The sequence below is a fragment of the Phyllobates terribilis genome, unplaced genomic scaffold (genome assembly GCF_046119375.1).
Source record: "Phyllobates terribilis strain yellow unplaced genomic scaffold, ASM4611937v1 Scaffold_11__3_contigs__length_659146591, whole genome shotgun sequence".
Lineage (NCBI taxonomy): Eukaryota > Metazoa > Chordata > Amphibia > Anura > Dendrobatidae > Phyllobates > Phyllobates terribilis.
This window is the reverse complement of record NW_027362771.1, coordinates 65447153-65591331: the sequence shown is the minus strand read 5'-3', so window position 1 is coordinate 65591331 and position 144179 is coordinate 65447153. Positions and strand designations below refer to the sequence as shown.

Here is a 144179-nt window from a genome sequence, read left to right as displayed (position 1 = left end):
AAAATGACCATTTTTTTGGTCTTTATTAAAATGAAAAGGTTGATCGAAAAGTTTGGGGGATCTAAGAGTGTGGCAACCCAGTAGTCATGATTACTTCGAATTCTGACAATATGAGGGTCATGCTGCAGGTAGTGCAGCAAGAAGGCACTTATGTGCCTTGCGCATCTCGGAGCCCCAAAATTATTTTCCGGGCTAGATGCAGCTAAAAATTATTTTTAATTTTAAATCTGGTGAAGCTTTAGTATAGATGGCCTAATAGGATCAGTGCTGCACACTGCTACAAAGCCCAAATTATTTTCCAGTCAAGATACAGATAAACATGATTAGTAATTTGAAAGCTTAAAACGGTTGGTAGGGTGATTTTAACCAATCATCAAGCTTTTACTCTCCCCAGGATGACACAGGGGTAGAAAAGTCGTTTCGGATCCATGATTTGTTCATCTTTATGAACGTGAGTCTGTCTACATTATCAGTGGAGAGCCGCGTGCGCTCATCTGTCAGCACACCACCAGCAGCGCTGAACACACATTCAGACAGAACGCTGGCTGCGGGGCATGACAAGATCTCCAAGGCGTAAGTGGCTAGCTCCGGCCATTTATCCAGATTGGAAGCCCAAAAAGAGCAAGGGTCCAGTGACACAGTCGTGGCTTCAATGTTTACTTGGAGATACTCCTGTACCATCGTCTCTAGGCGTTGACTATGTGTCAGACTTCTTGTCTCCTGTGGCCTTGCAAAGGATGGGCTAAAAAAGTGGTGAAATGATTCCGCAAAATTGATGTTACCAGCAGATACTGTGGTTCTGTTACGGTTTGAGTGCTGAACACTTGACGGTCCCACGGTTGGCAAGTTGGAACTGTGAGATTCACTACGTGCACCACTGGTATTTTGTGGAAAAGCACATGTAAGATTCTGCAACAGTCTCTGCTGATACTCCTGCATGCGTGCATCCCTTTCTATGGCAGGAATAATTTCTGCAAATTTACTTTTGTACCGGGGATCTAACAGTGTGGCAACCCAGTAGTCAGGATTATTTCTAATTCTCACAATTCGAGGGTCATGTTGCAGGTAGTGCAGCAAGAAGGCACTCATGTGTGTTGCGCATCCAGGAGCACCAAGTCCCTGTTGTGTTGGTGGCGAGGTAACAATCATGCTTCCTTCCTCTGTCCTCTCCCCCCAACCTCGCACAACAGAAATGTGATCAAGGTCTCCCTCATCTGATGAGTCTTCCATCAGTTCGTCCTCCACTTCTTCCTGGGCTCCTGCACCTTCCTCACTAGTTTGGCTGCTACCATGCGCCCTGGTAAAATCATCTTCCCCCACCCTCACATGCCTGCCGCCTTGGTGCTGCCGACCGTCTGGACCTTGCAGATGTTAGCCCTTCCGCATACAACTCTTCCTCCTCTACTTCCTCCACCTCCTCTTGTGCCACCACCTGACTCCGAATTCTGTTTAACATGTGCTCCAGCATGTAAATCACCGGAATAGTCATGCTGATAATGGCATCGTCAGCACTAAACATCTTCGTCGCCATTTCAAAACTGTGCAGAAGGGTGCATAGGTCCCTGATCTGAGACCACTCCTCCAGCGTGATTTGCCCCACCTCTGAATCTCGTTGGCCCAGGCTATACGTCAGAACGTATTGCACCAGGGCTTGTCGGTGCTGCCACAGTCGCTGCAACATGTGCAGAGTTGAATTCCACCGGGTAGGCACATCGCATTTTAGCCGGTGAAGTGGCAGGCCCAACGACTTCTGTAGAGATGTAAGTCGCTGAGCTGCGGGATGCGAACGGCGGAAGTGAGCACACAGCGACCGTGCCCTCTGCAGAAGGCCATCTAGTCTGGGATAGTGGGCTAAAAATTGCTGGACAACCAGGTTCAACACGTGAGCCATACAAGGCACGTGTGTGACATTGCCCCGGCGAAGGGCCGCACCCAGGTTTGCAGCATTGTCGCACACGGCCTTCCCTGGTTTCAGGTCCAGTGGAGACAACCATTCATGAAATTGGTTCTCCAGAGCTGACCACAACTCCTCAGCTGTGTGACTCACATTTCCCAGACATTTCAATGTAAAAACCGCCTGATGACGTTGAGCCCTACTGCCAGCATAGTAAGGAGGTGTGCAGGATCCCTTCTGCGCAGTTAGAAAGCTTGTGGCATGACCAGACAGGCTTTGGGTGCAGGTGGAAGACCGAGAGGAGGTTGAGGAGGCAGAAGCAGTGGAGGAACTTTGACATAAAGAGGATTGACGCACAACTCGTGGGGACGGCAAGACTTGGACAGCAGCCCCTTGTCCTGCTGTCACCATAGTTACCCAGTCAGCGACATGTAACGCCCCTGTCCATGCCTACTCGTCCAAGTGTCTGTGGTGAAATGCACCCTGTCACACACAGAGTTTCTCAAAGAAGCGGTGATGTTGTGTGCGACATGCTGGTGGAGCGCAGGCACACCTTTCTTTGAGAAGTAGTGCCGACTGGGCATCTGGTACTGGGGCACTGCGACGGACATAAGGTCTCGAAAATCCTCTGTGTCCACCAGGCGGAAAGGCAGCATTTCTGTAGCCAAGAGCTTGCAGATGGTGAAATTCAACCTCTTAGCTTTCTCATGGCTAGGAGGAAATGGTCTTTTACTTGTCCACATCTGAGGGACCGAGGGCTGGCTATTGTGCTTAGACGGGGTTGATAAGGGTGTCCCCGGCAAACTGCCGGTCTGTGAGGAAGATGCAGGCGGACATGTTAGGTTGCCTTGATCCAAAGGTGGTGCTATCGATGTCGGACAGCGCTCAAGACCAGCTGGTGTTACCACCTCCAAAGAAAATGATGACCTGCCAATCACGCTGGCTGTTGCGGGTAAAGAGGTGGCAGGTCTGCGCCCCAAAACAGGTGTGACTGCTGTCCCCCCAGTCACAGAGGATGAAGAGGCCGCGGATGCACAAGATATGGCAGACGGTGGTTGGCCCGGCCGGCTAGGCCGCATTGTAGCACACTGAGCTTCCCACTGCAACTTATGCTTCATGTCCATGTGCCGGTTCATGCATGAAGTACTCAAACTATGTATTTTTTGGCCTCTACTTAGCTTTTGCTGACAAATGTTACAGATAACACGAGTTGGGTCATCTTTATCGATCTGAAAAAATGCCCAGGCTATGCAAGGCTTAGCACCCATGCGACCTGAAGAGCCACCACGACTTGTGGTGAGAGGCAGAGTTGTGTTTGAGGATGCAGTTGTTGACGTGCTTCCAGTACTACGTCTCTGTCCAGGAAGGCGCAACCTGACCTCGTCGTCACTAGCATCTTCCTCCACCTCCTCTGCTGACCTCATCTCTTGGCTGACTGTGGGTTGACAGTAAGTGGGATCTCCGACCTCATCATCATCACCCTGTGCGTTATCACACCCGTCGTCCTCAGAGCCAACCTGTTCCTGCCCTGACAAAAAACTAAAGTTGTCGCTCCAATCAGGTATTTGAGTCTTATCATCGTCTTCCTCATTGTCTCCACCAACAGGAGTTACAGTTTGGGAATGAGGGTCTACATTATGGTCAGAACCTTCTGCGTCTGGTCCTGGATCCGACTCATAAAGATTCTGGGCATCAGTGCAGATCATTTCCTCGTCTGGATTCACAGAAGCGCTGGAGTCGACCTCTGATTCCCAGGCTATAGTATGAGTAAACAGCTCTGCAGACTCAACCATCTGTTCTACCTCATACTCAGACGGGCAGCTGGAGATTTGGGAGCTGTGAGGAAGCAAGTGCGATTTGGGTGACACCTTTGAGGACTGGAGTATTTGTGATGTTGAAGTTGATGTGGAGGAGAGCCCACTTAAAGGAGCACTTGATATCCGTTGAAGCACCTGCTGTTTTTGTGCCTCATCTGGAATTTGTAGCGATTGGCGTGGCCGTAAGAAAGGGATCTTATCACATTGTCCGCTAAAAGAAGTAGACATTTTAGTTTGGCTGGAAGATGGTCTTTCTTCTGCACCTACCCCACGGACACAACCTTTTTTCCCCTTCCCAACACGCCTATTCCCCTTTCCACCAGCAGCAGGCCTTTTTCCACTCATTTTGGTGGTTAACTAATTCACAACTCTGGAGTTGTTTGCACAAAAAAACAATGGATGGTAACCGAGCAGAGCTGAGTGGCCAAACTGTGGTATTAGGCCAAAACTATTGGCTGGGTTAGAGGCAGAAAAAAATTATTTTTAATTTGCAACCTGATGGAGGTCAGTATAGATGGACTAATAGACCAAGTCCCACACACTGCTAGAAGCCCAAATATTTTTTGAGAGCTAGATGCAGAAAAAAATTATTTTTAATTTGCAACCTGATGGAGGTCAGTATAGATGGACTAATAGACCAAGTCCCACACACCGCTAGAAGCCCAAATATTTTTTCAGAGCTAGATGCAGAAAAAAATTATATTCAATTTGCAACCTGCTGGAGGTCAGTATAGAAGGACTAATAGAACAAGTCCCACACACTGCTAGAAGCCCAAATATTTTTTCAGAGCTAAATGAAGAAAAAAATTATTTTTAATTTGCAACCTGATGGAGATCAGTATAGATGGACTAATAGACCAAGTCCCACACACTGCTAGAAGCCCAAATATTTTTTCAGAGCTAGATGCAGAAAAAAATTATTTTTAATTTGCAACCTGATGGAGGTCAGTATAGATGGACTAATAGAACAAGTCCCACACGCTGCTAGAAGCCCAAATATTTTTTCAGAGATAAATGAAGAAAAAAATTATTTTTAATTTGCAACCTGATGGAGGTCAGTATAGATGGACTAATAGACCAAGTCCCACACACTGCTAGAAGCCCAAATATTTTTTCAGAGCTAGATGCAGAAAAAAATTATTTTTAATTTGCAACCTGATGGAGGTCAGTATAGATGGACTAATAGACCAAGTCCCACACACCGCTAGAAGCCCAAATATTTTTTCAGAGCTAGATGCAGAAAATTTTTTTATTCAATTTCCAACCTGATGGAGGTCAGTATAGATGGACTAATAGACCAAGTCCCACACACTGCTAGAAGCCCAAATATTTTTTCAGAGCTAGATGCAGAAAAAAAATATTTTTAATTTGCAACCTGATGGAGGTCAGTATAGATGGACTAATAGACCAAGTCCCACACACTGCTAGAAGCCCAAATATTTTTTCAGAGCTAGATGCAGAAAAAAATTATTTTTAATTTGCAACCTGATGGAGGTCAGTATAGATGGACTAATAGACCAAGTCCCACACACCGCTAGAAGCCCAAATATTTTTTCAGAGCTAGATGCAGAAAAAAATCATATTCAATTTGCAACCTGCTGGAGGTCAGTATAGAAGGACTAATAGAACAAGTCCCACACACTGCTAGAAGCCCAAATATTTTTTCAGAGCTAAATGAAGAAAAAAATTATTTTTAATTTGCAACCTGATGGAGGTCAGTATAGATGGACTAATAGACCAAGTCCCACACACTGCTAGAAGCCCAAATATTTTTTCAGAGCTAGATGCAGAAAAAAATTATTTTTAATTTGCAACCTGATGGAGGTCAGTATAGATGGACTAATAGACCAAGTCCCACACACCGCTAGAAGCCCAAATATTTTTTCAGAGCTAGATGCAGAATTTTTTTTTATTCAATTTGCAACCTGCTGGAGGTCAGTATAGAAGGACTAATAGAACAAGTCCCACACACTGCTAGAAGCCCAAATATTTTTTCAGAGCTAAATGAAGAAAAAAATTATTTTTAATTTGCAACCTGATGGAGGTCAGTATAGATGGACTAATAGACCAAGTCCCACACACTGCTAGAAGCCCAAATATTTTTTCAGAGGTAGATGCAGAAAAAAATTATATTCAGTTTGCAACCTGATGGAGGTCAGTATAGATGGACTAATAGAATGATGCTATGCCCAAAAGATTTTACTTCACTAGGTGCAGTAAAAAAATTGGTATTCTATACACAGGTGGTATATCTTGCAACACAGATAGGCTACTCCACTGACTAACACACTCTGCAATAGGCCAAAAAGGATTAGCTTTGCTAGATTCAGCCAAATGCTGTGAAAAAAACTTGCACAGCACTGGCACAGACCTGCCTGGCAAAAACTGATAGGAACTGATGTAACCTAGTCCTGAAAAGGACTCCAATTACAATTAGTCTTTACTCCCACAATCTATCTATTTAAGAGCACAGACCTGCTTGATAAAAGTCGTAGGAAATGCTGTAACCTAGTCCTTAAAAGGACTGCAATCACAACTATTCCCTACTCCCAAGCTATCTGTATATTTGTGCGAAAATTGGCTTGAAATTAACAAGGTATAGCGCACACAGCAACAGCGGTGCCGTCTAACACGCAGCTGCAGCAGTGAGAAAATGGTGGCGACGGGGAAAATGGCTTGGTCTTATAGGGCAAGGACATGTGACATACACTGCCAATCACACATGCCCTTGCTTGTGTGAAAAAAAGCACTTCGCTCCGTGTGTGCGCTGCTGATAGGCTGACAGACTGCACCTCCCCACTGTAAATGCGGGAAAGAGAAAAAAAAATGGAGATCTTCATTGTTCCTGCAGAGATCCATCCCCTGCCCCTCCCCGCTGTACACTCAAACTGCGTATTAACATTAATTTTCATCATTACTGAGAAAAAATCCAGTTATGATTTTGGTGCACGAACAGTTATCGAACATAACCTCGAACAGCCGAATTTTTCTCAAATTGTTCGTGTTCGCCGAGCGGCTCGAACACCGCCCAAAACAGCTCGAATTTGAGATTGGCGAACAGTTCGAGTAGAACAACGCTCATCTCTAGTAGTAACAACATAAAAGATATATAAATAAATTGGAGCAATTCAATCACCACATTCCAAATTAGCTTGAAAACCAGACTGTATATAAAGTGATGTGTGCACTGTGCAAAAAGTTTCAAGTATTCATGCAAATGGATGCTAGAGCTACAAATGTATAAAGTTATACAAGTATTAGATTAATCTGTATAATAGCACCAAGTTCCTTAAATTTAACAGTTTGTCTTAATAACATATATAAGGCCAGGGAGTTATGGAGGGGTATATTGCTCATATATGTCCATGTAAACGCCTATAGCATTAGTTGAAAGCCATTGGAGTGTGTGTAGCAGTTAGAAACGAATGTCTACTAATCCCACTATTACAACTAGGCCATATACAACAAGCTTACAAAGGCAATTGTATGTACTTATAAGTCACTGACAAGTGTGGAGTGTATATCCTCGCGCCCCAACCCGCGTTTCGCCCTTTCTTCATCAGGCGCACCCTGACAAACAAGAAAAACGCTTGTTTGTCAGGTGCGATTATTTATAAGCAGGCTTTAAAAATCATTGTTTTTTTTTAAGCACAGTGTAAAACAGGCACTTATTCAAAGACAAATCACAAAATGTCATGCTTGGTAAAGTGTAAATTTACCATGTTCCCCTTGGAGTGAAAAAACAGAATAAAAATAAAAAAAGTCACAACTATTCATAGGTAGTGTTGAGCATTCCGATACTGAAATATCGGGTATCGGCCGATATTCACTGTATCGGAATTCCGATACTTAATTCCGATACTTTTATAATATCGAATACCGGAATCGGAAGTTCCCATAATGCCTGCGCTCTGCAGTGTCTGTGAAGGATGACAAGCTGGATGGCAGCGCTCAGCTGCGATCCAGCTTGTCATCAGAATGCCATCCCAGCGTGGGAGAATTCTCCTGATTGTTTAAAAGCCGGCGGGCGGTAAAAAGCCGCCGGCTTTTAAACAATCACACAGCCCCATACTGCTTCCCCGCAGCCTCCCACCCCGATCCTCCGCTCCCCTCGCCACCTCCCATCCCAATCGTAAATTAGGACCGGGCGGGGAGCGCAGCACCAAGGAGCGAAGGACCCGGGCGGGGAAGCCGGCAGTGAAAAGACTTCACCGCCGGCTTTCCCGTTCTGTGCTGCGCTTTCCCGCCGGTTATTTCAAATGAACAGCTGAGGTATCAGGTGATGCCGATCAGCTGTTCATTTGAAGTAGCCGCGGTGCCCTCAGAGGGTTCATGTGAGTTCATGCTTGACTGCATGAACTCACATCAACTTTCCCACGGCCGCACAGGTCAGCCACACCTCCCAGACCCGTCATGATTAGTGTGTGCGGGGTGTGTGTGTGCGGGGTGTGTGTGCGCGGGGTGTGTGTGTGTGCGGGGTGTGTGTGTGTGCGGGGTGTGTGTGTGTGCGGGGTGTGTGTGTGTGCGGGGTGTCTGTGCGTGCAGGCAGACATAGGCCGATGTGACACTACTACTCCCATCGGCCTATGTCTGTCCCCCGTCCACTCGTGCCAGCAGGATCAGCTTGATGGGAGCAGTAGTTCCCATCAGACTGATCTTGCTATATAAATTGCCCTACTGTGTCCCCAATAAATGTTAGATACATGTCATTGGTGGCCAGTGGTTACCTAAAAGAAATTAGTTCATACATTACCTGTCCCCGCCGATCGCCACCTAAAATAAAGTAAAAAATAAAAAACTACACCTATACTCACCTAGACACCTAATTCCCCGAAGCCATCGATCTCCTGTAATAAAATATAAAATAATAAACCACAACCTTATCCTTACCCCTCCGTAGCAGTCCACGAGTGTCCCACGAAGATCTCCAGTTCAGAGCAGCCACATAGAATGTGACCGCTCTGAACCGCTGCCGCCGCTAGAATGACGGGGCCGTAAGGGTTCACCGGAGTTCAGGCAGCGCTGCTCCGGTTAGCTCCTTTACGGCACTGCTGTATCGTGAGAAATTCCCACGGTACAGCACTGCCGTAAAGGAGGTCTCCGGAGCTGCGCTGCCTGAATGCACTCCGGTGACCTCAGTCAGTGGCTCCCGCTGCCGGGAGCGGACGTGTTCCCGGCAGCGTGAGCTTACAGCAGCCATGCACAGCTGTCACCATCTCCAGATGTGACAGCTGTGCATGGGAGATCAGCGCAGGAACGTGGACAGGTAACTATTTTTTTTTAGTAAACTAAGAATTAAATAAAATTGTGTGTTTTATTTCAAATAAATTATTTTTTTCTGGGTGTAGTGTGTTTTTTCTTTTTAACACTTTGTAGGTTAGTAATGGGGGTGTCTTATAGACGCCCATCATTACTAACCTGGGCTTCATGGCAGCTGGCGCTGACATGAACCCCACCACTATTACCCCCTGCCACCGCACCAGGGCAGCGTGGAAGAGCGAGGCTAAGTGCCAGAATTGGCGCATCCTATGGATGCGCCATTTCTGGGGCGGCTGACGGCTGGTGTTTCTAGCCTGGGAGGGGGCCAATATTCATGGCACCCTTCCTGAGCTATTAATATCAGCCCCCAGCTGTCTGCCTAGCCTTTGCTAGCTATTAAAATAGGGGGGACCCCACGTTATTTTTTTGGGGGGGGTCCCCCATTTTAATAGCTAGTAAAGGCTAGGTATTCAGCTGGGGGCTGATATTAGTAGCCTGGGAAGCTCCGTGGGTTTTACCCCCTTCCCAGGCTTCAAACATCTGCCCCAGCCGTCTGCTTAACCTCCGCTAGAGACTAAAATTATGGGGGATCCCACGCCATTTTTTTTTTAAATAAATCCTTTATTTTAACACTAAATGACATTTGAGGACTTAATAAAGATGCAGTCCCTAAATTATTATTTATTTTTTAATAAATTTTTCCCAAAACTTTTGACGTGGGCTTCGCCATATTTTTGTATGCCAGCCAGGTACAGCATCCAGCTTCTATGAACGCGCCATTTTCCGGGGCGGCCGCGGACTGCAATTTTCAGCGGGGGGGGGGGGGGGCAGAAAGCTTGGGCCTCCCTGCGCTGCAGATTCCATCCCCCAGCTGCCTAGTTGTACCTGGCTGGACACAAAAATAGGGAGAAGCTCCACGTTTTTTTTTTTTAATTATTTCATGAAATTCATGGAATAATTAAGAAAAAAAGGGCTTCCCTATATTGTTGTGTCCAACCAGGTACAAGTAGGCAGCTGGTGGTTGGGGGCAGCCCGTTCCTGCCTGCTGTACCTGGCTGGACACAAATATAGTGTGAAGCCCCACGTCAATTTTTTTTTAATTATTTCAGGAAATTCATGAAATAATTAAAAAAAAATTATGTGGGGCTTCGCCCTATATTTGTGTCCAGTCAGGTACAGCAGGCAGGAACGGGCTGCCCCCAACCACCAGCTGCCTATTTGTACCTGGTTGGACACAACAATATAGGGAAGCCCTTTTTTTCTTAATTATTCCATGAATTTCATGAAATAATTAAAAAAAAAAATGTGTGGGGCTTCGCCCTATTTTTGTGCCCAGCCAGATACAACTAGGCAGCTGGGGGCTGGAATCCGCAGCGCAGGGAGACCCAAGCTTTCTGGGCCACCCCCGCTGCAAATTGCAGTCCGCAGCCGCCCTGGAAAATGGCGCGTTCATTGAAGCGCCATCTTCTGGCGCTGTACCCAACTCATCCAGGGCCCTGGTGCGGTGGCTCACTGGGTAATAAAGGGGTTAAGGCCAGCTTGGCATTATCAGCTGGCCCTAAGCCCGAAATTCATGGGGTCACGCCAATATTAGACATGACCACCATGAATTTCTAGTAAAGTATTTAAAAAAACACAACACCCAGAAAAAAGTCCTTTAATTGAAATAAAGACACAATTCTTTATTGTTCTAAATTAAACCATACTTACCGTCACGCCCATTCCAGCTGAAGCCAACGATCTCCTGCAATAAAAGTAAAATAATAAAGCAACATCATCCTTACCTTTCCATGGCTCCCACGACAGCTTCAGCTCTGCTACATCGAGATGACAGGCTGGACCGCAGCAGAACGCTGCCATCCATCCTGTCATCCCGCAGACACTGAGAAGCGCAGGCATACTTCCACTCCTCAGTGTTTGGCTGTGACGGCATCCAGATGAGCCGAGGTCATGTCCAATGAACTCAGCTCACCTCATGTACGTCACTGACAGCGTGGGAAAATTCTCCTGCACTCAGCACTTCAGCGTGAGAATTTTCCCACACTGTCAGTGACGTGCATGAGGTGAGCTGAGTTCATTGGACATGACCTCACCTCATGTATGTCACTGACAGCGTGGGAGAATTCTCACGCTGAAGCGCTGAGTGCAGGAGAATTTTCCCACGCTGTCAGTGACGTGCATGAGGTGAGCTGAGTTCATTGGACATGAACTCGGCTCATCTGGATGACGTCACAGAGAGACACTGAGGAGCGCAAGCATGCCTGCGCTTCTCAGTGTCTGCGGGATGACAGGCTGGATGGCAGCTTTCTGCTGCGGTCCAGCCTGTCATCTCGATGTAGCAGAGCTGGAGCTGTCCTGGGAACCATGGAAAGGTAAGGATGAGGTTGCTTTATTATTTTACTTTTATTGCAGGAGATCGTTGGCTTCAGCTGGAATGGGCGTGATGGTAAGTATGGTTTAATTTAGAACAATAAAGAATTGTGTCTTTATTTCAATTAAAGGACTTTACTCTGGGTGTTTGTGTTTTCTTTTAACTTTGACTATGGGGTTAGTAATGGGGGTGTCTTATAGACGCCTCTCCATTACTAACCTGGGCTTGATGTCAGCTGGCATTATAAGCTGACATCAACCCCAACCCTATTACCCCCTGCCACCGCACCAGGGCAGCGTGGAAGAGCGAGGCTAAGTGCCAGAATTGGCGCATCCTATGGATGCGCCATTTCTGGGGCGGCTGACGGCTGGTGTTTCTAGCCTGGGAGGGGGCCAATATTCATGGCACCCTTCCTGGGCTATTAATATCAGCCCCCAGCTGTCTGCCTAGCCTGTGCTAGCTATTAAATTAGAGGGGACCCCACGTTATTTTTTTGGGGGGGTTCCCCCATTTTAATAGCTAGTAAAGGCTAGGTATTCAGCTGGGGGCTGATATTAGTAGCCTGGGAAGCTCCGTGGGTATTACCCCCTTCCCAGGCTTCAAACATCTGCCCCAGCTGTCTGCTTAACCTCCGCTAGAGCCTAAAATTAAGGGGAACCCCACGCCAATTTTTTTTTAAATAAATCCTTTATTTTAACACTAAATGACAAGTACAGTAATCAACACTGTCACTGTACTTCATATATATGTGACTGACATGTTTCTATCTATCTAATCTATGTGTGATTCTCTATTCTTTCTGTTCTAAATTGTCGGGTACAGATGCTGAATTGCCGGCCGGCTTTCTTAAAGAGACGGTGCATGAAAACACTATTATTTTTTTAAATAAATCCTTTACACTAAATGACAAGTACAGTAATCAACACTGTCACTGTACTTCATATATATGTGACTGACATGTTTCTATCTATTTAATCTATGTGTGAAGCTCTATTCTTTCTGTTCTAAATTGTCGGGTACAGATGCTGAATTGCCAGAAGGCTTTTTTAAAGAGACGGTGCATGAAAACACTATTATTTTTTTAAATAAATCCTTTACACTAAATGACAAGTACAGTAATCAACACTATCACTGTACTTCATATATATGTGACTGACATGTTTCTATCTATTTAATCTATGTGTGAAGCTCTATTCTTTCTGTTATAAATTGTCGGGTACCGCTGCTGAATTGCCGGCCGGCTTTTTTAAAGAGACGGTGCACGAAAACACTAATATTTTTTTTAATAAATCCTTTACACTAAATGACAAGTACAGTAAGCAACACTGTCACTGTACTTCATATATATGTGACTGACATGTTTCTATCTATCTAATCTATGTGTGAAGCTCTATTCTTTCTGTTGTAAATTGTCGGGTACCGGTGTATGCCGCTGATGAATTGCCGGCTTTTCATGTCATTCTACATTATTCTTAGTTGTTTTACTTCATGTAGAATTAACCTACAAGGAAAGAAAGGGTTTATTTTCATTCCGATATTTGTGTCCCATTGACTTGCATTGGTTTCCGGTATCGGAATCGGCGATATCCGATACTTTTTGGGTATCGGCCCGATCCAATCCGATACGATATTTCCTGATATCGGAAGGTATCGCTCAACACTATTCATAGGTCAATGATCAGAAATGAGCAATCCTATCTAAACTTGCTGGCAAGTATAAAAATAACTTCATTTACTCACATAATCCAGATTCTGGAAAGGCGCTGGCAGACTGACGGGGCACGCACTAGACATCAGATTGATTACATCCAGGGGCGGACACAGACTGTAGTGGGCCCCTGTGCAAGAAATTTTTGGGGGCCCCCCCTGCCCTTCATAAGGCAACAAAGTTATGTAAACATAACCCCCCCATGTGCATCTCTCACCCCCCCATGTGCAGCTCTCATCCCCCCCATGTGCAGCTCTCATACCCCCGTACATCTCTCATCCCCCCCATGTGCATCTCTCATCCCCCCCATGTGCATCTCTCATCCCCCCCATGTGCATCTCTCATCCCCCCCATGTGCATCTCTCATCCCCCCCCATGTGCATCTCTCATCCCCCCCCATGTGCATCTCTCATCCCCCCCATGTGCATCTCTCATCCCCCCCATGTGCATCTCTCATCCCCCCCATGTGCATCTCTCACCCCCCATGTGTATCTCTCATCCCCCTGTGCATCTCTCATCCCCCTGTGCATCTCTCATCCCCCCCGTGCATCTCTGATTCCCCCCACTCCTAGTTAATTAATTGTATTTAAAAAAAATAAAACTTGTTATACTTACCCCCATGCGATCCCTGCAGAATCCTGGCGCTCGTCCACGTCGCTGCCACCAGGTTCTCCTGACGTTCGGCCATGTGATGGCGCCACATGCATAGCCAGCAGCTTTTGTTTTGGCCAAAAGATTTTTAAAGCCACCACCACGATAAGGTACACTCTTCTGGCCGGGCCCTACTCTAACCTATTAAAATTTTCTTAAAATATCCAATACTCCTTTTAGATATATTTTTATTTAGTTTTCTTTAAGGGAATGTGTCATATACATTTTTTTTTAAAAATGACCAATAATACCACATACAGGGAATACCGCCACACCATGACCAGACCACATATTACCACAACATAGTGACCGAATAATGCCACACAGAAGGGAGAAAAACTGCCACACCATGACCAGACCACATATTACCACCACATTACTAATATTACCACCACATTACTAATATTACCATAAGTGTCATTATACACGGGAGCTCTATACATGGTATGTATAATGTAAGTGTCCAGGTAATCTAGTGATCACCAGTGACATTATACACAGGAGCTCTGTATATAGTGTACAGGTAATACAGTGATCACCAGTGACATTATACACAGGAGCCCGGTACATAGTATATAGTGTAAGTGTACATGTAATACACTGACTCACTGGTGACGTCTCTAGGTGAAGTCCTTCAGCTACGCTTTTCTCCTTCATCCAGCACAGACCGCCATCACGTCTTCCAGCCAGGACTCGTCTCTGCATAAAATAACACAGTTATCTAGAGCACATTCCCCAACTTCTACATTACGCAGCTGAATACAGACGTGCATCCACCATCAATATATGGTTAGTTATTATACAACCTACCATTCCAAATATAAATTGTAATCCACCACGGTGCCCCCATTAACTGTAAATAGGCACTTAATATATAATTTAATTAGAACCTCTACTCTTTCCGCCAATTTGTTACCAGTTACACTCCTGCATCCGCAACGCCCCCTACTCTATACTTCCTGCTCCCCGCATTCATTATTTACATGCACCCCCTGCCCCAATTCATTATATCATGTCCGTGCTCTCCCCACCCCATCATCATTTACTCTCCCCCACCCCACATTCATTATGTGCAGCTCATTATCCCCCTACTCCCAATTCCCCCATGTGCAGCTCATTTTCTCCCAATTCCCCCATGTGCAGCTCTCAAACCCCCCATGTGCACATCTCTCATCCCCCTCCCCCACATGTGCACCTCTCACCCCCCCCACATCTCTCATCTCCCCCCCCCCACATGTGCATCTCTCATCTCCCCCCCACATGTGCATCTCTCATCTCCCCCCCACGTGCATCTCTCATCTCCCCCCCCACATGTGCATCTCTCATCTCCCCCCCCACATGTGCATCTCTCATCTCCCCCCCACATGTGCATCTCTCATCTCCCCCCCACATGTGCATCTCTCATCTCCCATCTCCCCCCCCCACATGTGCATCTCTCATCTCCCCCCCCACATGTGCATCTCTCATCTCCCCCCCCCCACATGTGCATCTCTCATCTCCCCCCCCACATGTGCATCTCTCATCTCCCCCCCCCACATGTGCATCTCTCATCTCCCCCCCCACATGTGCATCTCTCATCTCCCCCCCCCACATGTGCATCTCTCATCTCCCCCCCCCCCCACATGTGCATCTCTCATCTCCCCCCACTCCTAGTTATTTGTATTTAAAAAAAAATAAAACTTGTTATACTTACCCCCATGCGATCCCTGCAGAATCCTGGCACTCGTCCAAATCGCTGACACCAGGTTCTCCTGACTTCCGGCTATGTGACGGCGCCGTCACATGACCGGAAGTCAGGGGAATCATGAAGGCGCTGCCGCAGCAGCGCAGTGCAGCGCTGAGATGTCCCGGACCCGGCTCTTAGCATGGGGCCGGGGGCCCCATGAGGAGAGAGACGCACAAGAGGGGGGCCCCCAACGGGGCTCCGAGGGGGCCCCTACCGGCTGGGCCCCATACTGGAGTCAGGGCAGTCATGCCCTGATGGCGGCCCGGCTGGAGGGGCCCCCTCTCCCTCGGGGCCCCCGTTCAATGAACGAGCTGCACGGGCGGTAGTTCCGCCCCTGATTACATCATCACATCACTCCACCCAGAATGCATCCAGTACTTGACTCTGGTCTTCTGCAGGCCTAAAGCAACCTTCGGCCTACAGAACGGAAAGTGGTAGTGCAGGTACACCATGTTAAGATTATCGGCATGCACAGCATAAAAATGTGGTTCCCCTGTCGAAACAGCTAAAGGGGTTTTCCCATGGACAAAGTACACTTTAATCAATAGATCTTAGAACAAAAATAAGTTTCACAACTGAATGTGTTAAAAAAATGTTTCTGTACCAAGATAATCTTATAAATGTGCCCCTGCTATGTGCTGTGTAATGGCTGTGTCTCACTGTTCTGAAACACAGTCTGATCATACCACATCTCCTGGCCAGTGGAGGACACAAAAGAGTATATAGACAGGACAGCGTGGGATCGCAACTGCTGGTTTCTGTATGGAAAAACATTTGTTTGCCTATTTAAAAACCTGTTGTATCTCATAGAAAGAATTAGCTATCATCCCCTGTTGTCCTGTCTGTATACTCTCTTTTGCGTCCTCCCATGCCCAAGAGATAAGCTATGATCAGACCATGTTCCTGCACGGTGAGACATAGCGATTACCCGTTACACAGCAGGGGCACATTTATAAGATTATCTCAGCACAGGAACATTTTTTAAACACATCCAGTTGTGGATCTTATTTTTATTCCAAGATCTATTGATTAACCGCTTTCCGACGTGGTACGTAATAGTACGCACTACGTCGGCACCCCCTGTTCAGCGCGGGCTCCAGCGCTGAGCCGCACTGGACCGGGCACATGTCAGCTGATTTATACAGCTGACATGTGCCCGCAACAGCTGCGGGTGGAATCGCGATCCACCCGCGGCTGTTAACCAGTTAAATGCCGCTGTCAATCTCTGACAACGGCATTTAACTCGCGCTTCTGGGAAGCGCGTCCTAGGCCCCGCCCATCGGCGACCCCGTCACGTGATCGAGGGTCACCCATGGGTTGGCATGACAACCCGGGGTCTGCAGCGGACACCTGTGGTTGTCATGTGTCCATTGCTATGAGCGCCACCCAGAAATCAAGGACCACGTTTGTTAAGGTTTTAGACTTTAATATAAAACGTACAGTGCTTACAAAAAACATGATTAAAAAAATAAATAAAATAACGAGACAATTATGCAAAACAGTTATTAAATAAAAAAGAAAATTACAAAATATCTAAAGGTTTCGATCTACAGTGGCTTGTGTAACTATTCACCCACCTTGGCTTTTTACCTATTTTGCCACATTACAACCTGGGTTTAGATATTTTTGTAATCTGATTTGTGTGTGATGCATCAGCGCTAAATAGTCTACGTTGGTGAAGTGAGAAAAATACAGGCATAAATTAACCCCTTTAAAGGGAACCTGTCACCACCTTGGAGATATCAGACCTCTAATATGGCCATACAGGGTATAGAAAAGTAAATCTATACATACCTGTATGGCCCATAGTAGAGGTTTGATTGCAGAGAAATGTAGTTTTATAAAATCTGTTACCATATGCTTGGCGTCCCCCGAACGCCAAGAAATCCCCACCTATCTGATTAGTAAGCCCAGAAATCCCCACTTATCTGTTTATTTAGCATATTCCCTGAGAGTCACTGTGACTCCCCGGCGCGCTTAAAACACTGCAGGGAACAACGGGGCCGTAAGAAAAAGAAGCGCGCCTGATGCTCTGCGCATGAGCGGGAAGCAAGTGAGACGAGGGCACATCACAGAGCCCTGTGACGTGCAGGGGAGGGGGGGGGGGGGGGGGAGAACATGCTAAATAAACAGATAAGTGGGGATTTCTGGGCTTACTAATCAGATAGGCGGGGATTTCCTGGCGTCCGGGGGAAAAAGATTTTATAAAACTACATTTCTCTGCAAGCAGACCTCTACTATGGGCCATACAGGTATGTATAGATTTACTTTTCTATACCCTGTATGGCCATAGAAGAGGTCGGATATCTTCCAGGGGGTGACAGATTCCCTTTAACACCTTGGGTTTTTCAGTTTTTGCTCCTCTTTTTTTACCCCAGAGCCATAACTTTTTTTATTTTTCCATCAATATGGCCATGTGAGGGCTTTTTTGCGGGACAAGTTGTACTTTTAAACGACACCATTCGCTTTACCATATAGTGTACTGGAAATAAGTGTGGTGAAATTGCAAAAAAAGTGCAATTGCGCAATAGTTTTTTTTTTTTTTTTTTACCATGTTCACTAAATGCTAAAACCGACCTGCCATTATGATTCTCCAGGTCATTACTGACGTTTTTATTAATACCATTTTGGTGTAGATATGATGTTTTGATCGCCCGTTGTTACATTTTATTGCAATGTTGCAGCAACCAAAAAAAACGTAATTCTGGCGTTTTGATTTTTTTTTTCTTTTTACTCTGTTCACGACCGGATTAATTCCTTTTATATATTTATAGATGGGGTGATTCTGAATACAACGATACAGATACAAATGTGTATTTTTTTTTTAATGGTTTTATTTTGAATGGGGTGATTTGAACTTTTCCATTTTTTTTATATTTTTAAAAACTTTTTTTTTTTTTTTTTTTTTTTTTACTTTAGACTTGCTTCAATAGTCTCCATGGGAGAGTAGAAGCTGCAATCATCTGAACGCCTGTGTTATACAGAGCTGAAGCCCTGCTATGTGTAACAAAAGTGCTCATCTGCCATGAGCGCCGACCGGCGCTCATAGCATATCGGCTATGATAACCACAGGGTTCTACTGCAGACCCTGGGTTGTCATACCAACCCATCAGCAACTCTCAATCATGTGACACGCGCACTGATGGGTGGGTCTTATGACACGCTTCCGGCGCGCCCATGTTGGAGTTTGACAGCGGCATTTAACATGTTAACAGCCTTGGGTGGATCGCGATTCCACCTGCAGCTGTTAGGGGCACATGACAGCTGATCAGATCAACTGTCATGTCCCGGAAAAGATGCAGGCTCAGCTCCGGAGCCCACACCAAAAAGGGGGAGGCGACCTTGGACGTACCTATATGTCCAAGGTCGTAAAAGGGGTTAAAGTTATGGGAACAAATAACTAAAAATTGGCATGTGCATATGTATTCACCCCTTTTGCTATGAAGCCCCTAAACAATTCTGGTGCAAGCAATTACCTTCATAAGACACATGATTAGTGAAAGGAAGTCCACCTGTGTGCAATCTAAGTGTCACATGGTCTGTCAGTATATGCACACGTGAAGGCCACCGAGGCTGCAACACCATTAAAGAGGTTGTACACTACTCTTACACTGATGACCTATCCTTAGGATAGGTCATCAATGTCTAATTGGCACCCCTGCTGATCAGCTGTTATCGGTGTTGGCGGCCAACCGAAGTACTCACTTACCGAGCAGCTCGATCTTCTGGTAGTGTCCGCTGCAGGGTACTGTACATCCACCTCCTATTGATTTGAATAGGAGGCGTATGTGCAGTACCACGCCTCGGCCACTATCAGAAGACGGAGCTGCTTGGCAAGTGAGTACTTCCAGCTGGCATCAGCGGACATCGATAACAGCTGATCGGACATTGATAACTTATCCTAGGAATAGGTCATCAATGTAAAAGTAGTGGACAACCTCTTTAAACAAGAGGCACCACTAACCAAACACCATGAAGTCCAAGAAGATCTCCAAATAAGTCAGGGACAAAGTTGTTGAGCGGTACAAGTCAGGGTAGATGTAGCATCGGCGTCTCTGCCTCCTGCCGGGCAGAGACGCTGTTCCCCTCACCGCCGCGGTCCTGCTCCGGCGTCTTCCCGCTCCCCTCCTGCTGCTGCTGTGGCGCGCACCGCGCGCAGCTTCCCAGGCACTGTGCTTAGGGCGCGCGCGTGCTCCCTCCCTCTTAAAGGAGCCGCGCGCGTGCCGTCCTAAAGAGTCCCCGGCCAATGGCCGGAGGACTTCCCCTTAATAAGGCACCCTCTCCAAAATGGAGGTGCCTGTGCAAGGTTGTTGTTTTGTGTGCTAACACCTTCCTCAGCCCTCAGGTCCTGCTGCCTGTCAGTGCTGGCCGCCAGTCTGTCTAACAGTCCTGCCCGCCAGTCACCTGCCGTGTCCGCCAGCCTGCCTACCTGGAGCACCTGCCAGTAACCTGCCCAGCCTGCCTACCCGGAGCACCTGTCTGGCTATCCGCCGTACCCGCCTGCTTGCCTACCCGAAGCACCTGTCTGGATATCTGCCGTACCTGCCTGTTTATCTACCCGGACCACCCGTCAGCCTTCCTGCCATGCTCATCCGCTGTATCGGTCAGCTCCTGTCATCTGACCCGGGGGAGTCACCTGCTCTCACACAAGGTCGGTCCCACCTGGTTCACCTGCTCGGTTCCTCCCTGGTTCACGGAGTCGACTAAGCCGCCGTGTAACCTGGGTCGGTCCAAGTAAGCACTTAGTTACGCCCCTCTGGTCCCTTTTTGCACCGAAGCACAGAGGTTCCACCACCTGGACCTGTAACAGTAGGGTTATAAAAAAATCCCAATCTTTGATGATCCCCCAGAGCACCATCAAATCCATTATCATCAAATGGACAGAACATTGTACCACAACAAAGCTGCCAAGAGAGGGTTGTCCACCAAAACGCTCAACCCTGGCAAGGAGGGCAATAATCAGAGAGGCAGAACAGAGACCAAAGGTAACCATGAAGGAGCTGCGGAGTTCCAAAGCAGAGATTGAAGTATCTGTCCATGCGAGCACAATACGTCATACATTTCATAGGAGGTGGCCTTTATGCAAGAGTGGGCGGAAATAAGCCTTTACTTACACACAAATTGTAAGGCTTGTTTTGAGTTTGCCAAAAGACATGTGGGAGATTCCCTAAATGTATGGAGGAAGGTGCTGTGGTCAGGTGAGACCAAATTGAACGTTTTGGCCACCAAGGTAAATGCCATGTCTGGTGCCAAACAAATACAGATCATCTCCCCCAGAACACCCCACAGTGGCAGCATCATGTTGTGGGGATGTGTTTCGGGAGCAGGGACAAGTAAAATAGTCAGAGTCGAGGGTAATATGGATGGTGCGAAGCACAGGGATATTCTTGAACAAAACCTGTTTCCGTCTGTCGGTGATTTGAGACTGGGACGGACCTTCCAACAAGACAATGACCCAAAGCATACTGCTAAAGCAACACTCGAGTGATTTATGGGGAAACATGTAAATGTTTTGGAGTGGCCTAATCAAAGCCCAGAACCAATTGAGAATCTGTGGTCAGACATGAAGATTGCTGTTCACCAGAGGAAACCATCTAACGTGGAGCTGGAGCAGTTTTGCCTTGAGGAATTGGCAAAAATCCCAGTGGAAAGATGTGGAACGCTCAGAGACTTATCCAAGCGACTTGCAGCTGTAAAGTACTGATTTTAGGGGGGTGAATAGTTATGCACACTGAAGTTTTCAGTTATTTTGTCCTATTTGTTGTTTGCTTCACAATAAAAAAACAAACAAACAAAAAATGTTCACAGTTGTACGCATGCTTTTTAAATCAACTGATCACTTTTTTTCAGGTTTTGAAATTCCAGGTTGTGGTGAGGTAGCAAAAAAAAAAAAAGAGATACCAAGGGGGGTGAATACTTTCGCAAGCCTATGTATAAATGCTCTTCTGTTTCCCGTATCAGGGAAGGATAACAATGGAACACACTAAGACCTGGTTAAGCCCAATCATGTGAACATCTTTCAATTTTTTATTCTATTTATATCCCCAGTCCAGGACAGCTGGTTGAGTAAATTTCAGGACTGGACAGTGAGTTAAAAGGAAAGGGAAAGATACAAACAGACAAGCATTAGAAGAATTCAATATACAAGGTTAACAAAAGTCTTAACAAATCAGCAGTTGACTAGAATCATATATACGTTAGTTATAGAGTTGTTTAGAGTAGATTGAACAAACAAGTTAACCTATCAAGTAGAAGATTTGAAATAAAACAAAACACAACATATTAATTGACTTTTTCACTTCCACTTTTTTACATATCTGTTAAAGCAATTATTTGCTACAGCAAATTTAAATTCATAAGTTCTATGTAATTTGATTCTCTCTATAATATCTGAGTAAAGTGGAGGATCAATGCTCTTCCAATGGAAAGCAATAGCATTCTTTACAACCCAAAAAATATGAATTAATATAGATCTAAGTGAGGGGTCAACATTTTATATGGATAATACAAGTACAAGGCAAGTACAATAATTACTAAAATAGTTCATTTTCTTGCATCCCCCCACTATACGGAATTGGGAATGTCCAGTTTGGATAATCTATGTCCATCTGACCACCCTATGAAGCTTGGAGTAACAAGACCTAGGCGTCAAGAATGGCACTTTCTATTCCAAGAGACCCCCCCACCCTCCCCACCCCTTTGGCTTTTGGTTCTTGTTAACCTCATGGCCTAGGCTGCAATAAAAGTCCAATGTTTTATAGTCCTTTCTCCTAATATTACTTTTTCCTTTACATTTGTATCTACTTTTAACATTTATAAGTCCCATTAGGGGCTTTAAGCCTACGATTCATCACGGATACTACGGTATATACTGCAAAAATAAGGTTTTGCGATAAATTGAAAAGTTAAAGCTCTTGAGACACAGACTTGACTTCATAAAAATACACAGATGGCAATGATAGGGACCTTCTTTAAGCCCATATCTGACATGACAACTTGGCACTCTGTGATAACATCAGTAAAGTCAATGGGTGCTCAAATAAGTGTACACATCGACTACAAAGATTTGTGGTGTCTAGATCAGAGGTCCCCAACCGCCGGTCCGCGGACCAGGATCGGGCCGTTGGGGTTTTTCAGCCGGTCCGCGGCGCCGCTGACAGCTAGCTCCGCGGCCCTGCGCCTGGTCAGAGCTCGCTCTGTGTGGATTTATAATGTTTTCTGCCATAGCCGTGACAGCTCGCAGCTCCCAGCAGAGAACATTATGCAGGACGGGGTGGGGCGTCGGGCGGGTCTTAGTGACGCAGCCCTCCACAGCACAGCATGGTACCTGTTGTACGTCACGGGGCGGGTCTTAGTGACGCGGCCCTCCTGCACAGCATGGTGTGTTCCTGATGGGGTGGGGCGGCAGGCTCTCCTCACTGACACGCCCCCGGCAGAACATGTTATGTGGGGCGTGCTGGGGCAGCAGACTGGCTTCAGTGACGCGGCTCCCGGTACCGGTGTTCAGTGTGTAGCGCTGCTAAGCAGCAGCGCTGTATACACTGACGCTCAATGTACAATGCTGCTACTTAGCAGCGCTGTACACCGAGGTCCCGCCAGCATCCTCCCCATACAGCGCTGTCTGGTGCATATAGCAGTGCTAGTAGCAGTGCTGTACACTGAAACTCAAACTCGCAGAATGTGCTCAGGCAGGAGCAGGGACAAGCAGGTCATGTGTGTCCAGCGCTCCTTCCCCTCCTGCTAGCTGCGAGTTGGAGGGGGAGGGGCTCTGGATGCTAATGGGCAGCTAGATATGACGTCAGGTGTCCCACCCTTATGACTCCTGTAGCTGTGTTCTGGTGTCGTGCGGCCCAGCAGCAGATTTTCTGGTTAAAGTGAAAAAAGCAAATAACAGTGAAAATTCATAGCAGCAGTGGCTGTGTCCAGTAGCAGCAGTAGTGGTCATCATCATCAGTGCCCGTCTCCAGTAGCAGCAGTAGTGGTGGTCATCATCATCAGTGCCCGTCTCCAGTAGCAATAGCCATCTTTCTGTGTTAGGGGCCCACTACGCCTTCACCTCTAACCCTTGTAAAATGAGTAAAAAACAAACATCACTGAAGAGCTTCTTTGAAAAGGAAGAAAGACCCAATGAGACAGATGAAGACTCCATGACTGCTAAAAAAAAGAAAGCTGCATTTAAAAGAAAATACAATGAGTCCTACTTAAATTATGGGTTCATCGCAACTGGCGATTCACATGCCCCAAGCCCACTCTGTCTGATATGTGGCGACCGGCTATCCAACGAGGCCATGAAGCCTTCAAAACTGGTTCGCCACTTACAGACCAAGCACCCTGCATCAAAAGACAAGCCTTTGGAGTTTTTTGAAAGAAAAAAACACGAACACGAAGGACAGAAGCAATTATTGAAGGCCACCACATCAACAAATGTGTCTGCTCTGAGAGCATCATTCTTAGTGGCTAACCGCATTGCCAAGGCTAAGAAGCCCTTCACTATTGGTGAAGAGTTGATCCTGCCTGCCGCTAAGGACATTTGCCAGGAACTTTTAGGAGAGGCTGCGGTTAAAAAAGTGGCACAGGTTCCTCTTTCAGCGAGCACTGTCAGTAGACGAATTAATGAAATAGCAGAAGACATCGAGGTACAATTGTTGGAGAGGATTAATGCGTCACCATGGTACGCAATCCAGGTTGACGAGTCTACTGACGTTGACAACAAGGCAATGATGCTGGTTTATGTGCGATATATTTTTCAGGAGGATGTGCAGGAGGATATGTTATGTACATTATTGTTGCCAGCCAACACCACAGGTGCAGAACTATTCAAGTCTTTGGATGATTACATATCAGGAAACCTAAACTGGTCATTTTGTGTCGGTATATGCACAGACGGAGCAGCTGCCATGTCTGGACGGCTTTCTGGTTTAACTACCCGGGTCAAAGAGGTTGCATCTGAATGCGACTCTATGCACTGTGTCATCCATAGAGAAATGCTGGCAAGCCGAAAAATGTCACCTGAACTTAACAGCGTTTTGCAAGATGTGATTAAAGTTATTAATCACATAAAAGCACATGCCCTTAACTCACGTCTGTTCGAGCAGCTCTGTGAGGAGATGGACGCGGAGCACAAACGTCTTCTCCTACACACAGAAGTCAGATGGCTTTCTAAAGGTAGAGCACTGGCCAGAGTTTTTGCGTTACGAGACCCGCTTTATAGATTTCTTTTAGAAAAAGAATCGCCACTTGCAGCACATTTCAGTAGTAAGGAATGGGTCACAAAACTTGCTTACTTATGTGACATATTCAACTTTTTGAACGAACTTAATCTGTCACTTCAGGGGAGAATGACAACTGCCTTCAAGTTGGCAGATAAAGTTGCTGCATTTAAAGCCAAACTGGAAGTGTGGGGACGGCGAGTGAGAACAGGGATATTTGACATGTTTCAAACATTAGCAGGAATTTTGGAAGAGACCGAGCCTGAGCCTTCATTCTCCCAGCTGGTGCATGATCACCTATCTCAGCTTTCAGAAGAGTTTGAGCGCTATTTTCCGACCACAAAAGACCCACGAACTAGGAAGGAATGGATTCGCAACCCATTTGTGAACAAGCCAGGTGAATCGACCTTGTCCGTGCTTGAAGAAGACCAACTGCTTGAGATTGCAAATGATGGTAGCCTTAAAAGTATGTTTGAGACTTCAAATCTCCCAACATTCTGGATTAAAGTCCAGGCTGAATATCCTGGGATCGCCACCAAAGCACTGAAAACTCTGCTTCCTTTTCCAACATCCTATCTTTGTGAAACTGGGTTTTCTGCCATGACAACAGCAAAAACGAGATTACGGAGTAGACTGGACATAAGGAACACACTTCGGGTTTCACTGTCTCCCATCACCCCTAGATGGGACCGTCTTGTTGCAGGAAAACAAGCCCAGTGCTTCCACTGATCCAGGGAAACAAGCCTGGTGCTCCCACTCATTCTGAACCTATGGTAAGTTGAATCACATTCTCATTATAAATGTCATAATTATATGATAAGTATGCACTAAGCTCCACCCCTCCATAACCCCACCCCCATATGACCAAAGCCCCGCCCCCACCGGGCCATGGAAAACTGGTCTTGCTTAAAGCCGGTCCCTGGTGCAAAAAAGGTTGGGGACCTCTGGTCTAGATGATTAAACAGCAGCGATCGGAGGTAGCTTTTGCAACTGCTGTTAGATGCAGATGCTGCATGTATAACACAGCAGGCAGTCGCCGTGGATGAAGTGGGCTGAGTTTCTATGTATGCTTCATATATCTACAGCCGACCTGTGACCTATGTCAGAGGTCGTTAAGGCTTAAAGTGTAATGGTAGTTCCATGAGAAATGGCAACAGAATGTCCTTCACTATCCTCAGAGTGTTATGAGGAGTGACTGCCAACTCCTGTCTCAGCAATTTGAAAAACTTCATTAACTGAAGACAGATTTTACCCTTAAGTATGAGATTTTACAACCAAAAGAGAAGTCTAGGAGGAAGAAGAAGATTTCTCTGTTCAGATACATTACACAATTTGCCTTTTCCCCTCCATGTGTACCTCAATACCAGCTGTAATGCTTGAATCCCCATTGGGCAGCTCTGGAATGAACCAATGTTGATACAGGTCTTCCCTGTCTGTGGGTTGGCTGTGAGATCAGTCAGTTAATACTCTAGTAACACCATATATTCGAAGCAGTGAAAAAGTGGCAGTCTGTCTAATTCGATGGCAGCTTTAATGTTCAGAACCACTTTGAGCCAGCCTATAGATAACCAGTTTTTATGTTGGGCATCCCAATCTGTGTGTTGCAGGAATGAGATCAGTGGCCCAAAGTAATTTCACACTTTAAAAACCCCAGTTACTTATTCAAATCAGCAAAGACTGCCCACTGCTGGCAGCTTTTCTGTCCTAAACCCATTTGGGCGCAATTAACGAAATTTGATGCAGCAAACTGGTGTGTACAGGTGCTTACTAAGAGAAGCCATCTCCATATACAACTAACAAATAAAGTAGCACTCTGCAACGCTAAGTATCAGAACATGAAATCTATGAAATTTGAATAGCATTAGTCCTCAAGAAAATAGAAATAATTGAGAAATCTTAGCACATAAATTGGCCAATTCATGTATACTTGGCAGCCACGGTAAGGAGTTTCTCGTTGCCAGGAACCTACCAATGTGTATCCTCTCTTAGAGACTAAAGTCTGCATGTGTATGGGAAGGTAAGAACCTGCTGTAATTAAAACCACCTGTGGCTTAGTCAGAAAGCCCATGCATATAAACAAAAAAGAGCAGTAATGCTATTCAAATTCCATAGATTTCATGTTCTGATACTTAGCGTTACAGAGTGCCTCTTTGTTAGTTGTATATGGAGATGGCTACTCTTAGTAAGCACCTGCACACCACAGTTTTCTGTTTTGGAAGTGACGGTCAGTTTTTTTTTTTTTTTTATACTCGTATGTATAGGCCTTCTGACTGAGCACTCCGCCTCTAAGCCACAGGCGGTTTTAAATTACAGCAGGATCTTAACTTCCCATACACATGAAGACATTAATCTCGGAGAGGATTCACATTAGGTAGGTTCCTGGCAATGAGAAACGCCTTACCGCGGCTACCAGGTAGACATGATTTGGCCAATTTATGTGCTAAGATTTCTCAGTTACTTCTATTTTCTTGAGCACTAATGCTATTCAAATGTAATATATTTCATGTTCGCATACTTAGCGTTAAGAGTGCAACTTTATTGGTTAGTTCAATTTCATGCAGCGAATGCTTTTCTCACTGTTGGCAGTGTGAGATCAGTGGCCCAAAGCCATACAATTCAACACCAGTTACTTATTTGAATATTGCCATTTTGACCACTTTAATACCAGAAAGACGACTGCTGTAGTAAGGAGGGAAATAGGAGTGCAGCAAAGGCCAGACAGCTGTTGGTGGTAGGGAACTCTATAATTAGGTGGATAGACTGGGTCATCTGTCACCGAGACCGGGAATGCCGAACAGTGTGTTGTTTGCCGGGTGCTCAGGTTCAACATATTGCGGATCGGATACACAAGATTGTTGGGTGGGGATGGGGAAAACCCAGCGGTCATGGTATACAACGGTACCAATAACAAAGTTAGAGGGAGGTGGAAGGTCCTTAAAAATGATTACAGGGAACTAGAAAAGAAGCTGAAGGCCAGGATCTCCAAGGTGGTGTTTTCAGAATTACTGCCAGTGCCACGTGCGTCACTAGAAAGACAGAGGGAACTTAGGGAGATAAATAAGTGGCTCAGAAATTGGTGCAGGAAGGAAGGGTTTGGGTTCATGGAGAACCGGGCCGACTTCACTGTCGGCTACATGCTCTATGGTAGGGACATGCTGCATCTCAATGGGGAGGGTGCAGCTATGCTGGGGGAAAAATCATCAGAAGGATGGAGAAGCTTTAAAACTAGGATCTGGGGGGAGGGAGCGTATGCGTGCTTATAAGGGGATAGATAGAGTAGACAGAGTGAGACAGCAGCGGTTATAGAGGATCTAGGGGGGGCTGGGATACGCAAGGAAAATAGGGAGCTGAGTAGGAGTAACAAATGTGCTAATAGTATTAAATGTCTGCTGACAAACGCAAGAAGTCTCGCAAACAAAATGGCTGAACTGGAGACTCTTATGTCGGTCACGGAATATGATGTGGTGGGTATTACGGAAACCTGGCTGGATGAAAGCCATGACTGGGTGACAAACATGGAGGGATACACTACATTTAGAAAGGACAGGAAAGACAAAACGTGGAGGGGTGTGTATTTTCATAAGATCCAACTTAAAACCTGTGCTCAATGACAACATTTGGAAGGAGCTGCGACAATGTAGAGTCAGTCCGGGTTAATGTACACGAGGATAGCCATAATGGAAAGCATCTAATTGGAGTTTGTTACAAGCCTCCTAATAGAACTGAACTGGTAGAGGATGAAATGCTGCAACAAAATAAAAATACAGCAAACAATAATAGGGTCCTCTTTATGGGGGATTTTAACTATCCAGATATCCAATGGGACATAGAATCTTCCAGTTGTGCTAAAAGCTGCAAGTTCTTATCCACAGTTCAGGACAATTACCTCTCTCAGCTGGCAGATGAACCAACCAGGGGAGGTAATCTGCTGGATCTGGTTCTGTCAAATAGACCAGATACTGTTTCAGATCTACAGGTCCGGGAGCATTTGGGAAACAGCGACCATAATATGGTAAGTTTCAATGAATATTCAATTAAACATTTCAAAAAGGAAATGCCAAAACCTAGAACTTTAGGAAAGCTGATTTCAACATTAAGGGAAGAGCTTAATTGTGTAGACTGGGACCATGTAACTGGGGATACTGACAATAAATGGGGCATGTTTAAGGAAATACTACTAGAATCCTGTAGAAAAATTTTACCCTCTGGTAATAAAATGTCCAGGAATAAAAATAAACCATAATTGATAAATAAGACAGTACAAGGTTTAATAAGACAAAAACAAACGGCATTCAAAATCTTGAAGGCCAAGAATACAGAAATAGCATTTCAGGAGTACAAAGACCTAAATAAGAAATGTAAAAAAGAAATCAAGCTAGCAAAATTATCTACAGAGCAACAAATCGCCAGCGACATTAAAATAAAAACATGTATAGCAACTATAGTGGATTTAAAACTTAACTTTTATTATCAAGAATAAAAGATTTGGAAATCCTCAATACAAAATTGACAATACACATAACAAGTATATTAAAAACTGAAAAATATGCCTATGTCCCTATATAGGATCATACCCTGACAATAGTCAAAAAAGTGGCAAAAAGGCATCGGTGAATACCTATATAAATATATAACATGTTTTGACAAAACCAGACAATGAAGTCCAGAAACAATTGTATACAGTGAGGCCAATGGATATAAGGAAAGATCTCACCAAATTCGCTGGTCTCCAAGTTCCTCCAACAGGTCCTCATCCATAAAGGCCCATATCATTGAGTCCAAGGGGTCGATTATCCCCATCAGTCCCTATAATCTTGACTGACCCTCAGACCCCAAGACTCCCGCCCTTACAAGGGCAGCCAACAGCTGACCCTATAGATCTGGACAGCCCTGAACTGACCCTATACTTCCGGGGGAGCCGCAAACTTTGTTTCCAGTATGCCGGCACGTCACTTGAATTTGAATATATGTTACCTCAAAATCCCATTTTAGCGACATTTTACTGCCTATCTAAAGTGCATAAGGGCGTAAACCCATTGAAGGGTAGGCCCATTGTGTCGGGGGTAGGCAGCCTGTGTCAGAATGTGGGTATCTATATTGACCAAATTTTGAACCCCTTCGTAGTCTCTCTCCAATCCTTTACTAGGGACACTACCGATTTTCTCCTTAAACTAGAGGGTATAACAGTGGGCCCTGAGACTATTTTGGCCAGCATAGATGTTGAGTCCCTCTACTCTTCAATTCCCCACACCGTGGGCCTTACCGCCGTTAAACATTATCTTTCTGCAAGAAGTATAAAATGCCAGGCCCATACAGATTTTGTTTTGAGGGCCCTTCAGTTTTGTCTCACAAGAAACTATTTTACTTTTGACCATAAGTACTTCCACCAGCTCAGGGGCACGGCGATGGGGAGCCCTTGTGCCCCCTCGTATGCCAACTTGCTCCTAGGCTGATGGGAGGAAACAATGGTCTTTGGTGAGGAAGGCCCACGTTATGTTGAGATGGTGGACATGTGGGCACGTTATGTTGATGACATATTTGTCATATGGAAGGGGTCCACTGAAGACTTTTTAACATTTGTGAAAGATTTAAATGTCAACCCTATTGGTTTGAAATTCACAAGCGAATCCAGTCCCACGTGTCTGCCATTTCTCGACATTTTAATTAAAAAAACGGAAGGAGGCCATCTTGAAACCTGCACCTATAGGAAGCCCACGGCAACGAATGCGCTACTACGTTGGGAGAGTAATCAACCGACCCCCCCCTAAAAAGGGGCATCCCTAGAGGGCACTACATATGCATACGAAGAAACTGCTCCGATAATAAAGTGTTTAAAGAACAGGCGGACGATTTGGGGAGGAGGTTTCTTGACAGAGGATACCCTGAAAAGATCCTCCATAATGCTTTCAATACCAGTAGATCTCAGAATCGAACGGATCTCTTAAACCCCAAGGTAAAAACTGACACTGAGAATGTGGTGAGACTCATCACCACATTTAGTAATGGGGCAGCAGAAGTGAAACAAATTCTTCAAAAGTACTGGCCTATTCTGGAGACGGATAGGGATATTGCTCATTTTTTGGGTGGGTATCCACATATCACCTATAGGAAGGGGCGCTCGTTGTGTGATAGTGACTCCGCACCAGTCTATCTAGCACCACGGAGTGAGTCTTCGTTGAAATAAAATCTTAAGGGTTGTTTTAAGTGTGGCAATTGCATAAATTGCCCCTCCATTGAAAACACTAAAGTCTTTAGAGGTACCAATGTTGACAAAGAATTTATTATCAGGGATTTCATTAACTGCCGAACGCAGGGAGTTATTTATAGAGGTATATGCCAATGCGGTCTGGAATACATAGGCAAGACCAGACGTGAATTAAGGCGCATGATTGGTGAGCACCTAGGTGATACTTGAACGCAATAGAGATACTCCCATTTCCAGATATCTACGGATTCCATGGTGGTGATAAAAACATTATCAAATTCATGGGTATTGAGAAAGTAAACAAACCCTGGCGAGGGGGGGATTGGGACCGCTTATTACTGCAGAAGGAGACAAGGTGGATCTTTATGTTAAAAACGGTGTCTCCGCGAGGTTTGAATGAGCAGCTGACATACAGTTGCTTCATTTATAGTATGATCTTTTACCCAGAGTTTTTAACTCAGCCTATATACCTTATTCCATGTTCGTCCTTTACTCTATTTTCATAAGTGAACCATGATTGTTAGACATTGAATTTGGGAATACCTCCACCAAAGTTTGCTTTTTTAATTCATGTAACACCATCTGATATATTGTGCTACATATCTGATTTTTAGATGCCTGGGGCTGCTGTTGTAGGCCCTTATAGTTTGGCCATTGTGAATGCACAGTGTGTTTTGTGAGTGAGGGTGTTCTGTAATGATGCATCCTGAAATGTATCTTGCGGTCCGGTGCACCAGAAGCGGCATAGACGGGCGCATATGGTGATGCTCTCCTGGAGCGAACTTTGCGCTCCAGCGCACCGGAAGTGACGTGCATGCGTGTCGCCGTGGGTGCGCCTTATCACCTTGGAGCACAGGTTGTGTTCCAGCGCACCGGAAGTGACGTGCCGGCATACCGGAAAAGAAGTTTGCGGCTCTCCCGGAAGTATAGGAGGGGGATCGTGGAGGGCATACAGCGCTCCACAACATCATAGTGGCGTACACATCCCGGAACCAACCGGTGGTCTGCAAACATGAGACAGTACCAAACCTGTTTAGAGGGGGTTGCCCTCTGCTTATTGCATGGTCACAGATATGGGGAGATAGGAGGTGGTTTTGTTATTCCCATTTGCCCAATTGAGGTGAGAATGCTCTGGATTGGTTCACCTGATCAGTTTATTTTTGAATCTACCAATCATGACACATCTACATAACTAAGGGGTGGGGCACCATCCTACAGGTGTCTACACTCCGATTTAGACATGCTATAAATTGTTGGCAGCCCCTATGGTACCTGCCACAGCCTAAAATACAACCCAGAGAGAGGGTTACCAGCCCTATATTCTACAGTTCTTTGTGCCAATTCCCTGATGACTCAATATTTTTGAAGAAACGCGTCGGGAGGCGCATCGGGTCAGTTCAGGCCTGTCCAGATATATAGGGTCAGCTGTGGACTGCCCTTGTAAGGGCGGGAGTCTTGGGGTCTGAGGGTCAGTCAAGATTATAGGGACTGATGGGGATAATCGACCCCTTGGACTCAATGATATGGGCCTTTATGGATGAGGACCTGTTGGAGGAACTTGGAGACCAGTGAATTTGGAGAGATCTTTCCTTATATCCACTGGCCCCACTGTATACAATTGTTTCTGGACTTCATTGTCTGGTTTTGTCAAAACATGTTATATATTTATATAGGTATTCACTGATGCCTTTTTGCCACTTTTTTGACTATTGTCAGGGTATGATCCTATACAGGGACATAGGCATATTTTTCAGTTTTTAATATACTTGTTGTTATGTGTATTGTCAATTTTGTATTGAGGATTGCCAAATGTTTTATTCTTGATAATAAAAGTTAAGTTTTAAATCCACTATAGTTGCTATATATGATTTTGAATTGTGGACTTGTGTGGGATGCCTCTCCCGCACATATTGCCTCTCCTTGAATTTTGCTGTTAATATATTGAAATAAAAACCCCAAATTTTTATACATACATCAATGCCAAAAAGAAAAGAAAAATCAGATGGTATCGGTCCCTTAAAAAACAATAACAAGATAATTATAGAGGACAAAGAAAAGGCTGGAATATTAAACAGGCACTTTTCATCCATGTTCACCAACAAACCGTCCATTCCAAGGATCTTTCAACAGGTCAAAAATCAAAGTTCACCACAAAATATAACTAGTTTAACACAAAAAGAAGTACGCCTGTGTTTGAGCAAATTAAACATTGTCAAATCCTTCGACCCATATGGTATTCATCCACGGCTACTGAGGGAATTAAGCTCAGTAATTGACAAATCGCTGTATCTCATATTGTTAGACTCTCTGGTAACAGGGGTAGTGCCACAGGACTGGAGGATAGCCGATGTGGTACCGATATTTAAGAAAGGTAAAAAGATGGATCCAGGTAACTACCGTCTGGTAAGTCTGACATGAGTAGTGTGCAAGGTTTTTGAGGGCAATATAAGAGATGACCTGCAGAGTTATATCGCAGAGAGTAATATAATAAATGATAACCAGCACGGATTCATGAAAGATAGGCAGTGTTTAACCAACATGTTGGGGTTCTATGAGGAGGAGGTAAGTGCAAATCTCGATGTTGGTAATGCGGCTGATGTGATTTGTCTGGACTTTGCGAAGGCATTTTATACTGTACCACATAACAGCCTTATACTGAAGCTACAGAAGCAAGAACTTGGGGGAACTATATGAAGATGGCTAAGGGATTGGCTAAATGATAGGAAACAAACAGTCATCATAAATGGTAGGTTCTCTAAATGGGATATAGTCAGCAGTGGGGTGCCACAGGGATCTGAGCTATGACCAATTCTTTTTAACCTCTTTATTAACCCCTTTATGGCAATACGCCCCAGGTCATCACCCCTGGTTCAGTGAGGGCTTCAGCGCTGAGCCTGCACTGAACCGGGCACATATCAGCTGATCTGTACAGCTGACATGTGCCCGCAACAGCCGTGGGTGGAATCGTGATCCACCCGCGGCTGTTAACCAGTTAAATGCCGCTGTCAATCTCTGACAGCGGCATTTAACAGCCACCAATTGTGCAAGTTCTCCCACTTAAAAAAGATGAGAGAGGTCTGTAATTGACATCATAGGTAGACCTCAACTATGAAAGACAAAATGAGAAAACGAATCCTGAAAATCACATTGTCTGATTTGGAAAGAAATTTATTTAAAATTTTGGTGGAAAATAAGTATTTGGTCACCTACATACAAGCAAGATTTCTGGCTCTCACAGACCTGTAACTTCTTCTTTAAGAGGCTCCTTTGTCCTCCACTCTAACTGTAGTACTGGCAACTGTTTGAACTTGTTATCAGTATAAAAAGACACCTGTCTACAACCTCAGTCACACTCCAAACTCCACTATGGTGAAGACCAAAGAGCTGTCGAAGGACACCAGAAACAAAATTGTAGCCCTGCACCAGGCTGGGAAGACTGAATCTGCAATAGGCAAGCAGCTTGGTGTGAAGAAATCAACTGTGGGAGCAATAATTAGAAAATGGAAGACATACAAGACCACTGAATCTTCCTCGACCCGGGGCTCCACACAAGATCTCCCCCCCATGGGGTCAAAATGATCTCAAGAACGGTGATCAAAAATCCCAGAACCACACGGGGGGGACCTAGTGAATGACCTGCAGAGAGCTGGGACCAACGTTACACAGGCTACCATCAGTAACACACTATGCCACCAGGGACTCAGATCCTGCAGTGCCAGACGTTTCCCCCTGCTGAAGCCATTACATGTCCGGGCCCGTCTGAAGTTTGCTAGAGAGCATTTGGATGATCCAGAAGAGTATTGGGGGAATGTCATATGGTCAGATGAAACCAAAGTAGAACGGTTTGGTAGATACACAACTAGTCGTGTTTGGAGGAGAAAGAATGCTGAGTTGCATCCAAAGAACACCATACCTACCGTGAAGCATGGGGGTCGCAACAGCATGCTTTGGGGCTGTTTCTTTACCAAGGGACCAGGACGACTGATCCATGTACATGAAAGAATGAATGGGGCCATGTATTGTGAGATTTTGAGTGCAAACCTCCTTCCATCAGCAAGGGCATTGAAGATGAAACGTGGCTGGGTTTTTCAGCATGACAATGATCCCAAGCACACTGCCAGGGCAGCGAAGGAGTGGCTTCGTAAGAAGCATTTCAAGGTCCTGGAGTGGCCTAGCCAGTCTCCAGATCTAAACCCTATAGAAAACCTTTAGAGGGAATTGAAAGTCTGTGTTGCCAGGCGACAGCCCCAAAACATCACTGCTCTAGAGGAGATCTGCATGGAGGAATGAGCCAACATACCAGCAACAGTGTGTGCCAACCTTGTGAAGAATTACAGAAAACGTTTGACCTCTGACATTGCCAACAAAGGATATATAATAAAGTATTGAGATGACCTTTTCTAATTGACCAAATACTTATTTTCCATCAAAATTTGCAAAAAATTTCTTTCCAAATCAGACAATGTGATTTTCAGGATTTGTTTTCTCATTTTGTCTCTCAAAGTTGAGGTCTACCTATGATGTCAATTACAGGCCTCGCTCATCTTTTTAAGTGGGAGAACTTGCACAATTGGTGGCTGACTAAATACTTTTTTTCCCCACTTTAACATTGTGGGCTACAGTTAAATTAGATAAAATATTACACCTATAGTAGTACATTTAATGATAATAGTAATTACATAACTAGTACCATAATGAGGTTTGATCCAGGGTTGTAGGACTGATCGCCTTTTCTCGGGGTCAACAAGGAATTTTTCCCCGTGATGCAAATTGGCTTAATGTGTCCTGGGGTTTTTGCCTTCTTCTGAATCAACAGATTTAGGCATATGGATTTTAGTAATACCATTAGTAGAATCACAAGAGTAATACAAAATATAAAACTAATTAAAAAATTATAAACGAGTTCATTTTTAATTGAAATAGTGCAGCAATAATAAAAATGGTAATACATTTGTGAGGCCTAGTCCCTAGTTAGTATGTTAGTGTAGGGAGTACAATTGGGGGAGAAAGGTTGAACTGGATGGACCTAGGTCTTTATTCAACCTACGTTACTATGTTACTTATTTTGAATGACAGCAGCCTCCTAGCCATGTAATGAACAAGTTGGTGACATATTGTAACATCTTGTTATATTCATCAAAAAAGACCTCTTCTAGAGCCTGGATTCTGGATTGAGAGCGATGCTCAACTTGTATCTTCAGAATTCCTCAGAGGTGTTTGATTGGGTTCAGATCAGGAGACATACTTGGCCACTGGATTCCTTTCACCCTGTTCTTCTTTAGAAATACAACAGTGTCCTTAGATGTGTGTTTTGGATCATTGTAATGTTGGAAAAGTGCACATCTATTAAGAGCACGGAGTGATGGTAGCATCTTCTCTTTCAATATAAAGCATATCTGTGAATTCATATCCTCAATGAAGTGTAGCTCCACATAAGGACACTGCCACCACCATGTTTCACAATAGGCACCATGCATTTTTCTTTATACATTTTAAATGCATGATGTCTACAGTGAAACATAGTGGTGGCATCCAAGGCCAATGGTGCATTTCTGAAGAACAGGGTGAAAGTGATTCAATAGTCAAGTACACGTGCATCTCACTAAATTAGAACATCATCAAAAAGTTAATTTTGCTGGCCAATCAAGCACAGTGATACTGTTGTTTTTCAACCTGGTATTGGTACTTTTGGCAATGTGGACAGGTGCCAAGTCCTGCTGGAGAATGAAATTTCCATCTCCAAAAAGCTTGTCAGCAGAGGGAAGCATGAAGTGTTCTAAAATTTCCTGGTAGACGGCTGCGCTGATTTGGTCTTGATAAAACACAGTGGACCTACACCAGCAGATGACATGGCTCCCCAAACCATCACTGATTGTGGAAACTTCACACTAGACCTCAAGCAGCTTGGATTGTGTGCCTCTCCACTCTTCCTCCAGACTCTGGGACCTTGATTTCCAAATGAAAATTGGAACTCTGGGACCTTGTAGAGTGTGTCAATGACTGCCTTCTGGACATCTGTCAAGTCAGCATTCTTCCCCATGATTGTGGAGCCTACTGAAACAGACTAAGGGACCTTTTTAAACACGTAGGAAGCCTTTGCAGGTGTTTTTTGTTAATTATTCCAATTTACTGAGATAATGACTTTTGTGTTTTCATTGGCTGTAAGCCATAATCATCAACATTAACAGAAATAAACACTTGAAATAGATCACTCTGTTTGTAATGACTCTATATAATATACGAGTTTCACTTTTTGTATTGAAGAACTGAAATAAATTAACTTTTTGATGATAATCTAATTTAATGAGATGCACCTGTATTTCTCTGATCTGAACCCAATTGAACACCTACGGAGAATTCTGAAGAAACAAGTTGAGCATCACTCTCCATCCAGCATCCAGGTGCTAAAAGAGGTCATTCTTGAAGAATAGAAAAAGAAAAATGTTGCAATATGTTCATTCCGTGGCTATTAGATTTAAGACTTTGTATGATCTTAAAAATCATAGAGGTCATACAAATACTAGATGTAGTTTCATTTTAAAGTCAACTAATTTGAGTAAAACTGAAGATTTTGTAATAAAACATTATTAACCTTATTTCTTGTGTTCAGTGAGATATTAAAATTTAAAACTTTTCAATATACGTGCTGCTCACCATTATTTTTCATGGACTGTGCAATATCTTCAGAAGTAAATGGAAACGTACCAAAGTTATATCCTCAGGATTTTTTAATTAGTGCAAAGTAATGCAACAATAAAACATTGAAATTGCAACATGGAAGTTGAAAAACAGAGAAAAAAAACCCTGAATAAACAGCAATTGGGCAGCAACAAAGAACCCCTAATTAATACTTGGTTGCACACCCTTTGTCATTGCTGACAGCCTCCAAACGTTTCTTGCAGCCATCAATAAGCTTCTTGCACTTTTCAGTTGGAATTTTCTTCCATTCTTCCTTTGCAGCTTGTTCAAGTTCTTGAATGTTTGCAGGGTTCTTTTTCTCAATGGCAGATTTCAGCTCACCCCAAACATTTTCAATGGGATTGAGGTCAGGACTCATTGCTGGCCATTTTAAAACAGTAAAATTTTTCTTTTTCAACCATTCTTGTGTACTTTTGGATGTGTGCTTTGGGTCATTGTCTTGCTGGGAGACCCATGATCTTCGACTCAAACCAAGTTTTCATACACTGGGTTGGACATTTCGCTCTAAAATCTCTGGATAACCCTCTGATTTCATGATTCCTGAGAAATGGTCAAGGCCTCCAGTACCAGATGCAGCAAATCAACCCCACAGTATTATGGATCCTCCACCATGCTTAACTGTTGGTAAGGTTTTCTTTTCCTTATAAGCTTTATTGCACCGTCTAAACAAACTATTGCTTTGCATTGCCAAAAGCTCTACTTTTGTTTCATCTGTCCATAGAACATTTTCCCAGGATTGTGGTTTGTCAAGGTACTCTTTGGTAAAGATCAGTCCTTCCCTTTTATGTCTTTTGTTCAGCAATGATTTCTTCCTTGGCCTTCGCCAATAAATCTCTGATTGGTTTAATGTGCGGCATATGGTATTTGTTGAAACTATGACCCCAGACTGTTCCAGCTTGGCCTTCAGGTCTTTGGAGGTTTGGTGTTTTTTCCAACATTTGCACCAACCTTTGAAGACATCTCTTGTGAATTTTCCTCTTTCCCCAACGTCTAGGGAGGTTCTTGATTCATTTTTTTCAGGAGCTATTCCACATTATGTACTTATGGGTGCCAATAACGATGAACAGGATTGTACTCATTTATACTGCACTGTATATACAAAGGTACCATTGTACACTTAGCGTCACTGCATTTTATGATCATTTCAGACTGTAATTAACCCTTTGATGACATATGATGTAAACTTACGTCTTATGTCATGTCCCTGCCTTTGATTTGGGCTCACACGATTAACCCGCATCTTTCCCGCCACATAGCCGTGGGTGGAGTGGAGCTCCGCCCGTGGCTGCTCTTAACCTATTAATTCCCGTTGTCAATCTCTGACAGCGGAATTTATCATGAGCCAACAGAGGTGCACGTCGTTCCACGCTCCCATGGGTTGTCATGACAGCTGTAGGTCTGCTGAAGATACCCGTGCCTGTCATTACGATCCCCCTGTGAAAGCCAGAGTTTAGCTGGAGTACATAGAAGATTGTGATTTTCCCTATACATAGCTGTACTGATGCACTGCTATGTGTAGCACAAGCGATCAAATGATTGCAGCTTCAAGTGGGGACTAATAAATACAGTAAAAAAAAAAATGAATACATTTTTAAAACTATGAAAACATTTTTTTTTTTTAAACACCCCACAAGTCCAAATGCATTTTGCCCCATTCAAAATTAAACTAAAAGAAAAAACATTTGGTATCGCTGCGTTCGTAAAAGTCCGATCAAAATATAAAATTAATTATTCCGATCGGTAAATGGTGTAACGGAGAAAAAAAAAAGCCAGAATTACGTTTTCTTTGGCCGCCACAACATTCAAACAAAATGCAATAACGGGCGATGAAAACATCACATCTACCCCAAAATGGTATCTATAAAAATGTCAGCTCGGCGTGCAAAAAATAAGCCAGATGCTGAAAACTGTAAACGTTTGAAGTCTCGGAAAATGGCAAAAGCAAAAAAAAAAAAAAAAATGTTCTACAAATTTTCAAGTGTTTTTTTTTCCACTTTAAGAAAAAAAAAATCCAAAAAACTTTACGTTTGGTATCTGCGTACTCGTACTGACCTGGAGAAACATACTGCTCGGTCAGTTTTATTGTATGGAGAACAAAGCAAATAAGAAACCCGAAAAAAAAAAACAATGGTGAAATTGAACTTTTTTTTTGCATTTTTACTGTACTTTCCAGCGCATCACGATAAAGTCAATGGTGTCGTTCAAAAACACAACTCGTCTGGCAGAAAACACCCTCACACGGCCATAATGACGGACAAATAAAAGTTATGGCTCTGTAAGAAGGGGAGCAAAAAACTAACGTGAAAAAATGGAAAATGGCCCCGTGATAAAGGGGTTAAAATAAAATATTGTGACTACGAAATGTACCCCGGCTGCCACGTTAGTAGGTGGTCTCTCCTGTCCAGGGCTAGTGGCCCGTACCCTCACGTCTGCCGGCACTGCGCTTACCGCACATTACCAGGGCCAAGCACTGACTGATATCCCCCACGACCACCGTCCTCTATCGCGGTGCACTCTGGTTCCCCAGCTGTCCCAATTGGAAATCTAAGTTAGCATGTAAAGAACGCCATTTGTCAATAAAGCTGATGCAATGTCCTTCCCGATGCATGCTGGGAACTGTAGTCCTCGATGATTCCGGTGTTATGTTGTGAGTGTAAGTATGCACTACAATGCCCGGCATGCTTTGCAGCAAAGCCTCTTGGTTTCCGCTTCGTAGCCGGCAACGTGTGTGACAGAGAAGGGTTGAAGCTTGCAGTGTGAGCGGCCTGCGCTGTGAAGAGCTGGCACCATGACGGTCAGTGCCTACTGGGGGCTCCTCCCGCATATCAGACCTATTAGGGGGTATATGGGTGTCCATTGTATACAGCTGTATAGTTGTTGTGGTGGTCACATACTTTACAGGGCTGCCCATAGGACAGAACGCAGAGCAACGGCGATTTTACAGTGAGGCGTAGAGACGGCTGTGATCAGTGTACTGGATGTATGGCAATGAGGACAGGTCATTATAATGGAGCTGAGCTCCTAATCATGCAGTCTGAATACCCCCAGTATGTCAGCTGTCAGTGGTGGCAGATCAGTAATACCCACTGGTGACAGGAGCAGCGCAGGGTATGGCCCCCCAATATGTCTGCTGTCAGTGGTGGCAGATCAGTATTACCCACTGGTGACAGGAGCAGCGCAGGGTATGGCCCCCCAATATGTCAGCTGTCAGTGGTGGCTGATCAGTAATACCCACTGGTGACAGGAGCAGCGCAGGGTATGGCCCCCCAATATGTCAGCTGTCAGTGGTGGCAGATCAGTATTACCCACTGGTGACAGGAGCAGCGCAGGGTATGGCCCCCCAATATGTCAGCTGTCAGTGGTGGCAGATCAGTAATACCCACTGGTGACAGGAGCAGCGCAGGGTATGGCCCCCCAATATGTCAGCTGTCAGTGGTGGCAGATCAGTATTACCCACTGGTGACAGGAGAATTTTAGGGTTTGGCCCCCCAGTATGTCTGCTGTCAGTGGTGGCAGATCAGTAATACACACTGGTGACAGGAGCAGCGCAGGGTATGGCCCCCCAATATGTCAGCTGTCAGCAGTGGCGGATCAGTAATACCCACTGGTGACAGGAGCAGCGCGGGGTATGACCCCCTCAATATGTCAGCTGTCAGTGGTGGCAGATCAGTAATACCCACTGTTAACAGACAGCCCAATATGAAAGCTGACCGTGATGACAGATCAGTAATACCCACTGGTAATGGGCAGCAGCTCAGAGTATGGACCCCTAAAATGACAGTTGTCATTGGCGGCGGATCAGTATTGCCCACTGTTGACAGGCAGCAACACAGGGTAGGGACCCCCAATATGACATCTGTCAGATTAGTAATACCCATGGGTGACAGGAATGAGCACGTAGTATGAACCCCCAATATAATACCATGTAATGTCCTTATGGTTGCTGGTGGTCTTCTGGCAATCTCCTAAAAGGCTAATGCGAGAGCACTTTTCTGCTGTGATCTGCTGCTAATGTGTATATGGATCTGTACTTATCCAGACAGCACTACTATGGCAGACTGCGTTGTGACCCTAATTCATCTATGTCATATACGCTGCTCAAAAAAATAAAGGGAACACTCAAATAACGCATCCTAGATCTGAATGAATGAAATATTCTCATTGAATACTTTGTTCTGTACAAAGTTGAATGTGCTGACAACAAAATCACACAAAAATCATCAATGGAAATCAAATTTATTAACCAATGGAGGCCTGGATTTGGAGTCACCCCCAAAATTAAAGTGGAAAAACACACTACAGGCTGATCCAACTTTGATGTAATGTCCTTAAAACAAGTCAAAATGAGGCTCAGTATTGTGTGTGGCCTCCACGTGCCTGTATGACCTCCCTACAACGCCTGGGCATGCTCCTGATGAGGTTGCGGATGGTCTCCTGTGGGATCTCCTCCCAGACCTGGACTAAAGCATCCGCCAACTCCTGGACAGTCTGTGGTGCAATGTGACGTTGGTGGATGGAGCGAGACATGATGTCCCAGATGTGCTCAATCGGATTCAGGTCTGGGGAACGGGCCGGCCAGTCCATAGCTTCAATGCCTTCATCTTGCAGGAACCGCTGACACACTCCAGCCACATGAGGTCTGGCATTGTCCTGCATTAGGAGGAACCCAGGGCCAACCGCACCAGTATATGGTCTCACAAGGGGTCTGAGGATCTCATCTCGGTACCTAATGGCAGTCAGGCTACCTCTGGCGAGCACATGGAGGGCTGTGCGGCCCTCCAAAGAAATGTCACCCCACACCATTACTGACCCACTGCCAAACCTGTCATGCTGTAGGATGTTGCAGGCTGCAGATCGCTCTCCACCGCGTCTCCAGACTCTGTCACATGTGCTCAGTGTGAACCTGCTTTCATCTGTGAAGAGCACAGGGTGCCAGTGGTGAATTTGCCAATCCTGGTGTTCTGTGGCAAATGTCAAGCGTCTTGCACGGTGTTGTGCTGTGAGCACAACCCCCATCTGTGGACGTCGGGCCCTCATACCACCCTCATGGAGTCGGTCTCTAACCGTTTGTGCAGATACATGCACATTTGTGGCCTGCTGGAGGTCATTTTGCAGGGCTCTGGCAGTGCTCCTCCTGTTCCTCCTTGCACAAAGGCAGAGGTAGCGGTCCTGCTGCAGGGTTGTTGCCCTCCTACTGCCCCCTCCACGTCTCCTGGTGTACTGGCCTGTCTCCTGGTAGCGCCTCCAGCCTCTGGACACTACGCTGACAGACACAGCAAACCTTCTTGCCACAGCTCGCATTGATGTGACATCCTGGATGAGCTGCACTACCTGAGCAACTTCTGTGGGTTGTAGAGTCCGTCTCATGCTACCACGAGTTTGAAAGCACAACCAACATTCAAAAGTAACCAAAACATCAGTCAGAAAGCATTGGTACTGAGATGTGGTCTGTGTCCCCACCTGCAGAACCACTCCTTTATTGAGGGTGTCTTGATAGTTGCCAATAATTTCCATCTATTGTCTATTCCATTTGCACAACAGCATGTGAAATTGATTGTCAATCAGTGTTGCTTCCTAAGTGGACAGTTTGATTTCACAGAAGTTTGATTTACTTGGAGTTATATTCTGTTGTTTAAGTGTTCCCTTTATTTTTTTGAGCAGTGTAGAATAGTGTTTTCAATGTATTAATTTCCAGGAATAAATACTATTTAGTTGTTATTAAAGCAGACAGGTCAGGAGTGGTGAGAAGGCCCCCTACTGGACAACCCCTTAATAAAGGATTATTTCCATCTTCATTGATGGATATTGTCAAATAATGCTTGTAAAATAAAAATAAGCACTTTTGTAACTTACTGCTTATTCAGATTTGCAGCTGTTCTTGAGAAATTAACATGTTTCTAATTTATTGCCTTGGAGACCGACCATCGCTGCTGTGTAGCTTGGAAACATTACACTGAACCAGGATTAGATCACATTGAGCTGCAGTGGTTCTGGTCAGCTTCAAGGCAGCACTTACAGGTGCATCTCACTAAATTAGAACATCATCAAAAGTTAATTTATTTCAGTTCTTCAATACAAAAAGTGAAACTCGTATATTATTATATATTATTACAAGCAGAGTGATTTATTTCTGTTAATGTTGATGATTATGTCAGTAAATTAGAATAATTAACAAAAAAACACCTGCAAAGGCTTCCTATTTGTTTAAAAAGGTCCCTTAGTCTGTTTTTCGTAGGCTCCGCAATCATGGGGAAGACTACTGACTTGACAGATGTCCAGAAGGCAGTCATTGGCACACTAAGTAAATGCAAAGTAAATTTTGAATTTACTTTGGAAATCAAGGTCCCAGAGTCTTGAGGAAGAGTGGAGAGGCACACAATCCAAGCTGCTTGAGGTCTAGTGTGAAGTTTCCACAATCAGTGATGGTTTGGGGAGCCATGTCATCTGCTGGTGTAGGTCCACTGTGTTTTATCAAGATCAAAGTCAGCACAGCTGTCTACCAGGAAATTTTAGAGCACTTCATGCTTCCCTCTGCCGACAAGCTTTTTGGAGATGGATTTTTCATTCTCCAGCAGGACTTGGCACCTGTCCACACTGCCAAAAGTACCAATACATGGTTTAAAAACAACAGCATCACTGTGCTTGATTGGCCAGCAAACTCGCCTGACCTTAACCCCATAGAGAATTTATGGGGTATTGTCAAGAGGAAGATGAGAGACACCAGACCCAACAATGCAATCAATTAGAATACTTTATAACAACAGCTCGAAAAATGTTTTTAAAATCTGAAATATATGTTCAGTAAATGCCCTCAATACTTGGTCGGGGCTCCTTTTGCATCAATTACTGCATCAATGCGGCGTGGCATGGAGGTGATCAGCCTGTGGCACTGCTGAGGTGTTATGGAAGCCCAGGTTGCTTTGATAGCAGCCTTCAGCTCGTCTGCATTGTTGGGTCTGGTGTCTCTCATCTTCCTCTTGACAATACCCCATATAGATTGTCTATGGGGTTAAGGTCAGGCGAGTTTGCTTGCCAGTCAAGCACAGTGATACTGTTGTTTTTAAACCAGGTATTGGTACTTTTGGCAGTGTGGACAGGTGCCAAGTCCTGCTGGAGAATGAAATTTCCATCTCCAAAAAGCTTGTCGGCAGAAGGAAGCATGAAGTGCTCTAAAATTTCCTGGTAGACGGCTGCACTGACTTTAGTCTTGATACAACACAGTGGACCTACACCAGCAGATGACATGGCTCCTCAAACCATCACTGATTGTGGAAACTTCAGACTAGACCTCAAGCAGCTTGGATTGTGGCCTCTCCACTCTTCCTCCAGACTCTGGGACCTTGATTTCCAAATGAAAATTGGAACTCTGGGACCTTGTGGAGTCTGTCAATGACTGCCTTCTGGACATCTGTCAAGTCAGCAGTCTTCCCCATGATTGTGGAGCCTACTGAAACAGACTAAGGAACCTTTTTAAATGCTTAAAAAGCCTTTACATGTGTTTTTTGTTAATTATTTTAATTTACTGAGATAAGGAGTTTTGTGTTTTCATTGGCTGTAAGCTATAATCATCAACATTAACAGAAATAAACACTTGAAATAGATCACTCTGTAATGACTTTATATAATGAGTTTCACTTTTTGTATTGAAGAACTGAAATAAATTAACTTTTTGATGATATTCTAATTTAGTGAAATGCACCTGTACATGCTCCACAGAAAAGAGCTTGTAAGAACTCCACAAGACAGCAGTGATGGTCAGTCTCCTAGGCAATAAGCTGTAATCCAAAGAAACCAATGAAAAATGTTAACATCTCTAGAACGGCTGTAAATTTTAATAAACAGTGAACGTGGTAAGCTGTGGGTTTTCTTGCTAATTTTTTGGCGTAGATGTGATGTTTTGATCGCTTTCTATTTGGGAAGTGTGGCGACTGTAAAACTACAATCCTGGAATACTTTAGTACTGCAGTGTATAGGCCAGATAACTTCACAAGAAAACCATCCTCAAGCAGACCACCAGCTGTCATGGCAACCCCTAGACCACCCAGAAATGCGATTCTGGAGTTTTGTGGAGTGGTGGGCAACGTTGGTTGTCAGAATTGGATTGCACCACTAAATGCTTCTGTTGGAGATTGGCAGCAGCGTTTAAATGATTAAACGGCCGCTTTTGGATATGTTGGGGTATGTTCACACGTGGCGTTTTTTCAGCATTTTGCGTTTTACAATACCACACTGCGTTTTTTTTTCCCTTTGCATTGTTTTAGGGTTTTTTTGTCTTTTTTTTAAATCTGCAGCATGTCAATTCTTTCAGAATTTTTGCAGCGTTTTTCACCTATTCAAATGAGTGGGAAAAATTGCAAGCAAAAATGTACAAAAAACGTATCAAAAGCATGCGTAATTTTACACAGCGATTTTCCTGGCAACATTCTCTGTTTTGGTTCAGAAAATTCTGCAGCAAAAATACTGGGTGTGAACATACCCTTGGAGCAGGGGTGGGAAATTAATTTTCCAGAGGAGTTACATGATAGACCGTGACTGTTGTGGAGAACCGAACCAATAGGCTGAAATTAATTTTGCTCGTTATTATTAACATTAATTGTTGTTTTATATTTGTTATCAATATTGAACAGAATTAAGTATGCTGACATACCGTATATACAGAATGAGCCCCCATATAGTCCCCTATATTCAGTATGGACCCCCATTTAGCATCCTACATTCAGTATGAGCCCGCACTGAGCCTCCAATATTCAGTATGAGCCCCCACACAGCACTATTCAGTATGAGCCCCTACATAGCCTCCTATCTACAGTTGAGCCTCCTATATACAGCATGAGCCCCCAGTAGCATCCTATATACATTGTGAGCCCCCACATAGCCTCCAATATACAGTATGAGCCTCCAAAATACATCATCAGCCCTCCCGCCGCCTCCTGTGTGCGGCGCGAGCCCTCCCGCCGCCTCCTGTGTGCGGCGCGAGCCCTCCCGCCGCCTCCTGTGTGCGGCGCGAGCCCTCCCGCCGCCTCCTGTGTGCGGCGCGAGCCCTCCCGCCGCCTCCTGTGTGCGGCGCGATCCCCCCCCCCGCCGCCTCCTATACACTTGTAAACATCCCATACACATACGAAAGAAAGAAAGAAAGAAAACACACACACTCACCTCACTTGTACCGGCGCTCTGCTCCTGTTTCTGGTGCACTGACTCACCACAGTGAATAGCTGACGCGATGAAATGACATCACACACTGATTGGTGGAAGAAGCAGCCGGCGGTCCGTCTTCCAATGTATTGTATCTGTCCACTGGCACAACCAGAGAGCCAGATCTTGCTTGTGGGCCGCACTTTGCCCCAGTCTTTTAAGAGTCATGTTTGGCACTATAACTCAACCAGCACTTGCTGTATTTGGTGCAGGCTCAGCTCACTTCATACATCAGCCCTCTCCCTTGGATGTATTACTATGACCTGGGGGAGGAATGTGTTATTAGCCTTTTATTTGGAGCTGACAGCTTAATCCCCACACACCAATATAATACATGGGTGGGTCAAATCTTACTGAGTCCTATATGGTGCTTAATCAATCCAGGGCCCCATAGAGGATAAAATCAGTGTATTCTCACCTCCCACAGCGGTACAGTTGCAGCTGCTGTTCCCAGCATTTGACATGAAATTGTTGTCACTTGCCCTCTGCAGTCAATCAGTGACCGCTGATCAGCTGAAAGCTCAACAACATTCAGTATAATAGTAAAGGCTGCAGCGGTCACTTGACACAACAATGGCATGACTCCCACCGGGAACAGCAGTATTGACATCATTGGAACGGCGCTGCTGTTTTTATTTTCTACTGGGTCCTCAATTAATTAAGCAGTAGTGGACAATCCCATTAAGTTAAAGGGGTTTTTCCACGAAGACCTTTCTCACGTTGCTCCTTGTATACACAGTGTCATTTGCAGTGACCTTTTAATGCGCAGCATACAGGTTAATGCATTGCAGTAATTAGGACTAGTGTATAAATGCAGCGTTATAGCTGAGATGGAAGAACATTGCCTCATAAAACTCTTTCGGTGGGATTCTACTTATCTGAGACCCCTGGGCACCACATAATAGTGCCCATACTTGTTACATCCACTGGAGCATATCATGGGTGAGTGAGGGTAGCTTGTGCTGCATTTGGGTCATTCTTGGTGGTATTGTTCTTTTATGTGAGATTCCGCTCTATTATTGTAACATTTTGTGATTTCTAATCCACTCTCACTTATATCTATTGCTTTAAAAGGAACGAAAGGGAACTGCGAAGGTTGACTTCCTTAAGAAAATTGAAAAGGATATTCAGGCACAATGGGAAAGTCAAAAGGTTTTTGAAGTCAATGCCTCTGATAATCAGAGCAGGTAAGTTCTATGTAGTGTATTAGTGGAGACTGCACCTCTGTTATCTTCCTAATTACTAGCAGGGCTGTGGAGTCAGGTTTGGCTTACCGACTCCACAGCCCTAATTGCCGTATTTTTCGTACTATAACACGCACTTTTTTTCCTCCAAAACTTTGGTGTATGTATGTGTGTATATATATATAACTATATATAATCAGTACAGACCAAAAGTTTGGACACAAAATATGTCTTATATTCTAGGTTTTTCAAAGTAGCCACTTTTAGCTTTGATGACTGCTTTGCACACTCTTGGCATTCTCTTGATGAGCTTCAAGAGGTAGTCACCGGAAATGGTTTTCACTTCACAGGTGTGCCCTGTCAGGTTTAATAAGTGGGATTTCTTGCCTTATAAATGGGGTTGCAACCATCAGTTGTGTTGTGCAGAAGTCTGGTGGATACACAGCTGATAGTCCTACTGAATAGACTGTTAGAATTTGTATTATGGCAAGAAAAAAGCAGCTAAGTAAAGAAAAACGAGTGGCCATCATTACTTTAAGAAATGAAGGTCAGTCAGTCTGAAAAATTGGGAAAACTTTCAAAGTTTTCCCCAAGTGCAGTTGCAAAAACCATCAAGCGCTACAAAGAAACTGGCTCACATGAGGACTGCCCCAGGAAAGGAAGACCAAGAGTCACCTCTGCTTCTGAGAATAAGTTTATCCGAGTCACTAGCCTCAGAAGTCGCAGGTTAACAGCAGCTCAGATTAGAGACCAGGTCAATGCCACACAGAGTTCTAGCAGCAGACACATCTCTACAGCAACTGTTAAGAGGAGACATTGTGCAGCAGGCCTTCATGGTAAAATAGCTGCTAGGAAACCACTGCTAAGGACAGGCAACAAGCAGAAGAGACTTGTTTGGGCTAAAGAACACAAGGAATTGACATTAGACCAGTGGAAATCTGTGCTTTGGTCTGATGAGTCCAAATTTGAGATCTTTGGTTCCAACCACCGTGTCTTTGTGCGACGCAGAAAAGGTGAACAGATGGACTCTACATGCCTGGTACCTCTTGAAGCTCATCAAGAGAATTCCAAGGGTGTGCAAAGCAGTCATCAAAGCTAAAGGTGGCTACTTTGAAGACCCTAGAATATAAGACATATTTTCAGTTGTTTCATACTTTTTTGTTAAGTATATAATTCAACATGTGTTAATTCATAGTTTTGATGCCTTCAGTGTGAATGTACAATTTTCATAGTCATGAAAATACAGAAAAATCTTTTAATGAGAAGGTGTGTCCAAACTTTTGGTCTGTACTGTACGTGCCATATTTATATGAGACATATAATGAATATTTTTTATTAAGCAGGATATATATATATTTTGTATATGTGTGCTGTGCGGGGGGAGTGATTGCGGAGGAGGAGCAGGGCACAGGAGTCAGCAGCCACCTGCTGCTGCCTACACTGTCCCCACTGCTAAAGAAAATGAATATTCACTTCTCCCCATGCTCCTTAATAGCGGCACACAGTGTATCCCATGGGCGTGGAGAGGGGGTGAATATTCATGCCCTTTAATAGCGGGCACATGCGATTGCCCGGCAGCAGCAGTGGCCACGCTGTGGCTATGCTGTGTGCCGGCTATTAAGGAGCATGAAGTCACTGCTCCCCGCGCACACAGCCCCTTTGTGGGGAGCAGTGATTTCCAGCAGCTGATCTCACTTTGTGCGTCACTGCCATGCGCGGCTCACATGGAGAGATCAGTGTGGGCAGACAGGACGCAGCGCTGGAGGAGAGAGAAGAGAGATGAGTAGGAGTGTTTATTTATGTGCAGCGTGATGGGGATGAGGGGGCCATACATACCAGGGTAAGGATGAGGGGGGGGGGCATACATACCAGGATAAGGATGAGGGGGATCATGCATACCAGGATAAGGATGAGGGGGGGGGTGATACATACCAGGATAAGGATGAGGGGGGGGGGTGATACATACCAGGATAAGGGTGGGGGGGATCATGCATACCAGGATAAGGGTGGAGGGGGATCATGCATACCAGGATAAGGGTGGAGGGGGATCATGCATACCAGGATAAGGGTGGAGGGGGATCATGCATACCAGGATAAGGGTGGAGGGGGATCATGCATACCAGGATAAGGGTGGAGGGGGATCATGCATACCAGGATAAGGGTGGAGGGGGATCATGCATACCAGGATAAGGGTGGAGGGGGATCATGCATACCAGGATAAGGGTGGAGGGGGATCATGCATACCAGGATAAGGGTGGAGGGGGATCATGCATACCAGGATAAGGGTGGAGGGGGATCATGCATACCAGGATAAGGGTGGAGGGGGATCATGCATACCAGGATAAGGGTGGAGGGGGATCATGCATGCCAGGCTAAGGGTGGAGGGAGATCATGCATGCCAGGATAAGGGTGGAGGGAGATCATGCATGCCAGGATAAGGGTGGAGGGAGATCATGCATGCCAGGATAAGGGTGGAGGGAGATCATGCATGCCAGGATAAGGGTGCAGGGGTGCCATGCATGCCAGGATAAGGGTGCAGGGGTGCCATGCATGCCAGGATAAGGGTGCAGGGGTGCCATGCATGCCAGGATAAGGGTGCAGGGGTGCCATGCATGCCAGGATAAGGGTGCAGGGGTGCCATGCATGCCAGGATAAGGGTGAAGGGGTGCCATGCATGCCAGGATAAGGGTGGAGGGGTGCCATGCATGCCAGGATAAGGGTGGAGGGGTGCCATGCATGCCAGGATAAGGGTGGAGGGGTGCCATGCATGCCAGGATAAGGGTGGAGGGGTGCCATGCATGCCAGGATAAGGGTGGAGGGGGATCATGCATGCCAGGCTAAGGGTGGAGGGGGATCATGCATGCCAGGCTAAGGGTGCAGGGGTGCCATGCATGCCAGGCAAAGGGTGGGGGGGTGCCATGCATGCCAGGCTAAGGGTGGAGGGGTGCCATGCATGCCAGGATAAGGGTGCAGGGGTGCCATGCATGCCAGGATAAGGATGGAGGGGGATCATGCATGCCAGGATAAGGATGGAGGAGTGCCACGATCTACCAATGTTGTTGACATATCATCAAAAACATTTTTTCTTAGAAGGTCCTTTCAAAAACAGATCATTGATGACCGGACTATGCTTGATTTTACTACATTTCCCATCTTCACCTTTTTTTAATCACAATTTTAAACTGACATAACCTTTTCTGCTAAACCGTAGTCCTTGCATTTGCCAAGTTAATACCAGGGAGCCAAAATATCTGATCGGTGGAAGGCAGAAAGATAGAAAGCTGCCATTGACTTTAGGAGATTTGTACTGGAAGCCTAAATTTCTCCATTTATTAGCAGGTCAGAAGTTAGGAAAGGTATGGTAATCATGTTCTATGTACAGCAGGGGCCACATATCTCCAATAATGTACGGCCTCAGCCATCAGGCACAGACATGTATGTGAAAGGACAGTCGCATCTTTCTGACCTAGAGAATGAGCTTCTCACTTATTCTAATGGTAATTATATTTCTTCTATCACAGCAAAGCCAAGTACCTTGTGACTTTTCCTTATCCTTACATGAATGGACGTCTTCACCTGGGCCACACCTTCTCCCTGTCTAAGTGTGAGGTAAGATGTCTTACGTGCCAGGAGATACCTCGTTGTGTTAGTCTGTATCTTCCCGTATTTGGCTCTTCTGGGGCATCTCACATTTCTTAGTAGTTGTTGGACATCTAAACAAGTTCTTAAAAATATCAGTGTAATAATTATGTCACCTATTAACACATCCTCCACAATAGGATAGATTGATGTCCTATATCTAGTCTTAACTTATTAATCAGTGGGTCTGATTGATGTGACCCCACCGATCCTAAGAACGAAGCTCCGCAGAGCCCATCTGAATGGAGGGGTGGTCGGATGTGTGACACTGATCAATACATTCTCTATGGGTCTGCCGGAGACAGCTCTCCTGTAGAGAATGAATGGAGCTGTGGCACGTGTCCGACAACTGCTTCATTCAGGCCTTGTAAAGTTCTGTTCTCAGGGTCTTTGCAGGTCCCAGCAGTTGGATTTTGACTTATCACCCGTCCTACATTTATGTGATAACCTTTACACATGGGAATAATCCTTTAATAATGCTTAATCACCATAGATGCAGTATACAACTTTCTAATGTACTTTTTGCTTTACCGTTTTGATCAATAAAATATGTTTGCTGTCAATGAATGAGATCTTTCCCGTTTCCAGGAAATCCTTTGATGTAGCTGAGAAGTGAATACCACTATGTCATTCTAGGCAATACGCTGTTAGCTAATACATCTGCATAGTCTGAAGTATGAACAACCAAAAATCCAGACCAAAATATACTAAACGTCTGGACAAAGAGATACAAGCTGCATATAAAATATATAAATTTTATTTAATTTAAGCAAATTGATAAAACCAATTAAAAAGACAGGGCAACAACCTCTATAAAGGAGTGACACATACATGAGCTGGGAGGAAAAACTAACCCCCCAACAAAATAGGCCAATTAATTGAACGTCACTTATAAACAGGTAATTAATTAATATAATGCTATATACATATACATGCAATGTACTAGTTCTTAAGTGACATAAACCATACACATGATGGTAACATACATTCACAAAAGTTAATTGGAATCAATACTAAAGAGTCTATACCAATCACAAAATGTACAAAATGCAGCCGAAGGTGCCAAGATTTTTAAGTTCTCCAGTGACCATAGTGGTCATACAAGTAATAGACGGCTATGTCATGATCTAAACCGGGCCCAAGAATACAGCCGCGGCTGCATGTGTCACGGCTGTTAGCTGAGGCCCATGCAGGAATTGCCTAACAAACAGGCAATCCCTTCATGTGTCACAGCTGTCTAACAGCCGTGACACATGCAGCTGCGGCGACACTAACATAGATGTCGAGCACGCCGCAAATACTCGGCGAGCACCCGAGCACGCTCGCCGAAAGGGTTAACAATACACGCTCGATCTTCACTAATAAGAACTTAAGATAAGTGTATCAAATGTCTTGTGTTGATCTAAAATTTTGCTTAAATTGCAACTTTTTATGCATGTTAAACATGTATTTGCTCCTCACACACATTTTACGAATGCTATGAGTTTTCTAGAATATTCAACCTTTTTGTTATTTACATAGAAGCGCAATGATAAGAGAATCTGCTAGCAAGTTTATGCTGCAGGTTGACAGCCACATGAAATAGTGGCAGAGACTCTGATTCCAGCAATGTGTCACTTATTGGGCTGCTTGCTGTAATTTTGATAATACTGTTTTTCTGCTGTAGCTCTGCTAGTCCTCTCGGTGATAAGGTTTTACTATGTTGTACTTTATTTTCGTGACCTCTGGCTGTCATCACCGCCCACCATTGACTGGCAGCTTTTGACTTAAAGGGAACCTGACTTCATTTCAAGCATCTAAACTGTCCCCAGTGCATTGTTAGTAATGCAATGTGCATCAATAACTCGTTATTTTCATTAAAATTGGCGGTCTAATCATGTCCCAAGAGCACTTTATGTATTATATAGTACCTGCTCATTTAGTCATAGGGGTGTGCTTAATTTTCATTCAGTCATGGGCGTCACCGCCCACTTAATTTGATTGTCCTGGAAGCGCTGACGTCACTTAAAAGCGTTGTACAATCCCACAATTGCTCCCTGTGCAGCTTGGAGCCGCACTTGTGCAGTGTTGAGATCAGGCAGCCGCGCTTGCGCCGTGTGTGGCTTGGAGCCGCGTTTGCGCAGTGTTGAGATCAGGCAGCCGCGCTTGCGCAGTGTGTGGCTTGGAGCAACGCTTGCGCAGTGTTGAGATCAGGCAGCCGCGCTTGCGCAGTGTGTAGCTTGGAGCCGCTCTTGCGTAGTGTTGAGATCAGGCAGCCGCGCTTGCGCAGTGTGTGGCTTGGAGCCGCGCTTGCGCAGTGTTGAGAACAGGCAGCCGCGCTTGCGCAGTGTGTGGCTTGGAGCCGCGCTTGCGCAGTGTTGAGATCAGGCAGCCGCGCTTGCGCAGTGTGTGGCTTGGAGCCGCGCTTGCGCAGTGTTGAGATCAGGCAGCCGCGCTTGCGCAGTGTGTGGCTTGGAGCCGCGCTTGCACAGTGTTGAGATCAGGCAGCCGCGCTTGCGCAGTGTGTGGCTTGGAGCCGCACTTGCGCAGTGTTGAGATCGGGCAGCCGCGCTTGCGCAGTGTGTGGCTTGGAGCCGCGCTTGCACAGTGTAATAAATAAAAGAACACAACCATGACGTCAACATACTTAAGGAAGGGCCTTCTACTCCATATACAGATTTAAACCAAAAAATGAGTACATAATGGCCCAAATAAGAACACTCAAGAATGTCCATGCTAGTGCTCAAAATGTAATTCCATTTATTAATCGGTTACATTGTGGACAGCTTATACAAATCTTGGAGACAATAATGGGATAAACAAAGGACTGAGCAGAGAGGCAAGATAGGGGAAAAGAATAACACAAAGGCAACAGAGGGAAAATAAAGTGCATCTGGTACAGTTAAGGGTCCTTGTGCAAAGTAGCAAAATTGGGTCCCAATATTATGACAAGGGTAGAAGAATCCGACCCTATATCCCTCTCTAAAGTGCTTACAGGTCCCCGAATGTAAATTATTGCTCACCCATACTGTATCCAGGAGTCGTGCGTCCCTCCGTGTCAACGTGTCAAAGTGCAGCCCCAGTGTCGAGCGGGGAGCTGCTTGTCATGGCGCAAGTGCGGCTCCCCAATCGACACTGCGCAAACACGGCTCAACGCTGCACAGGGCGCAAGGGCGGCTCCAAGGCACACATTGCGCAAGTGCGGCTGCCCGATCTCCACACTACGCAAGCGCGGCTTCACACTCCACACTGCGCAAGCGTGGGATTTTACAACGGTTTCAAGTGATGTCGTGCTTCCCGGACAATCAATCAAATTGAGTGGGCGGTGACGCCCATGACTGTACGAAAATTAAGCACACCCCTATGACTAAACGAGCAGGTACATTATAAGTACAGTTGTGCTCAAAAGTTTACATACCCCGGCAGAATTTTTCCTTTCTTGGCCTTGTTTCAGAGAATATGAATGATAACAAAAAAACTTTTTCTCTACTCATGGTTATTGGTTGGGTGAAGCCATTTATTGTCAAACTACTGTGTTTTCTCTTTTTAAATCTTAATGAAAACCAAAAACATCCAAATGACCCTGATCAAAAGTTCACATACCCCAGTTTCTGCCGGGGTATGTAAACTTTTGAGCACAACTGTGTATAAAGTGCTCTTGGGACATGATTACACCGCCGATTTTAATGAAAATAACTTGTTAGTGATGCACATTGCATGACTAACAACGCACTGGGGACAGTTTAGATGCTTGAAATGATGTGACCGGTTCCCTTTAAGCACAGTGTTGGCAATCAGTGATCCAGGCAGGCCTCAGATGAGCTTATCATAGAAAAGACTAGCAAATAAAACTGTAATATTATCAAATCCACAGCAAGCAGCCCCAGTAAGTGACACGTTGCTGGACTCATGGTACCTATCAGACTGGGACGCATACACCTGGTGACCCTTTAAGCTAAGTTCCCCCATAACTTGGTAACTGCAGACCTCCCATTGTGAAGAAGGTTGCTGAGGGGGAGCAGCACATTTCAACTTTTTCATTCCAAATGGTGATTGACATCACAAATGTCAAACCCACAGCATCGGTCAAGTTATGCCGTGGATATTTTTCACATCATATGCATACGATTTTTTTTAATAACTTGTACTATAAAACACAGCACATAATCTCCAAAGGAAGGTGCAGCGGAAAATTTGCGGCATTATCACTATGAGGGGAATAAGCTTTAATCCACCACTTACCTGTTAGTTACCCTACCATTCACAGTTACGTTTTTGTCCCTTTGTGGCAATAATAGGCTTTTTTTTTAAATGTCATCTAACTTTTGGATAACCACTTTAAAATGAAAAAGGAGAGAGAGAAAATGTTATTAAAACCAATTAAATAATTAGTGCCAATTTAGAAAAGCCAACGTTCAAATGTGAAACATTGGTAGGCTTCCATATGTCACGTGAAACCTATACTGAACCTTACTATTCTATCTTCCTGTATGTTTAGTTTTCTTTAGGCTTCCAGAGGCTGAAGGGCAAGACATGTCTGTTCCCATTTGGACTTCATTGCACCGGCATGCCCATCAAAGTAAGTATCCGGCAGAATTTGGGATAGTGGGTACACCGTTGGTTACTCTCGCTGTGGCCTTGACGCGGTCATGTAGCATGACTTCTTCTGACAGGCATGTGCAGATAAGCTGAAGAGAGAAATGGAGTTGTATGGCTGCCCACCACAGTTTCCTGAGGAGGAGGAAGAAGATGAAGAGCCGTCGTCTAAGAAAGAGGATGAAGTGGTTATAAAGGACAAAGCTAAGGGAAAAAAGGTAAAGCCTGAGTAAAGAGGACCAGAGGGTGTGAGGATTCAGTGAGTTATTGTTCCTCTTGGAAATGTCTAAAAAAATTGTTAACGTCGAATGGGAAATATCCTTTTATCAGTGCTGACTGTGTAGGGAGGCACTTTATTCAAAGGGGAGTGGTACCACCCAGTTGTCAATTTATTCGTTAAATACATTTGCTGATTATTCCTCTGGAAATCTAAGATAAGAATTTTCCAGAAAAGAATTGATGAAGCAGTCTGGAGAGCGGACAGGTGGTCAGTGGAGACTCTTGTAACACATGTATGATACGGGACAGAAAGAGATGTGTTTGCTGTATCTGTTCTAAAAATTGATCTGTGCTGTTTGGCAGAGTAAAGCCGTAGCAAAGAGTGGTTCATCTAAATACCAGTGGGGAATAATGAAGTCACTCGGGCTGTCCGATGAAGAGATTGTGAGCTTTGCTGAGGCCGAACATTGGCTCGGATATTTCCCCCCTTTGACAATAGAAGACCTCAAGAGTATGGGGTTAAAGGTAAGCTTATGTTCAATGCTGTAAATGTAACAAAATCCTGCTTCACCCAACAGATACGTAATTCCATAGTGTGCCATATAAAATACAAGTAAAGAAAGTTTGCAAATAGTCTCCAGTGTTGCTTAGACTGGAGATTCTGAACTTTTTCGACTTGGGCTCACCAACCAGAACGCGATAATATCTTGGCATCTCATGAGCCCGGCACATGATTAAAAAGTAATTAAACTTTCAGCGTTTTTTCTTTAATGTTGCTGGCACTTTAATGTCCTACAGATCAGTGGGCGTCTGGCTCCTGAGACCCCTACCGATCACTCAAAAAGTCTCTGAGAAGTGCACATCTCCTGCCGAAGCGCTCACTCAATATAGGTACGAAGCCTATGCTTTCTATTACATCCATACTTCGCTCTATGAACACGCTCATTCAGGAGCTGCATACTTTTTGGGACTTTTGAGAGATTGTTGGGCACCCTCACCATTCTCCAGGCAATTAAAGTGTTTGCAACATTTAAAAAAAACTGCTGAAGGTTTAGTTACTCTTTAAATTAAGCAGAGTGAGCAAACGATACTGAACCAGAAGTAACTGCGGCTGGAGATACCCCAGTTCAGATTGTCATTTTTTTATGATCACTTTTATAAAAAAAACAAACAAACGACCTCTCCTGAGCCAACAACTAGTGGGCATTTCACAGTCACCTAATCGGATACTGCAACTAAAGAAAGTTTTCATTACCTGCCTGAAGTAGTGTCTTTACGCCTTCCTACAATGCTCATTTTTACTTTTTTTTTTTGCTTTTGTTTTTTACTCCAGGATTCACACTTTTACTTTTCTTTTTTTTAATTAGAAGTTACATTTTTTTCCTGCTGACTGTATAAGGACTTTTTTTTTTTTTGCCGGACAAGTTGTACCACAATTTATGTAGTTTGGGGAAAAATGCAATTCAGCCTTTGTTGCTCAGGTTTTGTTATTATGGAATTCACTGTGCGGTAAAAGATTAGCTGGTAACTTTATACCAAATTATATTTAGATTTATTTTTACTAGTTTAAAAAAAATAAAAATCAGTTAAAAAAACAAACAAAAAAAAGCAAAAAATTGTCACCATAGTCTGAGACTTGTAACTTTTATTTTTCTTGTGAGACAATCTGTCCTTTTGTTTGTACCAATATAGACTCCATACAATTTTGATCACTTTTCTTATTTTATATTCGCTTTTGGAGGCTGATGTGGCCAAATACTATAATTCTGTCTTGTTTTTATTTCCTCCAGTGTTCACTGATAAATAATATATTTTTAAAAGGACTTTTATGGATATCCATTTTGTACATTTTTTACTGGTTTAAAAAGATTTTAAGATTTTCACCAGCTCTACTACATACACACATTTTTTTTTCAATGTCAGAAATGTATCAGTGACTGATCCTAGCTGGCACCTGCCGTGTATGGAGCGAGCTCAGTTTCTGCACATACGCAGGCATCCATGTTTGCAAGGGGTTAAAAAATGAATTCCATAATAAATCTACACGGTCATGTGTTTTTGTTTTTTTTCTTTAATATAGAAAAATTAACCAGCCCTTGATTGCAACCAGCATGATGTGAGCTATCCTAATTATCCACGTCTAGGCCCTGGACATTGCCACAGTGCTCATCTGTCCACCCTGCTGTCCTCATTACTTACAGAAACCTTCATTTTTATGGCTCCATGGGTGTAACGCTGAAAGTGTCCTTGTATGGGACATATGTTCTCAGTACTAACAGATGTCCTTTAATGTTCGCTCGTCTTTTTTCTGCTGCACAATGTCACATATTGTGTTAACCATTAATGGTGTCCCACACCTGTTTAGACGTTGGCCAGTTGACGTTCTTCATAAGCTTCCTTCATTTCTAGGTGGACTGGCGTCGTTCCTTCATTACCACTGACGTCAATCCGTATTACGATTCCTTTGTAAAATGGCAATTCCTGACTTTAAGAGAGAGGAACAAGATCAAATTTGGCAAACGGTAATACTTAATTTATTATCTGTAATTGAGTAGTACAAACATCACTTTGTGTAGTGCTGCCTTGTAAACCATGGAGACGTAAGAAATGAAATGCTCCAGTTTTGTTCAGATTTGTTAACAAAATGTGATCATTCTAAAATCCAAACACATGTTGCCGAAACCACCCAGTTCTTAAGGAATAGTTTTTCAGATGCGGAAAAGATTGAGCCTATATACAGTACAGACCAAAAGTTTGGACACACCTTCTCATTTAAAGATTTTTCTGTATTTTCATAACTTTGAAAATTGTACATTCACACTGAAGGCATCAAAACTATTAATTAACACATGTGGAATTATATACTTAAGAGCAGAAATTGCAGTATTATATATTCCTGGTACACTGCTCAGCCTAGATAACTTCCCACAGAAAGAGAGTGAATGATCCTTAACTGTGCAGCAGTTTAGGGCCATGCAGTGGCAATTGTGCTGGCAAGCCCTAAACGGAAAGCCCTCCTCTCTGTAGTCTTGTATGATCTGTGTCAGAGATGAGAGATGGAGCTAACAGGCAGCAGCACACTGGAAGCCAGAGAGGAGATTGAGCTGACAGCAACACTGTAAGAGCCAGAGAAGAGGAGGAATTAACAGCATAGTGAGAGAGGAAAGATGGAGCTAACAGGCAGCAGCACACTGGAAGCCAGAGAGGAGATTGAGCTGACAGCAACACTGTAAGAGCCAGAGAAGAGGAGGAATTAACAGCATAGTGAGAGAGGAAAGATGGAGCTAACAGGCAGCAGCACACTGGAAGCCAGAGAGGAGATTGAGCTGACAGCAGCACTGTAAGAGCCAGGGAGGAGGAGGAGTTAACAGCATAGTGAGAGAGGAGAGATGGAGCTAACAGGCAGCAGCACACTGGAAGCCAGAGAGGAGATCGAGCTGACAGCACCACTGTAAGAGCCAGGGAGGAGGAGGAGTTAACAGCATAGTGAGAGAGGAGAGATCCAGCTGAGAGGCATCAGAATGAAAAGTTATGGTTTTATTACGGTGACTGCAGACTTGTAACCTAAGGCTGGATAAATGCATAAATTTAGGAGTAAAAATAATTTTTGCAATTTGATTTACATTAAAAATGTTGCACCGTTTGACTTTTATAGACTTTTTATTTCCGTGTACAACAAACTTTGATATGGCCTGCAGTTATAAATCAGCTGAGAGGGGCACCAAAAGATAAGGGTTACAAACTCTTCATCAAGATGGCTGATGGATTTTCAGATAACTCATTCTGTGGCCATTATTAGACAGAGGCTATAAAAGGCCGACGGTGCAAATTTTTCACTGAAACCAAATTACCAAAAATATTTAGCCCCATTTACATGCTTGTAAGTAAGAAAAAAATGTCTCCAGAGGTAGACAACCCCTTTAAGATGTTCTTACATTTACAATGTTAGGCTTCTGTGAATAAACTTAATGTGTTTCTCTTAGGTACACCATTTATTCTCCACGAGATGGTCAGCCATGCATGGATCATGATAGACAGACTGGAGAGGTTAGGATTATTTTTATACGGTTTAATATTTGATGAACTTGTGTAATATTTCTTAAAGTGACCAAACAATATCCTGCTTTCTCAGGTTTATATCCCTCTTTGTTTGTAGTATACATATTTTATGTTTCAGTGTTGTGTTTTGGTTTAGGGTGTGGGACCTCAAGAATACACACTTATCAAAATGAAGGTCCTGGAACCTTATCCGGCTAAACTGAGGTATGAAATCTAGCAATAAGTGCCTAATTATGTTATGTGACCAGCTACTGTGCAGACCTATGTGTCTCCATGGTTACAACAACCCGATCTTATCCTGCATTATACTTTTCTAACTAATCTAGTATTTATGGTGGTGATGGGTTAATACTAGTGATGAGCGAGTGTGCTCGTTTAACCCTTTTGCCGAGCATGCTCGGGTGCTTTCCAAGTATCTTCGGCGTGCTTGTGTATTAAGTTCCAAGTCCCTGCGTCTGCATGATTTATGGCTGTTAGTCAGCCTCAACACATGCAGAGATTGCCTGTTTGTTAGGGAATCCTCACATGCGTTCAGGCTGACTAACAGCCATAAATCATGCAGACGCAGGGACTTGAACTTAATACACAAGCACTCCGAAGATACTCGGAAAGCACCCGAGCATGCTCGGCGAAAGGGTTAAACGAGCACGCTCGCTTATCACTAGTTAATACCAAATTACGACTAGCACTTGCACTTTATTATGCTACACCCCTAGCTATTTTATTGTGATCCCATCATGTTTTAGGGTTTATGAGGTGTTTCCTGTCATTTTACATTTTTTATGTATTTTTGTCAATAAATTTATGTTTTAATATTTAAGAATTTTGGTCTAAATCTCTTCTTATCCCGGGATTAGATACTATACCCTGGGTGGTGGTTATTACATGACAGCCTTTATGCTGGAAGGGGTAAGCTGTGAACTATGTCAGGGAAAGGGGACGGTGACACTAAAAGAAGCGCTTGTACCCCCAAGTATACAGAAGGAAAATATCTTTTCATGGCATCGTGCACACAGCCAATTTCCATGCAGTGATGCTCAGTGACTAGAAGAATCGCACGGCTTCTATTGCTTTTATTAGGCATATACTGCATAGACATTAGTTGACTCCTAGTGCACACTAGTGGAAGTTGCTTGTTTTTGTCTTTTTACTCTGTATTGGTCAATAGAATTAAAAGGGGGTTGTCTGGTTTGAAACAAGTTATCACGAATTCATGTCATAAGTGCTAACTTATTAATCGGTAGGTGTCTGACCAGTGGGATCTTCATAGATAGGCAGAAGAGCGATTGTTTATCCCACTTTTATGCCAGTGGGAGTGGCAGTGCCCATTCTTCACTTGTACTTCATTTATTCCATATAGGGCTGTGGAGCGCTACACTTTGCTTTTTCCGGGAATCCCGATAAAGAATTAATGAAGTGAAGGTTGGGGGTCCGACCTAACGAGCTGTTTTGTAATGAGGATACAAGTTCCCTGATCTGCCGATCGGTGTGAGTCTCTGCAATGGGGCATCCACTGATCAGCAAGTTCTCATCTATCTTATGAATTGATAACTTGTTGTAACCGGATAACTCCTTTAAATTCTCGTTAAGGATCATATTCCATTACCTCCATGTGCTTTAATGGGGTATATGAAAAGGGGTTGTCCAAAGTGTGCACTCCCTTCAATCATTCATTTACTTGTTCGGTAAATAATCCGCAGTCGCTTTGTGCTTCCTCTGGAAAGTTTGCTAATGCCGTTTTCCTACTGTTCATATTAATTTCTAGTGGGCTGAAAGGAAGAAATGTTTTCCTAGTAGCGGCCACTCTGCGCCCAGAAACCATGTTTGGACAGACCAACTGCTGGCTGCGCCCTGACATGCCTTACATCGCGTTTGAGACGGCGAAGGGTGATGTATTTGTCTGCACCCAACGCGCAGCCAGGAACATGTCCTACCAAGGTTTCACCAAGGACAATGGTGTTGTACCAGTGGTCAAGGAGCTCATGGGAGAGGTGAGCATTATAGATTCTAAGGTCATAAAGACCCAAACCACCAAGTGCTATAAAATGGGTTTTATTAAATGACTAATGTTTTTATTTTAAAGCATTAAGTGCTGTTATGAGTATTTTTTCAAGCGCAGTTGGCAGTGATTGTGAGCCCTTACTGCTGGGAGCTCTTCAGCAAAAATACAATAGAAAGAAGGTACTTAGTGCAAAAACTGGCCAATATATGAGAGCCCAACAGCCATCTACAAGGTATACCTCACTAACCTGATAAGTCGACCCTCCTGGGCTAAGCAGCTTACAATCTATAGTTCCATTTTATCCAATATTCCATATGTACATAATGTAGCATTTTATCTATTTTCTATGGCAGTAATGTAGTTCCAATTTTCTAGATTCACCATTCTTAGCATTTTAGAGTGCAGCTATATCTTTCTTAGAATTGTTGTCTTAGCTGGCACCTGTTCTCACTAGCTTGGATGTGCTGGTCAGTTTTTCTGTTTGTAGCAAACTCCTATGACATGTGCACTCCTACTCCCATCAGCATAAGGTGGTTTTAATTAGCTGGATCCCTCCAGCCCCATAAATTGTAGGCTTTTTAGTCCAAGAGAAGTGTCTTTTCAGGACAGGGATCCAGTAATGTGGTGGTCCTTGACAATGGCTGTTGGGCGCACATACATTGGCCAAGTTATGTGCTAAGTACCTTCTTTTTACTGTATTTTTTTCTATAGCAATATTGCAGTTCCAATTTTTAAATATTCCATATGTACATAATGTAGCACTTGCCTATTATCTATGGCAGTAATGCAATTCCAATGTTCTAAATGTATTATTTCTAGCATTTCAGAGTGCAACTATATTTCCTTTTATATTTATTGTCTTAGCTTGCACCTATATACACTAATTTGGATGTGCTGGTCAGTTTTTCTGTTTGCCGGGTCAAAACAGATGACAAACTCACATTAATCCTTTTCCGACATATGAAGTACTAGTACGTGATCCCGACTATAAAGCTGCATCATATTCGGCAGATACGCCGCCAACATCTTCCGGTAACAGCAATGGTCGGTGCACACGGCTTAGACATTTAAATGTCGCTGTCACTCACTTAACAGTGCCATTTAAATAGCTGGTGAATGAGTGCGCTGGCTCCCATTGGCCCCCACGCAACGTGATTGTGGGAGTCCAATAGGTTGTCGTGGCAGCCAGGGTCCTGCTGAAGACCCCCATGGCTGCCATCTTTGTCGTCCTCTGAGACCCATCCTATAGGTATTCGCTTCATAGGAGAACTTCATTTTGTCTATATACTGCAGTATATGGAACAAGCTCCCTAAAAAAACTAAAAAATAAAGTTAAAAAAATCAAAAAATATAAATCACCCCCTTATGATTTCCCCTATAATAATAGCCAAATAAAAAAATGTAAAGTATAAGCATATTTCATATTATTTCACTGATAGAGGACTTTATAACCCAAGATTGAATTATCCACCCAAATAATAAAGAATTCACTGACTGAGGTGAAATAAAAGTTAAAATATACCTTTTATTAATTATAGTTAAAATATTATCAACTTATCCACCGTGTTTGTTTGCAGTCTATCCACTGTGTCCTAATAGGTGAGTATCAGGATCATATCGTGGACACTAATACGGATAAAATAGACAACCATGTGCCTTTGATAATCCTAAAGCCACTCAATGACCAATAATACCATATATGTGACCGTATCAAATATTATTGAGGATCTGATTGAGCCCCATACAAATATAAAGTGCAATCAAATGTTTTGAAATGACCCTATTGCACATTGTCCTAATCCTGGAAATTGGATTGTTGAATATCAGCAAAGTATCACATATCCTGGGACTGGATATATACTCTCCAAAAACACCCTGTATATTTGGATACTCTGATACAGCTTTATGCCACATATATGATGTTCTAGTATTTAGTATCTGTTAGATCAGATGCTACATACAATTACTTCTAGGTCACAGCTCCCAATCAATTGAGGGATAAATTATTAATGTTCAATGAAGAGGTCGAATGTATTCTCATTCATTATTTTATCAGACATCCCCCAGGGGTCTACTGCCCCTCCTATTCATTTAGAGGCTAATAGGTAGATCTTAACGTGTATACTGGATCGTGATTATACAATCCTTCATTCCTGTATTAAAGCGCCTTGATGCGTTTCGCCCATTTACTCAGATTACTGGGCACATCAGGAGGCATTTATTCATATTTCTGTGCTATACATATGCGCAGGAGCTTGTGCTCCCAGCCACGATGCGAGCCGTGCGCGGCAGCACGGGCGCCCGACATATATAAAGAAAGCTCCACCTCCTACCTCTGACGCGCGCCCACGCCAGACACTCACAGGCTCACTACCTCCGAACCAATCGAGCAGCCGCGTCAGACGCAAGAGCCCCAGCGCCAGCAGGGATGCGGCTGTTTCCAGGATACAGGTAAACAGATTCCAGAGCATGTTAACCATTTATAGTCAGGTAGCCAACACGATTCCTATACACTGTGCAGCCTATAGATATGCACACTCAGACCAGATTGACCACAATACTTAGGGGGGATATTTGCACTATATGAGGAGAACACTAGATATTATCATGCACCAAAACTAGGGACCACTGCTACAAAATGTAACAAATTCTATCCATGCGGCCGAGTTCTCTATACTACACTCTTGGTAGGTAGCAGTGTGTAATACCAGGGGACAATATAAACTGTCCAAATTCATTAGATGAATCCATCCAGACTTTATATTACTTGCTCTACATTATAGAATATTACTTTTATTTACATCCTAGATATAATAGGTTATGCAGAAATCATTTATCCGCTAATATTGAGACTCATAGTATGCTCCCAATAAGGGGACATAATAACACCCATATAGCACAGATATTGAAATTCTGAATATATTCAATCTATATGGACCTTCCTTATATCTAGATAAAGGGGGTAAAGGAAATGCACTCATTCAAGCCTAGTGGAGTCACCATTTTCAGTCTAAATATCCACTGTGCTTCTTTCCTTAATATCCTATTGTCATGGTCACCCCCTCTAGATGTCCTTCTCTTCTCAATGCCCTGAAATCTCATAACTTTCATATCTCCACCATGTATTTCCCACACATGTCTGGAAATAGGGGTATGCTCCTTCCTCCGAATATCCCCTGTATGCGCCAGAATTCTTTTTCTGAACTGTCGACTTGTCTTTCCCACACAGGTTTTCGGACAGGTACATTTAGCCAAATATATGATGCCCTCAGTTCGACTGTTGATCAATTCTCTATTTTGGCAAATTGTATAGTCACGATCCAGTATACACAAGTTAATGTCTACCTATTAGCCTCTGAATGAATAGGAGGGGCAGTACACCCCTGGGGGATGTCTGTTAAAATAATGAATGAGAATACATTCGACCTCTTCATTGAACATTATATATCCCTCAATTGATTGGGAGCTGTGACCTAGCAGTAATTGTATGTAGCATATGATCTAACAGATACAGCTTTATGCCACATATATGATGTTCTAGTATCAGAGTATCCAAATATACAGGATGTTTTCGGATGGTACTGTACATGTCCAGTCCCAGTATATGTGATACTTTGCTGATATTCAACAATCCATTTTGCAGGATTAGTGAAATGTGCAATGGGTTATTATGAGAACTTTTATTTCACTATATTTGTATGGGGCTCAGTCAGATCCTCAATAATATTTGATACGGTCACATATGTCAGTATTGATCATTGAGCGGCTTTAGGATTATCAAAGGCACATGGTTGTCTGTTTTATCCGTATTAGTGTCCACGATATGATCCTGATACTCACCTATTAGGACACAGTGGATAGACTGCAAACAAACTCGGTGGATAAGATTATAATATTTTAACTATAATTAATAAAAGGTATATTTTATTTTTTATTCCACATTTCATATTACTACAACCGTAAACGTGTGATCTGTCAAATTATAACATTTAATTTGGAATTGTTTTCCAGTTCATTGAATGGTAAAATAAATGTCATTCTCAGCCTGAAAAAACTAAGCCATAATATAGCTATGTTAATGGGAAAATAAAAAAGTTGTGTTTTTTCGGAAGAAGGGAAGTTAAAAATGGGTGAAAAAACAGAATATCGCCTGTTTGGGAATGGTTTCGTCATATACAGTACAGACCAAAAGTTTGGATACACCTTCTCATTTAAAGATTTTTCTGTATTTTCATGATTATGAAAATTGTACATTCACACTGAAGGCATCAAAACTAGGAATTAACACATGTGGAATTATATACTTAACAAAAAAGTGTGAAACAATTGAAAATATTTCTTATATTCTAGGTTCTTCAAAGTAGCCACCTTTTGCTTTGATGACTGCTTGCACACTCTTGGCATTCTCTTGATGAGCTTCACGAGGAGGTAGTCACCGGAAATGGTTTTCACTTCACAGGTGTGCCCTGTCAGGTTTAATAAGTGGGATTTCTTTCCTTATAAATGGGGTTGGGACCATCAGTTGTGTTGTGCAGAAGTCTGGTGGATACACAGCTGATAGTCCTACTGAATAGACTGTTAGAATTTGTATTATGGCAAGAAAAAAAGCAGCTAAGTAAATAAATATGAGTGGCCATCATTACTTTAAGAAATGAAGGTCAGTCAGTCCGAAAAATTGGGCAAACTTTGAAAGTGTCCCCAAGCGCAGTTGCAAAAACCATCAAGCGCTACAAAGAAACTGGCTCACATGAGGACCGCCCCAGGAAAAGAGGACCAAGAGTCACCTCTGCTTCTGAGAATAAGTTTATCCGAGTCACCAGCCTCAGAAATCGCAGGTTAACAGCAGCTCAGATTATAGACCAGGTCAATGCCACACAGAGTTCTAGCAGCAGACACATCTCTACAACAACTGTTAAGAGGAGACTTTGTGCAGCAGGCCTTCATGGTAAAATAGCTGCTAGGAAACCACTGCTAAGGACAGGCAATAAGCGGAAGAGACTTGTTTGGGCTAAAGAACACAAGGAATGGACATTTGACCAGTGGAAATCTGTGCTTTGGTCTGATGAGTCCAAATTTGAGATCTTTGGTTCCAACCACCGTGTCTTTGTGCGACGCAGAAAAGGTGAACGGATGGACTCTACATGCCTGGTTCCCACCGTGAAGCATGGAGGAGGAGGTGTGATGGTGTGGGGGTGCTTTGCTGGTGACACTGTTGGGGATTTATTCAAAATTGAAGGCATACTGAACCAGCATGGCTACCACAGCATCTTGCAGCGGCATGCTATTCCATCCGGTTTGCGTTTAGTTGGACCATCATTTATTTTTCAACAGGACAATGACCCCAAACACACCTCCAGACTGTGTAAGGGTTATTTGACCAAGAACGAGAGTGATGGGGTGCTACGCCAGATGACCTGGCCTCCACAGTCACCAGACCTGAACCCAATCGAGATGGTTTGGGGTGAGCTGGACCGCAGAGTGAAGGCAAAAGGGCCAACAAGTGCTAAGTATTTCTGGGAACTCCTTCAAGATTGTTGGAAGACCATTTCCGGTGGCTACCTCTTGAAGCTCATCAAGAGAATGCCAAGAGTGTGCAAAGCAGTCATCAAAGCAAAAGGTGGCTACTTTGAAGAACCCAGAATATAAGACATATTTTCAGTTGTTTCACACTTTTTTGTTAAGTATATAATTCCACATGTGTTAATTCATAGTTTTGATGCCTTCAGTGTGAATGTACAATTTTCATAGTCATGAAAATACAGAAAAATCTTTAAATGAGAAGGTGTGTCCAAACTTTTGGTCTGTACTGTATGTGTATTATCAGTGCTTGGAAACGCATGCAATTTTACAATTTATTGCCTTTTAAATTTGCATCCATTGTTGAGATATTAACAATTTTGTTTTGTTTGCAGCTCGTTGCTTAGGAGACCGACCACTGCTGTTCAGCGCTTGCAAGCTCTTTTTTTTGTTGGACCTGTAAGCACTGTTTTGAAGCTAGCCAGGATTGTCGAAGCGTGCTGTTATCTAATGCCTGCCAGATTCAGCAGAGTGCTTTTATACAGGACTGCAGAGTGGTCGGTCTCCAATCCAGCCAGCTGTAAACCAGAGAAAAGAACAGTGTTAATATCTTAAAAAATGGCTGAAAATTTTAATAAGCCGCAAATTGCAAAATAAGGTTTACAATTTCTGGAACCAGAATAAGCTCACTGATGGATTCACTGGTAGCTCATTCTGCAATCTATGTATTTTGCTACATCGAGGCTTTGGAACCAAATGGTCCAAAATGTATGCAATCAAGTAAGAAAAAAAAATAATCTAAAAGTGTCCGTACTGTATCCTGTACAATGTATAATGTCTGCCACTTTGCTTCCAAAGTGTGAAATGTATGTAAGAAAGCTTAATGAAGGGCAGCACGGTGGCTCAGTGATTATCATGGTTGCTTTGTCTTAGGTTCAAATCCCACCAAGGACAACATCTGCAAGGAGTTTGTATGTCCTCCCCGTGTTTGTGTGGGTTTCCTCCGGGTTCTCCGGTTCCCTCCCACACTCCAAAGCCATACTGATAGGGAATCTAGATTGTGAGCCCCTATGGGGACTGTGCCCATAATGTATGTAAAGCGCTGTGGAATTAATGACATTATATAAGTGACTAAAATAAATTATGCAAATGTTTTCCTAGGCAAGGCATGTAAATTACTTGTTATTATAAGGAATTCCTATCTGTTGCTTACATATACAGACTCTGATTTGGTAGATTTGCTAGGAATGGCTTCATGCAAGATATATTTGCTGCAAGATGTTTGTTTAATATCAGCAATAATTTGTAGCTTACTGTTTGTTTATAAAATTGTGGAAATCCTTTCTCATAATAAATTTGAATCCTCCTCATTTTAGGACCTTCTTGGAGCAGCCTTGTCTGCACCCTTGACTTCTTATAAAGTGATATATGCACTCCCTATGCTCACCATTAAGGAAGAAAAGGGTAAGGGTGAATAATTGTCCACAATGCACATTTTTGTTTTTTAAATTTACCAAAATGCAAGTTTTTTTTAACATCATTCTTGTATTTATGTCATAGGCACAGGGGTGGTTACCAGCGTCCCCTCCGATGCTCCGGATGACATTGCAGCTTTACGAGATTTGAAGAAAAAACAGGTTTGCACATATTATGATTGAGTAACCCATTTTAGGGTATCTATCACCAGATGTTTACAATAATAAATGAGGGGTCGCTCGCTGTGAAGTGGGTGCTCAGAGGTAAAAAGAGAAATATGGTATAAAGAGAAACCTCGGCACACCAATATGTATACGAAGAAAATTCCAAAGAGTTCTGGAGGTGCAGCAAAATCAAATTTATTCACTCAAAGCACAATCCCTTTCTTGTGGCAATATATTCATCATACATCTTAAAGCTTTTGTAGGTCAAACAACATAATGGACCAACGTTTCGACCTATGTAGGTTTTTGTCAGGGTATGTGCACACGATGCAGAAATGCTCAGGATTTTTTCCTGAGCGTTTCTGCATCTCTCTGGCAGGAAAAAACGCATGCGGATTGTACATGCGGTTTCCCTCCAGGGACATGCGGAAATGAAGCGGTCTTCACTTTCATTTCCGCATGCGGGTTAACAAGCGCTTCCCAAGCGATTTTAGCATCACTTGGAAAGTGCTTGTCAACTTCACACTATATAAATCCATGCAACCGGCAGGGATTTATATAGTGTGTGAATGTCAAAAAATAAAAAATAAATCTATACTTTACCCTCTGATGGCCCCCGGTGTCCTGCTTCATCGGTCCCGGCTGCCGGCAGTGAAGACTTTAGGACCTTCCGACGTCAGCGTCACGTGACCCGTCACATGACTCTGACGTCAGCGAAGGTCCTTCTTCATTCAACCGCGAAGTGCCCGGGAAGCCGGCAGGACGCAGCGCGGGCCGTCAGAAGGTGAGAATATATATATTTTTTATTTTATTCTTTTTTTTTTTAATGGTACCTGGGTCTGGATGAGAGTCCTCTCATCCACACCCGGGTACCGTCCGCACATTAGACCGCATGAAAAGCGCATCAACATATACAGTGATGCGGATTCCATGCGGTCTAATGCAAGTCAATGGCGGCAAAAGAGCAGCGTTTCCGCAAAATTAATTGACATGCTGCGGATTTTTGACCGCAGCGTTTACGCTGCGGAAAAATCCGCATCATGGGCACAGCACATGCGGATTTCCATTGGGGAACATTGCTTCCCTTCTACCATGCGTTTTTCATGCGTTTCCGCGGCGTTTACGCAACTGCAAAAACGCCGCGGAAACGCATCGTGTGAACTCAGCCTCAAGGTTTACTTGGCTCAAATAGACATTTGCTGGTTGGACCAGAGGGATACTGGTATAGTAGAGAACGGAGCCTCCAAAGGGGATGTGCTGGTGCATCCAACCAGCAAATGTCTATTTGAGCCAAGTAAACCTTGACAAAGACCTACATAGGTCGAAACGTTGGTCCATTATGTTGTTTGACCTACAAAAGCTTAAAGATGTATGATGAATATATTGCCACAAGAAAGGGATTGTGCTTTGAGTGAATAAATTTGATTTTGCTGCACCTCCAGAACTCTTTGGAATTTTCTTCGTATACATATTGGTGTGCCGAGGTTTCTCTTTATACAATATCACCAGATGTTTACTATGTAATCTGAAAGCACTATGATATACTGGAAGAGATCCTGATTACAGTGATGTGTCACTTACTGGGTTGGGTTTTGCCATTTCAATATAAATCAGTGTTTTATCAGCAGGAGATTATCACTACAGGACAACTGGTCTTGTGCCTCCTCCTAGTCCAATCACAGTCCCAGCATTGATTAACAGCTCGCTGTCACCATACAATGTACTGTATTTTTCGGACTGTAAGACGCACCGGACCATAAGACGCACCCCAAATTTTGGGGTGTAAAATAGGGAAAAAAATTTTTTATAAGATGGGGTCCATCTTATAGTCTGATTAGGTATGTTACCTGGGGGGTGGTGGAGCAGGAGGCAGGGTCCTTCAGGAAACCAGCACTGCGGAAGTGGAGGAATGCTGCAGACCCTGGATACATGAAGCCGGTGCTCCAGCAGCTGTGAGTTGCTGTGATGGTGGAGCAGGATCGCAGGTCCCTCCATTCCCTGCCTCAGGAACCCGGCGGCAGCAGAAGAGGTGAGATGCCAGTGTCTGGTTGGGGCCTGTGGACTTGGCTGGGGTCTGGGGCCTGTGGACTTGGCTGGGGCCTGTGGACTTGGCTGGGGCCTGGGCGCGGCGTCCAGCAGTGAAGCAGAGGAGCCGGGGCCCGTGCCGGGCTGTGAGTGGCGTCCGGCGGTGAGGCAGAGGAGCCGGGGCCTCTGCCGGGCTGTGAGTGGTTTCCAGCGATGCGGCAGAGCAGCTTGTGCGGCTTCCGGTGGCTGCGGCCATCTTCCTGAGGCTGTGATCTACAGGAAAATGGCCGCCGGAGCTCCGGGTCGGCGCATGCCGTGGATCACGGCCTCGGGAAGATTGCCGCCGGAAGCCGCACACGCTGCTCTGCCGCACCGCCGGACACCGCTCACAGCCCTGCAGAGGCCCCGGTTCCTCTGCCTCACTGCCGGACACCGCTCACAGCCCGGCACATGCCTCGGCTCCTCTGCTTCACCACCTGACACCAGCACAGGTACAGGCCGCCGGAGAACCCTGCAATCCCCGCTCCACCACCACCGGTAAAGTAATGTTCGGACCATAAGACGCACCCCCCATTTTCCTTCCAAATTTTGGGGGGGGGAAAGTGCGTCTTATGGTCTGAAAAATACGGTACACAGAAAGCTGTGATGTGGACGATGATATACACAGCTCAACAACTGAGCTCTGCTACATATGCAGCAGAGAAAACTGTGACTATTATTATTTATGCACCCAGTAAACTGATATATGCTGCATGCTGCTGTCAGATGGCATAGTGAAAACCTGCTGACAGATTCCCTTTAATGTGCTCATTGTTGAGAAACGTACACGCCACCACCACCTCAATTAATATCGATTATCCTGTACACAATTAACCCCTGCATGTGCATAAAGGTGAAATAATCTTGCGTTGTAGTTTTCCCTTTGTAATGCTCTGCTATTTTTTGTTCCCTCTCCAGGCACTGAGAATGAAATATGGCATTAGAGATGAGATGGTTTTGCCCTTTGAGCCTGTAAGTACGCGCTTTTATTGGTGTAATTGTTTCTTTACAATATATTGTATTGTGAATACTAGTAAACACGTTCATAATTTTTGGTTGCAAAAAAAATGTCTATAGGTTGTCATGTCAGATTTTTATAACTCCTTCTCAACCGCCGACGATAAATAAACGTCAGCACTTTCTGGGCTTTGTGCAGCGCCGGCGTTTCTCTGCGGTATCGCAGAGCTCGGGACCTCCAGAGTCCTGCAAGCGCTGGGATTCCGGCGACATTTGTGAAAATGTAAAATCTGGGGCTAAAACAAATTTTTTTTTTATGTTTAAAATTTTTTTTTTTTTTTTCTTCAACGCCCAGTGGTAGAAAATTCTGTGACGCATCACTGCACTCCTAGATTAATTAATTGAGAGGTCTAGTTGTAAAATAGGGTCACTTATGGGGGTTCCTGCTGTTTTGGGACCTCGGGCGCTCTGCCAGTGTGACATGGCACGAGCAAACCATTCCAGGAAAATGTGCACTCCTATATGGCGTTCCTTCCCTTCTGAGCTTTGCACTGTGCCTCAAAAGTAGTTTTCGACCACCTATGGGGTACTGGTGTACTCAGGAGAAATTGTGTAACAAATAATACTGTTCAATTTCTCCTATTACCCCTTTGGAAAATTACAAACTTGGGGCTAAAGCAACATTTTAGTGGAAAAAATAATATTCCATTTACCCAGCCCAATGTTGTACAATTCTATGAATCGCCTGAGTGTTAAAAATACTCACTACTCCCCTAGATGAATTCCTTGAGAGATGTAGTTTCCAAAATGGCATCACTTGTGGGGTTTTCTGCTGTCTTGGCATTTCAGGGGCTCTTCAAATGTGATATGGCATCTGCAATCTATTCCAGTCAAAATGGCGTCCCTTCCGAGCCGGTATTTTTCCTTCCACATAGTGATCGCGGAATTTAGGAGACAGTGAGAGGAGAGGGGGTTGTGTACTCAACTTTTCGACGGCCCCCGTGATGCCTGATGGGACCTGGCATTATCATAGCAGCCGGAGGTCACATGACCACCTCTGGGTCTGCCATGCACGGTGTCCTGCTAGGCTCAGCCTGCTGCTGAAGTCTAGCAGGAGACACTGACAGTGTAAAACTGTCAGCAGAGCTCTCATGCAGTGCAATACATGTCTATTGCATTGCATGAGGACAGTGATTAGAAAAATAAAAAGTGAAGTCCCATACAGGGACTAAGTAAAAATGTAAAAATAAAAGTCTAAAAATGTTTTCAAACTGTTAAAAAAAAAAAAGTAAAGAAATAAATAAAAAAAATCACAAAATAAAAAAAAATAAATAGCAAAAATATTTAACCAATAAATCTGTATATGCAAAAACAAAAAAAGTACACATATTTGGTATCGCCGTGTCCTGAACAACCCGATCTATAAAACTATCACACTAATTAACCCCTTCTGTGTACATCGTAAAAAAAAAAAACTGAGCAAAAACCTATGCTTTTTCATCATATCGCCAAACAAAAAGTGGAATACAATGCAATCAAAAAGCCAAATGGAAATCAAAATGGTACCGCTGAAAATGTCATCTTGTCTCACAAAAAAAAAAGCCACCATACAGCTCCATCAGCAGAAAAATAAAAAAGTTATAGCGCTCAGAACAAAGCAATGCCCAAAATTTTTTTTTCCTATAAAATTTTTATTGTGTAAAAGCACCAAAACATAAAAAAACTATATGTGTAGTATCGTTGTTAACATACTGACCTGAAAAATAAAGCTGCCTTATCACTTTTACCACACACAAAGCGGCATAAAAAAAAAACTCAAAAAACAAATTCTGAATTACTGGTTTTTGTTCATTTTACTTCCCAAAAAACGGAATAGAAAGCGTTCAAAAAATGTCGCTTACCCAAAAATGGTACCAATAAAAACGGCAACTCGTCCCGCAAAAATCAAGCCCTTACATGACTCTGTTGGCCGAAATATGGAAAAATTATAGCTCTCAAAATATGGCGGTGCTAAAACTAGATTTTGGAAAAAAAAAAAAAGCGTCTTTTAGTGTGTGACAGCTGTCAATCATAAAAACCCAATATAAATCTGGTATCGCTGTAATCGCACCGACCCAAAGAATAAAGTCGTCTAATCACTTATACTGCACGAGGAACGGCATAAAAAATAAATAAAACCAATTCTTCAACCTGCTGCTGATTTGTTCATTATGTCTCCCAAAGATCGTAGTAAGGCTCTGCTTACATTTATCCTGCGCCGAGTGCTTGCACTGGGGTTTCCATGTAAATCTCTGAAATACGTGATTCAGACAGAACCCCTGCAGAAGATTCCCTGTAATGAGGCAGATATAGGCCACTGTGGATGCCGTCTGGCCTGTGATCCCACAGTGTCATTTGTTTTAGGCGTGCATAAAAGTGCAGTTGGCCACAGTTCTGTGCACTTCTGGAAAAAAGGACAATTCTAAACAGAGGCCAGACTGAGTCCAGAGTAACTCTGCTGCCTCATTATGGTGAATGGATCCCGCGGGGGTTTCATCTGAATTACATCACTTGGAGATTTAAATGGAAACCCCGATGTACGTGCTCAGCCTAGAGCGCCAGATAAACAATATGTAAAATGTTCCCAATAAAAGCTTCGACTCAGTCCTCAAAAAAAGCTAGTCCCCACTCAGGTCCGTCATCTGTTAAAAATATAAGGGACTTCCAAGTTACTGGTAGCAGAAAGGCTCTGGAAAAGCGAAATGGCCCTTGTCCCCCCAAAAGAAATTCAGAAAATTTTGTGCTCCCAAGTCCAAATGCCTCCCTCCCTTCTGAGCCCCACTATGTGCCTAAACTACACTTAGGGTCCACACGTTTGGCATTCCTGTAGCGATGAGAGCCTGCCTAATTTACAGGTGCATGTCTCCAGAAGCATGAGCTGGGCACAACATACTGGTCACTACAGCGTACTGGTCACTTCAACGGCAGTTTGAAATGTTCACTCGGCAACATCCACTGCTGCTTGTTTCTGGAAAAGACCCATGGAGTCAAAATCGTCACTACCCCTGTAGGTAAATTCCCAAAGGGGTATAATTTCCAAAATGGGGTCACTTGAGGGGGGATTCTGCTCTTCTAGCACTTAGGGTCTCTGTATATGGAGTCCGCAAACTATTCTACAATAATTTGTTCTCCAAGAGTCAAATAGCGCTCCGTCCCTCCCTGGTCTCGCCGTATGGCTAAGCGGTACTGTACAGCCACATATGGTGTAATGCCACGTTTAGAAGAAATTGTGACACATTTCGGCACCATTTTTACCCATTGCCCTGTGTGAACATTTAAAATCTGAGGCTAAAACAATTTTTGGGGTAAAAATATGATTATTTTTTCTTCACTGCCCAATGGTATAAATTTAAAAATTAAAAAATATTCACTACTTCCCTAGATGAATTCCTTGAGAGGTGTAGTTTACAAAATGGGGTCACTTGTGGGGGTTTCTGCTGTTTCGGCATGTCAGCGACTCTTCAAATGTGACATGGTGTCTTCAACCTATCCCAGCCAACATAGTGCTCCTTTCTTTTCCAAGCCCTGCCGTGTGCCAAAGCAGTAGTTTTCCACCACATATGGGGTATCGGCGTACTCAGGAGAAATTGCACAACAAATTTCATGGTGAAATTTATCCTATTACCCTTATGATCATGCAAAATTGGGGGATGAAAAACATTTTTGTGAAAAAAGTGTGAAAATTTTATTTTTACGGCTCAATATTATAAACTTCTGTGAAGCACCTGGGAGTTCAAGGTGCTCACCACACATCTAGATAAGTTCCCTAAGTGGTCTAGTTTCCAAAATGGTGTCATTTGTGGGGGGATTTCCACTGTTTAGGCACATCAGGGGCTCTCCAAAAGAAACATGACGTCCGCTAATTATTCAAACAAATTTTACATTCAAAAAGTAAAATGGTAGCTCATTCCCTTCCGAGCCTTGTCGTGCGCCCAAACAGTGGTTTTCCCTCACATATGGGGAATCAGCGTGCTCAGGAGAAATTGCACTACAAATTGTGTATTCCATTTTCTCCTGTTACCCTTGTGAAAATAAAAAAAATTTGGGTCTAAAGTAACATTTTTCTGAAAAAAGTTAAATGTTCATTGCTTTCTTCCACATTCCAAAAATTCCCGTGAAGCACCTAAAGGGTTAATAAACTTCTTGAATGTGGTTTTGAGCACCTTGAGGGTTGACGTTTTTAGAATGGTGTCACTTTTTGGGTATTTTCTGTCATAAAGGCCCCTCAAAGTCATTTCATATGTGATGTGGTCCCTAAAAAAAAATGTTTTTGCTAATTTTGTTGGAAAAATGAGAAATCGCTGGTCAACTTTTAACCCCTACAACTTCCTAAAAATTTTTGTTCCAAAATTGTGCTGATGTAAAGTAGACATGTGGGAAATGTTATTTATTAACTCTTTTGTGTGACATATCTCCCTGATTTAAGGGCATAAAAATTCAAAGTTTGAAAATTGCGAAATTTTTTCAATTTTTGCCAAATTTCCAATTTTTACTCAAATCATATAGAAGAAATTTTACCACTATCATGAAGTACAAGATGTCACGAAAAAACAGTGTCAGAATCAGGGGGATCCGTTGAAGCGTTCCAGAGCTATTACCTCATAAAGTGACAGTGGTCAGAATTGAAAAAATTGGCCCGGTCACGAAGGCGAAAACAGGCTCTGGCGTGAAAGGGTTAAGGGACATAAAAATGTAAAAGTTTGAAAATTGTGAAATTTTAAAAATTTTCTCCAAAATTCCGATATGTTCACAAATAAACGCAAAAAAATATCTACCTAAATTTACCACTACCATAAAGTACAATGTGTCACGAAAAAACATTCTCAGAATAACTGAGATTCGTTGAAGTGTTCCAGAGTTATTACCTCGTAAAGTGACAGTGGTCAGAATTTTAAAAAATTGGCCTGGTCAGGAAGGTGAAAACAGGCTCTGGGGTGAAAGGATTAGTATAGTTTGTACTTCTCCTTTCACTACATACTAGGTTATTGTGTGTGCACGTTAGATGCTTTCCTACAGATTGTGACCTCTCTTATTTCTTTTCCTGAACATTTTGCCCTTAGATACCCATCATTGACATCCCCGGCTATGGAAATCTGTCTGCTCCCTCGGTCTGTGATGAGCTGAAAATCCAGAGTCAAAATGACCGAGACAAACTAGCAGAAGCAAAGGAAAAAGTTTACCTAAAAGGATTCTATGAAGGAGTAATGTATTCATTATTTTACAGGCAGCACATAAGCATATTGATTGGCATTTTTGCAGTACGCAGCGTTCTATGTTCTTTTCTATATCACTGCATACATCTTATTAATCACTGTTAAAGTAAGTGTTATTGTTTGGTGACTGGGGCATTCCTATCTTCTATAGCCATGTCATATGGCTGGGATACCAACCTCAGAGATCCCAACTGGGAGTGACGGGGTTGAGATCCCTGTGGTTTTTTACTTGCACAGAGGCACTCCTGTCTGCTCAAAGTGCAAGAAATCACATTGCAGCTATATGTTGCAGTTCCCCTGCACAACATGTGAGTAGGATTCATGCTGTGCAGGGGAACACTATGAAGAAACAAAGCAATTTCAGAAATGTTTCCTAGACTATAGTAGCTTTTGATGACCCTGCTACAGTTTAAAAGGGTTTCCCACAAACAAAAGTTTATTTTAATCAATAGATCTTGGAATAATAATAACTTCCACAATTGGATGTGTTTAAATAAAATGTTCCTGTGCTGAGATAATCTTATAAATGTGCCGCTGCTGTGTACTGTGTAATGGCTGTGTCTGACCGTGCAGGAACATGGTCTGATCATACCACATCTCCTGGGCAGGGGAGGAAGCAAAAGAGTATACAGACACTACAGCAGGGGATCACAGATGATTTTTTCTTTGAAGGAAAACATTGTTTAAAAACAGGCAGTAAAATGTTTTACCTCACAGAAAGAATCAGCTGTGATCCCCTGCTGTAATGTCTGTATACTCTTTAGCTTCCTCCCCTCAGGAGCTGTGGTATCATCAGACCGTGTTCTGTACACAGTCAGACACAGCCATTACACAGTACACAGCAGGGGAACATTTATAAGATTATCTCAGCACAGGAACATTTTATTTAAACACATCCAATAGTGGAAATTATTATTATTCCAAGATCTATTAATCAAAATGTACTTTTGTTTGTGGGAAAACCCCATTGAGCACCTCTGTTGTGAAAATCTACATGTGTGTCAATACCAATATTTCCTGCATGGTCCTGATTTTCCCCATATATACCTTTTTCTGATAAAATCTCACAGTAGCAATGAGTTGAGCAGGGCCAATCCTTAATATCTGTGCCCTGCTCATCTGATCTGTTCTTTTCTTTGCTTCCCCAGGTAATGATAGTTCCGGGATATGAAGGCAAGAAGGTGCAAGATGTCAAAAAGACCATCCAGAAAATGATGATTGACAGTGTATGCTTATTACTTATTTTATTTCTTGGGTACATTGCAGTTTTTTTTTTAAAGGATAGAACTGTTACATGGACAAGGTTAGATTCTTAGTCGTTGAGGGTGGTTTGGTAGGAATATTGAATTTTCCTGTTTAGGGTGGTTAATGGGGCTCCCATCTAATACTCCTGGTGGTTTAGGAAGTTTAATGAGTTAGTAATCGTGGTCTAATGCAAGAAAATATACCGTTAATTTTATATTATGTAACCTAAAGTTCATTTTAGTAATTGGGGCTGTTTTTATTGAGACAGAACTCCCAAGTTCATTATTTTCATTTAATGGGCGTGTAAAAGGAAACAAAGTGGTAGAAGTCAGCACTGACTTCATAGTGAGCTGCACACCTTCCATCGCACTGATTAAATGGGTGGGAAAATGCTTTGCATCCTATAAGATGAGTTACTTGATGATGTACTATCTTGTAGCGGAGGTCCCTCTGTTAGCCGGTCTCACATGTAATCGCAGGAACCCCTGCTTGGGGGACGTCCCATGCTCTTTATACCTGGTCCTCTCCGTTCTGCTGCTCCCTGATGTACATGACATTACAGATCATATGCCAGTTATCGCTACTCCTCCATACTCTCCCTCTTCGCTACCCTCACCACAGGAATTGTGTTTCACATGCTGGGCAGATAATCCAAAGTCTGTGCGAAAAAGAATAGCAAAGCAGACAGGGAGGAATTGTATCACTACCTGTGCACCCTGTAATAAAGGGGCATTCATACAAAGCTCCGTGTCTGTGAGATGGGAAAGGAGTCCTGGCAACTGTTGTCCTTCATATTGCTAATTATACCATCAGAAAGCCTTTTCTGCAGTGAAACAAAGGTGCATCACATAGCTGGACAAGATAATAATTAATTACTTATTATCGATGGTGTCATCACCTGGACATTATTTACACCGTTATATACAGTACCTTTCTGTAGTTTTTTAAGCTTGGAACACTCCTTTAATAAATCTGTAACTAATGAGCTTCTCCTAGTGGTGGCAGAAAGCATTTTTATTATAAAACAGTTTTTAAAGAAGCACTCCTCCCATCAAATTTTTTATCCTCTTAATATATTGCAGTCATCATATTATATAACACTTTGTCCTGACAATTGCTCATTTTCCATTTCTACCCAGTTAATTCTTCTATTTTCTCTGTTCTATGTAGAAATAGCAAGTCTCTTGTCCCTGCATTTATCATTCCTCTCTTCACTCCCTGATTCAGCTGTCGTCCCCCCGCCTTTGACTTTTGCAGTGACTTATGACTCATGCAGGGAAAATTGACCTCCTGTTTCTACATAGAGCTTAGAAGGATTCAGCTAGTCTGTTTTAATGATGTGATGTCATAGACTTAATGGAAAAGAGAAGAATTATCTAGGTAGAAAGGCAAAATGAGCAATTGTAAGTACACAGTGCTATATAATATTATGATTGAGCTATATTAAGAGGATAAAAACTTTGATGGGAGGAGGAGTGCTTCTTTAAGATCCCTGCTTGCTGTCCTAATGTAAGCAACCCTTTTTCTGTTCGTTAAGGCTGAAAATCTGATTATATTAAGCGGACACTGAGCTATGAGAAATGTACGACTGTGGTTACACATGCTGCTTTTACAGCCACTATGCCACTTCAAACAATCTAAAAAATAAGACGTCTTGATTTCTAGAGTGCCTTAAGGGAGCAAGTTACACATTTTAAGACGCCTTTGAGTCACTTTTTGAATGATTTAATTATGCAGCAGATATGCTTAGATGTATAAAAATGAAGCCCTTGCCAAAAGTTTGTTAAATTTATAATCATTTTCTTTCTTTCTCTTCTAGAATGAAGCTATGATTTACATGGAGCCAGAAAAGCAGGTTATTTCCCGCTCAGCTGATGAATGTGTGGTCGCGCTATGTGACCAATGGTAAGCTTTCTTTTCACTGATTTTGCCAAAGAGCAAGCAGTAATAATAATAATATATACTTCTGTTGTATACTGGTTGTTGCATTTACCAATAATGGTATTTTAAGAAACAATTTGGGTATCTATAGTATTAACTATTCTGTCTTTGTGATGTAATTTGCTTAGGTACCTGGATTACGGTGAAGAGAGCTGGAAGAAACAGACTACAGAGTGCTTGAAGAACTTGGAAACGTAAGTTTGGTTTAAAAAAAACACCTGGAAACCAGGATTGAATATTCACTTTTTACGCTGATACAATAATAATTAAATGCACAGCGAGTATTGCTCATGTCTCTGGAACGGCTGCAATTCATGTAAGAAGTAATTTTATTTGCATTGCTTTAAGGTTTTGCGAGGAGACCAGAAGAAACTTTGAAGCCACTTTGGGCTGGCTACAAGAACATGCCTGCTCCAGGACATACGGCTTGGGTAAGTCTGATTACTTGTATATCTGAAGCTAAACAGGAAAAAATAGGACCTTATTCACTCTCAACATATCCAGTTTCTCAGTATGATTTCCAGCAGATGATGATCCTGATGGATAACTAGAGTATCATCCATGGATTCACTACACACAGATATCAACCATTATCTACCCCTATGGCTATGTCTGACTCTCATCTGGTTGCTGTCCTTTCCTGATTTGACTGGACCTTTTCTCTTTTGGCTGGTTTTGACTCCAACTGCCAGTCTCCTGGCTCTGGAAGACATCTGTCACCATTACGCAGTCAAGGTCTAGTGGACCATTTAGTAGCAAAAGCTGTGAATCAATGACCCAAGAGTGGGAGATGGTTACCTGTGTTGGAGCTCAACCCTTTAGGAGTAGTTAAGGCACAGTATATCATAATAAGTGCATCTAATCAATCATTTATCATGAGCTACTGTGATAAATTGAATAAGATTTTATTAAAATTGAGTAGATTTAATAATTCTGCTATAGCGACTTGATAGATGTGGAGGTCCCCTGTAGCGGTTTCTGTCATAGAGATGCTGTCTCAGCTGTAGCCTACATGGGCCTAAGACTGATTTTGTGCTATCCTGTGAGCTTGACAAATGATTCTGTGGTGAGTACAAGACATCTTCTTTTCTCTATCGCTTCATTGGGGGACACAGGAACCATGGCAGCAGTCTATCCCATAGTTGCTTTGTTCTTCAGTGAAGACTATGAGAAAGAGATTTTACAGTGAGTACCAAAAATCTTCATTTAGTCTAGGTTCAGCTTTGAATACCATAACAAAGTTTGCGTGCAGATGTGTACTTCCTTGCCGTTCCTCTTGACTTGATATAAGTCTACATAAGAATTGTGAGATAACTAGCCTTAAAGGGATTTTCCAACCAACAAAAGTATATTTTAATCAATAGATCTTTGAATAATAATAACTTCCATAATTGATTGTATTTAAATAAAATGTTCCTGTGCTGAGATAATCTTATAAATGTGCCCCTGCTGTGTACTGTGTAATGGCTGTGTCTGACCGTGCAGGAACACGGTCTGATCATACCACACCACATCTCCTGGGCAGGGAAGGAAGCAAAAGAATATACAGACAGGACAGCATGGGATCCAAGCTGTTTCTTTTTTTGAAGTAAAACATTGCTTAAAAACAGGAAGTGAAATGTTTTACATCACAAAAGTAATCAGCTGTGATCCCCTGCTGTAATGTCTGTATACTCTTTTGCTTCCTCCCCTGCCCAGGAGCTGTGGTATGATCAGACCATATTCTTGCACATTTATAAGATTATCTCAGCACAGGAACATTTTTTTTTAAATGCATCCAGTTGTGAAACTTATTATTCCAAGATCTATTGATTAAAATGTACTTTTGATCTTGGGAAAACCCCTTTAAAACAAAACATGATTTTCTGTAGTCTCTGTGGGGCCACCCAGTGGTTGTGATGTGTATTACAGCGCAGCCATAATTTTGCTAGCATGTCGCTATGCTGTATTCAATTTGTATTTTGCGAAATTGGAGTCTTTTATTTATTTCTTTTTTTTCAGTAATATAATAGCCATCCTTACACAATACGATCCAGAACCCCACTGACTGCTTAAAATAAAATAGCTGTGAAGCGTGCTACTTTCTACTTAGCCCACGTTTATGCTTATGCAGGAGCTCGCTTCAGAGCAGTTTTTGAACAATCAATTGAGGTATTACCAGCCAGACCCCCTCCATCTGCAGGATGTGTAATCAATGGAGGTAGAATCTATTTAGTGCTAAATAAGTAAACATTAATGAAAATTGTTTTACAAATAGTATATACACATCTGTATATGACCTTCTCTATTTTGTATTGTTTCTGATGGTAAATCCACGATATATTCCAGATCTGCGCCCACAATTCTGCAGATTGCAGCTCGATCTCTCAGCATGACTTGCTTGCCCAGTGGCTGCACATCTGTGCGCTTCTGATGTCCTAATTACAGTTTTATCCTGTATAGGCACAGTAGGGCGATCTGTCCCACTACATTTGCTTCTCTAGGCAGTAAAGATCTGGGTGTATCCAGAACATGTCATGTTTCTGTTGACACCTGGTAGAACTATGAATGTAGCTATGATCTGTATATAACTGCCTGTGACTTAGAATTTGTACAGATAAAAAGCAATATATGTATAAACTTTACACATTTTGTTACACAGTTTAAAGGGAACCTATGATGTCCTCATATTATTCTGCAGATATAGCATTAATCCACAGGTGACTGGCATTACAGTGCAGCCCAACCGCATTGCTGAAACTGCTGCTACCGGAATCGGCAGCTGCTGGGAGGAAAGATGTTCACTTTCTCCCAGGAGCCAACTTTCAGTAAAACTTCTGAGCAGGATTGTAAAGCTATTAACCTGCAAATTGACACTATATCTGCAAGTTAATTGCGTTTGGAGACATGACAGGTTCTATATATATATCTATATAATATATGTATATATTATACAGTAAAGGGATTGCCTTTAAATATATATATTAATGTGACTGTCTAGGTCATTGCAAACTTGGCAAGAATTGCTGGTAGGATTTGGCTCTGCTTGCCAGTTCTAGTGATCGTTGGATGTTTAGCTTCTCATCTGCTTCTCTCAGTAGTAAAACTAGTCGGCAGGTGAAAGCAAGTATGAAACTTGTATACCTGTGGTCAAGTCACGACCACTGGAATGATCTAGTACACTGTTCGGACTTGGCACGCTGCAGTACTTGACGAAAATTTTTACTGAGCAGGACAACCCCTTTAAATAGCAATGGCGTTCTTTACAAGATTGCTGCATGTGATTAGGTAATTCTTTGTCTTGCGTTTCTTATTTTAGGATCTCGCTTACCTTGGGATGAGCAATGGTTAATTGAGTCCCTATCTGACTCTACAATATACATGGCCTACTACACTGTTTGTCATCTGCTACAGGGGAATGATCTTGAAGGAAAAGCGGACTCTCCTATAGGTATCAGGTAAAAAAAAATTAGGTGTATTTTTGATAGGTGACTCGTTAATATTTTTACTGACCAGCCCCTTGGTTCCAACTGTTTTCTCTAATATAAAGGCCAGAACAAATGACCAGAGAGGTCTGGGACTACATATTCTTCAAGAAGGCACCTTTTCCAAAAACAACCATCCCCAAGGAGAAACTGGACTTATTAAAGAAGGAGTTTGAGTTTTGGTATCCAGTTGATCTGAGAGTATCTGGGAAAGATCTAGTCCCTAATCACTTGTCCTATTACCTATACAACCACGTGGCTATGTGGCCTGAAGACAGGTGAGTTTGTGGCTTTATTATTTCTTTAAAAAGAACTTCTGGAGTATAATGTCCTGTGTAAATAATATTGTGTGGAGCTATAACACAACATGATAAATTAACACAGTGGTGTTATACGGTCCATACTACTTCTGAATTTTATGGAGTCTTAGTATATCGCTTACATGTAGCATGTATGGCATTGTGCGGGAACCTTAGATCATACATGTCAAACTCTGGCCCGGGGGCCAAATCTGGCCCACAGGGTGGTTTTATTTGGCCCGCGACACTAGAATCACCACCCCTATGTGGTCCCATTATTCTGTATGAAGGACTATGTGGGGCCATTTTTGTGTATGAAGGACTATGTGGGGCCCATTATTTTGTATGGAGGACTATGTGGGGCCCATTATTTTGTATGAAGGACTATGTGGGGCCCATTATACTGTATGGAGGACTATGTGGGGCCCATTATACTGTATGGAGGACTATGTGGGGCCATTATACTGTATGGAGGACTATGTGGGGCCATTTTTGTGTATGAAGGACTATGTGGGGCCATTTTTGTGTATGAAGGACTATGTGGGGCCCATTATTCTGTATGGCGGACTATGTGGGGCCATTATACTGTATGGAGGACTATGTGGGGCCCATTATACTGTATGGAGCACTATGTGAGGCCATTATACTGTATGGAGGACTATGTGGGGCCCATTATACTGTATGGAGCACTATGTGAGGCCATTATACTGTATGGAGGACTATGTGGGGCCCATTATACTGTATGGAGGACTATGTGGGGCCCATTATACTGTATGGAGGACTATGTGGGGCCATTATACTGTATGGAGGACTATGTGGGGCCATTATACTGTATGGAGGACTATGTGGGGCCATTTTTGTGTATGGCGGACTATGTGGGGCCCATTATTCTGTATGGCGGACTATGTGGGGCCATTATACTGTATGGAGGACTAAGTGGGCCCATTATACTGTATGGAGGACTATGTGGGGCCCATTATACTGTATGGAGGACTATGTGGGGCCATTATACTGTATGGAGGATTATGTGGGGCCATTATACTGTATGGAGGACTATGTGGGGCCATTTTTGTGTATGAAGGACTATGTGGGGCCCATTATACTGTATGGAGCACTATGTGAGGCCATTATACTGTATGGAGGACTATGTGGGGCCATTATACTGTATGGAGCACTATGTGAGGCCATTATACTGTATGGAGGACTATGTGGGGCCCATTATACTGTATGGAGGACTATGTGGGGCCATTATACTGTATGGAGGACTATGTGGGGCCCATTATACTGTATGGAGGACTATGTGGGGCCATTTTTGTGTATGGCGGACTATGTGGGGCCCATTATTCTGTATGGCGGACTATGTGGGGCCATTATACTGTATGGAGGACTAAGTGGGCCCATTATACTGTATGGAGGACTATGTGGGGCCCATTATACTGTATGGAGGACTATGTGGGGCCATTATACTGTATGGAGGATTATGTGGGGCCATTATACTGTATGGAGGACTATGTGGGGCCATTTTTGTGTATGAAGGACTATGTGGGGCCCATTATACTGTATGGAGCACTATGTGAGGCCATTATACTGTATGGAGGACTATGTGGGGCCATTATACTGTATGGAGCACTATGTGAGGCCATTATACTGTATGGAGGACTATGTGGGGCCCATTATACTGTATGGAGGACTATGTGGGGCCATTATACTGTATGGAGGACTATGTGGGGCCATTTTTGTGTATGAAGGACTATGTGGGGCCCATTATTCTGTATGGCGGACTATGTGGGGCCATTATACTGTATGGAGGACTATGTGGGGCCCATTATACTGTATGGAGCACTATGTGAGGCCATTATACTGTATGGAGGACTATGTGGGGCCATTATAATGTATGGAGGACTCTGTGGGGCCATTATTCTGTATGAAGGACTATGTGGGGCCATTTTTGTGTATGAAGGACTATGTGGGGCCCATTATTCTGTTTGGAGGACTATGTGGGGCCCATTATTCTGTTTGGAGGACTATGTGGGGCCCATTATTCTGTTTGGAGGACTATGTGGGGCCCATATTCTGTATGGAGGACTATGTGGGCCCCATTATACTGTATGGAGGACTATGTGGGGCCATTATTCTGTATGAAGGACTATGTGGGGCCATTATTCTGTATCTAGGACTATGTGGGGCCATTATTCTGTATCTAGGACTATGTGGGCCCATTATTGTGTATGGAGGACTATGTGGGGCCCATTATTGTGTATGGAGGACTATGTGGGGCCCATTATTGTGTATGGAGGACTATGTGGGGCCCATTATACTGTATGGATGACTGTGTGGGACCCATTATACTGTATGGATGACTGTGTGGGACCCATTATACTGTATACTGGTTGGCCTGCGACTTTGTCCAAGTTTTTCATTTTGGCCCTCTGTGTATTTGAGTTTGACATCTCTGCCTTAGAGCAATCCGCTCTTATATATGCAGTGAATGTTATAACCTATTATTCTCCCTCTTTATTTTTGCATTAGTGGGAAGTGGCCAGTGGCTGTAAGGGCAAATGGACATTTGCTGCTTAATTCAGAAAAGGTATAGTATGGTTATCAGTACTTCAGCCCTGGACAACCCCTTTAAATACCATGTTTCTTTATGTCCAGTGTCACTTTGTTTCCTCAGATGTCCAAGTCAACTGGAAACTTCCTAACATTGAGTGATGCTGTTGACAAGTTCTCAGCAGATGGTTTGTGTGGATTTTTTTTTAACTTTTATTAAATAGTAATTTAGATTGTTTCTATTCATCTACCTGCTGATAAATGAAGGTGCGCGACAATCTAGACGGCCTTTTGTAATGACTGAAAATGGAGAGATAGAAATCTTTAGTTTACTTGCTCTACCTGTAAGAGAAGCACCATAAATCCAATATTAATGTGAGATATTCCTGTGTTTTATGCTAGGCATGCGACTTGCCCTGGCTGATGCTGGGGATACTGTGGAAGATGCTAACTTTGTGGAAGCCATGGCTGATGCCGGCATTCTCCGTTTATACACATGGGTTGAATGGGTTAAAGAAATGCTCGCCAACTTTGACAGCCTGAGAAGCGGCACCAACCATACGTACAATGACCGGGTGTTTGAAAGGTAGATTTTACTTTTCTTTTCCTAAAAACTGTCTTTGTTGCCCATATAAACCAATCACAACGCAGCTTTAATTTTATCAGAGCTGTTTTAAAAAAGAAAGCTGAGAGCTGATTGGTTGCCATGGGAAACAGTTTATCTGATAAAGCGGGCCCTTAATCCATTCTAAGAAGAAGAAAAAAACATATTAGTCTGTATATACCTTGTACTCTGCTGCCCATTAACTATTAACTATCCGTATACATTTATGAAAAGGTAAAAATAGCCTGCTTAAAATCTATTACTTTTTGGCAAAATGTTCAAAGTGAACCTGTTACATGAGAAAATGCTATTAACCTGCAGATGTGGGGTTAATCTTCAGGTTAATATTATTCTGACACCCTATGGCTGCCGCACTTTGAGCCCTGCTGCTAAGAGGGAATGAACTTTATTCCTCCTGGCAGCATTCGGCGTCAGTCATGGAGCGGGCACCTGGGCAGGTCCAGTCACTGCTCTGAGTATAGAGAGGGCGGATGTAACTGTGCCCTGCACTAACTGACAGCTGGCTCTAATGCTCAGCTGCTGTCAGTTAGTGCAGGGCGTGGTTACAGCCGCCACTATCTATACAGAGCAGTGACTGGACCTGCGCCGTTCCTGAAACCTGAACTCTGCCGGGGGGAATAAAGTTAATTTCTTCCCAGGCATCGGGGGTCTAAGTGCGGGTGCCAGGCGGGTTCTCCAGGTTAATAGTGTTTTTCAAGTGACGGGTTCCCTTTAAAGAGGTTTTCCAGTCTTTCTATCTTAGTGTAGGCCATAGATATAAAGTTGATGGGGTCTCTGACTCCTCTGCACTCCTGTCAATCAGCTGTAAGCTTCTAAAAGTGGCACATCCCCTTCATTGTTTGCACTGCTCCTTTCAGCACAACTTTTTTCGCAGTGTCTTGTGTGTTGGTATTGCAGCTCAGTCCCATTCACTTGAATTGAATGAACCTTTTAAAGAGGTTGTCCACTATAATGTGTAGTGGGCAGATCGATTTAAACCTTGGAAATGAGGCTTTCTTCAAATACTTTGCATTTCCAAATGTGCCTGTGAGTGGCGCTATCGCTGTCTGCTCATCCCCATTATGTGATCCCCGGCTGCAGCTGCCTCTGATGTCTGGTAATGTCATGGCAACCCGGCATCACCAAGGCATGACCCAGTCTCCCTGAGTTACTGGGCTGTGGGTGGAGTTTCACTGCACGTCACAGCCCAGCATTGCGCGGGCTTGTGGCTCTCTGCGCACGCAGGTCACATGATGGGAATAAGCGGACAGCGATAGCGCCGCTCACAGGCACAATTGGAAATGCAAGGTATTTGAAGCAAACTTAGTTTCCAAGATTTAAATCAATCTCTCCACTACACATTGTACTGGACGACCTCTTTAATATTGAGTACAGTTGATACTAAAAGTGCAGGGCTGTGCCTGGTAAACAGTGAAGGGGATGCAGTGCTCGCTGTAGTACCGAGGCCCCTGCAAACAGCTGATTGTTGGCATGCAAGAGTAAGACCCTCAACAATTTAAAGGAAACCTATCATCAAAAAAAAAAAAAGAAAATGGTCTTTACCTTCAGCTATAGTGGTAATCTGTAGGTCAATACCATTACAAACATATGTAGCAGTCTAATGGGAAGCGTGGTTGTAGGTAGAAAATGAAGTTCTATTCTCTATACAGTCACTCGCTTCCAGACATCAGCGTGGGGCTAAAGGGAATTACCTTTTTTTTTTTATTGCTGACCTATTACCTTTAAAATTATTGGTTGTGCTCATGAAAGGGACACAGATCTTATAGAGCCTGGAAAACTACTTTACGAATAGGGTCACCGTGACGTGGTGGTTTGGCTTTTACGTTTTTTTGCTCAAAATTATGTTAACCAAGTACCTAATGTTATTTTCATGCACTATTGCTATTTATTTACTGCAGGGTATTTGCTTACTTTGTTTTTGTCTTCGTTTTTGTACTTTACAATTTTGGTAGGACTTTAATGTTAATGCCCCTATATGTGTATTTGTTTTTTGAATAATTAAAAATAATACTAAAGAAAAAAGTATATTTCACAGTTTTAGAATACTGAGCACATTGGTGGCAGTTGTTTTTTGTTTGTTTTTTACTATATTATCCTTTTGTCATTCTAACTAACCTTGACCTCTTCTTTTCAGTGAGATGAATGCTGGAATCCTGAAAACTGAACAGAACTATGAAAAAATGATGTTTAAGGAAGCATTAAAAACTGGATTCTTTGAGTTTCAGGTAAGCATTTTAGTTTTTCCTTAAATGTGAGGTAGAATTTGATTCTTTTTCCTATGCTGTAGGTCTCTTCACTCCCTGATGTGCACACAGTGATCATGAAACAATTAATTAATGAAACAAAACCATTTCTATGGCATCCAGATCTGTAACTGAAAGTAGACATATGTTCAGTCCGTGCTTGAAAAATGTAGGATCTTTTTCTCCTGTGTAGTTATTTATCACTATGTCCTCCATCTCTGTCCTTCCTAACAGCAAAATATACAATAAACCATATTACACCTTTCTACTTACCATTGTCTTGTAGGCCGCCAAAGATAAATACAGAGAACTAGCCATTGAAGGCATGCACCAAGCCTTAGTGTTCCGCTTCATTGAAATCCAGACGTTGCTGCTGGCTCCCATCTGTCCTCACTTGTGTGAATATGTGTGGTCACTACTGGGGAAGGTATGTCATACAGCTAGTTGCTAAAATTGTAACCTGCAGCACTGATAACATAGAAGTGTGTTTATTAACCCCTTCCCATCATATGACGTACAGTTAGGTCACATATCAGGTACCTGACTTTACCGGCAGATGATGTGTGAATTATTCAGTAATCATCTGCCTCTAACAGCTCCGGAGCTCCGCCTGCAGCTTTTAGCATGATAAATGTCGCTGTCAATCTCTGACAACAGCATTTAACACGTGGCAGCAGGGGCCACGCCATTCCAGGCTTCCATCAACACGCCAATCATGTGATCGCTGGACGCCGATGGGTTATTATGACAGCCTGGGGTCTGCTGAAGACCTTCATGCTTGTCATGATTATTCTTCTGTGAAAACCAGCGTTTGGCCAGAGTCCCATTAGCGAATCAAATCCAATGCGAGATGCTAATGACACTCGGCTCCAGCTCTGCTGTGAGCGTGAGCTGAGTGTCAGTGCTCTGTTCTCCTAACCTGTTGCTGCAGAGGAGACAGAAATTATTTTCTCCATCTCCCCTGTTGCCGGCATCGGCGGGAATTGCACTGCACTCAGGTGATATCTGAGTGCAGTGCAATTTTTCACACGCATCCATAGACTTATATTGGGTGCATGCAATCCGATTCATGGGTGCAATGACATCATGCTGAATCGACATGAGAAAATAATTGCAGATGCGAGCTTCACCATAGGGTAACATTGGGGCGAGTTCATTCCGATTTTTTGTTATCGGATTGCACTCGTCCGACTGCATTGCAAGTGGGAGTGAGCGCTTTAGCTGGCATTCATAGGAGACCGTGATTTTCGCTGTACAAGGTAGTGCTGACGCACTGCTATGTATAGTACAAGCTATCAGACAATAGCAGCTTCAAGACCTCTAAGGGGACTAACAAAAAAACAGTAAAAAGTGAAAAAAAAAGTTTTTAAAAATATGAAAAAAATACAAAAAAAATAAAGTTCAAATCACTCTTTTGCCTCAATAAAAATAAAACAATTAAAAGAAAATGAAAAATACATATATTTGGTATCGCTGCGTTCGTAAAAATCCGGTCTATCAAAATATAAAATAATCAGATTGGTAAACGGCATAACAAAAAAAAAATAAACTGAAATGCTGGAATTATAACACTGCAATAAGAGGCAGTCAAACCATTGTATCTACCCCAAAATGGCATCAGTAAAAACTTCAGCTCAGGGCGCAAAAAATAAGTCTTGCACAGCCCCATATCTAGTGGAAAATAGCGACACAAGCAACATTTTTCTTACAAATTTTCGATTTATTTTTTTCACCTCTTAAATAAAAAATAAAAAAACTACACGTTTGGTATCTACGTACTCGTACTGACCTGGAGAATCGTATTGCCAGGTCAGTTTTACCTTATAGTGCACATGGTGAATAAAATCCCCAAAAACTATTTTAGGCTGTGTGCCCACGTAGCGTTTTTCAAGCGTTTATGCTGCGGAATTTCCGCAGCGGAAACGCTTGAAAAACGCTAGGTAATCCGCACCCCATGGTCCCCAAGGGGATTCCGCATGTTCTATGCACATGCTGCGGATTTTTCCGCAGCGTTTATGCTACGTACAAAAATCCGCAGCATGTCATTTAATTTTGCGGAAGTGCAGCGGAACTCCCGCCATTGACTTGCATTGAGACGCACAGAAACCGCGACTGTACATTTGTACAAGCGGCTTCTATGCGTCTCTATGTGCGGATGGTACCCAGTTCTGGAGGAGAGGAGACTCTCATCCAGACCTGGGTACCATTGTACCTGTAAAAAAAGTATAAAATAACAAATAAAGTTTATACTCACCTGTCCGGCGGCTTCTCTCTGAATGCCGGCATCGCTTGAGGACCTGCGGTGACGTCACAGTCATGTGACCGCAGGCCCTTCACCGCTCTGTCTCGCGATATGCCGGCAGCCGGGAACCAGACAGGAAGCAGCGCTGCAGCCACGCCGGGGCCTCGGGGGTGAGTATAGCTTTATTTGTTTTAATTTTTACGGTTCACACTGTATAAATCCATGCTGTTTGCATGGATTTATACAGTGTGACCTAGTTGTCAAGCACTTTCCAAGTGATGCTATCGCCTGGAAAGTGCTTGTCAATCTGCATGCGGAAACGCATGTGAACCCGCATGTGGATCCGCATGTATTCTGCAGGAAAAACGCATGCACAATCTGCATGCGTTTTTTTCTGCCAGGGAGATGCAGAAATGCTGCAGAAATTTTCTGCTTCATTTCTGCATCGTGTGCACATACCCTTAGAAATGCACTTTTTTTTGCAATTTCAACATATTTGGAATTTGAAGGGGTTAAAGGGTCCGACGCAGAGTTGCCTTGTCAGGGTGATGATTATATACTGTGCTAAGTGGTTGCGGCATTTTACTTGGATAGTCTAATGAATACATCTACAGCAATTTTTTTCAATTTTCCACTGAGAATGATTTCTGTGTGGAGAACCACTTTCCTCTCTCCGGCTGCACCGAGAGCACTTCATGCTTAGTTCATTGGAAATGTAAATGGGGATCCGTGCGTCTATAGCAATGTCTGCCCACCGGCATATTAAGATGCTTTCAATTGTAGCAAATGTCTACAATTTGAGTCTCTAAAGGACTCAGTCTGTTGACGCCATGGCTCTAAAGTATGTACCTCTTATTCTCTGCCAAGAATAAATGTCTTCATTTTTGTACAAATAGAGAGCCAACCTATTTGATCAAATATCTGCATTGCTGTATTCATTTAGCATTTTAATATTTTCATTATCACTACGGCCATATTTAATTTTTGGATGGTAATATGAATTTTACCGCAGAATTAAAGTTTACTAAAATTAAGCAAAATTCTTGAATGCCTATTTCCTCCGATAAGAAAAATTGTAAAACCTTGCTAGTTTACTACAAAAAGGTTTACAATCTTATAAAAGCAGACCTTTTTATTTTTAACTGCACCCCTCTTGTCTACAGGCAGTGTGTGTATGACTATGTTCTAGTCGTAAGTATAACAGTATGAGCACACAGCATCTTTTTCAGGGGGTACACTCTGTAACCCTCCTGATAAAGTAAATGCTAAAAAGAATGAACAAGTGCACTGAAACGTAAAAACTATGTTCAGTCTTTTGGGCTTCTTTTTACCTCTTCAAGTCTCCAAAGATGCAAAGAGGTTAAAAGAATATCCCACTGTAGCAGATTTGATATATTTTAGTATTAAATGGGCTTTTTTGATGTCGGCGTAATGTGCGGTGATAACAGCTGATTATAGCAGGTAACAGCAGCCATATCTGAAGAGGCTTCATTCTCCATTCATTTCCTGCCTGTAAGTGGTGCCAACCAATTTAAGCCGGGTGGGACTTTGGACTCTTATATTTCTTTCTGTTTTTTTTCACTGTATGCTAAGAATGCTGTGCGATTCTTACCGCCCCAAATCATTATTTCCAGTGCATACAGGCCATATAGAGGCCAGAAGAAAACTTTGGCCTATGTTGGAATAATGTGAGATTATAGTAGGTTATTTATTTGACGTATGCGTCGAAAGAGTTTTTTTTGGAAATACTATAATTGATCGAATGAGAATTCCCCTTTTACAATATTAGAAGTGATGAGGATGTTGGAAGCAGCTGGTTTCCTCCTCACTTTCTTCTATAGTGTATAGCTAATAAATCATTATAACATGTCATGCTGGGTTTTCTACAGCCGACTTCTCTTATGCATGCGTCCTGGCCAGTCGCTGGCCCAGCAGATGAAGTCCTGATCCGCTCCTCGCAATACTTAACAGAAACTGCCCACGACCTCCGGCTCCGACTGAAGAACTACATGGCTCCAGCTAAGGGGAAGGTAAGGGTGTGCATGTATTCTTAGCAGAATAGTAAGGAAGCTACATATGAACTAATCGGCTATATATCGTCTGTCCTCAGAAGACTTATTCATCACGTTATTTTCTACTTTTTCAGAAAGGGGACAAAATGCCACCTCTGAAGCCATCACATTGCACCATCTACGTGGCCAAGACATATCCACCATGGCAACACATTACTTTATCAACCCTCCGCAGGCATTATGAGGTGAGCTGTCTGACAGAATTATACCAATCATTATGAAATAAAAGTACCTGAAAGTGTGTGTTGTGTTCATCAAGAGAGTGATTTGGCTGAACAGGCTTGTGGTTCAGAATGAGCGAAGAGTGTGCTGGAGGGATAAAATATCTTGTCAAGAGTATGAATATTCGATTCGACTGCAGTGTCCCCAAATATTACTGCATCAATTTCCACTATTGCACAGATAAAACCTGTACACACAGCGCTTCTTTCCCAAGCTTAATGTTTCCTGCCCTGATGTTTGCACAAAGTATGCGGCTCTCAAAAGCAGCTTTCATAAGGAGGTTCAGACCCTCAAGTGACTGACCTTTATGGTAGGCATCTGGTTCTAATGGATGTGACAAAAAGGCCAATATTGCTGGCTCATGCAGTCTGGATCGTTGGTTTTTCCTAGGACTTTACACTGTGTGTAGAATTATTAGGCAAGTTGTATTTTAGAGGATTATTTTTATTATTGATCAACAACTATGTTCTCAATCAACCCAAAAGACTCATAAATATCCAAGCTTAATATTTTTGGAAGTTGGAGTGTTTTTTTTTAGATTTGGCTATCTTAGGAGGATATCTGTTTGTGCAGGTAACTATTACTGTGCCGAATTATTAGGCAACTTAATAAAAACCAAATATAATCCCATCTCACTTGTTTCTTTTCACCAGGTAAACCAATATCAGTGCGCAAAATTTAGTAATAAACATTTCTGACATGCAAAAACAAAAACCAAAAAAATTAGTGATCAATATAGCCACCTTTCTTTATGATGACACTCAACAGCCTTCCATCCATAGATTCTGTCAGTTGCTTGATCTGTTTTCACTCAACATTGTGTACAGCAGCCACCACAGCCTCCCAGACACTGTTCCGAGAGGTGTACTGTTTTCCCTCCCTGTAGATCTCACATTTTATGATGGACCACAGGTTCTCTATGGGGTTCAGATCAGGTGAACAAGGGGGCCATGTCATTATTTTTTCTTCTTTTAGACCTTTACTGGCCAGCCACGCTGTGGAGTAGTTGGATGCATGTGATGGAGCATTGTCCTGCATGAAAATCATGTTTTTCTTGAACGATACCGACTTCTTCCTGTACCACTGCTTGAAGAAGTTGTCTTCCAGAAACTGTCAGTAGGTCTGGGAGTGAAGCTCAAGTCCATCTTCAACCCGAAAAGGTTCCACAAGTTCATCTTTGATGATACCAGCCCATACCAGTACCCCACCTCCACCTTGCTTGCGTCTGAGTCGGAGTGGAGCTCTCTGCCCTTTATTGATCCAGCCTCTGGCCCATCCATCTGGCCCATCAAGAGTCACTCTCATTTCATCAGTCCATAAAACCTTTGAAAAATCAGTCTTAAGATATTTCTTGGCCCATTCTTGACGTTTTATCTTATGTTTCTTGTTCAAAGGTGGTCGTTTTTCAGCCTTCCTTACCTTGGCCATGTTCCTGAGTATCGCACACCTTGTGCTTTTTGATACTCCAGTAACATTGCAGCTCTGAAATATGGCAAAACTGGTGGCGATTGGCATCTTGGCAGCTTCACGCTTGATTTTCCTCAATTCAGGGGCAGTTATTTTGCGCCTTTTTTGGCCAACACTCTTCTTGTGACCCTGTTGGCTATTTGCCATGAAACGCTTGATTGTTCGGTGATCACGCTTCAAAAGTTTGGAAATTTCAAGACTGCTGCATCCCTCTGCAAGACATCTCACAATTTTGGACTTTTCAGAGCCCGTCAAATCTCTCTTCTGACCCATTTTGCCAAAGGAAAGGAAGTTGCCTAATAATTAAGCACACCTTATATAGGGTGTTGATGTCATTAGTCAACACCCCTCCTCATTACAGAGATGCACATCACCAGATTTACTTAATTGGTAGTTGGTTCTCAAGCCTATGCAGCTTGGAGTAGGACAATATGTATAAAAAGTATCATGTGATCAAAATACTCATTTGCCTAATAATTCTGCACACAGTGTATAAGGTTAATGGCGTGCTGTAGGTATACTCTCTTATGGCGGTAACAGGCAAGGCTTAGCAGTGAAGCGTATCAGTTATTAGGAATTGTTCTGTACAGAGATTGAGCCCTCACTATCCCCATTAGGACTTTCTAAATTTACCCACATACTTTTTTGGATTGTGCAGCAATTCAACAGTTCTAACCACTGAACCACCATGCTTCAATAAAGTGCTAACCACTGAACCATACTTAAATGATATGCTAACTCCTGTGTTACCATGCTTCAATAATGTGCTAACCACTGAACCACCACCATGCTTCAATTATGTGCCAACTACTGAACCTCCATTTTTCAATAATATGCTAACCACTAAACCCCCATTCTCCAGTAATGTGCTAAGTACTGAACACCGTCCTTCAATAATATGCTAACTGAACCACCATTCTCCAGTAATGTGCTAACTACTTAACCACCATGCTTCAATAATGTCCTTACCACTGAACCACCAAGATGTCCTTCAATAATGTTCTTCTGGAGTGTTCAGGGAGGTTGCAGGATCGCTGTGTTGGTTTGTGACAAGTCATTATCTTATGTAACAAGCTGATCATAGCCATCTAATACCTACTTTATTTAATTGTATTTTCTGTGTTTCATTAGGCAAATGGTGGCCACCTACCAGATAATAAAATCATAGCCACAGAACTGAATGGTTTACCTGAGCTGAAGAAATACATGAAGCGAGTAATGCCGTTTGTTGCTATGATCAAGGTAAGGAAAAGATTTGTAATTTATTTTATCTAAGTTAATTTTTACTAACTGTTAATATTCTTTTAGGAGTAAAATCTGGGACTATTGTAAGATCTGTCCTCAGGTATCATTTTGTGTACCGCCCTTTACAATATGTTCTTTCTTGTGGGTCTTCGGTTTAGATTTTTTTTTAGCTTGTTATGGAGCTAGACCGTATATATATTAGAGTAAACTTTTGCTGGCACTCCATTTCTACCCAATTTACTGAGCTTAGGCTTAGGGCTATGCCATGACACAGGTTGTGTGGCTAAAGCTCGCTATGTGCCTCTATTAAATGGCAGCGTAAAGCAGGTGAATGGGGTCATATTGTGACACCTAGGAAACTGCCACATGCAATCTGCAAAAAGTTAGACCCAGGCGTATTTTTTGTCACTTGCTTGTTGCAGTACCTAAGAGTCACAGTGAGACCCCAAATCAGCTGTATTATGCTGCTGCCAAAGTCAACGTGTAGCCCCAGCTTAAGTCTTCTCTGACTTGTGCTGACTTATGGAAACATTTGAGATCCTTACTACATTGCAAAGATTTTGGAAGAAGTATTCCCATTTTTATCTATTTTATGTGCCTTTCAATGTTTTGGTGCTGACTGTACTTTCTCCTGTTGATTTCTTTTTATATTTTCCTACAGGAAAACTTAGTGAAGAAAGGACCTCTTATTCTGGACCTTGAGCTGGAATTTGATGAGCGGGCTGTCCTTCTTGAAAACCTTGTCTATCTGACCAACTCGTTGGATGTTAGTACTCCTTTGCTCACTTTTCTCCCTCCTTCTGTGCACCCTGGCACTTAGTAAGTCACTCCTGTGCCATCTGGCATTCATTTCTGTCCAGGATAAAGGAGCGCTCTACTGAAGTCTGCATTACCAAACATTGAGGTGTTGACAGAACCGCGCAGAGCTGATTGTAAATGGCCTTTACTAAAGGTGAAAGGCTTAGAGGTTAATTGAGTATTACTCTTCCTGCTGCTGCTAAAAGCTGGTAGTGAATTTTAATTGTGAGTATATCTCCCATCGCTGTGCGCCATGTTCTTTCATTATCTTTCACAAGGTTAATGTTTACAGACCTCTTAGTTGTCCCACGCCACGGACGCCTGACTTACCCCTTTATATTTCTACCACGTCTCGGCTTGTGTCAATCACTTTAAGAAGCCGATAAAGGCTTACATTTAATTAGCCGCCAGTGATGCGCTGAAACAATACCAGATACAAAGCCACAGCACAATCTCAGGAGGGAAGGAAGCTTTTCCGAGAGCATTTCTTACCATGAAATAAGGGAAGGATTCTGCTGTCATTTCTTATTTCTGTAAAAGCAGCGACAATCAACTCCCAAGTCCAACACATCCTACATCTGTATTAATGCATGCCTTAAAGAAACAGTCCTGCCATGTAGTATTACCTTTATTTCGAAAGAGTGGTTGATGTAATGTGCGTCTCTTATTCGCCCAGTTGGACCAGATTGACATCAAATTTGCCTCAGATGCAGATGAGAAAATTAAGGAAGATTGTTGCCCTGGGAAGCCGTTTTCGGTCTTTAGAACAGAGGTAAGCAATATGGTGATCTATACCAGTGTTTCTCCTACTCAGATAGTGTAAGGGTGCATGTACGCTACCTCATTATCAGGAACAAGAGTTCTTAGAAACGCGCGATTCCCAATAATCAATCAGTGTAAACAGAATGGTTGCTTAAAAAGGATCATTCTCGGCAGCACATTGCACAGGACACGTGCTGCCGAGAACAGTGACGGTCTGTGTACACAGAATGTGGATGAATCCGCGCTCCGTGATTAAGAAGGTTATTAAACAGGTTCTATGTGTCGTCAACGGAAAGCTTTGTGAGTGATGTCCAGTTATCGCAGAGTCTGACTCATATATTACTAATGTATCCAGCACAGTGTTATATGACTGTCTAAGTGCCCGGTCTCCACCTGTGGGCAAACGCCCGTTATTGAAATGAATGGGAGATAAAGAGTTAGTTAATGTAGGGTGGTGGATGGCCTCGTACAGCATGGTTATGTCACTGGAAAGTGGGGGGCAGTTCTGTGCATCCTCGGATAATATACAGCAGTGCTTCTCTAACAGTGAGGTCTAAGGGGTAACGTTTCTCCTTGTGGAGAGTGACACACCAGCTCTGGCATGCCAAGGTAAGGAGGCTTATTCGACATGCAATGCTCCTCTGGGAAATTTAATATGCTAATTTCCTCTTCAGAGAAAAAGAGGATTTGTACTCTATAGCGCCACCTATTGGAAGCAGCAATCCTACAAGTCACAATCAACCCTTTAACGAGTCTTGCAATATGACTTAGGATAATAGCTTAAACCTCAGTCCAGAGCCTCTCATCTAGCCAAATCAGTTCATACTTTGCACTGATGAGGGCCAACAGCCTGAAACACTGTCTGCAAACTCAGATTCTGATTTGGCTTTTATCCTAAGTCATATTGCACGACTCGTTAAAGGGTTAATTGTGACTTGTAGGATTGCTGCTTCCAATAGGTGGCGCTATAGGGTACAAGTCCTCCTTCTCTCTGAAGAGGCAATTTGCATCTCAAACAATAAGGCGCCCCCTAGGTGTTGTTGAGGTGCAGCTGGGCAATCTACTTACAGAAGTAATTATATCAGGGGTCTCAAACACGCGGGCCGCATGCGGCCCCTGAGGCTGCTTTATGCGGCCCGCAGGCACAGACCCCTTGACGATCCCGACCTGGTCCAGGAGGAGCCGCCGACAGCAGCGCTGAATTGCCGCACAGAGACTGTTTCCCAGCACTGTATTTCCAATGCCAGCCGCTGGCCAATCAGAGGCCAGCAGCTGATATCTGCGTGTCGGCGCAGCGAGTATGACGTCATTGCCATATGCAGATGTCAGCTGCTGGCCTCTGATTGGCCGGCGGCTGACATTGAAAATGCTGTGCTGGGAGACAGTCTCTGTGCGGCAATGCAGCGCTGCTGTCGGCGGCTCCTCCTGGACCAGGTCGGGATCGTCAAGGGGTCGGACTCTGTGGTGCCTGCGGGCCACATCTGCAGGAAGGCCGCCGAGGGAACGGAGGACAGGTGAGAATCATCTTTTTTTTTTTTCTATTTTATGTGTGTGAAGAACAGCACAGGGGGCACAGAGCCACAAGAGGGGACCTGGATGGGGCACATAGCCACAAGAGGGGACCTGGATGGGGCACATAGCCACAAGAGGGGACCTGGATGGGGCACATAGCCACAAGAGGGGACCTGGATGGGGCACATAGCCACAAGAGGGGACCTGGATGGGGCACATAGCCACAAGAGGGGACCTGGATGGGGCACATAGCCACAAGAGGGGACCTGGATGGGGCACATAGCCACAAGAGGGGACCTGGATGGGGCACATAGCCACAAGAGGGGACCTGGATGGGGCACATAGCCACAAGAGGGGACCTGGATGGGGCACATAGCCACAGGATGGGGACCTGGATGGGGCACAGAGCCTCAAGATGTGGACCTGGATGGGGCACAGAGCCTCAAGATGTGGACCTGGATGGGGCACATAATGGGGACCTGGATGGGGCACAGAGCCACAAGATGGGGACCAGAGCCACAAGATGGGGACCAGAGCCACAAGATGGGGACCTGGATGGGGCACATAGCCACAGGATGTGGACCTGGATGGGGCACAGAGCCTCAAGATGTGGACCTGGATGGGGCACAGAGCCTCAAGATGTGGACCTGGATAGGGCACATAATGGGGACCTGGATGGGGCACAGAGCCACAAGATGGGGACCAGAGCCACAAGATGGGGACCAGAGCCACAAGATGGGGACCTGGATGGGGAACATTGCCACAGGATGGGGACCTGGATGGGGCACATAGCCCCAAGATGGGGACCTGGATGAGGCACATTAGTACAAGATGGGCGCCAGGATGGGGAACGTTGCCACAGGATGGGGACCTGGATGGGGCACATAGCCACAGGATGGGGACCTGGATGGGGCACATTAGTACAAGATGGGGACTTGGATGGGGAACATTACTACAAGATGTTTTCCATTATTACTATATGATGCTAATTGTAAGACAATATTACTGTATGTGGCCAATTGGGGGAAATAAAATTGTAAAAAAAATAAAAAATAAAATAAAGCATGAAAAAATATTGGGCACTAAAAATGCTGTTTTATATGTAAACTAAAGTAAACACAAAAAAGTGCACGTTTATTATCGCCACATCCATAACGACCCAAGCCATAAAAAAATAAACACGGCAAAAATGTTCAAAAGATGTACACAAAAAAAATGGTATCACTAAAAATGTCACATTGAACAAAGAATGCGGCCCCCCAAATTCAAATTTTTTCCATGTGCGGCCCATATACCCAGCCGAGTTTGAGACCCCTGAATTATATGCTGCACAGTCCTTTTCTATGGCTGCAGAAATCGCTATCTTGGCAACATAATAGACTCATTTTGTACTTATTGAAGTACTGTGCAGACTTCAGGAATTAGCGCTTTTTTTTTTCTTAATTTGGAATTTTAAAACAAGCCCTCATATATCCATGTTCACAGAAAAGTCACAAAGTTATGGCTCTCGGAAGCTGCGGAGGAGGAAAGAAAGGGCTAAAATGGAAAATCTAGTCTGGAAGGGATTAAATATATATATTTTTTTAGGAAATTTTGCAGTGGTGTTTATTTTTTAACATTTTCCTTGCCGCTATTTATATAAAAAATAAGCCATAAATGTTGCAGTTCTCACCCTGCTGATAGGCTGAAGTTTGTCAGTAATTCTCTCATTATCAGCGCAGGCAGGATTCCAGTAATGAGTCGGACTTTGACATTGATGAGACAGAATCCACTCTTCACAATAGGCGCTGGTCACGGCTCCCCCGAACATTTATGGGTTCTCAGTAGTACAGGTGGAATGTCCCAGAATATTGCTGTGTTTATAGAGAAGGAGCTAGATTATTTTTTTATATAGTGACTTCATATTCTGCAGCACTTTACAGTCATCGCTGTCCCCATTGGGGCTCACAATCTAAATTCCGTATCAGTATGTTTTTGGAGTTTTCTAAATCCATTGTCTGTACAGACACAAATAGGTGTCATAGTACGATCAGCCATCATGCCATGTACTGTCAAATCTGATTAACAAGAGTTAGTGCTAATATAATCCAATATTTAGATGGTTCTGTAACCAATACAGTTATTCTATCAAAATCTTTCTAATGATCTTTTAACACATATCCTCTATCTGTGGAAAGAAAGCTTTATCATTATTATAGGTAGGGATTCTTTACTGTAAAAGCGTTGACGCATTGGTAATCTCTGCCGCATAGTGTTGTGATAGCTGATTTAGTAAATAAATTCCAAGTTCCTCGATGCCTTTCTAATAATATATAAATGTTCGGGGTAGTAGATTTTTTGAGATGGGGCGTGATAGTGATTTATTCTGGCTATCCTAACTTGTATCTGCCTCATAGGTGGTGTTGTCTTCCTCTTGATCATCGCTATAGCAGTTGGTTAAACTTGAGGGATCTTTGCCTTTTTTTCAACCTATATCTTACTATGCCCAGACCTGTATAAAAGCGTTGAAGAATAGAGTGCCCTGATATTAATTTGACACCCAATAAACCAGCATGACTACCTGATATTCCACAACTTGGTTATAACCCAATACATCATGGTAATGTAAGATGTCACATACCTGAACCAGAATAGTCATAAAATGAACTTGTAAAAATGCCTTTGCTTAGGAGCCAGAAATAGAAGCACTTTTGTGAGTTCTTTACCCTTGAAATTGAATTATTTTTTATACTTTTTGTCATATAAACTGATGTGTATAATTCTGGAATAAAGGAATGTTACAGTATTCACCTATATAGAACTCGTGAATAGATAGAACTGCATTTAATGCTAATTTATCACCTTCCTGGAGACCAAATCTGATATTTAAATCTGGAGACATCTTCTCTCTTCTGCCAGCCATGCATGTGTATTATGACATGCTCATATTTGGTAGCTATTGTTCTGCTCATGAAATATAATTAATGCTAGTATCATATGTCCCTTATTTTCGATAGCCTGGAGTGCCAGTCTTTCTGGTGAACCCACAGCCGTCAAATGGTCACTTCTCCTCAAAGATTGAGATTCGACAAGGAGACAGCAGAGATTCCGTAATAAGGCGCATAATGAAGACTGATCGGGGGATCAAAGGTAACGTGCAGACAGGAAGAGGGCTGGGATGAGTGTTCTTCACAAGTCTTCAAGGATCTGAGCAAATGACTGCCAGTGAGGACGGTTTTAATGAGCAATTATTGCGGTCTGAGTGGAATACAGTTTCTCTGATCAGTATTGCAAAGGCTGAAGAAGACGTCTTTCAGGAACCATCTTGTTACTATGCATGATGACCAAGCACCCAGGAGGGCCCAGCAGAGCTCCGTGCAGTGGGAAATACGAGCCCTCTAATTTGCAAAGATCATACAGAATTTGTTCATTTTTCGGCAGTAGGTTATAATTCCTCTTTAGGAAGGCTGCCTCTCAATTACTCTGTTCCCCTCCTCCTATCAAGGGAGGCTTTTGTCATGATTAAATGGTGTAGCTCTGTCTGTTTTCTGCACACTGAGTGTAGGTGAAACGCTGATCAGACACAGCAAGTTGTGTTAAATACCTAGAAAAGGAGGTTCAGTATTGTGAGATACCCCCTAGAAGCTGTCAGGGTAGACAGACTGCAGCACATGGGAATATCTGCTCTCCTGCGCCTCTGCACAGGTAACACATACCTATGCTAAATCTGCATCTGCGGAGCCTAGATAGAAATACCTACATTAACCCCCGTGACTAAACGTTCTGGGCAGGGGTCCACAAGTGTGGAAGAGGTCGGATGTTGGAGAGATTACATAGCTGGCATCTGTCTCTAACAGCAGCGGCTGTTAACCATTTGGATGCTGCTGTCTACTTCTGACGGCCTTTGTCTATCTCTGACAGTGGCATTTAAATGGAGCGGTCGCTGGTGCCTGCATGCACCTCCTCCCCATGACACGATTGCGGAGTTCTTTTCCCCTTTCATAAAACTTTTCGGCACAGGATCAGTTTGTTGTAAAATAGAAAACTCAACTTTACTTACCCTCCCCGGGTCCAGTGCTAGCTCTCTGCTCCTGCCCAAGTTGTGTTGTTTGGCTGCAGAGGTGACTTCATGTCGACAGCACTGCAGCTAATCACTGAGCTCATCGGCTTGTGGTATCTACATCAGCAAACCACTGAGCTCCGTGATTGGCTGCAGCGCTCTCAACCTGACATCGCCAACAGCTAGTTATGGCATTTTGCTAGAATATGCATTGATTGGCCAATGTGGAGGATCCGTGTGATCAGTCACTAGGTTTATAAAGCCCAGCGGACTGTCAGGAACTTCTCCATGCACAACAGCATAGTACATGTATTGCAGCTCATATGTATTTGCTTGCTCTTCTCCGCATGGCACCTACCCAGGAGCAGCACTGCACAGAAAATACCCAATGGGCCATGTAACCTTTAATGATCAGACCAACACAAATTAGCAAATGGACATGTCGTAGCAATATGCCCTATCTTGCTTTAATAAGACCACTAGTAACCTGAAGTGTAGTGTGAGAAAGTCAATAATTAGGATTTTGTGTAGACTGGGGACAGGGGAGCCCCTTAAAATGTACTGCAGAGTGAGATCACTTTTCTTTGTAGCAGGATTTGTAGTGGTACTAAGAATATATTGCAGATTACATAGTCTTTTAGATTTTAGCAAATTGCAATAGGGATTTGCTTCTATGTTTTACCAGATTTCCAATACAATCTGCATACATTCTCAAATGGAGATCTTAAACCTGATGATATTGGTGTACTTACATTGAAAATACATCTAAAAATGTCTGTTCTTTGTGAAATTCCCTGTGCCTAATATTAAAATGAGCATTTTAAGAGTCCAGCTCTAGTAGGACTCCTCAAATGCTTATTTCTATATCAGGACTTTACAGCCAATGTTATGTGGATTTGTACAGTAAATACATCAGCCTCATGAAGCCTAAGAGATCTGTTTAATAATGTATGCAGTTTGTATTGTGAAACCTGGTGACTGATCCGTGTTGATTTTTCTCTCTACATGTAAAAAGTTTCTCCAGTACATAATTATTGATTTAGTAATGGAGAACATGAGGCACAGATGTAGCATTTTCTAACCTCACATACTTGCATCCATTTTTTTCTTTCCAGATGTTACAAAGGTGAAGCTTATGCGATATGATGACCCAGTTCTGGGGCCCCGACGAGTGCCTGTTCTCGGAAAAGAAGATTCTGGTAAAGTGGTGATCTCTCAGCAAGCTGCCTTCCATATTGACCTCAATGAGAAGAAAGTACATATTGCAGACAATGGCTTGAAAGTAGATATCGGCGATACCTTGGTATACATGGTGGATTAAACAGCAACTCGTGTGGCATCAAGAACCTGTGAGCCCCAACTATCGGAAAAAAGTCCGGTCAAGGACCTGTAGACTCCTGTTTCTATGCATTAGTTCCTCACCCATCATAGTGTACATAGTGTACTGTTGGTTGTGCAGGATTTAAGAGCACTACTTTTATGGCTGAAGCTACACGGGTAAGTCCTGGTACGTCTTCTGGAGGCCCTTGTGTCCTCTGTCACATCAGAGATTTACCTGGCCCTCTGATAAAACTGAAAATGTTCACACACTGCGGTTTTATCATGGGGACGGTGCAGCTTCAGCCTTACAGTTTGGTTCCATGAGTCAGACTTCTCGCTGGCAGGTTTTCTGCTTGTACAGTTATTACTGGATATTTTAAAGCCATTTCAGATCTTTTTCCCTGTCTTATGTATTGGACTGTTGTTTAGGCTCTCGTATATATTTAAAATAAAACCAGCTCTTATATTAAACTAGCTTGTTTCCCTTCCTCGCCCCAGATTAAGAGTATACGCATCCACATAATCCACAGTATACGCATCCACAGCATACGCATCCACATAATCCACAGCATACCCATCCACATAATCCACAGTATACGCATCCACATAATCCACAGTATCCGCATCCACAGCATACGCATCCACATAATCCACAGCATACCCATCCACAGTATACACATCCACATAATCCACAGGATACGCATCCACATAATCCACAGTATACGCATCCACATAATCCACAGTATGCGCATCCACATAATCCACAGTATCCGCATCCACAGCATACGCATCCACATAATCCACAGCATACTCATTCACATAATCCACAGTATACGCATCCACATAATCCACAGTATACGCATCCACATAATCCACAGTATACGCATCCACATAATCCACAGCATACGCATCCACATAATCCACAGCATATGCATCCACATAATCCACAGCATACGCATCCACATAATCCACAGCATACGCATCCACAGTATACGCATCCACATAATCCACAGTATACGCATCCACATAATCCACAGTATACGCATCCACAGTATACGCATCCACATAATCCACAGTATACGCATCCACAGTATACGCATCCACATAATCCACAGTATACGCATCCACATAATCCACAGTATACGCATCCACATAATCCACAGTATACGCATCCACATAATCCACAGTATACGCATCCACATAATCCACAGCATACGCATCCACATAATCCACAGCCACATAATCCACAGTATACGCATCCACATAATCCACAGTATATGCATCCGCATAATCCACAGTATACGCATCCGCATAATGCACAGTATACGCATCCGCATAATGCACAGTATACGCATCCGCATAATGCACAGCATACGCATCCGCATAATGCACAGCATACGCATCTGCATAATGCACAGCATACGCATAATGCACAGCATACGCATAATGCACAGCATACGCATAATGCAAAGCATACGCATACACATAATGCACAGCATACACATAATGCACAGCATACACATAATATAAATTATAATATGTGAGATCACCCGGCTACATTGCAGGGTAAAGGCTTTACTTTAGTGACACCAGATTTCCTCTGACAGTCCATACTCTTTGTGTATTGTCGTCCTCTTTGAAAAAACTACATTTCCATAAAAACAATTTTAATGCAATTTTGGGTGGTCGTTTTAGGAGGAGATTTCATAAAAAGCTTGCATTATGGACAGAATTACAGCGGTGATGTTACCCATTTTATACCTGCACTCTAAAGGATCCTTTAGTATTTTGCCTTAGAAAAACCAAATCCTCTGTTCATTTGTCTTTTTATTGCAGCACTTTATACAAAAACGCACAGCGCCAGACACAAAGGGCGTACAATAAAATTACTTTTATTAAGGCGCTTATTAAAAAATACTAATAAGGCCATGGAAAAATATTAATAAAGCATCAGCAAATGGTTGGTCCCTTGCACTGAGTCAGTGATCTCTCACGTATTGTCTCCATCATAGGGGATTTGGAAATTGCCATATGCGCTCTCGGTGCTACTCAGTGCCAGCCTTGGGGCCCCTATAAGCCCCAGAAGTAAGGTGAAGCCTATGTTTTCCATACAGAATCCATTTGCAGCCCCTTTTATGTTAGTAACTTGTGATCTCTGTACTTTTAAGCTGCTGCTATTAAGGAAAAGGCATGCGTTAAAGAATAAAGTAATGGAGAGTCTTGAATTTAACCATTTAGGACAACAGCTTCCACTACGCTCCTGACAATCAGCCCTTGTAAAGCCATTAAGACAGTGTTATTCATTCATGACCTCTATTACAGCGCCATGAACACATTTAGGATGGCTGCTGGTTACATGAATATTTCTAAATGACCAGCAGGTGTCAGGCTTTCTCACAAAGTACAGGGTGGGCCATTTATATGGATACACCTAAATTAAATGGGAATGGTTGGTGATATCAACTTCCTGTTTGTGGCACATTAGTATATGGGAGGGGGGAAACTTTTCCAGATGGGTGGTGACCATAGCGGCCATTTTGAAGTCGGCCATTTTGGATCTAACTTTATTTTTTTCAATGGTAAGAGGGTCATGTGACACAAACGTATTGAGAATCTCATAAGAAAAACAGTGTGCTTGGTTTTAACGGAACTTTATTCTTTCATGAGTTTTTTACAAGTTTATGACCACTTATAAAGTGTTCAAAGTGCTGCCCATTGTGTTGGATTGTCAATGCAGCCCTCTTCTCCCACTCTGGACACACTGATAGCAACACCGCAGAAGAAATGCTAGCACAGGCTTCCAGTATCCGTTGTTTCAGATGTTGCACATCTCATATTCTCACAGCATAGACAATTGCCTTCAGATGACCCCAAAGATAAATGTGTAAGGGGGTCAGATCGGGAGACATTGGTGGCCGTTCAACTAGCCCACGACGACCAATCCACTTTCCAAGAAACTGTTCATGTAGAAATGCTCGGACCTGACACCCATAATGTGGTCGTGCACCATCTTGTTGGAAAAACTCAGGGAACGTGCCATCTTCAGTGCATAAAGAGGGCAACACATCATCATGTAGCAGTTTCAGATATCCAGTGGCATTGAGGTTTCCATTGATGAAGAATGGCCCCACTATCTTTGTACCCCATATACCACACCATACCATCAACAGTCTTGGAGGGATCTATCCACTGTGGTTTAGTGTCAGACCAATAGCGATGGTTTTGTTTGTTAACTGCACCATTCACAAAAAAGTTTACCTCATCACTGAACATAATGTTCTGTGTAAACTGAGGGTCCTGTTCCAATTTTTGTTTTGCCCATTCTGCAAATTCAGTGCGCCGATCTGGGTCATCCCCATTGAGATGTTGCAGCAGCTGGATTTTGTAAGGCTGCCATTTGTGAGTAGCTAATATCCGCCTAAGGGATGTTTGACTGATGCCACTCTCCAGTGACATGCAGCGAGTGCTACACTGTGGGCTCTTGAATGAAGCTAGGACAGCCACTGATGTTTCTTCATTAGTGACAGTTTTCTTGCGTCCACATTTTTGGCAAATCCAACACTGAACCTGTTTCACGAAATTTGGCAAGCAGTTTGCTAACTGTAGCATGGGAGATGGGTGGTCTCGTAGGGTGTCTTGCATTGAAATCTACTGCAATGACCCGGGTACTGCGGTCACCAGACATCAACACAATTTCTATCTGCTCCTCACGTGTTAACCTCTGCGACATGTCAATGGCTGTAAACAAAGAGAAACTTGTAAATAATTCATGAAAGAATAAAGATACGTTAAAACCAAGCACACCATTGTTTTTCTTATGAAATTCTCAATAATTTTGATGTGTCACACGACCCTCTTCCCATTGAAAAAAATAAAGTTGGATCCAAAATGGCCGACTTCAAAATGGCCACCATGGTCACCACCCATCTGGAAAAGTTTTCCCCCTCCCATATACTAATGTGCAACAAACAGGAAGTTGATATCACCGACCATTTAGATTTTATTTAGGTGTATCCATATAAATGGCCCACCCTGTACATAATAGATAGTAAGTAGAGAGGAGCGAATACATTTGCAGGACCCTGGGCCAGGCCAGTATTCCGGTCCCTGCAAACCTCCTCCTATATGCCGGCATCCGCAGCTCCTCCTTTGCTTGCCTGGCCTGCCATGATGTCATGTGTGTCACACTCTATCAATGATGTTGCACCACGCCAGCTAATCAAAAGAGGAGTCGGCGATGACAGCAAGTAAGAGGAGCGTGGTTGGGCTCCCATCCTGCGGACACAAATTACTGACCCGGCTGCTGGAACAGGAACCTTCACATCCTTTAGCTCATTTCTAATAGTCAGTTTTTAGCATAACTGACCCTGCAAATAATCAATCCACCCAGTCTGAAATTTAAATAAAACCCCGTTGTAAAGTGCTTTACAGGTGAAAATACATGCATTTAAAAAATGTTCCCAAAGGTGTTTAAAGGAAATCTGTCAGCAGGTTTTTCCTGTGTTTTCTGAGAGCATCATGATGTATGGGCAGAGACCTTGATTCCAGTGATCTGACACTTAGAGTATGTGCCCACAATCCGGAACAGCAGCGTTTTGGACGCAGCTCACCTGCGCTGCGTCCAAAACGCTGCGTTCCACATTACAAGCGCAGTGGATGGGATTTATAGAAATCCCATGCCCACTGTGCTTCTAATTGACGCTGCGTAAACTCACCTGTGGTGCGGCTTTATGAGCCGCAAAATGTCAATTATCCACAAATCATCATACAGGCACCCTATCACTTGATTTCAGGTCCCTAAATCACAAATAAAGGTGTGCGTGTTTGACCGCAAAAATAAAGGGAATGCCTGTGTGATGATTTGTGTGTTTATGTCCCTAGCACTGCAGCTCTGAAAGGGTGTGTGTGTGTTTGTGTTGAGGTGAGTGTCCATGTGTGAAAGTTGAGTACATATGTGTGTGAGCTTGTATGTGGGTGTGTATGTCTGTGTGGTGAAGTGAGTGTGTATGTGTGTGCGTGTTGAGGGGAGTGTATGTGTACATATGTATGTGAGCATTCATGTATGTATTACAGGTAACTTGTCACTTGACTTCAGACCCCTAAACCACCAATAAAGGGGTGTTTGTTTGACCCCAGCAATAAAGGGCTGTGTTTGTGCGACCCCAGCAATAAGGGAGCGGCTGTGTGATATGGGTCGTGTGTTTGTCCCTAGCATTCCAGCTCTGAAAGGGTGTGTGCGTGTGTTGAGGTGAGTGTGCATGTGTGAGAGTTTGAGTACGCGTGTGTGTGTGTGTGTGTGTGTGTGTGTGTGTGTGTATGTCTGTAGGTGTCTGTAGGTGTTTGTGTGGTGAGGTGAGTGTGTATGTATGTATGCGTGTGTGGGGAGGTGTGTGTGTGTATGTATGTATATGTGTTAGCATTCATGTATGTATTACAGGTAACCCGTAACTTTATTTCAGGCCCCTAAACCTCCAATAAAGGTGTGTCTGTGCGACTCCAGCAATAAAAGGGTGTGTGTGTGTGTGTGTGTGTGTGTGTGTGTGTGTGTGTGTGTTTGACCCCAGCAGTAAAGGGGTGGCTGCATGATGGTTTGTTTGTCCCATCTAGCAGGTCGTGTTTTTATGTCCCTAGCACTGCAGCTCTGAAAGGGTGTGTGCACGTGTGTTTGTGTGTATGTTGAAGTGAGTGTGCATGTTTGAGAGTTTGAGTACATATGTGTGTGAGCGTGTATGCTTGTATGTATGTGTGTGGTGAGGAGAGTGTGCATGTGTGAGTGTATGTATGTGTGTGGTGAGTGTTAATGTGTGAGAGTTTGAGTACGTATGTGTGTGAGCGTGCATGTGGGTGTGTATGTTTGTGTGCTGAGGTGAGTGTGCATGTGTGTTTGTGCGTGGTGACGTGAGTGTACTGTATGTATGCATATGTGTGTGAGCATTCATGTATGTATTACAGGTAACCTGTAACTTGATTTCAGGCCGCTAAACCACTAATAAAAATGTGTGTGCTTGACCCCAGCAAAAAAGGGGTGTGTTTTTCTGTGTGTGTGAGCGTGCGTGTTTGTCCTCAGCAATAAAGGGCTGTGTGTGCGACCCCAGCAATAAAGGGGTGGCTGTGTGATGGTTTGTGTGTCCCAGCACTAATGGGTCATGTGTTTATGTCCCTATCACTGCAGCTTTGAAAGGGTGTGTGCGCTTGTGTTTATGTGTGTGTCTGTGTGTGTGCGCGCATGTGTTTGTGTGTGTTTGTGTGTGAGAGTTTGAGTATGTATGTGGGTGTGTATGTCTGTGTGTTTGTGTGCTGAGGTGAGTGTGCATGTGTTTGTATGTGTGTTTGTGTGTAGTGAGGTGAGTTCATGTACGCATGTGTGTGAGCATTCATGTATGTATTACAGGTAACCAGTCACTTAATTTCAGGCCCCTAAACCATCAATACAGGGGTGTGTGTGTTTGACCCCAGCAATAAAGGGATGGTTGTGTGATAGTTTGTGTGTCTAAGCACTAATGGGTCGTGTGTTTATGTCCCTAGCACTGCAGCTCTGAAGGAGTGTGTGTGCATGTATTTGTGTGTGTGTGTGTGTTGAGGCGAGCGTGCATGTGTGAGAGTTTCAGTACGTATGTGTGTGAACGTGTATGCGGTTTGTGTGTGTGTGTGTTGAGGTGAGCGTGCATGTGTGAGAGTTTCAGTACGTATGTGTGTGAACGTGTATGCGGCTGTGTGTGTTTGTGTGGTGAGGTGAGTGTGCATGTCTGTGTATGTATGGATGTGTGTGGTGAGGTGAGTGAGTGTATGTGTGGATATGTGTGTGAGCATTCATATATGTATTACAGTTAACCTCTTGATTTCAGGCCCCTAAACCACCAATAAAGGGGTGTGTGTGTTTGACTCCAGCAGTAAGGGGGTGTCTGTGTGATGGTTTGTGTGTCCCAGCTCTAACGGGTCATGTGTTTATGTCCCTAGCATTGCAGCTCTGAAAGAGTGTGTGCATCTGTTTATGTGTGTGTGTGTTGAGGTGAGTATGCATGTGTGTGTGTGTGTATGTACGTATGTGTGTGGGGAGGTGAGTGTGTGTATGTATGTGCTGTGAGGCGAGTCATGTGAGTGTGTGTTGAGGTGAGTGTGCATATGTGAGAGTTTGAGTACTTATGTGTGTGAGCGTGTATCTTTGTGTGTTTATTTGGTGAGGTGAGTGTGCATGTGTGTGTATGTATGTATATGGTGAGGTAAGTGTGCATGTGTGTGTAAGCGTATGTATGTGTGTGGTGCGGTGAGTGTGTGTATGCGTGCGCTAAGGTGAGTGTGTGTGTAAGCATTCATGTATGTATTACAGGAAACCTGTCACTTGACTTCAGGCCCCTAAATCACCAATAAAGGGGTGTGTGTGTTTTACCCCAGCAATAAAGGGGTGGCTGTGTGATGGTTTGTGTGTCCCAGCACTAACGGGTAATGTGTTTATGTCCCTAGCACAACAGCTCTGAAAGGGTGTGTGCGCGTGTGTTTATATGTGTGTTGAGGTGAGTGTGCATGTGTGTGTGTGTGTATGTATGTATGTATGTGTGTGAAGTGAGTTTATGTGTGCATATGTATGTGAGCATTCATGTATGTATTACAGGTAACGTGTTACTTGATTTCAGGCCCCTAAACCACCAATAAAGGAGTGTATGTGTTAGACCCCAGCAATAAAGGGGTGTGTGTGTGATGGCTTATGTGGCCCACCACTTACGGGTCGTGTGGTTATGTTCCTAGCACTGCAGCCTGGGTGTGTGCACTTGTGTTTGTCTGTGTGTTTAGGGTAGTGTGCATGTGTGAGAGTTTCAGTATGTGTGTGAGTTTGTATGTGGTTGTGTATTTCTGTGTGTGTTTGTGTGGTGAGGTGAATGTGCATGTGTGTGTATGTACAGTACAGACCAAAAGTTTGGACACACCTTCTCATTTCAAGATTTTTCTGTATTTTCTTGACTATGGAAATTGTACATTCACACTGAAGGCATCAAAACTATGAATTAACACATGTGGAATTATATACTTAACAAAAAAGTGTGAAACAACTGAAAATATGAAGGCATACTGAACCAGCATGGCTACCACAGCATCTTGCAGCGGCATGCTATTCCATCCGGTTTGCGTTTAGTTGAACCATCATTTATTTTTCAACAGGACAATGACCCCAAACACACCTCCAGACTGTGTAAGGGCTATTTGACCAAGAACGAGAGTGATGGGGTGCTACGCCAGATGACCTGGCCTCCACAGTCACCAGACCTGAACCCAATCGAGATGGTTTGGGGTGAGCTGGACCGCAGAGTGAAGGCAAAAGGGACAACAAGTGCTAAGCATCTCTGGGAACTCCTTCAAGATTGTTGGAAGACCATTTCCGGTGACTACCTCTTGAAGCTCATCAAGAGAATGCCAAGAGTGTGCAAAGCAGTCATCAAAGCAAAAGGTGGCTACTTTGAAGAACCCAGAATATAAGACATATTTTCAGTTGTTTTACACTTTTTTGTTAAGTATATAATTCCACATGTGTTAATTCATAGTTTTGATGCCTTCAGTGTGAATGTACAATTTTCATAGTGATGAAAATACAGAAAAATCTTTAAATGAGAAGGTGTGTCCAAACTTTTGTTCTGTACTGTATGTATGTATGCATGTGTGTGTGTGTGTGTGTGTGTGATGAGGTGAGCGTGCATGTGTGTATGTACAGTATGTATGTGTGTGTGATGAGGTGTGTATGTGTGTGAGCATTCATGTATGTATTACAGTTAACCTCTCACTTGATTTCAGGCCCCTAAACAACTAATAAATGGGTGTGAGTGTTTGACCCCAGCAATAAAGGGCTGTGTTTGTGCGCGCGTGTGACTTCAGCAATAAAGGGATGTGTGTGCGACCCCATCAATAAAGGGGTGTCTGTGTGATGGTTTGTGTATCCCTGCACTAACAGGTCATATGTTTATGTCTCTAGCACTTGTAAGGCAGCACTAGTCATCATAATGGGGAATACTCGCTGCACCGGGTAAATCAAAGCACACCAGCAATGTCCTTCCGGTATTTCCTAATGCTGCAGTTTATTACACTTCATAAACCACAGTTCACACAGTCCATCTTAGTCTACCACCGGCATGTTTACACACTTAACATCCGGCAGTCTCTCAAGTAGCAGACAGGCCCAAGTGGCCCAAGTAGCAGCCTTCAGCAAGGTAATAAAATAGCAATGTCCATATTAATGTCCATATAACACAGTGTATTACCTTTGCCGGGTTTAGCTGTCTCAGTCCATTACTCCGCTACCACTGTGGCTTTGCGGCTTCCCAGGTAGGGGTCTCCAGCCGTCGTTCCCTCAAAGGCCACTGACATCCACACAGGATCCAGGCTCTGCCTTTCAGGACTCTTACTCAAGCTTCTGCCTTCCAAGGCCACTAGCATCCACACAGGATCCAGGCTCTGCCTTTCAGGCACCAGGCTTCACTCGGCCTCACACGGTCGGTGTCCCACACACACGGGGAACAGGCCTCATGCCTCTCACAGAACACGCCTGTCTCCCATCAAGCAGGGTTTATATATGCATCCCGTGCACACACACACACATACTGACAGGACCTTGCTGATGTCACAGTCGTGATCAGACAGACATTCTGTGCGTGCAGGACCTGTGCTATGTCACAGTCATGTGACCAGTCACCTGAGGGGGAAGGTACATGGTCAGGTAAAACACATCCTGGACCATTACCGTAATGCCAGCAAGTCGCTGCATTACATATCCCCCCCCTCTGTTCAAACTTGTGGGGTTGAACACATAATATACACAACCACTATAACCCCTAGCTCACATAGAGACCATGTACTTTACAATTGTGCTACTCAGCCCCTGGAACATTAGTCAGCGACATTAGCCCATTCCTTAGGGACCTACCATTTGTCACTGTCACTGACTTCGTCAGGTCACCTTTCCGGGTCGTAACCTTGTCAGAGCTCCCCCGCTCCCAGCGGTCAGTTGTAACCTTGTCAGGTCTCCCCCGCTCCCAGCGGTCAGTCATAATCTTGTCAGACCTCCCCCGCTCCCAGCGGTCAGTCGTAACCTTGTCAGGTCTCCCCCGCTCCCAGCGGTCAGTCATACGGCGGTGTGACTCACATGCCCTGGTATCTAAGGTCCGGTTCGACTCCGTAATGTCCCGTCCTCTATTGGGTCGTTTGTATGGGCTGCTCAAACCTGAGTTACTCGAGGTTTCACTACCTCTAAACCCACGCCCACTACTCTCAGGACATCTTGAAAGGTCCCTAACTCCAGCTATAGCTGTTCTGTTATTTAGGGGGCCCTTTCTCTGTCGGGTCTCATAATTTCTAGACGGCTGCCATCTTCTGTTACTCAGATGATGCTGTCTATCCACTCGCAGTCTAGCGAGATTCAACTGTTCTACCTCTCGCAGGTAGGTCACTCGGTACTCCAACAGCATGCGCATATATTCCAGGCTTTCTTCTGTTCCTACAGCGGAGAATGATAGCTTGCTGTCTTCGTCTGGTATCCAGTCCTGACGATCACGTGGACTGCTTACTTTCACCACACCAGACTTCTTGACCATCACCTGCATGGCTCGACCATTTCTCCCAACGAGCTTCCTCACCAGAACATGAGGCACCCGGATGACCTCTTCACGCATACTGTGAGCTTTCCTCATCAACTCCAGTTGTCTAACGGCTTGTTCCGTCTTCAACCGGAGAAACCGCTTCGTGCGAATACATCGTGCGAATACATGCGAATGCATGTCACTTAGGATAGCCACCCTCTTCACTGTGACTTCGGTCGTGGACAGGACCACCAGCTGTTTAGCTTCTGAGGTCAAGTACACCTTACAGGCTCCCACGGCCTTCTTAAACTCCTCATGCACGGACTCACTGGTGCATTCTTCCCTCAAATCCTCGGGTACATCTACAAGGCACTTGTACCGAGACGTTTCGGTCTCACCAGTGGTTTCCAGACGATCAACCAGCTCAGGTTTCAGGGGCAACTGACCTCCAGCTTCTTCTCCCTGTATGCTTCCCCTGAGCTGACTCACAGCTACAAATTCATGAATTTTCGTCTTGACCACTTCCATCTCATATTTATCTGTGGTTAACACTCTCTTAGCTCTCCTCAGGTCCACCTTCTCATGGTATAAGGGAGTGAGTGCAATGTGTTCGCCCTTTTCCTTCTCCAAGAAGGCCTCGTTCACTGAGTGATACTTTGTCAGGCGACTTTTGAGCCCGGAAACTTCTTCCTCTAGCTCCGCCACTCGCCTCTCAGCGGCCCGTCTCTCACGCTTCTCTTGCGTCCACTGGGTTTGTAGCAACTCCTTGAGCTGCTTGATCTCGGCTCCGACATCCACCGAACCCTCCGAGCCCACATCACTCGAGGAGGTATCTGCTTCATACCTCCCATCACCAGCGGTCAACTCCTGGCCCTGGTCTGTGGCTTTTCCGATGGACTCCTCCATCTTCTCTCGCTCAGCTTCCATCTTGCTGACTGTTTCCTTAAGGTACATCTCCGCCTTCTGGAGAGTATCACAGGACATCTGTAGCTCCTTCACCTGAGCTTCCAGATCTAGGGTCTTTCCCCGGAGATCATCGTTCTCCTCACGGGTGTCTTGCAGAGTGGTCTCAACCACTTGGCGCACTTGCTCTGCACCCGCCTTATCCTCTAGTTTTTCCTTCACCTTGAGGAGATCCTCATAATCTCTCTTACTCTGTTGCAGTTCCCTACTGTGTTCACCACAATCCTTCTTGGAGTCACACAGCTCCTGGTTGAGCTGTTTGCGCAGTCGTTCTAGGATTTGTTCACGTCCAGAAACACCATCCTGCCGCGCCTCCTTCTCAAGCTTCAACTGCAAAACCTCTTCCTTGATTTTGCGGCGGTCTTCCTTAATTGCGTAGAACATTTCCTTCCACTGGTTAATTTCCGCGTGGCTTTGCTCTACGTCTCGCTGCCAGTTCCTCATAAGCTGGTGTATTTTCTGCTGTTCAGACTCCAGGATCAACTGGTCTGAGGACACGTTCCCCAGGTTTTCACACAATTGCTGCACATCACTCTGACCCTGCTGGCCGATAGGCTCCAGCTCTTGGTCACGACTGGCCGCCTCCTCTTTCAGGGCTGTCAGATCCTTCTGACTCGGTACCGTACCGGAGGTTGCTACTGGCAACGTCACCTCCTCTTCTACCTCTAATGGAGGATCCACACTTGATGCAAAGGCACACAGTACTACATTCTCTTTATTTTCATTTTCAGCCAAGTCTACAGGAGCAACCATTTTGCGGCCCTTGCGCCGTCTACGAGATGGGGACTTTCTCACCTCGTCTAGGCCCTCCTGACTGACCTCTCCTTCTACTTTCGTAGTGTCACCGTCAGCTACGGGGTCTGTGTCACTCCCCATGGTGTTGTGGACTAACAGGTCACCTCCCACTTTGACGTCACCCCCTTCTACTGGAGCTACCCCATTATCAACGGTCACATTGTCATTTTTAGGAGGTACCAACCCACCACCAGTAATTTTTTTTTATTTTCTATCCTCCACGCTGTTTTGAACAACCGCCCCTTTTTTAGACTCCGCCCCCTTTTTAACAACCACACCGGCAGGGGAATTTTTACAAGGAAAATCAACAATAGTCTTAGGACTCAGTTCACAACAGCTCTTACCACCTCCCCGGGCACTCTGGGACAACACTGGCGCCCCCGGAGAGTTCACAGAATGGTCCACTGCCACCATTCTATACGGTGCCCACGGCTCCTGTGGTTCCTGCACCATGTCCAGTTTCATGTCCAGTAGACGTTTCTCAAATACCTGCTCCGGTTTTAACAGGCACTTTAATCGCTCAATAGCTTCAGACTCAGTTGCTGCTCCTTTCACAGCCATTTTTATCTGCTCCTGCATTTCCTAAGGACACTATTCACACATCGCTATCCCCGGAAAAAATTTTTGGCCCCGCCGAGCCACAGCAAAACCGGATTTGAGTGCGACGACAACCTTCGCAACCCCGCCGAGTTGCAGCCAGATGCTTTAAACTTCGTGAGCCCCGCCGAGCCACAGCAAACCAGGTTTGAGTGCGACGACAATCTTCGCAATCCCACCGAGTTGCAGCCAGATGCTTTAATCCACACTCGTCGTCCTGTGCCGTTGCCCCTAGCAACCGGGTTGTCGTTGCCGCTAGCAACCGGGTTGTCGTTGACGCTAGCAACCGGGTTGTCGTTGACGCTAGCAACCGGGCTGCAATTGCCCCTAGCAACCAGACTGCAGCTGCCCGCACTCTCGAACCATATGTAAGCCAGCACTAGTCATCATAATGGGGAATACTCGCTGCACCGGTTAAATCAAAGCACACCAGCAATGTCCTTCCGGTATTTCTTAATGCTGCAGTTTATTACACTTCATAAACCACAGTTCACACAGTCCATCTTAGTCCGCCACCGGCATGTTTACACACTTAACATCCGGCAGTCTCTCAAGTAGCAGACAGGCCCAAGTGGCCCAAGTAACAGCCTTCAGCAAGGTAATAAAATAGCAATGTCCATATTAATGTCCATATAACACAGTGTATTACCTTTGCCGGGTTTAGCTGTCTCAGTCCATTACTCCGCCACCAATGTGGCTTTGCAGCTTCCCAGGTAGGGGTCTCCAGCCGTCGTTCCCTCAAAGGCCACTGACATCCACACAGGATCCAGGCTCTGCCTTTCAGGACTCTTACTCAAGTTTCTGCCTTCCAAGGCCACTAGCATCCACACAGGATCCAGGCTCTGCCTTTCAGGCACCAGGATTCACTCGGCCTCACTAGGCCTCACACGGTCGGTGTCCCACACACACGGGGAACAGGCCTCATGCCTCTCACAGAACACACCTGTCTCCCATCAAGCAGGGTTTATATATGCATCCCGTGCACACACACACACATACTGACAGGACCTTGCTGATGTCACAGCCATGTGATCAGACAGACATTCTGTGCGTGCAGGACCTGTGCTATGTCACAGTCATGTGACCAGTCACCCGAGGGGGAAGGTACATGGTCAGGTAAAACACATCCTGGACCATTACCGTAATGCCAGCAAGTCGCTGCATTACACACTGCAGATCTGAAGGGGTGTGCACGTGTGTTTATGTGTGTTGAGGTAAGTGTGCATGTGTGAGAGTTTGAGTGTGTATGTGGGTGTGTGTGTTTGTGTGGTGAGGTGAGTGTGCATGTGTGAGAGTTTGAGTGTGTATGTGGGTGTGTGTGTTTGTGTGGTGAGGTGAGTGTGCATGTGTGAGAGTTTGAGTGTGTATGTGGGTGTGTGTGTTTGTGTGGTGAGGTGAGTGTGCATGTGTGAAAGTTTGAGTGTGTATGTGGGTGTGGGTGTTTGTGTGGTGAGGTGAGTGTGCATGTGTGAGAGTTTGTGTATGTCTGTGTGATGGTTTGTGTATCCCTCCACTAACGGGTCGTGTTTACATCCCTAGCACTGCAGCGATGAAAGGGTGTGTGCGCATGTGTTTATGCGTGTGTTGAGGTGAGTGTGCATGTGCGAGAATTTGAGTATGTATGTGTGTGTGTATGTCTGCTTGTGTGGTGAGGTGAGTGTGTGTGTATGTATGTGTGTGTTGAGGTGAGTGAGCATGTGCGAGAGTTTGAGTATGTGTGTGAGTCTGTATGTCTGCTTGTGTGGTGAGGTAAGTGTGTGTGTATGTATGTATGTGTGTGGTGAGGTGAGTGTATGTGTGCATATGTATGTGAGCATTCATGTGCTGTATGTATTACAGGTAACCTGTCACTTGATTCCAGGCCCCTAAACAACCAATAGAGGGGTGTGTTTCTGCGCTCGTGTGTGACTTCAGCAATAAAGGGATGTGTGTGTGACCCCAGCAATAAAAGGGTGGCTGCGTGGTGGTTTGTGTATCCCAGCACTAATGGGTTGTGTGTTTAGGTCCCTAGCACTGCAGCTCTGAAAGGGTGTGTGCGCGTGTGATTATGTTTGTGTGTTGAGGTGAGTGTGCATGTGTGAGAGTTTGAGTACGTATGTGTGTGAGCATGTATGTGGATGTGTATGTATTTGTGTGGTGAGGCGAGTTGTGCATGTGTGTGTATGTATGTGTGTGGTGAGGTGAGTGTGTGTATGTGTGTGTTGAGGTGAGTGTATGTGTGCATATGTGTGTGAGCATTCATGTACAGTACAGACCAAAAGTTTGAACACACCTTCTCATTTAAAGATTTTTCTGTATTTTCATGACTATGAAAATTGTACATTCACACTGAAGGCATCAAAACTATGAATTAACACATGTGGAATTATATACTTAAGAAAAAAGTGTGAAACAACTGAAAATATGTCTTATATTCTAGGTTCTTCAAAGTAGCCACCTTTTGCTTTGCACACTCTTGGCATTCTCTTGATGAGCTTCAAGAGGTAGTCACCGGAAATGGTCTTCCAACAATCTTGAAGGAGTTCCCAGAGATGCTTAGCACTTGTTGGCCCTTTTGCCTTCACTCCGCGGTCCAGCTCACCCCAAACCATCTCGATTGGGTTCAGGTCTGGTGACTGTGGAGGCCAGGTAATCTGGTGTAGCACCCCATCACTCTCCTTCTTGGTCAAATAGCCTTTACACAGCCTGGAGGTGTGTTTGGGGTCATTGTCCTGTTGAAAAATAAATGATGGTCCAACTAAATGCAAACCGGATGGAATAGCATGCCACTGCAAGATGCTGTGGTAGCCATGCTGGTTCAGTATGCCTTCAATTTTGAATAAATCCCCAACAGTGTCACCAGCAAAGCACCCCCACACCATCACACCTCCTCCTCCATGCTTCACGGTGGGAACCAGGCATGTAGAGTCCATTTGTTCACCTTTTCTGCGTCGCACAAAGACACGGTGGTTGGAACCAAAGATCTCAAATTTGGACTCATCAGACCAAAGCACAGATTTCCACTGGTCTAATGTCCATTCCTTGTGTTCTTTAGCCCAAACAAGTCTCTTCTGCTTGTTGCCTGTCCTTAGCAGTGGTTTCCTAGTAGCTATTTTACCATGAAGGCCTGCTGCACAAAGTCTCCTCTTAACAGTTGTTGTAGAGATGTGTCTGCTGCTAGAACTCTGTGTGGCATTGACCTGGTCTCTAATCTGAGCTGCTGTTAACCTGCGATTTCTGAGTCTGGTGACTGGGATAAACTTATCCTCAGAAGCAGAGGTGACTCTTGGTCTTCCTTTCCTGGGGCTGTCCTTATGTGAGCCAGTTTCTTTGTAGCGCTTGATGGTTTTTGCAACTGTACTTGGGGACACTTTCAAAGTTTGCCCAATTTTTCATACTGACTGACCTTCATTTCTTAAAGTAATGATGGCCACTCGTTTTTCTTTACTTAGCTGCTTTTTTCTTGCCATAATACAAATTCTAACAGTCTATTCAGTAGGACTATCAGCTGTTTATCCACCTGACTTCTGCACAACACAACTGATGGTCCCAACCCCATTTATAAGGCAAGAAATCCCACTTATTAATCCTGACAGGGCACACCTGTGAAGTGAAAACCATTTCCGGTGACTACCTCTTGAAGCTCATCAAGAGAATGGCAAGAGTGTGCAAAGCAGTCATCAAAGCAAAAGGTGGCTACTTTGAAGAACCTAGAATATAAGACATATTTTCAGTTGTTTCACAATTTTTTGTTAAGTATATAATTCCACATGTGTTAATTCATAGTTTTGATGTCTTCAGTGTGAATGTACAATTTTCATAGTCATGAAAATACAGAAAAATCTTTAAATGAGAAGGTGTGTACAAACTTTTGTTCTGTACTGTATGTATTACAGGTAACATGACACTTGATTTCAGGCCCGAAACCAACAATAAAGGGGTGCGTGTGTGTGACCTCAGCAATAAAGGGATGAGTGTGCGACCCCAGCAATGAAGGGGTGGCTGTGTGATGGTTTGTGTATCCATGTACTAACGGGTCATGTGTTTATGTCCTAGCACTGCAGCTCTGAAAGGATGTGTGCGTGTGTTTATGTGAGTGTGGTGAGGTGAGTGTGCATGTGTGTGTGTGTGTGTGTGTGTGTATGTATGTATGTGTGTGGTGAGGTGAGTCATGTGCTTGTGTGTTTGTGTGTGTTGAGGTGAGTGTACATGTGTGAGAGTTTGAGTACGTGTGTATGTCTTTGTGTGTTTATGTGGTGAAGTGAATGTGCATGTGTGTGTATATGTATGTATGTATGTGTGTGGTGTGGTGAGTGTGTGTATGTATGCGTGTGTGGTGAGGTGAATATATGTGTGCATATGTGTGTAAGCATTCATGCATGTATTACAGGAAACCTGTCCCTTGACTTCAGGCCCCTAAACCACCAATAAAGGGGTGTGTATGTTTGACCCCAGCAATAAAGGGATGTGTGTGCGACCCCAGCAATAAAGGGATGGCTGTGCGATGGTTTGTGTGTCCCAGCACTAACGAGTAATGTGTTTATGTCCCTAGCACTGCAGCTCTGAAAGGGTGTGTGCGCTTGTGTTTGTGTGTGTTGAGGTGAGTGTGCATGTGTGACAGTTTGAGTACATATATTTATGTGAGCGTGTATGTGGGTGTGTATGTCTTTGTGTGTTTATGTGGTGAGGTGAGTGTGCATGTACACTGTGTGCAGAATTATTAAGCAAGTTGTATTTTAGAGGATTATTTTTTTTATTGATCAACAACTATGTTCTCAATCAACCCAAAAGACTCATAAATATCCAAGCTTAATATTTTTTGAAGTTGGAGTGGGCTTTTTTTCGATTTGGCTATCTTAGGAGGATATCTGTTTGTGCAGGTAACTATTACTGTGCAGAATTATTAGGCAACTTAATAAAAACCAAATATAATCCCATCTCACTTGTTTATTTTCACCAGGTAAACCAATATCAGTGCGCAAAATTTAGAAATAAACATTTCTGACATGCAAAAACAAAAACAAAAAAAATTAGTGATCAATATAGCCACCTTTCTTTATGATGACACTCAACAGCCTTCCATCCATAGATTCTGTCAGTTGCTTGATCTGTTTTCGATCAACATTGCTTGCAGCAGCCACCACATCCTCCCAGACACTGTTCCGAGAGGTGTACTGTTTTCCCTCCCTGTAGATCTCACATTTTATGATGGACCACAGGTTCTCTATGGGGATCAGATCAGGTGAACAAGGGGGCCATGTCATTATTTTTCCTTCTTTTAGACCTTTACTGGCCAGCCTCGTTGTGGAGTAGTTGGATGCATGTGATGGAGCATTGTCCTGCATGGAACTCATGTTTTTCTTGAACGATACCGACTTCTTCCTGTACCACTGCTTGAAGAAGTTGTCTTCCAGAAACTGGCAGTAGGTCTCGGAGTTGAGCTTCACTCCATCCTCAACCCGAAAAGGTCCCACAAGTTCATCTTTGATGATACCAGCCCATACCAGTACCCCACCTCCACCTTGCTGGTGTCTGAGTCGGAGTGGAGCTCTCTGCCCTTTACTGATCCAGCCTCTGGCCCATCCATCTGGCCTATCAAGAGTCACTCTCATTTCATCAGTCCATAAAACCTTTGAAAAATCAGTCTTAAGATATTTCTTGTCCCATTCTTGACGTTTTATCTTATGTTTCTTGTTCAAAGGTGGTCGTTTTTCAGCCTTCCTTACCTTGGCCATGTCCCTGAGTATCGCACACCTTGTGCTTTTTGATACTCCAGTAACGTTGCAGCTCTGAAATATGGCAAAACTGGTGGCGAATGGCATCTTGGCAGCTTCACGCTTGATTTTCCTCAATTCATGGGCAGTTATTTTGCGCCTTTTTTGGCTTCTTGCGACCCTGTTGGCTATTTGCCATGAAACACTTGATTGTTCGGTGATCATGCTTCAAAAGTTTGGAAATTTCAGGACTGCTGCATCCGTCTGCAAGAGAATTTTGGACTTTTCAGAGCCCTTCAAATCTCTCTTCTGACCCATTTTGCCAAAGGAAAGGAAGTTGCCTAATAATTAAGCACACCTTATATAGGGTGTTGATGTCATTAGGCAACACCCCTCCTCATTACAGAGATGCACATCACCAGATTTACTTAATTGGTAGTTGGCTCTCAAGCCTATGCAGCTTGGAGTAGGACAATATGTATAAAAAGTATCAAAGTGATCAAAATGCGCATTTGCCTAATAATTCTGCACGCGGTGTATGAATATGTTGAGGTGAGTGTATGTGTGTATATGTGTGTAAGCATTCATGTATGTATTACAGGAAACATGTCACTTGACTTCAGGCCCCTAAATCACCAATAAAGGGGTGTGTTTGTGTGTGCATGTGTGTGACCTCAGCAATAAAGGGATATGTGTGCGACCCCAGCAATAAAGGGGTGGCTGTGTGACGGTTTGTGTGTTCTAGCACTAATGGGTCATGTGTTTATGTCCCCAGCACTTCAGCTCTGAAAGGGTGTGTGCGCGTGTGATTATGTGTGTGTTGAGGTGAGTGTATGTGTGCATATGTGTGTGCGCATTGATGTATGTATTACAGGTAACGACTAGTGTTGAGCGAGCACTAAAATGCTCGGTTGCTCGAAGCTCGGGCCGAGCTCACTGTGATACTCGGGTGCTCGACCCGAGCAACGAGCCCAATGTTAGTCTATGGGAGACCCGAGCATTTTTGGGGCGGCACCCCCGGCAGTCTGTAGAAAGCCTAAAAAGTGCCCAAAACGATAGTGACAGTGTTCAAATGACATGGGGACAGCATGGGGATCGCCACAGGAAGCGTTTCTGACCCCTAGGTCACTGCTGTCAACAACGTGGTCAGAGGTATTAAGCCACTTTTACGGGCTCACAATAAAACGTTCAAAAACGAAACTGAAATGGTTTTCCTGTGAAATATGTTAAGGAACTTCCTTTCCAGGGTAAAGACTTGTGTATAAGGTAAAATAAATAACCAAAAGCAAAAATACTCCTCCACACCTTGGGCTATGTTCACAAGTAGCATTTTTTATGCGTTTTTGCACTTTTGTATTGCTTTCAACCGTGACAAATGCATTCACCGGGAAATGTCATTTTAACATTTTACAACCTTACCTGGCCATGTGCTGTGTGACACATGCATACAGTGCTGAAAAGACATGGGAACAGCATGGGGAAGACCCCTGGAAGCATCTCTGATACCCAGGTCACTGCCTAAAAGTGTGCCCATCAGAAGTGATTCTTGCCGCATCAGAAGATCCAGACTTGCAACTATCCCCGTGCAAGTCCTTGTCCCAGGGCAGTGTTCAATTGTACCTCCCCCATTCCTTGCAATGCAAGCGCAAGTATGCAGCCTGCCACCCACCCACCCCCAGGCTGCAATACCATACTGCTAGCTTGCTTGCACTTGAAATTCGGCCTTTTAGGCATGTGGAGGCGGAATCTCGCCACCACGTCATGGCTGCGTCGGCGGCCTGGTATCCATACTCAGTCCCCAGCCGCCCGGCGGCCGGGTGTCCACGCTCGGTCCCCAGCTGCCAGGGGGCGGCTGGGTGTCCATACGCGGTCCCCAGCCGCCCCGCGGCCGGGTGTCCACACACAGTCCCCAGCCTCCTGGGGGTGGCCGGGTGTCCATAAATGGTTCCCAGCCGCCCCTATTTCTCCTGTCAACTTCCCCCCACACACTTTTCTTAGCCCGGCCTGCTTTAGGGCAGCATGGGACGAGCCCACCAGAGAACTAGACTCCTCCGGTGGGCCCTGGCTTCTCCATCAGGGGAGTTGAGAGTGCCAAGGTGAGGAGCATGATGATGATAGAAGTTAGCATCTGCTTTGTTTTCTTGGAATGCAAGCGTAAGTGTGCAACCTGCCACCCACCCACCCCCAGACTGCAATACCATACTGCTAGCTTGCTTGCACTTGAAATTGGGCATTTTAGGCATGTGGAGGCGGAATCTGGCCACCACGTCATGGCTGCGTCGGCGGCCTGGTATCCATACTCAGTCCCCAGCCGCCCGACGGCCGGGTGTCCAAACACGGTCCACAGCCGCCTGGGAGTGGCCGGGTGTCCATAAATCGTCCCCAGCCGCCCCTATTTCTCCTGTCAACTTCCCCCCACACACTCTTCTTAGCCCGGCCTGCTTTCGGGCAGCATTGGACGAGCCCACCAGAGAACCAGACTACTCCTGTTGGCCCTGGCTTCTCCATCAGGGGAGTTGAGAGTGCCAAGGTGAGGAGCATGATGATGTTAGAAGTTAGCATCTGCTTTGTTTTCTTAGAATGCAAGCGTAAGTGTGCAGCCTGCCACCCACCCACCCCCAGGCTGCAATACCATACTGATAGCTTGCTTGCACTTGAAATTGGACCTTTTAGGCATGTGGAGGCGGAATCTGGCCACCACGTCAAGGCTGCGTTGGCGGCCTGGTATCCATACTCAGTCCTCAGCCGCCCGGCGGCCGGGTGTCTGCGCTCAGTCCCCAGCCGCCAGGGGGTGGCCGGGTGTCCATACTCGGTCCCCAGCCGCCCCGCGGCCGGGTGTCCACACACTGTCCCCAGCCGCCTGGGGGCGGCCCGGTGTCCATAAACGGTCCCCAGCCGCCCCTATTTGAAGGGCAGCCTAACCACAAACACGTGGACGAGTGAATGTGGCTAGGGATGGTCCATCTCACGCCTTCACACTGGGTTAATATTGTGGAAGCCGGGACACAGTTGGACACTGGGATGCAACACGTCCTCCAGACATAGAGGATTGCGGGTCCGGGGTCAATCAGGCATCAACACAAAGTTCAAAAGGTAGACAGCAGCAGTGGTCGGCCTCCTACACAACGAGTAAATTATTCATGATCATGAAGCCATCCATCTCCTTAGCTTTCTGTTCCTTGGAATGCAAGCGCATGTATGTAGTAGCGGCTAGGCCTGAGGTGGTCAGCGTTTTGGCACATATCCTACTTCCTCCGAGGATTGCTGAATGTTTTCCTGCTACTATCCCAGTTCTATGACTCCCGTTAAAACAAAGCTTCAGGTGATGAATGATGGATGAGGTGGTGGCAAAGGAGAAAGAGCAGAAGGAACAGGGACCATTCACATCAATATCAGGCCAGTCAACCACACATGTCTTGTAGGATATGTTTCTGTACCAAAAGGAGCGGTTCGGCTACACAGTTATAGGGCATACAGTGAGTGCAATGCCTACCAAAAATTTAGAGGCACTCCAATGCCCCTTGGAAGTGACAAGGAGGTCAGAGGGCCTTAACTAAACCGTTTTTTCCATCTATAGCAACTGGGTCTCCTGTGCACTGTTGGCCTAAGCAGTGAATGGAAGGCTTTCCACAAATTATGAGGAACTGCAATGGCCCTTGAAACAGACGTGGATTACAGCATACTAAAAAACTTCTACCCATTATTGGGGAGTGGGTCTCCCTTAGTGTTTGCCTATGCATTGAAAAGCAAAAGCTGACTAAAATTAGGAGGAAATGCAATGCCCGTTGGAAGAGTCATGGAGGTTAGAGTTAATTAAAAACAACATTTCAGTGCCCCTTGGAAGAGCTGTGTTGTTCAGAATGGTTTAACAAGACGGTTTTAATACCCCTTGGAAGAGACGTGGAGGTCATAGTAGCTTAACAATACGGTTTTAATACCCTTTGGAAGAGACGTGGAGGTCGCAGTAGCTTAACAAGATGGTTTTAATGCCCCTTGGAAGAGACGTGGAGGTCGCAGTAGCTTAACAAGACGGTTTTAATGCCCCTTGGAAGAGACGTGGAGGTCACAGTGGAATAAAAAGACAATATCAATGCCCCTTGAAAATGTGGTGGAGGTCGCAGTAGCTTAACAAGACGGTTTTAATGCCCCTGGGGAAAGTGGTGGAGGTCGCAGTAGCTTAACAAGACGGTTTTAATGCCCCTTGGAGAAGTGGTGGAGGTCGCAATAGCTTAAAAAGACAGTTTAAATGCCCCTTGGAAGAGACGTGGAGGTCGCAGTAGCTTAAAAAGACGGTTTTAATGCCCCTTGGAAGAGCCATGCAGTACAGCATCTTAAAAACATTATTCCCATTATTGGGGAGTGGGTCTCCCATAGTCTTTGCCTATGCCTTACAAGCAAAAGTTGCCAAAAATTAGGAGGGAGGAACTTGCAATGCTGGCAAGGTCACCCTGGTGGTATAGTGGTGGTGAAGGCTGAGGATAAGTAGAAGAGAAAAATACAGCCGAAATGAGGAAGCGTATACCCATGTGTGGGTGTGAAGCGGTGCATGGGAATACACCTCCCGAAATAACACAGTGGATTGGCTTTATGTTACTCTGCTGTCATTTGGTGGTGATGAGAAGTCTGGCCCAATCCAGCCCTTGTTCATTTTGATAAGGGTCAGCTTGTCAGCATTGTCAGTTGACAGGCGAGGGCGCTTATCAGTTATAATTCCCCCAGCGGCACTAAAAACACGCTCCGATAGCACGCTAGCGGCAGTGCAGGCCAGGACCTCCATGGCGTACAGAGCGAGTTCATTCCAAGTGTCCAGCTTGGATACCCAATAATTAAAAGGCACAGAGGAATCACGGAGGACGCTGGTACGGTCGGTAAGGTACTCCCTCACCATCTTTTGAAACTTTCCACTCCTTGTGAGAGTGTTACGGATCCGGATGGTGGAACCTCTGTGCTGCGGTGCAAAGAGGGACCCAGGGGGGCGTGACTAAGTATCAACTCAGACCGACCCTGGTCGTACGGCGGCTAACGACTCCGTGACCAGGGAGGGACCGAGCAGAGGGACCAGGTGCTACTCTGGGAACGACCTTGTAAGAGAGCAGGTGGCTCCCACGGGTCAGCAGACTGGAACTGACCGGTATAGCGGATGGACACAACAGGCAGGCAGAAGTCTCTGGATAGTTGACAGGTGGTCACGGCACGTGACGGCAGAGCAGGTTGAAGTCTCTAGGTAACAGACAGGTGGTCACAGCAAGTGACAGCAGGAGCCTCCAGGTAGGCTACGGCAGGTAGCAGGCAGGTAACTGGCAGGTGCTTCCTGGTAAGCAGGCGGACTTGCCCATAGACAGACTGGCGGGTAGAACGGAAGGCAGACTGTCGGGCTGGAGAGTAGTCAGGCTGGCGGACTGGAACAGTAATCAGGCTGGCAACTGGACCTGAGGGCTGAAGCAGAGGTAAGTAAGCTGTGCATCAACCTTTGCTCGAGCACCTCCATTTTGGAGGAGGTGCCTTATATATGGGAGGACCCTCGACTATTGGCCGGGGACTCCTTAGGACGGCGCGCGCGGCCCCTTTAAGAGAGAGGGAGCACGCGTGCGCCCTAAGCTCAGTGCCCGGGAAGCTGCGCGCGCCGGCAGCAGCAGGAAGAGGGGCACAGGAGGATGCCGCGCGGGGAGGTGAGAGGGACGGCGTTTCTGCCTGGCAGGGGGCAGAGACGCCGATGCTACAGAGAGTACCCCGCGCCTCAGGGCCTGTAAGCTGTGTGGGTCTCAGAAAACTGTCCCAGAATGTTAACAGTGTTCCCTTGCCTCTGCTGATTGGAGTTGCGTCTCTCTCGCCTGTACTCCTTGGTTGGTTAACGAACTGTGACCCCTGCCGCTAGCGTGTTCAGATGGGAATTTTTTTAACAGTTCTGCAGCAAGGGCCTTCTGGTACTGCCCCATTTTTGTAGACCTCTCCACCTCAGGAATAAGAGAGTGAAAGTTCTCCTTGTAGCGGGGGTCTAAAAGTGTCACCAACCAGTAATGACTGTCACCCAACATTTTTACAACGCAAATGTCACGGTTAAGGCAGCGTAACATAAAGTCAGCCATGCGTGCCAGACTGGTAACGGGCAAGACTTCCCTGTCCTCACCAAGATGACGACTGACTATGCTCTCCTCCTCCTCCTCCCCCCTGTCCTCAGGCCACCCACGCTGAACCGACGGTATGACAGTTGTACAGGTACTACCATCTACAGCGCATGATACCAGCTCCTGTTCTTCCTCCTCCTCCTCCTCTCCCTCATTGTCCCCCAATGCACGTTGGGATGAGATGAGGCTGGGCTGTGTCTAATCGCCCTCTACGGCTTCTTGATCCATTTCATCATACTCTGGCTGCAATGCCTCCTCTTTAATTCTCAGCAGAGAACGTTGCAAAAGACAGACAAGTGGAATGCTGACGCTAATAATGGCGTCATCGCCACTCACCATCTTGGTGGGCTCCTCAAAATTTGTCAGGATGGTACATATGTCAGACATCCAGGTCCACTCCTGAGGTATTATGTGTGGAGTCTGACCTGAATATTGACGGCCTTGTTGCAGCTGGTACTCCACAACTGCTCTCTTCTGCTCACAAATCCTTTGCAACATGTGGAGGGTAGAGTTCCAACGTGTGGGGACATCACACTCCAGTCGGTGTGCCGGAAGCTGCAAACGCTGCTGCAACACAGCAAGGGTGGCGGAAGCTGTAGCAGACTTGCGAAAATGAGCTGACAGACGACGTACTTTGATGAGCAGATCTGGCAACTCGGGGTATGATTTAAGAAACCGCTGAACCACGAGGTTAAGCACATGAGCCAGGCATGGTACGTGTGTGATCTCGCCTCACCTTAGAGCCGCCACCAGGTTACAGCCATTGTCACACACGACCATGCCTGGATGTAGGTTCAGCGGTCTCAGCCACAGATCTGCCTGCTCTTTCACAGCTGTCCACAACTCACAAGCAGTGTGAGGTTTATCACCTAAGCTTATGAGGTTCAGCACAGCCTATTGCCGCTTGGCTGAGGCAGTACTGCAGTGCTTCCAGCTTGTAACTGATGTGGTGATATCTGAGATGGAGGCTGAACATGAGGAGTAGGAGGATGAGGTGCAGGAGCTGTACTCTGTGGGGGCAACTCTGACTGACATAGGGCCCGCAATCCTCGGTGTGGGGAGGATGTGTTCCGTCCCAAGGTCCGACTGGGTCCCGGCTTCCACTATGTTTACCCAGTGTGCCGTCAGGGAGATGTACCATCCCTGGCCACAAGCACTTGTCACTTGTCCACGTGTCTGTTGTCAGGTGGACTCTCCCAGTAACTGCGTTGTTGAGGGCACGGCAGATGTTTTGGAACACGTGCTTGTGTAGTGCGGGGATGGCACACCAGGCAAAATAGTGTCAGCTGGGGACCGAGTACCAAGGGACGGCCACCGACATAAGGTTGTGGAAGGATTCCGTCTCCACCAGCCTAAAAGGCAGCATTTCCAACGCAAGCAGTCGTGAAATGTGCGAATTTAGGACTGTGGCCTGTGGGGCGTTGGCTGCGAATTTGCACTTTCATTCAAAGGTCTGGGATATGGACAATTGAACGCTGCGGTGGGACGTGGACGTTGATGCTCTTTCTTGACAAACTGCCATAACAAGTGAAGACTGAGAGGAGGGGGCATCTTTGCATGCAGTATGGACAGGGGATTGCCTTGCACGCGCAACAGGGGGTTCTATTACATATACAACAGCGGAAGAAGCAGTGGTGACATCCACTGACACTGGTCGTGGACCCTGAGGTTTGCCCCACAAAGTCGGGTGCTTTGCTGCCATGTGCCTGATCATGCTGGTGGAGGTCAGGCTGGTAGTTTTGTCGCCCCTGCTGATGCTGGCATGGCAGGTGATACAAATGGCCTTTTTGGGGTTATCAGCAGAGTCTTTAAAAAAATTCCAGACTCTGGAAGACCTACCGGTTGTACTGGCAACGTCCCTCGTGTTGGTGTTACGGGAAACTGCTGCCCGCCTTCTGTGTGCCGCCACCACACTGCTTCTTCCTGCCTGTTTGGGTACTCTGCCTCCCTCCCCCTGTGTGCTGCTGGCCTCGCTCTGTGTGTCCTCCTGCCACGTTGGGTCAGTTACTAGATTATCCACCACCTCCTCCTCTTCCACTTGCGCACCACGATCCTCCTCCTCACTTCGTAGCAATTGTGTCTCATCATCGTCCACCTCTTGTGACAAATTGCCAGCGTCGACTTCCTGTGGCCGTGGCTGTTCAAATATTTGGGCATCGCTACATGGGATCTCCTCTTCCACCACTTCAAACGGAGCAGGTGAGGGGCACAAATATGGAAATGGACCAGTGAACAGCTCTTCAGAGTGTCCAAGTGTGGGATCAGTTGCTGTCTGACGACACTCGGCATGGTGGGAGGAAGGAGCATCAGGGTGAGGAGGAGTATGCGGTCGAGACTCACAGCTGCTAAAACTTGACCGTGTGGAAGACAGACCGGAGGTGCTAGTGCCCAGGTAACTGGAAGTATTATCTGCTATCCAATTAATAACCTGTTCACACTGATCAGTTCGCAATACTGGTGTTGAAATGTGGTTCCCTAGTAATTCGGTCAAGAAGTGAGAGCGAGAAGATGTGGCTGTTGGTTGTGGCAAATTTTCACCTTGGCCACGGCCCCGTCCTCTACACGCACCATCACCAGAACGTCCAGTTCCACGTCCCTTGCCACGCGCCTTGCCCATTGTAAATTAACCCATTACTTGCCAAATTAGCAATTTTCATTTTTTGTTTTTTTGGACCTAATTGGACCTAATTAGAAAATGTTAGTTGCTAGAAGCAAAAAATTAGGCATCCCAAAAAAAGGACATTGGTAGATAATGTGTAAAATAGCTTACACTCACACTATCAATGGAAAAAGAGTGATAAAAAGGAGATTAGAACTATGGAAGAGGAAAACCACAGTTCTATTTCTCTGGTCTACACCAGAATCTTTTAAACAGATATATTTGTGACTGAATAGACAGAGAGACACTTTTTTTTTTTTTTTTTTTACGTAAAACAGGCAAAAAGCTGGATAATACAGAGATTTGAACCGTGGAACTGCAAAACCACAGTTATATTTTTCTGGCCTACACCAGAATCTTTCAAACAGATATATTTGTGTCTGAACAATCAGGGAGACGCTATTACTGTTTTTCTTTACAGAAAAAATACCAAAAGCAGGATAATACAGAGATTTGAACTGTGGAACTGCAAAACCACAGTTATATTTTTCTGGCCTACACCAGAATCTTTCAAACAGATATATTTGTGTCTGAACAATCAGGGAGACGCTATTACTGTTTTTCTTTACAGAAAAAATACCAAAAGCAGGATAATACAGAGATTTGAACCGTGGAACTGCAAAACCACAGTTATATTTTTCTGGCCTACACCAGACTCTTTCAAACAGATATATTTGTGTCTGAACAATCAGGGAGACACTATTACTGTTTTTCTTTACGGAAAAAATACCAAAAGCTGGATAATACAGAGATTTGACCCGTGGAACTGCAAAACCACAGTTATATTTTTCTGCAAACTAGCAAAGGCCAGAGACTTGTTATGAAAATCTCAAGTTGATGTAGCAAACAAGTACATATAAAATATAACTTTTATTAATAATATATAAAAACTGTATGTTGCTAGATGCCCATATGGTGTATAAACACACCGTGAATAGAAAGGTGCTACAACCAAAAACCTGAAAAAATGTCAGATAATAAATATCTATAATGTGGGCTAAACAAAATTTAAAGCCCTGTCAGGTCAAGCATAGGTAAGGATCAAAAAGGTACTAAACTGTGAAGTCCAGAGAGAACCTTACATAGAGGCAATAATGAACTAGAGTACACATCACCAATAAAAACGTATAGCAATAAATTCCGTGATCGTACCTATATATGCATATACACATAAACATAACAAGCCATTATCAAATGGTAGGTATGTGTATATAAACAAATCTATGAGGTGCCTTCTATTACCATCCAGGCATTATACCCTCATAGAAAATGGAAACATCTCACCCGGGGTCTTTTCATGTATGTCCCCCCTATATTAAAGGTGATTAGTTAATCCACGGAACATCCCGACGTGTTTCTATCCTTCATCAGGGGTATATAGTTCCAATTCCGCATTAGTTCCTCAGTTCCATCCTAATGCCACGGTCAGGTATATATGCTGCTGTGCTTTATATATGTGCATCAAGCCGCTCTCTTTCATAATCGCCGCGCTTGCCATGACACGCTTCCGGTCCCAGAATGCCCGGCTGGCCTACACCAGACTCTTTTAAACAGATATATTGGTGTCTGACCAGTCAGGGAGACACTATTACGGGCTTTTTTATGGCAAAAAATGCCAAACACAATACAATACAGAGATCTGACCCGTGGAACTGCAAAACCACAGTTATATTTTTCTGGCCTACACCAGAATCTTTCAAACAGATATATTTGTGTCTGAACAATCAGGGAGACACTATTACTGTTTTTCTTTACGGAAAAAATACCAAAAGCTGGATAATACAGAGATTGGAACTGTGGAACTGCAAAACCACAGTTATATTTTTCTGGCCTACACCAGACTCTTTCAAACAGATATATTTGTGTCTGAACAATCAGGGAGACACTATTACTGTTTTTCTTTACGGAAAAAATACCAAAAGCTGGATAATACAGAGATTTGACCCGTGGAACTGCAAAACCACAGTTATATTTTTCTGGCCTACACGAGACTCTTTTAAACACATATATTGGTGTCTGACCAGTCAAGGAGACACTATTACAGTTTTTATTTACGGTAAAAAATACCAAAAGCTGGATAATACAGAGATTTGACCCATGGAACTGCAAAACCACAGTTATAGTTATGTGGTGTACACCAGACTCTTTTAAACAGATATATTGGTGTCTGACCAGTCATAGAACCAGTCATGGAGACACTATTACAGTTTTTTTTTTACGGTAAAAAATGCCAAAAACAGGATAATACAGAGATTTCACCCGTGGAACTGCAAAACCACAGTTATATTTTTCTGGCCTACACCAGACTCTTTTAAACAGATATATTCGTGTCTGAACAATCACAGACACACTCAATTTTTTTTTTGGGGGGGGTGGGATACCAAAAGGTTAATAAGACGCGTATTTGTACAGTCTGACTGAGGAAAAAAAAAATACAGGATTTAGATGAAAAAAAAAAAATTTTCCTGGCCCCTGAGACCAGGGTGATAAGTCTAGCAATTTGACCAACAGGTGCACACAGGACTGTAATGCAACGTTTGCTGGTATAACCACTGCATCTCCTATACAGCCTGCCTGCCTGATATCTGGGATGGATATTAGTCCTGAGAAGGACTGTTTGTTTGATTTGGCAGGCTTTAGAGACCCTACGCTAACTATTTCGGAGTATAAATCTCCCTAGCTCAGCAGCACTGACCCTACACTGTCTGATCCGGAGCGACTGTGCACAAGATGGCGGCGCCCAGTTTTAAATACTCGAGGTGACGCTGTGCGGCCAGCCAATCAATGTAATGCCCACAAACAACATGGATGCGGCATTCCAGTGACTGGCTGGCAATCCCTGCATGTTCATTGGCTCTGTAAAGAGCGCCAAACGTGCAGGGCGGAAACCCGAGCTCCCGCCCGAGTAACCCGGAAATGCTCCCGCCCGAGTAGTGAGATGCTCGGGCGAGTACCGAGCAGTGTTGAGCATGCTCGCTCAACACTAGTCACAAGTAGTGTTGAGCGAATTTGTTCTGCATTTCAAATTCGGGTTCGTGTTTGGGGTTCCAGCTTGTTTGCGCCAAATGCCGAACAAATTCGCTCAACACTAGTCACAAGCCACTGAACTTGGTGATAGATTACAGCTCTGTAGACATGAAGTCACCACTGCAGGCAATCAACAAAGGCAAGAGGCATGGCTGGACCCCGTGAGTTAGTAAGGATATGTGCACACAAATGATCAGCAATGTAAAAATGACTTGTTACAAGTTTTCAAAGATGAGAAATGGTTAAAAGAAGTCAGCTGTCCATTCTTGTGGTGTCTTCTGCTTGGACATGCACAATATTAAATAAAAATATATATATATTACTATTAAAAAGAAAAAAAAAAGATGCCTGTAAAGAAAATCTAAACAGACACTTCAGGAAAAACACCTCTGTTCTGTTCCTGAAGATTCTTCCTACAGCAATACAGCAAAAACAATGTGGATAGACGAGCGTCTAAAAGACGTCGTATGCACATACCCTAGAAGCTCAAGGTTTTTTTGTTTGATTTTTGTGTCCCTGAGCCTACGGACAACCTCTTTAAATGATGTGCATGCTAAGTTGACGGCGTTGAAAAAAATCAAGCCCTTATGTAATCTTAAGATAGGACTCTGGAAAACTAAAAAAAATCACATCGGCATTCAGGGTTTTTTTTGTATTGTTATAGGAACAGAAAAATTTAACTTCTAAATGAAGAGGATCTGTCACATGACAGACAAAAATGGTGATTGGCAGAAGCAAGTGAATACAATCAGGTCTGTTTTGTTTCCGTTAGTCTCCATCTTTTTAACGGAAAAACAATGTACAGCATGTTGCTCCTGTTCTAGTGAATATGATGAAGCTTACGACTGAGCCTCCTAAGAAATACTACAACACAAGGGAGAACTTATAACTGACAAAGATGATAATCATATAATTATATTGGGCTGAGAGCATATCTCGTTACTATAGTGTTCCGCCACAGTATATCATAACCATATAGAGGTGATGTACTCCTAAATGATCATCGAACAAACAGAAGAGAGGTGGCGTAAGCTAAAGACACCCAAAAAGAATAATAATGACAATTCATTAAAAATTAGAATGCTTTACTGATTAACTTAAACACAATTAGTATACTGTAATTTCATTAGGAGGTCATGACAAATGAAGACACCTAAAAACAAACAGGAATGGAATGATCTACAAACAGCTTAAATAAAGTGTTGGTAAATTACTGCAGTTGGAATATCAATATGCACAAAATTATGTGTATAATAATATAATAGTACTATGTAATATACAGAAGATGAATGAATCAACAGTTTGAACATGAAAAAAATGGGTCTAAGTGACCAAAGTGCCAAATGCATAAAAAATATCTAAAGTGCCTAGATAATGCAATTGAAAAGTTTTTTTAAAAAACATACCCAACGCTAGCCACTTTTTTACCTGATAGACCCTTCCTAACAACCAGAAGGAACAAAAATCTGAAAAACCATCTTGTTAGGAGCCATTATGTGCCCAAACATAAGCACTTTTTCAATTCTAGTGGACTTAAAAATGGCTATTTCCCATGTGGGAGTTGTAAGGTCTGTAAAAATATCTGCAGGTCAACATCCTTTTTATCCTCTGATGTTAAAAGGGAATTTCAAATACGAACTTTGATCTCTTGCTCCACCACCCACGTTATTTTTCATGCCACTTGCCCATGCGGCAAATATACGTGAGATTGACTTAAACGAGAGCTTCGTATATGTACGAGAGAACACGTGAGGGATATTATGGCTGTAAAAGAGATAATGGATTTCACCATGCTTCTACCAAAACACTTTAAGTGATTTCATTTCTGTGATTCTCGCGGGTTTATTGTACGCGGGATTGACATGGTACTTTGTGGCATCAGGGGAGGTAATGTGAAGCAGGTCTTAGAACAGCTTGAATGCCGTTGGATAACAAGACTGAATACTATGGCTCCAATTGGCCTCAATGAAAAATTTAGTTTTCTCATGTTTCTTATAATATCGATCGTTACCTTTGCACAATTTTTATTAATTTTCATTTTTTTTAAATACTTTTTTATCTTCTTCTCTTCCTTAGTGCATACTCTCTACAGCCTTTCTGCACGGTGTTCTTCGTAACATGCTGGCGGCATCAAATATGCTTCACAATAAGAGAATATCATGGGACTATTATTTATTTATGATGGTGTTCAGAGATTCATGAGGGTCCCTTTACTTCGATCATAATGCTTTATAGTTGATTACTCTCTTTTGATATCTACGAAATATTTAATACTTCATCATCTGAGAGCTTTATCTGCATATTACATCTGTTACTAAATATTCTCAATTTTTACCTTGCTCAATATGGCTTTATATTGGGCATTATTCATATTGCTCACTATCTAATCTTCTGTTTTTATATGAATTTGGTCATTGATGGATTACTCCCGTTTTTAGGTCTGAGATGAATGTGGTACATCTTTGGATCTTTATAATTGACAATATCATATATATACATGTATGTCTAATTCATTTTTTCATATGCGTCTCAGACATTAATCAGTATTCATCATGTTCACAACAATCTCACTTTTAATTATACATCCATCATTTTTTGATTGCAGTAATCACACTTATGTTTATTTGTTATTTACATTCATGTTCACATACCATATATTACACATTCACAAATTTCACATTCATATTCACTTATCACACTTTTATGTTTTTCTGTTATTCACAACATTACATATATTTGTTGCACAGCTTCTGGATACCCACAGTTGCGGTAGAAACTTCACAGAGCAGATTACATGGGATAACAAGCTTTTACTTCTCAGAACATGAGGTAAAGGAAAAAACGCACAGTCACACAGTACTGCACCAGGAAGTAAGAACAAAATAGAAAGTACAAGAGAGACCTTTTTTCTTTTACAATACAGTAAACAAGGAAACTTTACACAACATTGCCATTTACTGTCAGATCAGCATAAAGTCCACCTTCACACAAACAAAGAAGTCCACAACTGTTGCATATACCAACAATATTAACCTTCACTTTTACTTTCCTTGTATCCTTTCACTAATTCCCTTTTTCCTATTCACATCCCCATATTCATTCTCAGTCCAATCAAGGAGGTTGTATACCGATCCACCGCAGTATATTCATTATTTGCTCCATATTGTGCACTCCAGAAAAATGGCCAACACGGCGCACTTTGACGCTCAATCCGAGCGCTTCCGGTGGCCTGTCACGTTCCTGTTCCCATTACATCAGGGGGAATACCTTCCCTCGTCGCGGTCACATGATGGAGGTTTTGGAACTGATGTTCTTCTGCCGGGGAAGTGGTGTTCTTCACATGCACCATACAGATCAGCATGTTCATGTGGCAAAGCACTATAAAAGGAGCTCCCGTACACCATTTACATATGCCCTCATAAAAGCAAAAGGCAAAACGTGCGTCGGAGCATGGGGCGGGTGATATCCTCTTTTCTCCACTATGGGTAAGCGAGTTGATTGACTTTGATGGTATTTTGTACATGCGTTCCCACAGTTCAATCTCGATTCTCTGTGTTAGCACTATTAGTTGGGATCCATACTCTCTTCTGCTAGCATAGGCCCTGTAGGTCTATGCTAGCACTTTTAGAGACATTGCATTGCATGATAAACATTTCCAATTGCATTATCTGGGCACTTTACATATTTTTTATGCATTTGGCACTTTGATTACACTGTGTTCCAAATTATTATGCAAATAATATTTTCTCAGATTTTCCCAAATTACCTATATGAATTGCAGTCATTGTAATTTTCCAGTCAAATAACTATTAGAGTACAATTGAAAGGTTTTTTTTACAAACTGCCTATGATAACAGTATATTTTAAAAAAAAGAAAACACTCAAACTGCACTCAAAATGCATGTTCCAAATTATTATGCACAGCAGAGTTTTCAACCTTTTCATTTTATTAAAGAACAAAAAAATGGTCATTTTTGAAATTATAAGCATTAGCAGGTTATTATAAACTGAAATCAAACAGTTTTTAACTCAAAACTTTATTCTAGGTGATGTTACATTTGCACATAGGACCCCTTGTTCGAAAGGAGCTTCTGAACTCTCTCGTCCATTGAATTTGTCAGGTTTTGGATGGTTTCTGCTTCAATTGTTTTGCATGAGGACAGAATACCCTCCCAGAGCTGTTGCGTAGATGTGAACTGCCTCCCGCCATCATAGACACTCCTTTTGATGATGCTCCAGAGGTTCTCAATGGGGTTGAGGTCAGGGGAGCATGGGTGTCACACCATAAGTTTGTCCCCTTTTATGTCCATATCAGCCAGAGATGCAGATGTGTTATGTGCAGCATGAGACGGTGCATTATCATGCACATACATTATGGAGTTCATCTTTACCCCTTCATAGATCCTAAAAGGGCCGACAATCTCTCTCCCCATGATTCCAGCCCAAAACATTACTCCACCTCCTCCTTGTTGGCGCCGTAGCCGTGTTTGCATGGGGTGTCCATCAACCAGCCATCCTCCACTCCATCCATCTGGACCATCGAGCGTTGCACGGCACTCATCGGTGAACAAAACAGTTTTGAAGTCAGTCTTCATGTTTTGTTTGGCCCACTGGAGCCGTTTCTGCTTGTGTACAGTGGATAGAGGAGGTCGACAGTATGGCTTACGCACAACTGCAAACCTCTGAAGGACCCTGCATCTTGTTGTTCGGGGGACGTTGGAGGCACCAGCAGCTTCAAAAACTTGTCTGCTGCTATGACAAGGCTTTTTTGCCGCTGCTCTTTTAACCTGACATAATTGCCTGTAGGAAAGAGTCCTCAATTTTCCCTTATCAGCATGCACACGTGTGTACTGTGAATCAGCTACATACTTCTTGATTGTGCTATGATCATGATGAAGTGTCTTGGCAATGTTGATTGTAGTCATGCCTTGACCTAAACACTCCACAATTTGTTGCTTCTCAGCAGCCGACACATCCTTTTTCTTTCCCATTTTGGCAGAAAATGTAGGCTGCTTAATAATGTGGGACAGCCTTCTTAAGTAGTCTTGCCTTTCATTGGACACACCTGCCAAACTAATTAGCACAGGTGTCTGCAATTGCTTACAGTGATATAAAGAGCCCTGATACACATCACCATCAATGAGTTTAACTGACAAACAAAAAAATTCTTACCTTATCACTGCTAAACACTTTTTTGCATAATAATAGTACTGCAGGCAACAATATTCTCAATGTCCATGTACATTACTAATAAAATAGAACAGCTGCTGCAAATTACTGTGCAGTGACTCGCCGGCGCCTGAGCAGAAGAAGGATGAAGACGCTGCCCATAGAAGGGCGGTTAAGGTACCCAAAACCGCACGAGTGCAGGGCACAGGATTACAGCACCGCAACTGCATGTCACAGGGCAGTGTGACGTGCATGGAAGTGGGGTGGTATGGTAATGAAGACAGGAGGCAGAGATTTATTTCAGGCACCACACGCCCCAGTGCCTGGAAGAAATCATTAACATAAACGATTAAAAGTGTATTTCTCAACAACTAGACCGCAGCTATGAGGCATACAGGTAGGAGTAGTTTAACCATTCTATTACCTGTATGCCCATAGTAATAGCTTAAAAACGTCCCAGGGGGTGGCAGATTCCCTTTAAGTAATTTTTATGTGTGCTGATAAGATTGTAGTTCTGTGAACTACAGAAGTAGGAGATAGAAGTTCTATTGGCCCTAACAAACAAGTTTGTGATCATCGTTTCTATGTGTTTTTTTTAAAACACAAAACCAAAGCAGCACAATTCTACCTTCTCTGCCAATGTGGAAGATTGTGGCAAAAAAAGCAGTAAGGAACAACAGATACCAACAAGAAGTATGAAGATTTTTATAATGAGTCACTGATGATGTCACCATTTTTCAGATCTCCAATCTTCGATTTGTGTATGACGGCTTGCTTTTGTTTTCTCACCAGCAGACGTCAGTGGAGATTACAGAAGCTATTACATAAGCTAATTGTTTAACAGCCTCATAATTGACAAAAGGTAAAAGATTTCAGGTTGTCGCACTTCACAGTTAACTCTATCATATAAAATTAAAATGGCAAGAAACCAGGTTTTGATGGTTTGAATAACATGCAAAAAATGGTAATTACACTAAACACTCCTGTATTAAGAGGGAGCATTGGTGAGTAAATTGCTAGCTGTCAGTGTGATCTAGGGGCATGCTGTTCTTCATTTCCTGCAATGTGAAAAAATCGGGGGAGAAAATATGTTAGGGCGGTTCAGACACAATAACAGCACACAAAGGTGATGGAGAGAATCAGGATGTGTGATACAGATATGAAGATCAAATGTTACATAGTATATTGTAAAATTACATTGAAATTGTGTAAAATAAAATACTTCTTTCTGTATTTTTTTCTCTATCGAGGACTTCTCAAAGTATCAATATCAAGATATTCTTATAAAAAAACGTATTTATTATCGGGTTATCCATTAAAAAGAATTATTGCAGAAGGTACATACAATAATTAGTTACAAAGTGATTGTCCATTTGTCCATAATTAGCTTAATTGTTGAGATTCACCCATCTTTCCCTGGGATCCTGGATGGTAGATTGCATCTGTCTGTGTCCAGCACGTGTGTCCGGATGACACCATGTGTCCGGGTAAAGAACGTGTTTCCTTGGGTCTACATCAGCAGCTGGTTTACGCACAGACTCTCATCCTGTGTCCTGTGGAATGGCAAGCTCCCCCTGTCTCTAACATGGGCTTTTATAGGCTGGTCATATGGCATCTGTTCTTCTAATTATGGTGCTGAACCAAAAATACACAAATAGCGCATGTCAGCTAAAAACCCTAACACGATGGCTGATGCAATCTTATGTACTGAGTATCTTCAGCGTACTCGGTGATATGTTTAAATCACTCCCGTGTGCATGATTTGCGACTGTTTGACAGCTTTAATGCATGTGAGGAATGCTTGTTTCTTAAGAATATCTCCAAAACAGCAGGTTTTGTGAGGTATTCCTGGTACGCAGTGCTTGGTAACTACCAAAAGTGGTAAAGGAATACAATCATTGCTGGAGTCATAGATGCCCAAGAGTCATTGGTGCATATGAGGATGAAGAATAGAATAACTACTGTAGCACAAATTTCTGAAACTGGGCATTTCTTTAGAGTCTTCTCTGGAGGCAAGTGCTTTCACTCCTCCCTCCCAGACACTGCCAATCATAGCTCGGCAGCTTGTCTAGCAGTCTTAAATGCTACCAAGTTGTGATTGGCAGCGTCTGGGAGGGAGAGGTGAAAGCACACGTCCCCAGAGAAGACGCTGAAGAAACGCCCCTCTGTTGTACTACAAATAGATATTTCAAATACTGCTTTTTTAAAGGAAGGCAACAAGTGATGGAGTCATAGGTGCCCAAGGGTCATTGATGCGCGTGGGGATGAAGAACAGAAGAACTACTGTAGTACAAATTGCTGAAAAAGTTTATGCTGGCTATGATAGAAAAAGCTTGCTGTGTAGTCGCAAACTGATCACAGTGCCCAAGCTCACCTCTGTCAGTCATCATAAGTGCACCAGGAGAGAGCAGGGAAAGAAGGTGGTCAGCCTGATGAAACACGTTTTCTTTTGTATTAAGTCAATGTGGATCACTGGCATTCATATGAATGTTACTTTGACACATAACTACCTATATAAACATTGTTGCAAGCCAAATACACCCCTTCATGGCAGCAGTATTCCCTAATGGCAGTGGCCTGATATAATGTGTTCTGCCACACTGCAAAAATTGTTCAGGAATGGTTTGAGAGATATGATGAGGTCTTATCTCTAAATTCTCCTGATCTCAATCTGTGGGATGTGCTGGATAATCAAGTTCAATTTTTG

At 43.8% G+C, this 144179-nt stretch overlaps 1 protein-coding gene across 1 annotated transcript; it reads left to right on the top strand.

The window, feature by feature from the left end:
* Positions 1-40176: 40176 nt before the first annotated feature.
* LARS1 (leucyl-tRNA synthetase 1) lies at positions 40177-106356 on the top strand. Its single transcript, XM_073651279.1, has 32 exons — positions 40177-40333; positions 47806-47918; positions 51437-51524; positions 56032-56112; positions 56207-56347; positions 56712-56873; positions 58758-58870; positions 60332-60395; positions 60544-60611; positions 62173-62398; positions 69303-69390; positions 69487-69563; positions 72549-72602; positions 77687-77827; positions 78988-79065; positions 80904-80989; positions 81154-81219; positions 81374-81456; positions 84324-84462; positions 84555-84767; positions 87318-87375; positions 87463-87526; positions 87741-87924; positions 90098-90188; positions 90493-90633; positions 94338-94478; positions 94595-94705; positions 97341-97451; positions 98116-98220; positions 98929-99024; positions 103523-103655; positions 105681-106356. The coding sequence occupies exons 1-32, from the start codon at positions 40328-40330 to the stop codon at positions 105884-105886; spliced, it is 3528 nt and encodes a 1175-aa protein (XP_073507380.1). The 5' UTR covers positions 40177-40327; the 3' UTR covers positions 105887-106356.
* The last annotated feature ends 37823 nt before the right edge of the window (positions 106357-144179 follow it).

Bases quoted from the DNA above. Each gene is read 5' to 3' on its own strand.
- LARS1 (XM_073651279.1), top strand. The intron at 60,612-62,172 runs GTATGAAATCTA...ATTAATTTCTAG, and splicing joins CCTTATCCGGCTAAACTGAG to TGGGCTGAAAGGAAGAAATG. The intron at 98,221-98,928 runs GTTAGTACTCCT...TTATTCGCCCAG, and splicing joins ATCTGACCAACTCGTTGGAT to TTGGACCAGATTGACATCAA.